Source organism: Apus apus, chromosome 2 (genome assembly GCF_020740795.1).
Source record: "Apus apus isolate bApuApu2 chromosome 2, bApuApu2.pri.cur, whole genome shotgun sequence".
Lineage (NCBI taxonomy): Eukaryota > Metazoa > Chordata > Aves > Apodiformes > Apodidae > Apus > Apus apus.
The window spans coordinates 14,037,306-14,172,740 of NC_067283.1; the positions used below are offsets into that span (position 1 = coordinate 14,037,306).

General features: G+C 37.9%; 2 protein-coding genes and 1 long non-coding RNA gene across 13 annotated transcripts; 1 reads left to right on the forward strand and 2 right to left on the reverse strand.

The window, feature by feature from the left end:
- Window positions 1–448: 448 nt before the first annotated feature.
- LOC127380985 (uncharacterized) lies at window positions 449–10,193 on the reverse strand. The gene is made up of 2 exons (XR_007888623.1): window positions 1,998–10,193; window positions 449–1,846 (listed from the first exon to the last, which is right to left on the reverse strand). It is a non-coding gene; the product is annotated as an uncharacterized LOC127380985 (long non-coding RNA).
- Window positions 10,194–23,571: 13,378 nt separating this feature from the next.
- CREM (cAMP responsive element modulator) lies at window positions 23,572–55,461 on the reverse strand. 8 transcript variants are annotated; one of them, XM_051610669.1, is made up of 8 exons: window positions 55,287–55,461; window positions 50,999–51,118; window positions 43,570–43,716; window positions 39,613–39,704; window positions 39,327–39,472; window positions 34,191–34,379; window positions 26,325–26,481; window positions 23,572–24,686 (listed from the first exon to the last, which is right to left on the reverse strand). In XM_051610669.1, exons 2-8 carry the CDS (start codon window positions 51,116–51,118, stop codon window positions 24,542–24,544), a joined length of 996 nt encoding a protein of 331 aa, XP_051466629.1. In that variant the 5' UTR covers window positions 55,287–55,461; the 3' UTR covers window positions 23,572–24,541. The 8 variants fall into 8 exon arrangements, with proteins under 8 accessions (XP_051466629.1, XP_051466628.1, XP_051466627.1 ...); XM_051610668.1 differs by having other exon boundaries at window positions 23,572–24,285; window positions 50,999–51,122; XM_051610667.1 differs by having other exon boundaries at window positions 50,999–51,122.
- Window positions 55,462–67,555: 12,094 nt separating this feature from the next.
- Window positions 67,556–115,637, forward strand: CUL2 (cullin 2). 4 transcript variants are annotated; one of them, XM_051609667.1, is made up of 22 exons: window positions 67,556–67,669; window positions 71,057–71,195; window positions 77,220–77,322; window positions 79,130–79,224; window positions 84,382–84,487; window positions 87,897–87,979; window positions 90,627–90,713; window positions 94,372–94,468; window positions 94,561–94,671; window positions 95,869–96,031; window positions 97,190–97,314; window positions 98,864–98,971; window positions 100,893–100,952; window positions 101,300–101,428; window positions 101,520–101,606; window positions 102,073–102,225; window positions 102,594–102,671; window positions 105,039–105,105; window positions 106,254–106,456; window positions 108,970–109,071; window positions 109,782–109,898; window positions 115,030–115,637. In XM_051609667.1, the coding sequence occupies exons 2-22, from the start codon at window positions 71,077–71,079 to the stop codon at window positions 115,159–115,161; spliced, it is 2,325 nt and encodes a 774-aa protein (XP_051465627.1). In that variant the 5' UTR covers window positions 67,556–67,669; window positions 71,057–71,076; the 3' UTR covers window positions 115,162–115,637. The 4 variants fall into 4 exon arrangements, with proteins under 4 accessions (XP_051465627.1, XP_051465626.1, XP_051465628.1 ...); XM_051609666.1 differs by lacking the exon at window positions 67,556–67,669 and adding an exon at window positions 67,754–67,887; XM_051609668.1 differs by lacking the exons at window positions 67,556–67,669; window positions 102,594–102,671 and adding an exon at window positions 67,761–67,887.
- Window positions 115,638–135,435: the final 19,798 nt, after the last annotated feature.

Genomic DNA, 135,435 nt, shown 5'->3' on the forward strand with positions numbered 1-135,435 from the left:
GGCCGAGGAGAGAGGAGGGCGCGTGATGTGCCCTCACATGCCGCTTTCCCTGCGTTCAGAGCTTCCCCAGTCAAAATCCACTTTGTTGGTATCACCAGAATGCAAAAGATAGGGGTTGTGCATGCTTTTTATTACTTGGGGGTTTTTGTTACTTATTTTTACAATCTCTGCAATCTAAACAAATCTCATGACTACTGGAAGTCTGAGTCATGGTAGATGGACGGGTACACTGATAATTTGATAACAGAAAAACACTTTTGTGTGTTCATAAAAAATGCTTTGACTTACAGCCCCACATCCAGGGAACCATCAGTTGTTACTCTACCAGGCATCTCATGATTCCTGCTGTTTTCATAAGATCTGCTCAAGTCAGATGATTACAGGAAGGACTTCCATGTGTTCATCCTACATTTTTTTTCAGATCACACATCACACACACACACAAAAATCACTATCTTTGAACGTTTATTTGATGCAAGTGTACCCTGATGGGGTACAGAGAAACAGAAAGAATTAAAAAAATAATAAAAACAAAAACAAAACACCAACCTATTTTGAGGATGTTTTCTTCAACTTTGTGACGCTCCCAGACACATGGGTTGGTGAGTTGCATCGTCCCTTTGTGTTTTCATAGTTTAAGATGAATAATAATAGGTTTAACATGTTTTATTACTGTCTCCAGTAGTTTGCATCTAAACAAAAGGCAATAAAGTATTTGCTGGTGCTCTCCTTTAGTAATATTATCTTGTAGGACCTCATGGTAACTCATGGTCATGTCCACCACCGTGTAGGCCCTTGCATGCTGAGGGCACTTCATTCTCCTCCTTTGGACCACACCCTCCTCTTCAGCTGTCAGCTGAGCCTGCTTGCAGCCTGCTTTTCTGCTCACACTAGGCCAGGGCATAAACTGTCCTCGTCTGCAGCACCGATTAAATCTCTAATGGGCATAAGCAGCAGTAAGAAAATTTCAAATACAAATCATCTTAGTATACATGCAATAGAATAACACACAGTTACTGAAATGCCTCGCTTACCAGATCTCACAGAACCTCAACAGAGCTGGAGACATCACTGTAGAATTATCTGGTTGCTTGCCTGCTGTGGCTCCCTGACCTGCCCTGTTTAATCCTACCTGCAGGAACTGGAGACACTTTCTAACCCATTTATGGCCTTTTTGACCAGTCGTCTCCCAGCATGACTACTGCTAGGGCAATAGTGCCATTGTCTTCTAAATACATGCTTGGGGAATGTCAATGGGGAATCCATTGTGTTGCCTTGTCTTGCTGTACCAATCCCGCTAAATTTTCTAGGCATGCATACAGCAAATATGTCATTACCCCTAATTACTTAGAATCTTCTTAACAGCTCTACATCTATTGTGGCAAATCATTTGTCAAATCTTGGAATTTATACTTTTTCCACAATTTTCATAAGCTTTGAAACAAAACAAGCAATAACGTAATGATGGAAATGGGTAAAATGCAAAGCCTGTTTCTCTAAGTAGATAAGCAGAACTTAAAAGGGCATGTTTTCTTCATCAAAAAGGAATTATTTAAACTTTGGTTTGTATTTTAAACTAATATTCTAAAAGTAAACATTTAAAAAGCTTTTAAATATTAAGCATTTAAAAGTTGCAATCATCAGTTGTGACCATGTAATCACTATGTGGCTTCATAGGTAGCTATTCCTACCTTGCATTCTTTTGTTCTGAATTTTTCATATACTTCTGTTCCTCTTCTCTTCACCCTAAAAGCTTGCTGAAGTGTATTCTAATGACAATACATATTTAAAGTCAAAGAGAAGGAATGCTGCTCTAAGGTAATGGTCTCCTGCTGGTACATAAGAGCTGAGAAAAGAGCACAGGTGAAATATGTCAGGAAAGCATATTTGGTTTTCAATTATGATTATTTCAGATAGATCAAGTATATGATGCAAATGTAATTGTATTATTTGATAAATATTGATACAGTAAAGCAAGAAGAGTCAGTCCACTGTACCTTACTGACATGCTTAGATGCCATGTATGTCACAAGATCTTTTGTGTCTCTCCTTAATTAGAGAACATTCCATTCTTGAGGTTTAAGATGATGTATTTTAATGAGTCTGCCCTCCTGAGCATCTTCATGCATCAGCTGAGGAACACCATAAAGCTCCTTAACTAAGGCCAAGGATTTCAAGACTGGTCAGCACTCTGGTATCTCTGTTTACAAAGGGCTTATTCCTGCACAAAGATATTTTTAAATCTGTAGCATCTCCACTACACAGAAGAAAATGGAATTTAATAGGTTAAGTATTAATTATGTGATCCATTATATTTTGTGCTTGAAGTCTTCCTGGAACATTGTTGAAAAATCTGTTTCAGACCAGCAGATGTAGGTCGGGTCACAGTTTTGCTTAGGTAAGCTTTTAATCTATTTTGAATAGATAAAATAATGAATTTTATTTAATCCATTACTACTTTCTGCTTGCAAGCCAAACATAAGAAGCACAGTTTAAAAAGAAATCCTTATGGTACGTGATTGGTGACAACCAGATCTTTTGATTCTGCTGTCTTTCCAATGCAGTCTGAGAAAGCTGTGTCACACAATACCTTCCTATTTGGGCACACATTTGCTCTAAACCCCCCTTCAATAAGCAGGTACATTTCCAACTAGAAGAGGTTGCTCAGTGCCTCATCAAGCCTGACCTTGAATGTCTCCAAGGATGGGGCCTCCACCACCTCTCTAGGTAACCTGTTCCAGTGATCCACCACCCTCAAATAACTTTTTCCTAACATCCAGCCAAAACTACACTTTTCTAGCTTAAAACCATTACCCCTTGTCCCATTGTTACATGCCCTTATGAACAGGTCTTCCCCAGCCTTCTTACAGGCCCCTATGAGGTATTAGAAGGTTGCTATAAGGTTCCCCTGGAGTCTTCTGCTCTTCAGGCTGAACAACCTCAACTCTCTCAGCCTGTCTTCAGAAGAGAGGTGCTCCAGCCCTCTGATAATTTTTGTTGCTCTCCTCTGGACACATTCCAACAAGTTCCTGTCCTGGCTGTGTTGGGGGCTCCAGAGCTGGACACAGTACTGCAGGTGAGGTCTCACCAGGGCAAAGTAGAGGGGCAGAATCACCTCTCCTGATCTGCTGGCCACACTTCTTTTGATGCAGCCCAGGATGCAGTTGGCCTTCTGAGCTGCAATTGCACGTTGCTGGCTCATGTCCAACTTTTGATCCACTACCACCCACAGGTCTTTTTCCATAGGACTGCTCTTTAGCATATCTTCTCCCAGCCTCTACTGTTATCTCTGGTTGCCCTGACCCAGGTGCAGGACCCTGCACTTGGCCTTGTTGAACCTCATGAAGTTCACCTGGGCCCACCTCTCCAGCTTGTCCAGGTCCCTCTGGATGGCATCCTATCCTTCTGGCATATCAACCACACCAGCCAGCGTGGTGTCATCAGCAAACCTGCTGAGGGTGCTCTCAATGCCACTGTCAATATCATTAATGAAGATATTAAACAGCACTGGTCCCAGTATGGACTCCTGAAGGACACCACTTGTCACCATTTTCCATCTGGTCAACTGGGTCATACCAAAAACTCTGTAATAGCTTAATCTCTTTTTACTATAATATTAAATTCTAAATCAACTAAAATCACAGTGATGAACACACCTGAGGAAGGTTAATTATTATCCCTCTGATAATTCTATGTGTTATTACTTACATTTATAGTTACAAGCCTAAATTCAGTAGCAGTAAAATACTTTCTTCCTCAAGGCAAGCTCAGAATGCATCATGCTCGATTCTGACCCAACCCACACAGCAAAGCTTGTCACTGTGTTCCTCCAGAGAATGCCCTTGTGGATCTTGCCTTAGATTCCCACCCCCATGGATCTGGATGCAATACTCCTGTGGCAGATTTCCCCTTTGCTCAGGATGTTGATTCTTCCGGGATTAAGAGAGTTTTCTCTTATCCCAGATAAGTTTAATTATATTATTTTTCATTATTATTGCCATATTATTCACCAGCTTGAAATCACGGCAGCAAGAGGTACTTTCCCCCTCAGCTAGGGAGATTGTTCATTGGTTTAGGTGAACCACTTCAAGAACAACTATACAGGAATATTTATATATAACTATTTCTAATTTTCAGGGGTGGAGCAAGGTAAGATCTGTACTTGGAAGGAGCCAGAAACCCATGCATTATGCATACAAGGGAAGATGACCCATACAGCATAGATCTGCCATGGGAATTGGGAGAGGAGGGGTCAGTTTAGCAAATTGTACCGTGGATGCTTTTGCACTATGAAGGAAGGCATGGGCAATTGGATTTAACCAGCTGGGTGGAATTCAATTGGATTAGCTTTGGCACAGTTTCACATACTCTTCATTCATCAGTGAATGGAGTAACTATATTGGAAAACCACTGGGGAAAAACAACATTGCCCCTGATGCTACTGACATAGGCAGATAGAGCACAATTCCATACAGTCTCTTTCTGTGTTTCTCTCTCTCTTCATTGTCTCCCTAGTTAGATATTTTTTTGGTGCCAGTGTGTGTCTTCCTATATCAGGATTGGCTGCCTTTTCTTAGTCTGAGATCTTGGCACGTAAAGAGCATTAATTGCCCAATAGTATGGCTTGATGACTATGAGCAAGGGTGGGAGTACCCCTTCTTGAACAATAAAACCTCTAGTAGAGAAAAGCCTAACTACACAAAACAGTGTCTAAAAACAGGCAGTGGTGCCACAAAGCACTTTGCCTGCTAGAGTTTATATGGAGTATGAATAAGAGCCTACTCTGTTTTAGTCCTTTTTGCTTGTGAGAGAACCCATTCTGTAAAGACATATCTGTTGATCTGTTCTGATTTCATACAAGTCTAATAAAATCCATCTTCTTTAGTTTCAATTAAGCTAGTCCTAGTTTACACTAAGAGAGAGATCTGAACCAGGTCCAGCAATCTGGGATAGCATGTTCAGATAGAAATTATTTATCCCAAATTCATCTAAGGAAATAAAAAAAAAACACCCACATTTGTACCCAACTCTAAATACCTAGTAAAAGTATGAGCTTACAAATCCTGTATTGTGAACTAATATAGGCTAATATGCAAGGGGCTCAAGTATTTGGAAATAAAGCTCACCAGAAAAGCATGTGTCTGTACATAGATGTGCTCAGGCTGAGCCTTCTATATGAAGAGCATCAGCAAAGTTTATTACTTTAGCCTACAGCTCCCTAGAAGACCAGCCTTTTTAACTAGAACAACAAAGCTTTGTTTGAAGAACAGATGTGAAGAAAAGTTAACAGAGCCAGGGAATCAAGCTATGTAGGGTGATCTGTACTGACTAATCTAAAGAACTGTTCTGTGAAACACATTCTCAAACTGAGTAAAGTTCTGCTAAATATTAACATCTATATTGAATGAAAATAAAATAAACTTTTCTCAGTTAACTTTCAGATCAGGAGGTGAAATGAAAGAATGTGGAAATTTTCAGTATGAAAATTAAAGCTCCTGAAGTGTGCAAATGTCTTTTCAATAGAGAATTGTCCAGGCATGAACCTTGTTGATTTTTACCAAGGTACTAACCGCAATTATAAATACCTATAGCAACTTATTTAGAATTGCAGAGAGGTCAAAAATCACCCTTCTCAAGACAAATCCCCTAAGTTTCTGTGTATATGCCTGGAAAATGCAGAAAATGGAAATATCAAACTGAGAGGTAATGAACCAAAAATTAATTAATGTACTTAACAAACAGCAGATATATCATTTTGAGTGTGTATTTCTTAAAGATTTTGTTCAATTTCCTCAGGTCCTGCATGGTGTTAGGCAGTACTTTGAAAAATAGTGTAAGATTGAAAGCTATGCACCTAAATGGACCAAAAGTTTTTCTTCATTTTCTGTTTGAACACTGAACTCTGTCCACCATGAATGGACATTGCTATCTCTGTCCTTTGAGCAGAAATGCTGGCCTACACATGTGATTAAAACATTCAATTATTTGTATTTTTTACAGGGTCCTTTCCCTCTCAATGAAAAAATATCCAAGACAAAACCAATCTTACAGAATTGAAATTGAGGCTCCCATATGAACATTTAAAATTTTTACCTCAAATACAGCAAAAGGTGGCATGATCATTAGAATAAATTTCTACTACTTTGGCAAAAAAGGAAGGAAAAACTTTCTCCTTTAACCAGGTGAAGTTTGCTTTATTTTTACTTCAGTTGCTGTCAGACACATCATAGGTGATCTGAAGAGAAAGCCTGAACTCTTTCTGCTTGTTACTACATTTTAAACTACATAGTCACAGAGAGAGCTGTACTGCTTGCTTTATTTTCACAAATAACCATACACTGATTTGCATGTAGTCAAGAAACCCAAATTCAGTTTTTTGCTCCATTGCAGACTGTGTACAAGACTTTTGAAAATCCCTTCATCCTTGTTTCTCAGATTCCTTTCAGTGTAATGGGAACAATATAAACTCAGTGTATTAAAGAGTATTTTTAAGACTAAAATCTTTAAAACAGCAAGTTGTTCATGTGTCATAGGAAAGGGAACCAAATAAATAAAATGGCTGTATTACTCTGTAATCATACATATTCTATCCTATTGTGGTACTCCTGATGGGCACACTAACATTGCTTCACTCAGACAGTGCCAGTACCTCTCATTAAATGTGAAACAAATTCTTGTACATTGAAATGCATTTTGCCTCTTGTGTAAATCCCTAACTTTGCTGCCATCATCACTTAACAAGCAGATATATCAGCTGACAGAAGAAATGCCAATGTGAGAAGAGTAAGCTTGTATGTTTAAAAAGTCATATTTTCTCTATAAATAGAGTTGGTATAAATCACCAGTCTGCAAAATGGGCCTGGAAAAATTAGTCACTGACCTACAAACGCTTCCTGCTGGATGTCTGTGGATCCATTTCACACAGTTGAAAGTAACAAGAACTAAAGCAAATAAAAAAGTAGGATCATGTGGTAAAATAAAGAATAGAGTGTCCTAACAAACAAAAATAAACCCAGGAAGTACAAATAATAAAAATACTTTAATACAAATTTGCAATTATTCTAAATAATCAAAAGGCAAAATTACTAATTTGAAGTTACTTTTTAAACAAAATCAGGGAATACTTTTTAAACTCTTAATGAGGAAATTATTGTATATTTTTACTGTCCTGCAGTCCTGGAATGTTAGCAGCTGGCCAGTCAGAAGGCTTTGTGATCTCCCATTGCATCTAGCAATGTGTGGCTAAATGGGGAACTCAGCACAGCAATTTCTGTAGAAAACTGCTGACTACCCTTGGGAAGGATATATTAAGTTTGAATTACACTTCAAATTAAAGAGAATATAATTTATGAAGACATTTTTATCTCAAATTAGGATCTAGCTTACTGTTTTTCATTTCAAGTTAATGCTGCCCTTTTCTGGTGGAACTCTTCAGCCAACACTTGACCAGTGTCCTCACCTGATAGACCTTTGTCACTCATAAAATACCCCTTGGGGAGTGCTACAGGAAATAACGTGCATTAGAACAGTTATTTTCTTAGGCCCAGTTCCCTGCAATACTAGGTTTGTTGTAGCATAATTTTGTTGCACTCATGAGTGTGACACTTTAAAAAAAATGAATAATATGATGATGAGTCTGCCCATGTATTTTAAAGCTACTCAACTAGCAAGGACAGAGACACCAGATTTTTACATTTCAGGGACTTTAAAGTGTCACAAATTTTGACAGTTTACTAAGTCCCAATAAATAACATGAAATTTTATTGCAATATATTAATATAAATTGCAGCTCTCCTAGATATTTTTTGCTCCAAACTGAGAAGACAGACCTCCTCAATTTAATTTCTAAAACCAGAAAGGTATCTTGTACAATAAAAGACAGAATATCTGTCTATAAGCATATGCACATCTTCTTCAAATTTTATTATAAAATTTCTAAAATAGCAGAAAAAAAATTCAATAAATGGTAAAAGCAATTTTAAAAGATGACATTTCTAAAAGAAAACATTTTTTGTTTCTGCAGTCTCTGAATTAAAATAATTTATCATCTGGGTTGAATTATGGGAACTGCAAAATTTGGTACAAGATTACAAAGCAAAACTCTTTCTTTGGAGTGTTTAGGTACTTCAGGTCAAATGCTTGCAGTTGTCCCTTAAAGGTCTGAAGCTGATGAAATCCACTCTTTGGACTTTATGTATTCAAGTTATTCAAAGTCTCTTCATTGTCTTGGTCCATAATAAAGTTGCTAAAGATACATCTCACTGTTTAAAACTGTGGTTTATCCATAATGATAATACAGTATTTTTTTCTGAGTCTGTAAACTGGTTTCATAATTTTCCCAGTTGTTCAGGCTGAGATATGTTAAGAATTCACAGCTGGTATGGGACTGTCTACATAGCTAAAATATGTCTTGGTGGTGGCTAATACTTCTCATCAAATACATGTTGGCAAAGCATCAAGGTTCATGATAAACCATGCTGCTGGCCACAGTGTAGCCAATAAAAGGAGAAAAACTATATATTAAAATAATGCAAAATATATTTTCTATCACTCATCTAGATTGTTAGGGCTCACAGACTCTAAGTTTTATCTATACCATTTATCACGCACAATCCTGTTGACAACAGTCAATTGCAGGTACTAATGAAGCAGTAATGTTAGAAGCCTGCAGAATAATGAATCACTGACAACTGAATTGTAAGGTCTGTCAATAGGGAGATTCCCAACAACTCCAAGACCTGAGCAGCTATTCACTCCATCATCTCTCTAACAGTCACTGCTCAGCTTCAGCACATCTGTATTTATTAGGAATACTCTTTTTTTTTTTTCATACAGAACAGGTCATTTCATAAAGTGTATTTCCACTGACCCTGCATCAAATCACTTAGGCCCAATGACAACAACACTTGAATGTATCCAAGAGGGTAACTTCAGAAGGCAGATTTGCCACCCTGTACTTTGGCAGTAAATGCCTCACTGCCAGTGAAAGTAAACCAGAATCAATAGCCTAACTTTAACTTGCACCATTGAAAATCTCACCCTACAAAAGAAGTTTCCAATATACAGAATCCCTAGATCCTGCTAAAAGTACACAAATTATTTCAAAATGGCAAACACATATGGACACAAAACTGTCCCTCTTTCCTTTCCCTGTAAGCAACCACAGTACGTGACCAGAGGAAAGAAAATAATTGTATTGTTTCCTTCTGCACATAAATGCACAAGTTGTGAACTTTCGTTTCCTTAGATGATACAGTTTAACTTTTACATAGATCACCCCAGAAAGCCAAAACATGCTATCATATATCTAAATCACATGTGCACTGTTATAAAACTGGCTGTCCTGATGTTCCACGTGCATGATCGTGTCTGCTCCTCTCTGACAACATTATTATTTGTGTGGCCACATAGGAAACTACATTAGGAGCCTGGGTTGGTAGAAGCTAACTGAGCCCAAAAGGTTTTCAAATAGTTTCTAACCCAGCTTACCAAATAATGTGTGCTGATGTCATTACTAGCTCAAGAGAAGCAGTGGAAATATGTGACGGGGGAATGATAGGATTGTTTTTCTGGGTCATGGTCTCACTTGAGGGGCTTAAGTGACTGAGACAGTAGCCCAAATTTGGGAATCATGTTTGAGAGCAAATATATTCTCATCAATCCTCTTTCTTCATTACTATAATGCCACTTCCTTTTCCAGGGCAGGTCAGTGTTTTTTTCCAAGTGAGATGCTGAAATAAAAGCAGACCAGTATTTTTAGTCAAGAGAATTTGATTAGTGCCAGAAAACTGTACCTCCAGCAGTTTATTTGAAATCTCCCACTGTGCCATCCCCTCTATATTGGTTATATCCTTTGCTTCTACTTCAAGAACCTGGAACATCACACTGCATTACCGAGCACAGACTAAGAATCAGAAATATACAATACGGGTACTGAAACAAACACAGGATTTATTAATCCTGTTATCTTTATCTATCATGCTGGACCTCTGCTTATATAATTTTGGATATGTATTTTTAAGTAAAAGATCCCATGCTTTCTGCTGTGAATCATAATGTTCTATCAGAGAAGGAATTAGATATTTTCTACAATAGAAAAAAGTTCAACTGGAAATGAGAGACAACACAGACAAGTGGAGCTTAATCTCTTTTCATGCCATTTCTCAGAAAGAAAATACTAACAGCTACTGCACAATCACCCACCCACTCCCATCCACTACCATCAGCTAGACACGCAGCAATGGCGAGCTACTTGCTTCTGTTTCCCAAATTGCAATGTCACGCTAGTCCTGACTTCTGGCAATCTACTTGAGTGTTAACAGAGATGATACAATAGAGAAGATTGAGAAGAATATTATCTGGCTGATCACTATGCAAAAACAACAAAAATGTATTACATCAGGAAATAAGCAATTATAATAAATTTGAGGTGATTTTCCTTTTGAGAAGAGGCCTACAAGCACACAGCTCTGTCCATTCTTACTAACGCCTTTGAGATTATCCAGTGTTATTTTTATGAGAAGTGTTGGCGTGAGAGTTGTAAAAAATAATTTTCACACACTTGTAGAACAAGCCTAGCCTGGAAGAATTAAATCTTAGCTTCCTTGCAGTTGTCTCCAAGTTTACTGTATTCCACCTGAAAGATGAGAAAAATTATACCTTCAGTTCCTGGACTCTTAGTTAATAGCAGGCAGGTTTCATTCTAGCCATTTTCGAGATAAGAATACTTGCGTATTGTCCTGATGATCTCATTAATACTTCTACTTACAAAAGAAGTATACACGTCTGCAACTTCTCCTGGAAATATTTTTATGTGCAAAGGTCAATGTTTTCCAGATTTTGTCCAAGATTTCTAAACCCAGATATGTCCAGAGTAGACTACTGCATTGTCCATGTCATCTGCTTATCAACTCTGCAAGCATTAATTTTTCACATTTCCTGAAAAGTTTCACAGCATTGTATAGTCACACCATTCACAGCTGTGTCTACCAAGTGTACTCACTTCTTGCCCATGAAATATGGGAAATTCTAGTTTCCTCTCTCTGTCAAGGGATTCCAGTTACTGTTTCCATTTTACACAGGAGGAAACAGGCCCTTTAGAAGCACTATTTTATTCACCTTAGCATCATTCACATCTTCAAAACTTTTCTCACCCACAGTACATACAGTGTTGAGTAGGGGCTGTCTTGGTCACCATACTCTGTATACACATGAAAAATTATAAAGACTAATAAAAGTGGACTATAGAGTTTAAAATGTTATTGTTTCTGAGAGGTATTGATAAGACTGAAAGCAAGCACTTGAATACAGAGGAACAAACAGGTTTCTGTCAGCACAGAGAAGTAATCACACATCCTAAAGCTGCCAGCATCAGTGGCAAATGAAGACAAAAATAACTTCAAACATTTTCAGATCAGCACTGATTATAAATTTATGCTGTTCTTCTGAATGACATAATTTTTGAAGTTGACAGCTGGAATCCAAATAAACTAAATAACTATCTAGGTTAGACTACAGATATGGTTTGGGGGACTTTATCACAATATATAATTTGCACAATACTCAGTTTTAAACCTTCCTCCCTAACAAAGAAAAAAACAAACAACACCTTGCAAAGCGTTTAGGGTTTTTGTTGTGAGGGTTAGTCACAGGTAACAGTGAATTCTCATTTACACACCATTGCTGACAACTTACTGACAGAAATCCAACACATTTTAACAAAATAGCTTGACAATACTTTAAAATCTTCTCCTGAGATTGTGTATTTTCAAATCCAAGAAAACATCTGCATAATTGCCAAGAGTCACAGAGTCACACATTAGTTTAAGCTCTGTTTGTACTCTTATGCAATTGTCCCACTCTGTAAATATCCCTAACTTATTTCTAGAATACATTCAAAAGGTTAAGAACTACTCAGAAATAATTAAGTTTTTTACTAAACCATGGGTTATGCTAAGTAAAATAAAATACGGTGGCTGATAAGGATGAGTAAAGAAAATATTAACATTATCTAGTATTTAATGGTCACTGATATCTTCATAATTTATACGTATTAAAGGCTATGTATCACATTCACCAAGGTAGAATATTAATGAAAACAGGATGAGATACTTGATTAAACATAATGCAGTAAGGTCAGAACTAAAGAAAGGCTTCACTATCTAAAATGGGATATGAATGAGCTGGGATACCCCAATTCTTAAGATTAAGAGCTCCTGCCATGACTACAGTTTTGCCCCTGTTAACAGCTGTGCTTTCTTCAGTCCACATAAGGTTGCTCACACTCAGGCTAACCAGAATCCAGAACAGAGGCCTCATACCATTGAGGATTTCAGTTAGCTTCAAAGTTCTAAAACCTACCTCAGGCTTTCAGATCAAACTGGACCCATAAAGCCAACAAAGCCATTACTATCCTTTAAAATTATGTAATTCAAGCCTGGGATGCTTATGGAGCATCTCCTGTAGCACAGAATCAGAATCACTCTCCCAGATGTTTGGGACCCATATCCAATTCCATGCTAGTCAGGGTTTGCCATCTGTGCACCAATGTTCTGACAATACAATTTTCACTTCTTACCATAGCTGTTCCTCTCAGATTTTTTCTTCAAAATACAAGTCGATCTGTCTTGAGAAAGGCTAGGAATATGTAACTTTAGTGTTGGCTGTATCTTCACTAACTTTAGCTACTGAAAAGTCAGTCCTCTCCTCCTAGCTCTTCTCTGAACTGCTTGTTATGTTCAGTGGAAGAGACTTCATCAAGCACAAGTGATTCCATCCTCAGAGAGTTCTGGACTGCACCATGGAAATACTGAAACAGAAAATTAGACTACAGAGGAATACCTAGAATTTAGATGGCCATTGTTAGATAAGACAATATTACTTAAAGCCATTAACAAACTTGTCCAGGAGTCTGGAGAATGAAGTCTTGGACTCTCCATGTCTTCCCCTGTGAACACTTCCAAATTTTAATGTAAGGAGTCATGTATTGTGCAGAAAGCTTGTGCATATCAAGAGAGAGATCCAGTTAACCATACTCAGAACTAGGTATCTAGAGTTTAGACATGCAACAATTTACTGTATGATCTAACGTCTGGCCCTTAAGGTATTCCCACAGTGGGTTCGCAAATGTCATTGTAGTTCTCTTGACTACCGTCAACATGGCATGCTCTTTAAGGGGTGACCCTCTAGAAACTCTGCAGCGATGAGGCACAAGTAAATCTGCAGTCCAGGTTCTGGATGGGAAGTCCTCTGTTCTCCAGGCAGTTCTGTTTCTCTCATCACTGGATATGTTCAGCTTCATGAGTGCTGAATGAGAACCAGGTGTAGCACACCAGATTGAATACTTGGCTAAGACAGTAGGCATTCCTATTTTTTCCATCCCATTTGTTCCAGTAAACTTCATTTTGCCTCAGGTACCTACTGGATTTGGGGTTTTGTGTTGTTAGGAAGAGGTTGGTTGGTTGTTTTGGGTTTGAGATTCGGGGTTTTTTGCTTAGATAAGTAGCTTTAAAATAAAAAAAAAATAATAAAAAAAGAAAAGAAAATTAGAATGACATCTGTTGGTTCACATGGAAAAGCTGCTGCCAGGTTCAGCTAGGATTTCTGCTACAATTATCAGCTGACATGAGCAAAGAAAACCTGACAATTTGGGCAAAATATCACCATACTAAGTACTACCTGGTCATGTATCAGCCATGTTCCCTGTACGTTTGAATACCTTTCATCTTGCATGATATTGTTAAGGATTCAAAGAAAATCACTTAATCAGGAATATAATCTTTAATCACATTTAAAATTTATTTAGTCATTGTGCTTATGAAGTTATTTTATCCAATAGGTTTCTTTCCTTATCAAGTATGTATTTTAAAACTGAACTGCTGTTTTTACACCACTTCTTTATATTACTGCAAAATTAATGTTTTACTTTAATGGTATTATTCTTGTATCAGCAATTCCATTATGTGAGTTTCACTTTAATGGGCATCTGCCCAAGATCCCAGATAACTAATCTCTAAAAAGTGACCTACATACTTAACCATTGTGCCCATTCAAAAGGGAGACTAATTGACTCATATTTTTTGGTTTTTTCTATGCACAACTTCTCTAATGCAATTGCAAAAATCATTATACATTAATGATTTTTTTCTGTATATGAAGATTTTTCCCACTGGCCCATAGCCTAACCGATAATTAAGTTTATGCTGCCACTGTTAATGATGTTTTCCTTTGTCTTACACATAGTCTTTATGCAGTGCATAATAAACCCATGCAAGGGCTAGGTTTATTTTCTTATCATTTCAGCAGAGGTAGGCATTAGAATCAGAATCTTTTTACCTAATCTGCTGTAAACAGATTCTTTCAGACTCTTCAGATTTGCTGCACAGCTGAAATGTATTTTTCAAAACCTTTGCAGGGGGCAGAGGAGTTGGTATGGAAATGCTTTGGCTAGATTTACAGTCTGTTCTGAAGCTTTAGAGCACAGCTTTGATAAGCTTATTATAGGGGTGCCCTTTTTGCTGGGAGAAAGCTTTTCCTGCCTTCAAATACAAGCCAATACCTTTATGTTACCTTGGTACTCTTGAAAAAGCCCTTCAACACCTCTACTGCCATTCCCTTAAAGCGTGTATGAAAAAAGCCTATCCAACTGCATTGCCAAAGGTGGAAGCTGACAACCTTTCCAGAGAAAAATTAAAACTTGAACATCATTACCCAGAGGCAGCTAGGTCAAACTCTCCTACAAGAGCCACCACTCCAAGAAAAGACTTTGAAAAACAGAAGTTGAAGTTCCCCTATATCTGGTTTTGGACAAACATCCAGTATTGAACAGAGTTGTTTGTCCTCTCTCCTCATATGTTTTTGGACAGTGAGACCTCTGCTGTAAGTAAAAGAAAAAAGCTCACCGGTGTTATGAGGGAAAATCCATTTCTGATTCCCAGGGCACTAATGGCAGATACAGGAGACCAAACAAACAGGGAAGAATGTCCAGGGCTAATGTGGGCTACAGAAATGTAACATTTATTTCCTTCAGTCTAGAAAGGGCTGGGGGGGAGGGGCAGCAGTGCACACTGGAAACAGAAAGGCTTTGTCTGTGAAACCAACTGATCTACTCGAACAGTCCAACAGAGGTAATGTTGAATGTTGTTTGCACATAACTTTTCTAACCTCAGGAACGCTGCAGTCTGGGGAAGGGATAGCTAACCCAGCCAGATCTAACATTGGGCCAAACCAGCTATGTGAGAAGCTTTAAACTGTGCCCAAGTTAATATCACATTTATGACTGGAAATTGCATGGTATTAGTAACTAATTTAACTATTACATTATATAAATATGTAAATTAATATATTAGAACAACAATTCTGAAATCAAGTATCTTTTCATTTTTCATAGTACAAGCTCATTAACTTACCATGCAGAAATTCATTTGTTATTCTAGATCTTGAGTTCACATCCCATGTATTTGGCTAATTCTCTTCAATCAGGAAAAAAAAATATTCTGTTTAGGAGCTCAGTTCAGGCTTCATAGGAGCTATGGAAAAACACTACACTACACACTCCTGTATAATCTATGCACACAGAGAGCCACTTGCAGATATGACTATGGGATAGAATACTAGGTATTTATGATCATAATACGGAAGTGAGCAATTTATTTGAAAAGTGAAATACATCTAGGCTGAAGAATGGATTTTCTTAATCACTGTGCCTTTATCTATTTACCTGTTTTCTGTATCCCCACTTTTTATCTCCTCCCCCTTTCTACTGTCAAAGTGATCTTTCCATACGCCTTGACTAAAATTGCATTTTTCCTTTTCCTTTGACACTATTATGTATCAAAAGATACCAAAGTTGTATTATAGTCCATTTTTGTGACCTAGAACTAGTAACTACTATGCTTCAATGGCAGTATCTGCAATACCATTTTTTAGAGTATTTAGATAATATTCTATGATTATTGGAACTTACAGAAAGATTCTCATTTTGGTTTGCATTAAATGAGTCTCAGGACAGGAAGACTACAAGAATCCAATGGAGGCTACAAGGATGATTAAGGGACTGGAACACCTGTCATATGAGGAAGGGCTAAGAGACCTGAGGCTCTTTAGTCTTGAGAAGAGAAGACTAAGAGGGGACCTTATTCATGTCTATAAATATCTGAAGGGTGGATGTCAAGAATGGGCCAGTCTCTTGTCAGAGGTGCGCTATGACAGGATGAGGGGATTTGGCACCAAGTTGCAACACAGGAAGTTCTACCTCAACATGAGAAAAAACTTCTTTACTGTGAGGGTGATGGAGCACTGGAACAGGCTGCCCAGGGAGGCTATGGAGTCTCCTCTGGAAAATTTCAAGACCTGTCTGGACGCGTTCCTGTGTGATCTGTCCTAAGTATTCCTCTGCAGCAGGGGGGCTGGACTTGATGATCTTCAGAGGTCCCTTGCAATCCCTATGATTTTATGAAATTGAAAATCTGTCAATACATTTTTTTTTCTGTTATGGCTATCAAATTATAAACCACTTACTGCTAACTACATATTAACACAGGAGCAGAAGGAAAAATTAGTTTGTGTTCTTAATAGCCACAGATCATAGCACCCCTTATTTCTTTCTTCCCTCAAGAAATTCTCTACTTCTGAAATATACTTTGACTGCTTAATCAGTTTGGAAATAAAGTGTAGACATTTATACTCCACAAGGTGTCACTCGAGAACAGCTGGAAAAAAAACTTGTATTTTTCTTGTGAACTTAACCCGAAGGTCAGGAGCCACTAGCATTTCAACATCAACAGAGCGAACTACTCCTTCTACTCAAAGCTACTACAATGCAACAGTAGACAGTGGGTGGTTTTTTTTTTTCTTGTAAATAGTGTATTTTAAAACCAGCTTATTTTTAACTTAATTGCCTAGCTGAAAGTCTGCAAAATTGTCAGTAACAGTTTAAATCTTGGAAAGCATCCAGCAAGTATTTTTTCAGGGTACATTCCATTGCTCTTTAATCAACTACTGTGGGCTTAGGAAAGAGGCAGAGAGTAACCTCAAACCCAGCTTAGGTCTGAAAGGCTCTTAAGCTTTTTAATAAAATACACTTTGTCTGTAAACACATTATCTTTTTACATAAATGCGGTGTATTCCACAGAAATTTGAACATACTTCCAAATAACTAGTTGTCAGCAAGAAAACTAATGAAACCTCATCTTCTATGGTTCACTCTGCAAATAGGAAATTAATTCTCAGGACTCTTAGCAAGAGAGAATTCCAAGTAAGTTTTCTTACATCTATCAAACCTTATGTTTTAGCTTTTCCTTTAGTACATCCATGCCTACTTTGGTAGCCACCTTTTTTCATGAACTTTTGAGAGATCTTTGACACACCTATCAGCTTTAACTGAAACTGACCATCAGGTTCAAGATACTAGAAGAAATCAAGCACATTTCTGTGACATTTCACAGGAAAAAAGATTAGTATTTCAAGAAAATGAAAATCATCTACGAGAAGAGACACAATGTATCGAGTAGATCTATTAGCATAAGGGAGATAGTTATAGGTAACAATTTACAGAAGATACAACCACAAAAACTGAAAGCAATTTTGAAATGTTACTGCTTTTCATCTTGTGCTTGATACAGCAGAGCTATGATCCCTACATAGACCAAAAGGATTCTTAAACAAAAAATACAGAACTAAGGAGAAAAAAAAAAGTGAAAATTGGCAATACTTGCCTGCTTGCCTTACTGTGCAACACTGCAGCTTTCAAACACTTTCTTCACTCTATCTTGTTTTTTTTCCTGTTCCTCTCTGGCCGTATTTCACATTATGCCCACTTCTAGTAGACACAATTCAGAAAAGCTAGTTAGGTCAGGCCTCAAATGAGAGAAACAGAAAACATCTGCTTTGAAAATCTCAACAGGTTTAGACTTGTGTCAAGAAGACTGCAGTCCCCAGCTCATGTCCAGATCTTTGAAGTAACAGACAGCTTCCCTGGTAAAGAGGAAAGTGTGTGAGGACTTAAGTATTTTCTTGTTTGTACGGCAGCTGACAAAGTTCTGAAACCTTTTAGTTCATAAAACCAGGATCTTTGAGAATTTAAATCTTCCAAAACAATTTAATCCAGCAAAACTCCTCAGTGTGCATTCAACTTAAAAATGCATTTGTACTTCTCTCACTTTCTTAAGAGTTAATTAAAGCTAGAAACGGCATAAACACCTTGCTGAAAGGAAAAAAAAGTTAGGAGAACTACTTTAGAAAAAGCAGACCCACTATGCTCCAGACTGGTCTTGTTAAACAACTCTGCTGCAAATTTTACCTGGTAGGAGCACAGATTTAAAAACACAATAAAACAAAAAAAAGTAAAATTAAACCATTAAGGTCTCGTTCGAGGCCATTTGGAAATTGTATTTTTGCAACCACAAAACTAAAAACAATGACTTGGCTAGGCAGCCAGACTTCTGAACTGTGACATCTTTATGGCTATAATTCCATTCACAAGATGTATTAATCACACCTGATTCCACTGATATGGCTATTAAAGGAGAGGAAAAACCTCAGCAGTTACCGTAACAAAGACACTTCCTTCACTGTTTTTTTCCATTCAATTCATACAGAATGCAATGACGTTATTTTTTTTCCTTAGTCTACACACAGCATTCAGCTCTCACATTACTCTCTCTTTCTTTGAGACTTTTTACATATACAAGGTCATAATTATGTCTAACAAGCAAGTTGCAATAAGGAAGCTCTATCTCAAAAGTAGGAAAAAACCAGAAACCTGAGAAAATGGGCTAGAGAAGCTTCATTAGAGACAGAACAAGAATAAACTGATTTTTGCTATCAGCCATTGCCAGTCTGCATGAGATACTATCAAATTGCCCAAAGAATTACCTAACTAATTTCATTATTTTTTTAAATTAAGCAAATACTAACACAACTTTTGCTGGAATAATGAAATCATTGTTATCTCTCATCCAGAAGAGTCTCATAGTGCCTTAAAAAAACCCCGACTAAATTAAGCTCACTCCCTGTAAGACAGTATTTTATACAGCAATGCTGACAACCAAAATGCAGCTCCTTCTATCAGCTGCTTAAGAGCTCAGCATTCAATGCATTCTTACCATGCACACACCCACATATAAAATACCAGTGGATAAAACAGAAAAAAAAATGGTGGGCAAAGTAAGTCAATCCAAACCAGAAGCTGAGCAGACTCCTTTGTTTTCTCTGATGTGATACTTCATTCAGAGTAAGATCACACTAGATTTAGCTATTACACTGCTGTCTGCAGGGTAACAGCACGGATCAGCAATTATGTTTGCTAAGAATGGAAGGAAAACCCTGGAGAACCAAGTGGGAGACAATAGAGCCTGCACTCCTTAGGACTGTATCAGTGCAGGCAGAAAAAATGTTATTCTTGTAAACAAAAATCCATGGGAACTAACAATCAAAAAAAACTAACCCAAAAATCCCTAAAGAAGCCAAACCCACATCTACTCACACAATATACTTATTTTAATCACTTTTTTCCCAGGTCACAACAGACAAGAGACTCTGCCTGGATAGCCTAGACTCTTTACAACTCTGGTCCCCACTCCATTTAGATGGATAAGAAACAGCTGTAACTCAAAGCTGTACCTTAAGAGGAAAGTGTCTTTAACATTCCTCATTGCCCACAACTCTAGGAGGTTGAAGACATTTTTCAAGAGACCATTTCCCCTGAGCTACATTGAGGAAAAAAAACACAACAAAACAAAACAACAAACAACAAACCTCCATGCAGTTTTGTGTACAGCTTCCTGCTAAAGTAAAGCTCTTTTAGCTATCTGTCTCAAATAAATTTGCAACAGTTGCACGGTTTCAGCAAGGGAGAGTTCTGCACCATAGAGATGCAATTTTCTTACAAAAGGAAAATCATACTTAATTCAGCCTTTTTTTGTGGTACTGAAAAAAACAAAATTCCTGAAAATCAAATTCCTGAAAATCAAATTCCTGAAAATCAAATTCCTGAAATCAAAGCTTCGGCAGTGCTCAAATTCTCTTGTAATAAATAAACTCAGATTCATTTAATGTTTCTGTACTAGAAATAATACTGTGTTCCAAAGACCTTTCTCCTGCACCACACCAAGCACTCTGCTTCACAAATCTGAATTGGAATCAGATTCCTATGGAAGTGATATTGGTATCCAAAGCTCAGAACTAAGTTTTTATTACAGAGGTATGTGCTACCCAGCCTTGTCAAATGAGACAGTGACACAGCCATCCAATTAATTAAGACTGAACATCTCTCCAGTTGCTTTTGTACATGCTTACCAACCACATTTTCTGAAAGTAGAAACCACATCAAAGTGTGGATAAAGGCATTAAAACCAACAATACACACATGCTACAAGACAGGTGGTTTTTGATCTTGTGGTCAAGCAGTTCTTTGGAAGGAGCACTGAACCCAAAGCCTTGGTCAACTGAAAAATGAAGTAGGAAAATGGGGACAGAGGGCACATCCCAGTACTCAGGTAAACTGCAACAGCCAATATTGTTTCCTTAGGCTACGTGACTGACCGCCACATTATAAACCTTTCACAGAAATCAACAGTTAGTTTGCATACCTACAATACTTTTAGGAAAAGGGATGGATCTATCATTTACATAAAGAATGAGATGTGATGTGAAGAAACTCAAAGGGACAGCATTTCAGTTGTCACTGAGGGAGACATTTTTAACTCACTGTCTGATCCATTTTGTAATTCTCTGCATAGACTGTTTAGCCTTTGGATGAACCAGGAGTGGTCTCAAAGTGAAGACAAAATGCACAAGTTTCCTCTCTCCCATCAAAATGGATCCTCATGAAAAAGATCAGTAACTGATTTTTATAAGAACGGTCAGATTTAACCTAAGAAATTAAACACAATCATTATAAAATGATCTTTTCTTGGCAAGTATACAAGCATAGGCAGTTTTGCCCAGACTCCACAGCTCAGCTCCTAAAATAAGTCAGTGTCACCTCTCTCATTTATTTTCCTTTATAATCTAGACTAATTTGTATATCCTAGCATATATCTTATCACTTTAATCCTTTGATTTAATCCTCCACCATCTTGCCTCAAATAGGGCAAGATAGCAGAGGAGATTGATACACTGCAGAGACCCAGGCTCCAGCAGTCCCATCTCACATCAGTATTTTGGTATCCATTTCAGTAAGTATTTTGGTATTATTTCTCTGACAAACCCCAGTACTCAGTACACTGAGTTTTCTCTCAAATCTTTGTTTAATCTCAGGGAAGTCTTTCACAAAGTTTTCAATGTACATCTCTCAAACCAATTCAGAACTGGATTTATTGCTTTAAGTAGTAACTTTTGCAGTTGCAGTTTGACAACAGGTTCTTGGCATTTGTGCAGGCCTGCCTTTGCTCATTTTCAAATAAATGATTTCCTTCACCACAAGAAGTGTTCTAGTTCTAATTTACTGACTGTACATCTTAAATGTTCTTACCAACAAGCTCATTCATTCTCACTTTAAAATATTGAAATGTGTTGCTAATTCTGACAAAATTAATGTTATACCAAATTGAATTACTGAGATTTAAAGAATTATATGTCAAACTTTTTTTTCCCAGTCTTAGTCTAAATGAGCCAGGTATTGTTGACCTTTCTGAGGCAGAATACTTTTCCCTGGTGCAGATAAACAGATTAAATGGAGTTTTCCAGAATAACCAAACACTCTGAAAGCATTTGGGTTTAGCTCCCATTTATAAACAAAGCACGCTTGCACACACAAGTAATTATTTAAATTAAAAAATTGTTAATTATTTTAAAAGTATTAGCAAAGAAATGACTGTAGACTCCACAGACGTGGTACACAGAAGGATTCCTCCTGTCAAATTTCTAACTGCAGTTAGTAGCAGATACTACATAGCAGAAAAAGAGAAGTTTTTTACTGGAGAGACATCAACCATCACAGAATCATAGAATGGTAGAGGTTGCAAGGGACCTCAAAAGATCATCTAGTCCAACCCCCCTACCAGAGCAGGATGCCACACAGAAACACAACTAGGCGTGTTCTGAATGTCTCCAGAGAAGGAGACTCCACAACCTCTCTGGGCAGCCTGTTCCAGTGCTATTATCACTGTGAAAAAGTTTTTCCTTATGTTTACGTGGAACTTCCTATGCTCCAGCTTGTACCCGTTGCCTGTTGTCCTATCATTGGACATCACTGAGAAGAGCCCAAGTTTATTTCTACTTATTTCCAAATCCTTTGAGAGTCAGGAGCAATGCCTACCTGTAACAGAAAACAGATCTAGCGACAGAGCCACAACAATTTGATGGACGCTTTTGTTGCAGGTTAGGGGCTGCAACATGGACCTGCAGACTGTACTTATCTTGTTCAGCTTTGACAGAACCTTTGACTTCTGCTGACTTTAGGACTTAAGATGTCTTTTCATAGTGAAATAGATGATTCATAATTTACTTCACTTTTGTTCCAGACCTGAAGAAGAGTCTGTGGGTCCAAAAGACAGCCCGTTTCCTTTTTGAATCAACTGATGTGGGTGTGGGAAGTAAGAGGTAATACCTCTTCTTACAAATGGTCTCACCTAGGTACCTAGTGGGATTTTCAAAAGATTTGAGAAAGTTATCTTGTGTATTTCAACTAACTTGGAAAAGCTAAAAGAAAACCAGAATAAAAACGAAAAAAAAAAAAAAAAACCTACAAAAAAAAAACCCCAAAACCTGCACACACCAAAAAAACCCACAAAAAACCCACAAAAAAACACCCAACCCAAAAAAACATACAGATACACACTGCCCCAACAATGTCAGAGTGAAGATTGGGTTACATGTGAATTCAGTTTAAATTAAGGAAAGAAGTCTCATGACTTCAGTAATGGTATGAGTTCATCTCTCCCCCCCTTCACACACATGCACGCACATTCCCCCCAGAGAAGCCAATTAAGCAGGATCTAAGCTTTTCTCCCTACCACATCAGTAAGGCAATGCTCCCAAATACTGCTCATATACTGTACTGGTCAACAATCAATTAGATCATTCCTGAATTAAAAAAATACCCAGAAGCAATTTTGCATAAGCACTATTTTCTTTCAAAGCACAATGGGCATGTACTACATATACCAGAACTGTAATATGGCTTAAGCATGGGTTTATTTTTAAAAATGTTCAGCTCTCACCTACAGAAACCCTGTGAATCAGCAGATAGTTTATGCTTATTAGAAAGATTAATCCTTTAAGTCACCTTTATTTCCTCTCAGTACTTTGCAGAAAGTATGAAAAGAACTACACCAGCAGCCTTTGTTATAGGCAACTGGCTACAACTTGTCCAGAATCTAGAACATGATGTATTCAGGATGCAAGACAGAATTTTGATATACAGACCTCTAATAAATCAAACAATCTACAAACTATAGAAAATTTAAGTAAATAGCAGCCATATAACAGAGCTTCCTTCAGGTATGTACAATATACTTAGCATCATGTCACAAGTTCAGCTATACTTTTTTGCCTTTGTCCTCTTCCAGATACTCACAAGTTTTAAAGCATTTCAAATAATCAGACATTTAAAGAAAATCAGACACTACACAGGTTAAACAACATGGTTCTATTAAAAACTACCTTAAACCATGGCACTCAGTGACAGCAATACAATAGTTTTTTCCACAAGCAACTAATATAAAAATATGCCATAAAATCATCTGTAGACTAGTACATACATGTAATCATAACGTTCTTTTATAAACTCTTTCCTGAGATACCTTAGGTTGTTTGATTTTCTTGTATTACTGGATGCATTATCTTTATGATTGATCTAAAACAACTGTAAAATATTTTGTAAATGCAGGACACTCAGTAACATGTAAAGAGCAGTATGTAAATATATGGCAAAGAAACAGCTCTTAGAAATTATGCGACTTCTTTACTTTGTTATTTTCTTTTTTTAACATTTGAGTCCTTGGGAGATGGAAGGAAGGAGCATGAAAAACCTGAAATGAGAGCTATGAATTGACAAAAAGCAGGAAAGCATTTCAGGAATGTTAGAAGTTGGAATATAAATGACACAAAGAGAAAGCCATAATTCATGTTGGCTATGTATTGCCTTATAAAGCAACTGAATATATTTTACTCAGTTCACAGTATAATAAATATTTTTACTAATCTGTTTGGGAAGAGCAAATGTCTTTTAGGGTTTCAAGCTCCTCTATAAGTTTCTTGTTCTGAACTTCTAGCACTGCAACGCGACTCTCCAGACATTTTATGTATTCTTTCTTCCGACGGCGACATTCTTTAGCAGCTTCCCTGCAAAAAGCAGAAGTAAAAAGTGCAAACAAAAAAGCCATTTGCATGCCATTAGAAAGCTCAGCAGAGTATGGAGACTATGATAGAATTCCAAATTTTGGAGTATCTCCCACATCAGTCTGAAAACACTAAGCAAAACTGGGTTCCACAAGGGCCTCAAGTGTCTCTTTCTCAAGTTCATATGGCAATCTGTAGAATTGCTTCCTCTCATGCCTTGATTAAAGTTCATAATAAACAAGGTCCAAATGAAAAACAATTACTCTGCTTTATGACAATAAAGATCTTTGAGGGCCTTGAGTTCCTCAATGAGAGTCTTGTTTTGGTTTTCAAGCACAGCCACACGATTTTCAAGACATTTGACATATTCTTTCTTCTTTCTGCGACATTCTCTGGCAGCTTCCCTGGAACCAATACAAGGCAAATGACTACAGGAACAGCCACAATATGGCAAAGACTGGACAAATAAAATTACCTGCAATCCCTGCAGCTCCATAATAACAACAACAACCACCACCAACCGTTGGATTGCACAAACAGAACAGCAGAGAACAGCCATAAGCAATAACAAGTTAAAATACAATTCAGAATTACTAGAACTTGAAACAAATTCAGCATGAGCAAATACAAAGATGGAATTAATACACAGAGGAACCGAGAAACAGTAACTGATAATATACTAACTTGGGCTGTCCTTAACATTATGACTGAAAGCAGCATTTCTTCTTTCAGTCACATTCCATTTTGCATGTTTATCAGGAGTATTATCTTCTGCAATCAAAATCCTTAAACCAAACCCAAAGAACTTACTTCAGGAAAACACAAGCATAACGCTACTCTCTTCAGACAGAAAGCTACATGCCAAGCTTACAACTTGCTGTCATTTTTTTACTTTAACATAACAATCTACAATAAAATTTAAGTCTAAACAAATACAATTTATTAGCACTTTGGAACTGTCCACCTAGGCACATTTCAGGCACGTGCTCCTGGATTTGTTTTTGTTGCTGGCTAATGGCAGTCTGGAGCCATTCTAGCTCTGCTCAGAACTGTGTTGTATTGAAGCTAAATGTATTTTCAGAAGCATATGACTGAACAAGAACAGAAGAATTTTAGAGGTACTGGGAGTTCACTCCTTTAACATCTTGGAACATGATAAATTGTCAAACTGTGAGAGTGTGATTTCCCAGCAGGTCCTAGGAGAGATAGCATAGACGCTAGTTTTAAAACTGAAGAGAGAAGAAACATTAAGGGGCACAACAATGCAGAGATCCTCATAATTTAAAATAAAGGACAGGCATGAGAGCAAAGCAATACCATGAATTCAATCACAAAGCAAATGGCTGCTCAGTCTATTGGAGTTCTGCATCACAGACTATTTCTTCCATTAGTCTGTGACTGATAGCAGTAGCTACACATTTAAAAAATAAGAGTCCCCTAAGAAAAGCAGGAAGAATGCAGAGAGAAAGAGCGGCATTTACAGCACGCAGTCATCCATGCTAACTAAAAAAATATACAGCCACCTCACACAATATGCCTCACAAAATGACAGGAGGACTGCAGAAGAACTTATTCCAGTTGCCAAGTATCTGTAATCATCATTCCATCCTAAAGTAAGTCCTCTTCACAGCATCATTAATGGACAGTTGCTAATGAGATGCTCAGATATTTTCCTAACCAATTCTATGTGGGATGTTTCAAGATAAACAAACTCACACTGGCTATTTTACTGTCAGTAGGGAAAAAATTAAGAATACAAACAATAAGTATACCTCCAGATCATCACAAAAATTACCAGAAAGGGACAACAATAATTCCCATTTCTGAATTACCTAAAACCCCTGGTGATAAGGTCAACTCTAACTTTCCAGAGTTAACAGCCAGTACTCAACGCTATAAGGATGTGAGTTGACTGACAAAGAATTTATTGCACTCCCTTCCTCAATCACAGGCAGTGCTCAAGACCTTAAGAAGAAAACTTCATTAGAATGCTTTGGGGGTAGTAGGGGGTTGCAACACTATCAATTGTTGCATAGTCTTACCTGTTTTTCATAAGTCTCAGCTCTCTCTTGCGTGTTGCCTCTTCTGCCAGTTGCTGAGGGCTATGCAAAGACCCTGGTGACGCTGCCATTACAACTCCCTGGGGTAAGGTGGTACTGGGAGTTCGAATCTGGTAAGCAGGCATGTCTCCAGTGGCAGCTGTACAAAGGAATCATATTTAAAACTTTACAGCAAAAAAGAACTATGCAAAAGTATATCTGGAAAGAACAGATTTCTGACAATGAGTTATTCAGGATGCCTGCTATATAAATATTTCACAGGCCTGTAATGTCACAACTATATTTGTTACCTTACTAGCTTTTATTTTCACACTGTAAAGTTACTTAAATTGCTCTAGCATGTGAGCCCACTAGCAAGCCAGTCTGAAGCCTGTGAAAGATTTCCACATGGCTCTTTTCAGACATCATAGGGAAAGCTGTTTGAGAAACACTGTCAGAGCACCCACTCTAATTTACTATTTTCACAATCCCACAAGAAGATGGTCCTGCTGTTGCAGCCTCTGAGGTTTATAAGCTACCCTTGTCCTCTAACAGAGGCTTTATGCTTCAGAACTCAACTTTCTCCTCCTTCCCTGTGGATTGCCACAGTTCCAGACATGCTGCCTCTCCTGCAGCAGTATGGCAACCCTTGGAAAACAAGTCAGAGTTACTGTTGCCAAAATGAAAGGAAACAGACAAGTTCTCACGGTGAACAGGAGTATGCTCCCTGGGCAAGATGACTACCAATAGGATGCTGCAGCATTGGCAGGCAAGAGTAGACAGTGGCAGTTGCACAGGAAGGGGTGTAGCTTCACAGTGAATCAGAGTGCAGAAGTTCAGATTCCACTCCTGACCCCACCAGTTTTGAGCTCTCCCCAAGTTAAAAGTAGGTCTGAAAGTCACATATTATTTGGAACAAACAACTTTCTGATGGTGTCACCTCATTTCTGTGGTTCTTTGCTCCTATACAATGTATCCCAACTTTAAAACACTGTGGAAGTACTAAGTACTTGTCTCTTGTCTGATATAGAAAAAACAACAAAAACTTATCCCTCTTCAAATTACAAGTGTTTACCTATTCCTTTCCATAAAAATGTTATATTACCACAGAACAATACTTCAACTTTTATTACAAAAGTAAATTAATATAAAATATGAAATTTTAGAGGCCGTTACACTATACTTAATTTATACTTTAATTATTTAAAGCAATACTTGAAAAATGGAAAAACTTGGAAAAATACAATACAGACAAAAACACTTTGGGGAAGCTGATGGATAGTGCAGTAAAGAAATAACAGTCAACTACAGCGGGAAAAACCCCAACCCTAAACTTACTTAAAAAATTATTATGGTTCTTACTCAGCTCAAGTGAGTGCTTCACTAATTAAATAAAAAAAAAACAAAAACAGGATCAAAGCTGTGTTTAGACTACAGTTCCACAGCCATGTCCTGAAATCATTAACAGCTTAAACAGTTTGCACCTCCCCCCTCAGTCCTGCCGGTAAAAGTGGTTGTGGAATTACAAGATGAACTGGACCAGTGAACTGACCTGGGTTGCAGATAATCCCTAGGGAATGGGGGAGGGAGAGAGAAATCAGCCCAGAGTAGCCCTGAGAGCACTAACAGGCAGCTGCCAGAACACTGGGGTTGGTCTTGTGCAGCTACAAAAAAAATTCCTTAATCCTTCCTTTAATTGCTCCACATCTGTTAGCAGTCCCGGTTATGTCAATAGGACGATACCTCAGTTTGCTACTTACAAAAACGGAATTTTAGAAACTCTTCAGGCTCACCTTTTTGCTAACCCTCATTACATATATTGTATAGACTGTATGGTAAGAACTACCTTTTTTCCTCTCTCTCATCGCAAGGTAAAAAAAGAGATCTTATCTCAGTTTGCATTAGCTACAATGAATCAAAACTCCAAGAGAATAATTCTGTAGATCAAGTCATGCCGAAGGACCCATAACCGAGGTCACCTAAGCCTGACAAGACAAACTACCTCATCGTCTTTGACTTCCACTCAGATGTTAGCTAACAGAACTTACTGCTGCTGTCGAGACGACTCAGTGTGACAGTGTACCTGCAACACGGCTTAACAAAAGAGTCCCTATCTCAGCTGGGATCAGCAAACACCACTCTAAGTAATAAATGTTGCATTAATCGTTTGAGCCGGATCCAGGAGTGACTGTCCCCGTCTAACGGTTGGCTCACTGTCAACGTTTGACCCAGTTGGACAACAAAACTGGCTTCATCCTGGCTCAAACCAGGACACTCACTTATAAACCCACCAGCATGGTAACTGAGATAAATAACCATTTTGGTGTTACAGACCTTGTAAACCCAGATACTTCAGTTATAAAAAAAAAAAAGGCATAGCATTGACAAAGTATCTTTTAGCTGTGCAGTGATATGTGCTTTACCATACATTACTGCAAATCAATTATTTCAAATTCTGCAAAATTGTTACAACTCAAAAAGTTACAATAAAATACTGTTTCCCTTGAAAAATAAATTGGGAAAGACAAAACAGGCTTTAAGCAGGGAGAATAAAATACCTTTGAAAAAACTGACAGTATAAGTCTAGCAATGTATCTACATTTTACAGAGAAGAGCCCCTTCCATTTCAACACCTGAGACAAAAATCCCACACACCTTGTGAAAAACTTCTGTAGCCATTTCTAATGAAACTGCACGGAGGTTTAAAGTAATTCCTTACACATCAAAGGTAGGTCTGAGACTTAACAACAAAACAAACCTGGAGATGGTGTATTTCCCTAACACATTGCCCTGGTGATTTTTTTTTTCTCCTTAAAATTGCAAGGGAATAAAAAGACACTGAAAACCTGAAGCTTTGAGAGTTACAAAAAGGAAATGAACATGAAACAAGCAAATACCAACAAAAAAAACCCCAACCACCACATTTGAAAGACTACAAGTAACCTACCAAATAAATTTCTGAGAAAATATATTAAAAAAAAACAACAACCAAGCATCTTGTATCAGCAGTTTCGTGGGAAAAGTAACTTGCTAAAGACTAGAAAGCATTCCTGCACTTGAGCTCTTTCAGTGACTATCCAGGAGAAAAAAAAAACTGATGTATGGTTAGTAGGGCTATTCTCCCCTCCCTGAGCCATAATGAGGGGACTAGATTATCAATGGGTTTTTAACTTCACCACTAAACTGGCTAAACAAGGCATGAATCATTATTTCTTTGAGCACAAAAAAACCCCCACTAAACCGTGGACTTGGAGAAGATACTTATCTCTGGATTAAAGAAAGAATATGTACCAGCAATGAGCAGCAACACGTAGGTACCGGCTGCGAAGTAGTTAACATTACAGATCTGCCGGAGGCAATTGACGAAGCAGAAAGGAACTGACTAAATCGCAGCATGACTTGGAGCTGACGTCAATGTGTATCTTGTTTGGAGTTTAACTTTTCCAGTTCCCTACTGCAACACGATTCCAGGAAATCGAATGACGTCAGCCTTTTGAACTCAATTAGCTGAGGAACAGACCATTTTAACAGTGGAGGAGAAAACAAGCAGGCGTTACAATACTTCAAATTATTGCTCTCAAATTTGTTTGCATTCAGTATTTTCTTTAATACTGAAAGGATAGGGTTTATTTCACTACTGAGACAATGAACACCTTTCTCTTACAGCTATGCTTAAGGTTATTTTGGCTATCGAATCTGAAGTGCTTATTGCTAAATAAAAAAGCAGTGACATTTTTACCAAAAAAAAAGTATAAACATAGTAATATATATTACTATCTCCACAATAAAGAAGGATTTAAAAGAAGAGTGGTAGATTTTTCAGCAAAATCCTGTATCAAGCAGTAAAGATTAGTTCTCTGAATCAATCTCTGCAAGAATTCATGCACTAATAGTGATTTTTTTTTTCCACTAAATGAAACTTAAAATAGCCCTGAAATCCTACACTGACAGCTATAACCTGAAGCTATTTGTACTAGTTTTGAAAGATGAAAGAGTTACAGCAACAGGTTCAAAATAAAATGTCAAAATACCAACTAAGCACTGCTTAGACATCCAAAAATACCATGTAAAAGACTAACAACATTTTTACCTGTTTCATCTCCTGTTACAGCCATGATCAGCTTCTGCATACACGATTCTCCGGTTCGTCTCCCAGAGCTCAGCATGAACTGTTCCAAACTAGCAAGCTTGTGCAGGATTACAAGCAACAGCACTGACATCACAGTGACCTCACTTGCTTACCACTGTCATTATATGCTCTGTCACTGGAACAGCTCACTGAAACTGCAGCCCAAAGAACTCCTTCTCCAGTAAACCTTTTTTTTTCTTCCTCTTCCATATTTCTATAAGCCTTGCTTTGTTCTTTTTCCCTGAATTATTCATAAAGCTACAGAAAGCACTCACCACAAAGCTGGCTGTAAAGCAAGACCTGAAAATGCGCAGCACTGACTGACAAATTAAAACGTGGCTCTAGAATTCATAAATTAATCAGAATGACACAGTCACTATTGCGTAGAAAACGGGAAAGTTTAAAAAGACATGCAATTGTTTTGATTGGAACAGTTCCACTAAAAGGCAGAGAACTCTGTCAGACAGACGTGCTAAACAGAAAAGCTTAGTAAGTTAAAACAAAATGAAAGGCTAAAGCTCCTTGTAGTGGGGGGTGAACTCACAACCCACTCATTTAATTTCAGTTTAAAAGCTTCAGAAAAGATTGAAGAAGGCTTCAAAGTAAGTTGTCAGCCTTCAAGCTAGTGATTTCAGATGCTGTAACAGGCAGAACAGTAACTCCGCATAAGGGCTACCTCTTCCCAGTCCCTTATTTTTCAAAGTGAGTCCAGGAGATCTGGTTGACTTAGTTAAAAAAAATATAAAATAATCTCAGGTCTAACAGAGTTACTCCTTATTTACATCAATTTAAATGAAATTGGCTTCAGACAGGTCCAGGCACTGGTATATGCAGGGCACAGCAGCCTTCTCTGTCTGGCATAAATAAACTCAGACTGATAATTCGTCAACTGTGACATTATGCCAAGTACTGCGATAACGGAAGCATCAATGCCAAAAAGGAGCACCCTGTCTGTGATTACAGGACCACTTCAGAATCATGAACAGATCAGAACTGAACCACATGTGAAATTCAAGCCACAGATCTTAAATATCACTAACCGTATTATGAAAACACAGAGACCCCCAACAGAATGATTTTTTATACATTTCTCCACTAATAATTAAACACTTTATTTTGCATTGGCTAGCAAAAATCCCCTGAACCTGCATCAGGAAACTGTCAAGACAATCAGAACTGCCTCTTCTTTTGTCTGTTAATGTAAACTTGCAGCAATGAAATATCACTCGGTCAGATCAACACCTGTGGTGCTTTTAGACTAATCCTTTTTCCCCATCACAGGTTATCAGAAAATATCAAGCACAGGGTTTATGTGATGCCATCCATTATTATATGAGGTTAACCAACAAATATTTTAGAAAAAAATATAACTACATAGGCTATTTTAAACATTCTGACACAGATCTTTTTTGCCCTAGGACTGTTACTTTTTAAAAAATTTCTTCCACTTTTATGATTTTTACAAATAAAACTTATACGGTATCTACCTAAAACCATTATAAAAATATGCGTAAGTGGAAAGATTACTAAGCAGAATGTTGCTCCCTATTTTAACCTGTGCCATTATAATATTAGGTGAACAATCAACTACAAAGTGTATGTAAATTATAAACGCTCATAAACTATATTTCTACAAGCTTTCTAGCACAAGCAAGATAACCTGTAGTAAGGACATATTAGAGGCTTGTATATCCAGCTAATTTAATTGTCTTACTCCATCCTGAATAAGTCAGATTTCTTGACAATGCACAATTATTATAAAGAGTATTACTGTGAACATCTTCAGGTGCTTTCATACTCTTTTTATACACAATTTTTTTAATTAAAGATTTCTTTAAAGATTTTCCAGTATCATTATTCTGTATAAGTTGAAACCTTTAATACTCTCACCATCTCTGGAGTTCATGCTGGCTTACTATTCCCTTTATATTTTTCCTGTATATGTTTTGTAGCATTTTTCTTCTGTATCAACAGCTATTAGCATCACTAAAGCACTGGACTTTGTTTGGGTCAAAGAAAGAGAGAATTCCAGGAAGTCAACTTCTCTGAGCATGGACAGAAAAAAACTCAATTTAGTTAAAAGTACATAGAAACTTCCAGAAACAAGATATAGTAGCAAATATTCAGTAACTGTTTCTGGATCCATTTTGAAAGTTTTCTTCACAGGCAAGACACTTAATGGGCTATACCACCAAGTAGCTGAGCTCATCACTGAGACTGAACACAGAGGTTAGAGGACAGCCCCATCAGAAGACAACCCTGTAATGAAGAGTCTGTAAAGGAACAGCAGTCAAATGAAATTCCCAGGGACTGAAATGCTGCCAGATAAAAATCCTAAGTTTTGAGCTTCTTCACAGACTGGGAAGGTTTTAGGAAACAACTGAGGAGCTACCTTTCCCCAACACCCTCCTCTTCCCCCACCCACACTGCTGGAGATTTGAATAATCTAAGCAATACACACAAAATACTACAGTCAACTTGGAGAGACAGAGCAGTCTAATTTAAGGGATATGTACACATGTGCATAGAAAACATAGTAGGCTCATGCTCAGTAAACTTGTACTACCAGAGTGAGATATTTGTTTGGGTGACAATTATCTTTGTCTCTTAAGGCTGTGCTAAGAATGTATTGATAATAATATTTAAGGAAGTTGTAACAGTACTCTCTGCTTGACTAAAACTAACATTTTGGTGTAGGGTTTTTCATATTATAGTCTTAAAGCTCCTGAAAAGTCTTGGAAAGACAATGTATTTCAGCGAAGAATTCACCAGAGGCAATGGAAAAATCCATATTTGGTATAATTATTTACCATTGTTTCAATAAGTTCAGATATCTATAAGCCATTAGCATTATTTACATATTTGGCTTCCTTTACAGTAGAGGGAGAGAAACAGCCACTTAAAGCCAGAATTTATTTCCAATATCCATATTAGGGCAAAAAAAGCATCTCAACCTGGACTTCACCAAAACAGGAAAAAGGAAAAATGAATTCCCTATATCCTCCATGGCAATCATTAATTTATTGTCTCCATCCAGAAATGCCCTCCCCATTTTCAAAGTTTTTCCTCAGCATAACCCAGATCCCAATCCTACTTTCCATGTTATCAATAAGCCAGTATACCTTTGGTTCTCAATCTCCCTCAGCATTTCCAAAACACTGGGAACAGCAGAAGAAAAAAACCCTTCATGAACTACAGTAAGGTTCAAGAATTCACTATTCACCGTTCAATTCACATGCATGCATTTTATAGGACCTACAAAGGGTTCTTCTGTGAGAAAATTGCTTCAGAAAAGGATGTCCTTTCTAATAACCACAAGAGCCAGATGTTACAAGGAAATTCTGCCCTACATGTATCCAAAGAACTTCAAAACTTATGTTTTATTAGTTAAAATAGTTTCATATATTAAATTAAATGCAGCCTCAGCATCTCATTTCAATCTTTAACAGCACCTTTACTGCAATTTAACATATCTTTCAAAGTCTGGACAAGAATTCAAAGCAGAAAGTGATTTTATACTGTTATTTCTTCCTCTTAACTTTTTTTTTTTTAATTCAAAAGAAGTAGCTGCTTTACTGAGCAGAGAAACTGAGTCTCCTCCTAAGACTGCCTTTTATTTTGTTACATACAAATATTTTATTTAATAGTATAAAAATGTCAACACAAAATAAAAAAGCATTTTAAGAAGTTGGGTTTTTTTAAATATAAAAATTAAAATCGAGTAGAGTAATAAAACATACCTTGAACAACAACTTGGCTTCCGGGAACAAAAAACTGTTGTGTGCCATCAGATGATTGTCCTGCATATTGCACAATGGTAGCACCTGGCTGAGGAGCTCCAGAATTTGTCATTCTTAATGTCTGTAGACCATGGACACCATCAGAGGCTGGATTAGAAATCTGGATTGCACCACCTTGAGTTATAGTAACTAAACATAAAAACAAAAAGGAAATTTAGTCAATAGAAAGAGACATAACACATATTAAAAAACACATCTTGCCTTTTAAAATGAACATTGTCTGATAGGACGCCTGGTCCTCTCCTTGCTTAACGACCAATTGTACAATAAAACTTAACTAATGTTAATGCTGATTTTCACAAATATAAAGTCTGCTGTGTAGTACATGCCATGCATATAACTGATGAAAAGCAGTGTTCCACATGTTTTATCTCCATGCTTCCAGAAATAGTAACACTTCTAAATAGTTTTAATAAAAAAGAAAAATAGAAGCTCCCAGCCATGGAGAATAATTGTTATTTTAAACACTAATGTAAAAAAGTTATTTAAAGAAATAATAAAAATCTGTGTTTATCGACTCCAACAAAACAAAAAACAGGATGTTTTAGACAAAGGAAGAGCAAGTCTTCTGACACTCACAATCCTTTCCTTTGTGTGAGAAAGTCTAGCCCAACAATGTTTTTCCAAGTTGTACAAAGCTGTACAAAGTTAAATACTTACATAAAAAGAGAAACAGAACAAAGTTCCCCCATGTAATCTACAATACGAAAAATACAAATATACTTTCCCCATTAAAAAAGTTGTATTGGGTTGCTCACTATAATTAAATATTTACATAAAAATAAAATTCCCTAGTAGTGGTTATTAATTTTATTTTCCTTTTTAAATTAGCATTGTCTTTGTTAAGAGCAGAAATATCATAGAATCACAGAAGGGTTTGGGTTGGAAGGGACCTTAAAGATCATCTAGTTCCAACCCCTCTGCATGGGCAGGGACACCTCCCACTTAGACCTGGTACAAATTACACCACTCAGCTTGGTATCATCTACAAACTTTCTGAGGGTCCATTCAATCCCACTGTCCATGTCCCCAGCAAAGATGTTAAATAATACTGGTCCCAGTGCAGATCCCTGAGGAACACCATACATCACTCGCCTCCACCCAACCACTGAGCTGTTAACTGCAACTCTTTGTGTGTGACCATCCAGAAAATTCTTTATCTACCCACCAAAGCCCTGTCTCCTGTGTTAATTAAAATACTCCTGGAGCTTTTAGATGAGAACCTAAATCCCAACACCTAATAAACTCCTTTCTCCCCCAAAGATATTTAAGCTACAATAATTGTCATTATATTTAAAATACAAAATAAATACAGTCATCTGAGATGATACAAAAGTCACATATAACTACAGATTCATGACTGCCAGCTCCTCTGCTTTCACTGTCAGATTCACAATATTTGATTACATTCTTGAAGGTCCAGCTCTGGTTATCTGAGTATATGATTTGTTAGACATCCATGTGAGTTTTGAAGACAGTTGATTTCAAATCTTAAGGTTGATCCAGATGATCTTTGAGGCCCCTTCCAACCTAGCATTCTATGCTTCTATGATCTTGAAAGGGCAACATAAGATAATAACATTTCAAAGACCACTGAAATACTAAAAGTTTACTAATAAACAATTATTAGCAAATTAGACAATAGTAACTATCTACTAGAAGCTCAGCTAATTTTTTGAGAGTGTAGTAGAGTTATCTACCAAAACAGCCAAATCCCAGCAGCTAAATTAGCTTCATTTCAGGGAAATTTGAGAACTCTTCTTACGCTGAATGAAGCACTGAGCTCTATCTGAAATACTGGAACGGGGTTCAGCATGGGCCTCCAGTCTTACTTCCAGAATAGGGAACATGTAATGTAGGATCTAGCTGGGTGCTACACACAAGCTCCACAAACACTGGGGGGAACCCCTCCCCCCCAAAAAAAAAAACACAACACAACACAAACAAAAAGCAACAAGTAAGATGTTGTTTTGGTGTGGTCTCCAAAGCAGAAAGTGTCACATTTGGGGGCAGGGTGGAAGAGAGAAGCAAGAAAAAGAAATAATTGTCTCCCCTATTTTCTTCACGTGATCCAAGACAAGTACAGGTTCCCAGAGGCATGCAAGCTTCCCATCAGGATTTGTCACCTTTACCTCTCAAAGAAGTTACACACTTCTGCCTCCCACAGAGTTAGCATCAAAAATGGTATGCCTACACCATCACAGAACCATTATCACATAAAAAAGTCAGTTTGGGTTCCTGAGCAGTAAAACATCAGCACAGAACATTACAAAGTTCTTGGCTCCACAGTGAGCCTGGGTAAACAGTTACATCACTGCTGTCCTACAATTATCCATTCAGATGACAATCCAGTACTTTCTAAACAAGAGTGAATTAACTCCAATAACTCCCTTACAGGACTGATTCCTGCCACATTACCAGAACACCACACTGACCCCACCACAATCACTGCCCTGATCTCAGCTACTGCAGAGACCTTTGTTGTGCTGGAGATCTACTGGACATCTGGGATTCTGTGAGGAGCATAGGACTTTCCTGGACAGTCCTGGAGTTGTACATAACGCAAGTGGATGTTGGTGGCATCCTTTCTCCTAGCAAGGACTGAATATGATACTAATACCATTCCCTGAGTATGATCAACAGCTCTAATCCAGAAAAAAAACAAAAAACAAAACAAAAAAAACCACAGATCTTTCCCTCCCTTCCAAAAATGGGAAAAGCAACTAAAGTTGGTCTTTCCCAAAAGACACCTTAATTGTCCAACTGTTAAAAACCTGTCTTAAGACAGCACGCAACCAAAACAGATAACAAAAAACCTAGTAATTTTCATTTCCCTTGCATAATTTAGGACAGAACAAAATTATATGCACCAGTATGCAAGGGCGGGGGGGGGGAGGGGCAGCAACTGATGCACGTACTCCAACTGAACAAAAAACCCTTGCATGGTAAGACCACTACTACATGTGAGGCAAATACATTTTTCAATAACTACTATGACATAACTACAGCCAACAGAGAAGACTTCTAGTCAGATGAGGCTACAAGGCTCATACACAAGGCACTGTCTTATGAAAACTATCCATTCTCCTTACAGAAAGATAAGACACATGTTGATGGAGGTAACTGGGAAGACTTTTTATCTACCGGGTCGTACCTGTCAGTCTGTCTGCTTCCACAAAGCCAAGAAGCCTTGGGAACCATGGCAACATAAAAACATGGGCTCATAAAAGGAAAGCAAAGAACTGCAATTGCTGCTTCCAATAGAAAAAATATACTTGTTTTTCAGAAAAATTTACTTATCAAGTTCTTCCAAAAATAGTCATTCCAGACAACCAGACAAACATACAGTTAAAATTATCTTTTCAACTAAACTGCTCTTCCTATGCAGGAACAGACAGAACATTAAAGAAAATAAGGGATGTAGTAACATACTATATATGTTTTAAAGCAGGGCACAATACAGATGGCTGTAGTGACACTGCAAGACTAGTTCTTCACTGCCACAGACAATGTACAAGCTTAATGCATAAATTGTTGGATGCCTACACAAGGGAATCTACACAGCCAGTGCTGGCCAAGAATAGTACTCAGATAAAATAATGATAAGCAGATGTAAAGAACTACTGACATGAGACAAAGACCTTCTGCATCAGATCCAGACTGAAATCAACACAGGAGATGCTGCATTTCCACACGGTGTTCCCAGTTTTAACTGACAGCAGTTCCTGAGGATCACAGGCATCCAAAAGGATGGCTGCTCAGAAATTATGCAGATCTGTGCCTTACAGGTGTAAGGACTAGAAGTCAATAGTCAAGCTGTCTTTGGTAAATTCCAAATTAAGACACCCTGTACTACATGATGGTGACCATCCTTGCTACCACTTGGATTCAACTTGATATCTAACTTTTCTGGCAAGCAATAACTTTGGTTATGGGTAATGACCAGCATCCTAAGAAAGACTTAATATAACTTTCTAACTAGAATCAGAGAGAACACACAGGGCTTCACTGCAACAAAATATGTGATGCATTTTAGCTCACAAAGTTTAACTTAGAGAAAGGATAACACAAGGCAGCTTAGGAGTCCAAGCAAAATTACTTTCTGTGCTGAAGGGGTAGATAATACTATAGGAAATTTTGCTTTCTCAGAGTTCATAATTACTTTAGTTACATAAATCAAAAATTTCTGTCACTGAACTGAAGAAATCTAAGGGTGACTAAAATACAACTTGAGAGCCATTCCATCCTCTTTTAGATGACATTTCAATGTTTCAGTAGACTTCCTCTGTTCTCTTGTGTCAGGAAAAAAAACCCCACAACATGCCTTTTACAATTTTCCTGTCATGATATCAAAGGAAAAATACTTGCATTTCAGTGTGACTACTGATGAAAAAAATAACTGTAGGAGAGAAGTTTTATCCAACATATAATTGAAAAAATAGTTATTACAAAGCTATTCCCTTAGATGATATAGGATTATGTCCAAATAAGCTATGGGGAGCACATTATGTAGCATTTTTAACATAAATGCAGGAACAACAACAAAAAAACAAGATCTGTAGGATCTGTAGTACATCTAACTTTTAACTTGTGTTTGGAAAGTATCAGATGTTGGAGACCACAGTTTAGGTTTATTCTGCAGCTAAAGGGTTCGTACTTGATAACTGGAGAAGAACAGCCATAGCTATTTTAAGAAACAAAATTCAAAGTTAAGAAAATAATTTAATAATACAAACTTACACTTTAGAAAAAGCCTAACGCATTAATTGTCATTTCATGTAATGAATAGCACTAATACCTAGTAAATAGGAGATTTGAAACAGCAAGGATTTAGAACACTGAACATTTGAATAAAAGTGTAAACATTTTTCCTTTCACCTGAGCCTCACCTCTACATTTTTAATGCATAGGAGTTCTACAAGGACTATATCTAGCAACCAATAAGCACTACAAGAAACAGACTAAAAGTCTATAATGACCACATCAGGAAATATTAAATAAATATAAAAATTGAAAATATTTAGAAACACAGAAGCTCTCATTCTGTAACATCACATAGTATCTTTGCAAACATACTGTATTGCCCTGTGTTAGTATGATACAGGCTGGCTGGCATGGACATTGGAGAAATTCCAGTAGGTGATCCTTCATCTTCTGACTTTTCTTCTTCCTCAATCTTTGGTACTGCAGGAGCATCTGATGAGAGTTCATTCAAAATTTTTCTAAAAAAGAATGTACACAATTTTAAATATTTAAAATTCTATATTCATGAAAACTAAGTCACTGGCTTTTATCAGACAGTTTTGCTGTAATATACAAGCTGCCTTTAAAAACCAGCAAAACCAAAATTAAAAGTCCTTACCGATATGAAGGTCTTCTTGAAAGTATTTCCCTACGTTTTTGAGAATCAATTATCCCCTCTGATTCTGCAGATTCATCTACAATTGATGCTACCTGTAACAGCAAAGTTTTTAAATTCATAACTTCATTTAAAAAAGCAGGTAGTAAGAGTAAAAGATTGTTTTTAAAAATTCCTTCCATATTTATGCACTCATTTATCACTACTCATGTGATCTTGGACTTCTTTTTCCAAAGCAAATCACAAATTATGAGGTTATCAACACATAGCCACTTAAATGACATCTTGCATTTGAAAATGAGAACAATCAAAATAATCCAGGTTACTGTTTTGTGAATGATGTCTTGAAAAGTACTGAAGACAGAAGATTTCTTTAAATATAAAAGTATTATACAATTTAATTAGCTTTTAAAATTAAACACTTAAAATACAGAATACTGCACTAATACACCTTAAATAACAGTATACAATACAAAAGCCTCTTTACAACCGTACCCAAGCTATTTATAAAATTAGTTTATTTAAATGTACAGACGTATTACATTTATCAACACATATTCACAAATACAAATACATTGCTTAGCAATATTGTGTAAGTTTTAGAAACCTCTGACAAGTCCATAATGTCTCATTTTCTCAGACCGTTATTAGTATTTTCACTGGTTCTTTTTCTCTTAAAATTACTTCAGACAACATTAAGGCCTGGAGCTGACTCAGTATTTTTATCAGCAACAATCTTATTACATAGAACTGAAGGTGATCACTGAACAAGGAAAACAGGCTCTTTTATTGATTCACTTAACCACTCAGACCGTTGGTGTGCAAGATTTTCAGACTGAAACACTGCAGTAAAGTTATTCTGAAAAACAACTTTTTCACATAAAGACAGAGCAGATTTCAGTTTCGCACTAATCACTGTGTTAAGCACTGAATAAACATGAGTTAGGTGACTAGAATGCTCGAGCGTTCGACCTGGGTGCAGTGCAGGCTTCCCTGCAGCTCAGGGAAGTCAAGGAAGAACTCCAGAACTAATGCCACTGTCAGGCCTGAGTGCTCAGTGCTAGAAACAAAACCTGTGTGACCCCAACAGAAAATGACTAACTGGATGATCCTGGAAATTTATAGATGTGGGTCACCCCAACTCAAAGCTATAAAACTACATCTTGAAAGAACTACAGGTTATTGAAGAATGAAATTGTCTCTTCACTTGCTAATTTTATTACATTCTAGTTCTGCGTAAAAAAATTTCACGTAGCCTCATCATTTTGCTGGGTAGTAAGTACGACATGCCTTTAAAGCTCTACATCTGCCTAACTATAGACAAACAAACAAAAAAAACCCACCTAGAAATAATGAGAGGTACCTCTGCATGTCTATGGTTGTATAGCTCCAAACCAGACTTTAGAGGTGACTGGCAGAGATAGAAGAGCTTCAAGAAGTTTGTATTCATCCTTTCGCAGGATGGACCAAAGCTGACCAGCAAAGAGATCTTCTGAAAGGCATTTCTCTCCAGTGACCCACAGAGATCTGCTTGTGGATTTACCTTCAAGCCTCTGGCATAAACTTTCAAAACTAAGACACTATGACAGAGCCTGGGCATCCTATCTCAAAACAGAACTCACATTCTGAAGGGGGGGGGGGGAATCCCCCAAACTGTCGGTCCCAGGCCAAACAACAGAAACACAAGAACATGGTGCCTTTAAATCTTCCCATTCTACTAGGGGTTACCAATAGGTATCTCTAGTCTGTGAATACAGATGAAGACGTCAGGAACAGCTGTACTTTGGGAAGAAGATAAGGAAATCACATGATGCTTTGAGCATTTTAATGTGGAAGAGGACACCTTCTGCAAGAAACTTCCTAAATTCTACTTTTCATCAAGACAAAGAAATCAATTTAATGTTTCAGCTTGTTCTAATAGCAAGCAGCCATGTTCACAGTGCTAACCCATGGAAACCATTGTAAATTTTTTTCCCAGACATCATTCAGACTTCAACTTTACCATATTGCTCTGTGTTTGAACAAAATTAACTTTAAGCTCATGTTAGTCTGCCAATACCTCATACATTACAGTGAGGAGTAGGTAAAAAAGTCAAATAATCTGAACTTCAAACCTTCCCACTAGTAAAAAAATACTAATAAAACAGTTAAAGAACATTACATAGATAAGCAATGTTTTAATCCCAAAAGCAACAGTATTACAAGAAAAAAAAAGTTAACACCTTCTGGTTTAAAGCTGCAGGTGTTTGGGGGAAAGGTCATGCAAGCTTTACGACCAACCTTCAGCATACTTTTTATTACAGTAAACTGATCGCATTTCCAAAGTTCCCCACTGCCTGATAGAGACAGGATATCGAGTTAAAGCAAAACGATCCAGAGGAAATGCCAGGTGGCAGGATAAAGTACTTAAGAGGATCACAGAAGTGCTGAACAACCTCTGTAATTGAGTCTTTTACAGCATCTTCAAGCCCTTCTTGTCGAGTCACCTTATTTGCCATTAGCATGCTCAAATGAAAAAGCAAAACCCTGAAACTAACTAGTCAGTAGTAATCAGGACACAGCTTTCCAGTCTCTACTACCTCTTTGGGAAAGGGAAGACAGCCACAGTTCACAAAATACAATAGTAGAATTCCACTGCTTTGAGAAGACACAGGTGGCAAGAAATTCCGGATAAATTCTTCCTTCTAACCTTGGAGCAAGTCCTCTGTTTTTGCATTTATGTCCTGACTATACTGACTCGAAGAAGAGCAGTGGCAGAAACTGAGAATGACTGTAATACACCTAGCTGATGAAGTTCACTGTGGCAAATTACAGTTAGAAAAAATTCAATTTTAAAAGTATTTATTTTTAATGCTCTGATTTGACTTCAAGTTTGACCAAACCAAATTGTCATGCTATCTACTGCACCTATTTCAATAGTGATCTAGAATTAAAAAACCCTACCAGCTCCCATCATCTACACCTATTACTTAGAAATAAAATGTTCATTATCTGGCCAAGGTTTTATTATTTTTCTGTAATCTCTAAGATATACCATATTTACATAAGCATTTTTATTTATTATACTTGAAAGCTACTAAGATGTCTCAAAACATTAAAGGTAGTTGTAATGACTGCAGGTAAAAACAGTTCACACATAACAGGTATATAGTCTCTCTCACCAGAGATACCACTTGTATTTGCAAAAAGCAATTCAGTTGACATTTCACAATCACATTTTAAGAATACTACTGTAAAAGCATACCTTGCTACAAGCAAAACACTGATGGGAGGCCAAGTAACTTTCAAAACACTGCAGATTCATTCTCTCTAGTCATTTTCACTATATAAAAGCCCTGAAAGCTCATAAGCATTTTCACTGGTCCCTGTTTTCTAACATAAGCAACTTCAAATATGTGAAGATTTGCCAGATATGTATTTATTTTGAGGCGGCCCTTATTTTTGGTCTTTACATACCCACACCCACAAAAAGCAATACCAGATGCTCCAACAGGGCCTGCTAAAAACAACGAGGAATAATTTTACTATATTTATTATATAAAATATATTTTATATGTTTACTTCCAGATGCTCTCAAAAAATATAGTATGAGATACCTGCAAATTTATGAGTTCATAGTCTCATTAGAAACCTGATGTACACAGAATTTAACAAACAAAAAAAACCTGTAAGATACACTAAAATAAGACCATGTTATGACAAACTTTGCTGTGGTGCAACCTCAGGGTTCCAAGAAAATTTCTTACAAGATAAACAGGAAGCATTAAGGAATCACTATACAATGCCTGTGGAATTGCTATTGTTTGGCAGTTTGCCACCCTTCCCCTGCTCCTCGTTTTCCACACCATATGAGTAAATCTTGCAGCACTGGTAGGAATTAAGAGAAACTGAAGATGGGGTTGGGAGGAAGAGTTACGAGGCACCAAATATTAATGAAAGCAAAACAATAAAAGAGCTGACCTGAACAGCTTGCATGTGTGGTGACTGAATGACTGAGGGCTGTGTGGCTTGAATGACACCCTGGACATGAACAGTTTGACCAGAAGGCAACTGCACTAGATTTACAGCTGGAGATCCTCTTCCAGCACTTGATGCAGCTACAGAAACCTGCAAAAATTACAATCATAATGTTTAAGTAACATGCCTTAAGATATCAGCAAATGCTTTTAGAAGTGGTATTAAAAGAAAGTGGGTTTGATTTCTTATATAAAATAGCTTTGATGTGTGTAATTATTACACAAAGAAATAAACTAGTTTTACTAGCAAAAGTTTGGTGTATACCTTTCCAAATGTTATGGAAAGCTTAAAACTGTCTCCTATCCAATTGCAAATGTTTCTTCTATTTTTTTTTCTTCTTCTTTTTTTCTCTTCTCTAGAGACTTCCAATTTTCCTTTCAATGAAAAATAACCCTAAGCTATCACACACTAAATCTTCTGTTGCTAGCAAGAAGATTAGGAAGAACCTCAAGAAATGCAACAAAAAGTACCAACATTCACTGAAGTGGTATGTTGCTGCAACAACATACAGGGCAGAATGTTCTTAGTACCGAGAAAAAAAAAAATCCAGAAATTATTTGGTTTTACTGTGTTTGTTAAGCAAGAACTTCAGTTTGAACTTACGCTTTCCAGACAAATGTCTCAAGAGATGCAAGAACTTCACAGCAAAAGAAAAGAGGAAGTTAAATAAAGCAACACAGATTTGTAACTTGTTTCAGTTTAATAAACCCTCATATATATTCATATATCAAGAAAAACAGTTGGAGTGTGTAAGTGCTTTGATACATCAACAAAACAAAGAGCCTAGCATAGCTGAAGAAAGTGTTCTGTTTAGGAATAATCTGATCCATTTTTCTGATGACATTTTAGCACACACGCAACGTCCCCCAGCCCTTGGCTCTCCACCATCAGTGCTGAGGATGACTAGGTTAAGAAACACCTACGGGCTAAGAAATAGTTCAATATTTATGCTCTTACTGTTATGTCTATTAACAGAAACAAACACTGAAACCAAGGGAAAACACTATGATTGATAACAAGTTCTGTGTGATAAAACATCTTTAAACTCAAGAAAAGTAAGAGAATGACAAACATAAATCATACGATAAAAGAAGAGATATCATGCTTTTCAAAGTAAGCTGCATTGAAAAAATTGTATTTCTATATTCTGCATGTACAAGAATAAATTGCCTTCCTAGGTTGGTTCTCAGCTTCAAAGTGTATCTGGTATAAGCAGTAAAGGTAAAACAGGATGACAGTGAGAACAGAAACATGACTGATGCTGAATACATACATATATATATAAATGTTAAAGAAAGTTTTGTAATTTTCAGTATTCAAACTGAAGGTTCTTTTAATTCCAATTATAAAAGAAGTTTTCATTCCTGATCCATAAGCCATTGCTTGCCTGGGAAGCATTACCTTCTTGAGGTAAGAGAAAAAATTTAACTACTATTAAGATGCACCACTATCAAAAAGACAAGATGTTGGCTCAAAGTACCTTGAAGAAACAATGTTTCTAGGATACAGAGCAAGGAGTTTGTCAACATTTACTATGTAATTGTTCAATTGTTTAGGAAACGGAACCACTTTTCAGGAAACAGAACAATTAAGGGAATTTCTAAACCTGAAATGGAAACAATCATTGCTTAGATGGCATTAAATGGCAGTATGTAAATAGGACAAACAAAACTTCTTCCCAGTCTATAAAACAAATACTAGTATTATCAGAAATGTATCAGCAATAGATACTTGAGATTGAGATTCAGAAAGTCTAGAAGATCTGAAGAGCGCGATTTATTTTGTGTCAAAGCTGACATCACTCTAAACCCTGGTTTCAAGGAAAAAGTGTGGATCAGGCCAAATGTTTACAATGCATGCTAACTTTTCAAAATATTACAAAGGCAATTTGACCAAACCTTTCTATTTACTGCTACCTTTGTGACAGCTGCAATCTGATACAACACTCTGTGTATCAGGAAGAACTCTGAGTGCAACATACAAACTGTTCACCTTGTACTGTTTTGTGTAAGTTTGTTTTTAGTACACAATGCGTCAGGCACGTATGATCAGGAAGTAATACAGTACTCAAAATTAAGAAACACCAGATTCATTTAAAAGCTACTCATTGAGTATTTCACATGAGAACAAAGGAAAACCACACTCAGCTAACAATCTTAAAACATACTGAAGTTTACAGTGCCACAAGAGAAACTGTTTGTTCCCTTTAATTCAAATAAGAGATTTAATGGGGAAGCACTGTTGAGGGAAGAGGAGACAATTGTATTTTAAGACCTGATCAAACCCAAAGTGATTTGTTTGCTCATTTATATCTATTTTAAATAACTTAATTTTATTTGATCACTGTTGAATTTCTACAAATACCTGAATTTTACTTTAAAATATCCGTGACTCTTCTGTATTACATTTTTCTGTAACTAAGACTGAAAAAAAATTTCCAACTTCATATTCTGCATATCTTTTATAAATATTAGAAATTATTAAAACAACTTAAATTCACATTTCCCTTTCAATTGTTTTCCAATTGAATATTCCCATGTTAACTACAATATTAGAACCTTTTGATGTTACCATGCATAAAAGCTGACTGAAACAGACTTAGCAAAAGAATTACTATCTGACATCAGTGATGAGCAATGTTACCTTCAACATCATTACTTCAAGGGCTGTCTGGCACAATGACTGAAAACAACCCACAGAAGCAATGCAGGAGCACAGAGGGTGAGGGGAAGCTTAACACATTAAGCACCTGGTTAAACAGCATAAAGATTATGTCCCTGGCAAGAAGGTTCTATCCTCTTAGGTATGCAACAATCAAGTCTAATAGCTTCAACAAATATCAACCATGCATTCTGTATGTTTGGAATATAAGTGCTTTCTCTTCCAAGGGAGTAGAGAAAAGTAGCCAGCAAAAAAGGTATTGAACTATCTTCATACTAAGGCACAATTTTTTTCAGAGAAAGAGGTTATTCATCAGTTATCTGACTTGCAAGATGTGATTCCATCTGAACCAGCTGTGCTGTGGATACATGCGAGATTTGACAGCCAAGGCCAGGTAACTCTTCCCTATAGAGCACTACAGAGGTTGTGTTCAGATTCAACCCCTCATACCTCAGACACTGCTGATATGCAGTATGCAGTGCACAGCTCTCCCTGCTGCATAATCTGAACATGACAAGGACTCCAGAAGTAAAGGAAAAGTACTTCTGGAAAAGGATCACAAAGGCAAACCTATCCTCAGTTCGCACAGAAAAAAAAGAGCAAAGGACTCAACACACTCAGGCACCAAGTAGCCTCTGTAAGAAAAAGCTGAAGATAGGAAAGTTTCAGTCAATTCCAAAGCCAGTACTAAAAAAGAAGCACATTGTTTTAAAGAGGACAAGGTTAGGGTGATTTCAGACATTCTGTGACAGCCTACCCTTAAGGAAGCAAATGGTACCAAGGCAGGCTTCTAATGTTCTAACAGCAACTTTGCTAATGTCCTGGACTTGCATCTGGCAAGCTGGTTTTAGTGACCTCTTTACAACAGCTTCGTAAATTTCTAAAGGGATCAATCTGTTGTGAGCAAGATTTAACAAAAAGTTTGATGCCAAGAGCCCACATGGAGAATAACCCTTAAGTGCTAAACTTGAGCAGTTCGAGTTTGCAATGGCAATGCACTTCAGGCTCCAGAAAACCCCCTTTGCTCTCTCTGACAGTAGTGCTCAGACTGCAAATCCTGGCCCATGTCTAGTTCAGGGCCAGCACTGAGAGTTCAACAGATGGTCTCTCAGACCAAGACAGCAGACAGCTCTACTGATAGAACATGACAAAGTTTACAAAAAGTGATTTAAAGAACCATCCACCAAGGATGTAGGATTAAAGGAAAAAAAAACAAAACAAAAAAACAAACCCACAACAAAAACAAACTACCACCAAAAAAACCCAAACAACCAAACCAAACAAACAAAAAAACAAACCCCAAAACAAACAACAAAACAAAACCCACAATTTAAAGTATTTGGCCAAATCAGAAGAAGGTCTAAGTACATTCCCCTTACATTTTTATAGTTATATTTAGTGTAGCTGAGCACAGGGCAACACAGAATGCAATGTGGCCTCTAGAAATCCTGCAAAAGGAACATCTAATTTCTCTTTGAATACCAAAGCAGCTGTAACTGTTCCGAGTTACTATGTTGACTGTCATCAACATTATCAGAATATTTCAAACCAAATTAACCTCCTTTTAAGAATAGCCCTTGTATGTATTAATACAAGATCTATTCATGTGAGACAGAACCCATGGAGGCCATCTCAAAACAGGCTGAGAAATTTTCCATCTTGCTCCTTTCTTCTTGCTCAAAGAAAAGGCGTTAAGCTTCTGTACAAGTGTTCTGTACATTTCCAACAGCTTCTAAAGACAACCACCCACATTTTTACAAACTAATATTTTCTTACCTAATGTCAATTCATTAACTGGCTAAAAGTGAGGGATGCAAGGAATACATAAATGTGATCTTATTCTACATTAATTAATTTTATTTTCAAAATAACCCTTTAAAGACAGAAGTTGTCCATTTTGCCTCAACACATGAAAGACGTATCTAATTTTTGCTAGTTTCTAATTTACTAATACTTGCTTTTGCAGGAAAATAATTTATTTTCATCACCAAAAACTTGCAATAATATATAGCAATATTTTTTACACAAACTAGGAAAAAACCCCAACCAACTATATTTATTAATAATGTATGATAGATCTTCCTTAGCACTGGAGGTTATCCCATCTTACCAGTGCTCCAGCCCAGACATTCTTATAGTCTCCCCTCTCTCCCAACAGGAGAGACATAAAAGAATGCTTCAGCACAAAACAATGTCTGCCCTCCAGAGATTAGCACCTTATTGAATACCTTGCCCACCTTCTCAGAACTAAATGGCAGGTATTTCTTTTTTAAAAACTGAAGTCCAAAGGAGGGAAAAACCCACAAAAACCCGACCTTCTATGCAGTTTTACTGCTCAGCTCAAGTCCCTTGCCAAAGTCATAATTAAACAAAAAGCCCAAGCAAATTAAATTGAGTATTAAAATATAGTGTATTAAAATGCTTTACTTCCAACAGAACAAAACCAATACTGAACATATATTTGGCTGGAAAAAAAAACAGCCCACAGATATGTCGGAAAAGGAGCCCTTAAGCTAAGTGACTAGTCATGTTACCTCTTGGGAAGAACCAAGGAATTTCTCTTTTCTTTTATTTCTGCACATTTGCAATAAAATCAGTAGGAGAGATGACTGGAAGCTGGTGCAAGGTACATGTCAGTCTCTCACTGGTTATCTTCTCTTAACTACACTCCTTCAGAAGCCAAAGACGGAGAAGCAGCTATCTGTGCCCTTTTGTAACAGTCAAAATACACAGATGCCAGACCAACAGCACAGCTACAAATTCCTCAGAAACACCTTGTTTTCCATCCCAGGATGGGAAAGACAAGTTGTCCCACACGAGGTCCCTGCTTCATTCAACGGTTAATCTCCCAACGTCCAGCTCTAACCCTCACCATGACAAAGCTCCTCACCTTCACAGCCTGCCAGGGACTAACATAAGGTAAGAAAGTCCTTCGCATCTTAAGCTAAAGGCATGTAACAACAAAGCCCTTCAGCAATAAGCTTTCCGCCAGGAAAAGCTTATTTTTACCGGCAGAAATACCGCGGCAGTTCAGGCTCAAGGCCCACAGCGCGGGGGTGGCTGCGGGCGCCAGGGAGCGGCCGGGAGGGGAGCGGCCAGCGCGGCGGAGGTGACAGACCTCCTGCAGGCTTCTCAGCTTTTCTGTTATTCACAGAGTGACACAATTACATACAGCCCCACTTTTCTGGACGTCCCAGGAGAGGAATATCGACTCCAACCATAAGCGCAGAGCAGCTCTGACAGGTCCAGGCCAGCTCTCTGGACCATCTGACCAAAAAGGAGAGACACCCAGATGTAAAATCTGAATTGTTTATTATCCTGAGCTGTCAAACTCAATTACATGAGTTTCATTTCAGTACTGACTGACTGAGATCTTCAGTACTTCAGAGTTACTATTTTTAAGCTCCTGCCTAGTATAGCTGAACCTTCACACAGCTCTCAAGAATTAAATGCAGAAAACGTTAACAAGTGTTTTCCCTGGAGAACCCGGCAGAAGCCCTACTACAGCATCAGGGACAGCTTTGTCTCTAGATCAGCATTAAAATACCAAGAGACAGAACTCGCAGATATGTTCTTCAGAGACTGCTGCACAGGCCAATAGATCTTACACATAAACCATCCTATTAAGTTAAAACACAAGATCTGACTGAACTATCAAAGAAACAAGAAATGACAGGATGACATCAATGGAGCAAGCCAAGTAAAATTCTCAGCTACATGCTTCATTCTTAAAAAAACAAAAAAACAGTATTCCAAATATTGCAGGTATCAAAATCACAAAAAAAATGCAATAGGTAACAAAAATAACAAATAAACATTCATAAATGTTTTGCACTTTGTGTCTGAAGACCTGATAAAAAGCAGCTGCACTCAGTCTTGAAAATACACCTATAAAGTAAATCAAGTATCTAGTACACCAAATACCTGGCATCAAATCTTATTAACTTCTGATGATCTAGTTCTGTAAGATGTCTTTTAAAATCAGCTCCTTTATTTCACAAAGGGCTTTTGAAGATCCATCTAAGAGTTCGATACAGCTTCCTGAAGCTATAAAACTTAGAACTGGCACTATTTCTCTCAAGCACAGATGTTTCATTGCATGTTTTTATTTATTGAGAATTATTATTATGTCAACTTTTATTCATTAACTACCAAACAAGAAACCAGGTATCTCTACCATACAGAACATATAAAATGTAATTTTGGAACTCCAGACACTGTCATTGCGTGCACTGGGATCAAACAAAACAAGCATACATTGAGAACGTACTTGCAAGAAGATGAAACATGTTCTGTACAAAAACTGGAGCTAGGAAAGAACTGTGGTTATTTTTATTATTTTTTGTTATACAACACATCTTCAAGATACACAGGTTTTAACTACATTTGATCTTGCAGCCACCTCAGCTCTTTAAGACCCTATTCCCATCTCTGTAACAATAACCTTGGAAGAGTGGGAAAAAAACAACAAACCCAATGTGCCTACTGATTACCCTGAAAAGTCCGGTCTCCTAGAAGTGTTTTTAACAAACCTGATGTTATATTAGCCCTTTGTTAAATACCACAGGCATACTTTTCAGTATACCTTTGCTGTATTTTTCCTATTTAACAACATGAGAACATGAGAACTCCATGCAAATTGATAGTTCAAAAATCATAGCAGTTCTGAGTATCACTTTATTGATTCTCATCTTTCCACGTTTCAACTTACCTCAGATCCTGGGGAAACCTGACTTCGGCCTGGCTGATTCTGAAGGTGACCACCATCTCTCTCTAGCACAGAATCCACTGTACTTTCATCCTCTTGTGATTCAACCATTTCCATGGTCATCTGTCTAAAAATAAGTACATACATCTTTAAATAATGCAGTGCTTGGAGGTATATTGGGCAATTTCAGAATATTTTCTATCTGGAACCAACTAAGAGAAAATAAAGATATTTCTCTCAAAACTATCAGATTAACTGAAGCTTTTTCTTATCATTCCCCCATATTAAAATATAACCATTCATCTAGTCAGGAGCTCCAAAACAAGTACTTTGAAAGCTGCAAGGAGAGGCAGCTCTAGAAATGGTTCTCAGGAGCGGGACAAGCACAGAGTCCTGGGGTCCCATGCAGTGTTGACAGGGGGACTGGGAGAACAGTGCTCTGGAGCAGCCCACCAGCACTGCTGGCAGTAGATCCCTCATGTCTCCTACTGGACAAGGCTCAAGTTTGCCAGCAGCCACGTGTTGCTACAGCCCTCTCACACCTTCTGAGATACTGACACCCAGCTGGTATGTATGCCTGAATCATCTGTAAACTACTCAAGACTGAAGACCCACAGTGATTCTTTTCATTTTACAGGTTTAAAAGTGGGGTAAGTTTCATAGAATAAGCAACACCCTGACCCTCAGCTTAAACTATGAGTTTAAACTCCAGAGAGAAAGCTTCCAAATATACCTGCTTTATAAAAATGCAGTTACATGACAGTTGCTTTTCCTTATTTCTTGGCACACTTAGACAAAACAGAAAGTTTTTTGTTTTAAAACAAAAGTTTGGTTTTCCTCAGCTTCCTCTCTCTCCTACCAAACCCTGCACTGAAGGTGCAACATGGACAGGTGACGGTTCCAGACATTGCCATAGCAACAGGTCAGTTTACAAAGGAACAGAGACAGGACAGGGTCCAGCAGAGGCAGACAGGATGCCCTGTGGTCATGCTCCCACTACACCTTACTTAAACACAGGACTGAGGCCACAAAAGGAAGACATGCTGTAATTGTGGGATTTAAGAGGCAGCAAATCTCACTTCCTTTCAGCCAGTTAATATAACTAGGGGATGGTAAGCCCAACTGAAATCCAAGTTTTGACTATTTCAACTGGCTGATAGTTACTGAAGTTTCTTCTCAGGTCTTACACTGAGAGGGAAGAGATGGGGAAGGAAGTCTGCTACGCACCTGACTCTGAGGCTCCTGAATTTAGTCCCATAGTTTAAGTTAGCTATGTTAAATCAAATAAAATGTAAACCCAACTCCGTTGGCAGCAGTACTTTACAGATTATTCCACAATCGTCAAAAAGAATAAGAAAAAAAATTACCCTTTCTGTCTACAGTAATGGCACACAAATATGAAAAGTAATCCAGTCAAATGATGCAGAGAAATGTATTTCTAGCTTGCATTCCTCTAGCAATATTCTAGAGACCAGACACAGACTGCTTCACCAGCACGACCTCAGCTGCTATTGCACTACAGCTAGCAGTAGCCACTGTACAAAATTCAGGATTTTATGTATCATAATACAGACAAGTTAGATGAGGAATCTTCGGTAGACATAACCACAGGGGATTAGTGAACTTGCTGGTGAAGGTCAGTTGAGTCATTTGAGCCCACAGGGCCAACAGTGGTAAAGCCATACAGGGCCATGTCACTTCGTGTAGCCTTGTGCACAGCTCAAGACCATGCATGCGACGAAACTTCTGAATGTCACAGTGCAGTCCAGGCTATCACTGTCTTTAGTGCACACTCATATACTCTCAAATTTATATACACTGAGCTGTACAGGTTTTTTATTTCATGTATTATCTTGTATATCATTCTACTATGACTACATTGAAGTGTTATTAATCAATATACAGAAAAATACAGGGCAAGATCATAACCACGTTTTTCTCTAAAACATCAGTAATACGGACTGTGGTAAGAAACGGTTATGAATCCAGTCCAGAAAACTACCAACAGAAACAGTTTCCACATGTATCACAATCATTCTACACTGCAAGCAAATTATAACATTTATTGAAGTCTCAAAGAAAGAAAAATATTTTGCCAAGCACTATATAATCCTTTATAAAAAGTGCACACATTACCTTCCTCCTATTTTAAAAGAAAACTAAGCAAATAGTTTTAAAGTATGTGGTCTTAAGTCCTGCCTAAAATTATGTTTTTATTAATTGTATAATTATATACAAGCTTTAGTCTTATATTCAGCATTAATACATTTCATTTTCCACCTATGGTTGCTTATCATCACTAAGCAGTAATTTTAAAGATTAGTCCGGATTTTTAAAGTATTAAGTTCTACCTCTACCCTCCCATAAAAGGGGCAAAAAACGGCTTTCCATAATGTAGGCAAATATCTGCTTCTTCCTACAAAATCACAATGAAATCTTCAGGATGGGACAGGAGGTTTACCTGTTAACTAGCTAGTAACATTTCAATATGTATTAGCATGTGTTTACTGTAGCCACTTAGACTAAGATACAGTAGGTCAGTAATAGGTAAACACAGATTAAGACGACAAATATAGTGCACATCAAAAGCCTCTTCAGCTGATAGCAGCAGCATCCCTGATGGGACAATACACATCAGCTAAAAAAAACGTTGACCAGGTAACTTAGAAAATTCTAAATAATTTACAGCTAAATTTATGAACCTTTTGTATTTTTGTCCATAGATAAAAGGTTACGCATAGCATAATTGTCAAGATGTGTTCTTCTGCAATGAAGAGCACAAAAAAATTCTTTTTCTCCCTCCCATTACTGCAATTTGGTTTCCAATTACATCACCGAATATAAAATTAAATATATTCAATGTCAGTTGGTGAAATTAAAATGCATAGGCAAATTGGTACAGTATTTTGCATAACTGGAAATGTGTGACTGTCTAATTAAATACCCAGAGACATTTTAAAAGACAACTTTATTTCAACAATACTTCATACATCAGACTGTTTATAAAGGTGGCATATTACAAAGGAAATTGTAAAGAGGCTAAGAAACATGTTTCAGCCCTTGCTCCAAATCTCTTTGAAAGCTTTTAATCACTGGTAAGTTACTAAAAAGCAAGGATGTGAATTTACAAACAGCTATTTTGCATTTACTGATGACCTCATGGTAAGTGAAAACTTTCAGAATGCACTAGTTTCAGAAGAACATTTTCTTGTCAAGTGTGTAGTTTATGAGCTGTTTTATTACACTGCTTTGTGAAGCACACCGACTGGCACGGTGGTCAACAGATCAAATTCTGAAAATGTCACGGTAAGTTTCTGGTATCAGCGGAATACTGAGTTTCTTATGTCTCCTAAGCTCTAAAATGTTTCATTTTCTTCCTAGACTATCTAAAACACCTCTCAGAATAAATAAATAAATAAATAATCCGTGTAAGCACAAGGATGCTACGCGTCTCAGCATCCGTCGCCTCGATAATCGAGGCTAGACAGTGCCGACTAGGCTGTGAAAAGGACACACGGTCCCCACTCAGAGAAGCGCAACCAGCTCAAGAGGCAGGAGGATCGTTGCAGTGTCCGTGTCTGTGCAACGGTTCAACCGCTACAAGACACGCTGCTCCCAGCGCCAAGTAAGACGCTGACACGGATACCGGCAAAACCCAAACACTTTAGGCAAGATGCAGGCGCCCACTGTAATCCCCTCCCACCAGTATTTCTGTCGCAGCTCAGAAAGCCCTACAGGCTTTGGGGAAAAAGTCCCTGGGCAGCACGGCCTGCCCGCCCCGGCCAGCGCCCTCCCCTCCGCCAGCGCACCCCGGCCGAGGCAGCACCCGCAGGCCCCAGGGCCGCATGGCCGATAGGCCAGCCGGGCCGCTCTCCCTCCCAAGCTTCGTTCCAGAGGAACAGCCCGAGCCGCAGCACGCCAGGGCCCGGCGGGCACCCCGACTCCCGCGTTGTAACGGCGCGGGGCGCTCCACACGCCCCCCTTGTCGGGCTGCAGAGACCTGCTGGGGCCGCCCAGCAGAACCATGCCGGGGAAGCGAGGCAGGCAGGCCCTGCGCGGCCCTCCCTGAGCGGGGCGCGCTCCCGGAGCTCAGCGGCGACGCGCCCCCGCCCCCCTCGGCGCGCTCCCGGCGGCGGGGCTAAGACGAGCGGCACAGCGCCCCCCCGCCCTTCCCTGCCCTCCCTCCCCTCCGCGCTGCCAGCGCCGGCCGCTGCCCTCTGCGCTCCCCCGCTCCCGGCCCGCAGGGGGTCGGGCTGCGCGCACACGTGTCCCCGCCCCCTCCCGCACTCACCCGCCGCCCTGTACGTGCTGCCCCCGTCACAGGGGGTGGGGGGGTTTGGGCCGGGCGGAGCCGCACGTCGGCCTCACGTCAGCGCTGATGCAGCCGCGCCGCCGCGGGGGCGCTGAGGAAATGGCGTCTGAGGCGACTCCCAGCCCCAGAGGCCGCGGAAGGAGGCGGAGCTGGGGCATAGCGGCTGCCGCCGATTGGCTACAGGGCTCTCAACGGCTGGCGGGCTGGCCAACCGCCGCGGGCGGGCTGCTGGCAGCGCCTCTCATTGGCTGGGGGCGGGAGGAGCCGTCCGGTGTGGGGGCGGGCCGGGCCGGGCCTCCCCTGGGCCGCCGGGAGGCGGCGGCGGGCGGGCTCCTCTCGTAGGCCGTGTGGGGCCGGGGAGCAGCCGGGGGCGCCGGGCTGGTTCAGCTCGGGCAGGGGCGCTCTGCGTGGCGGCCGGGGCCGGGAGTAGCCCTGCTCCCCGGATGGGGTTCACACTCGGAAGTGTGAGATAGCAGGGGCGCGGTGCCGGCCGCCCTCCTCATCCGCCGATAAGGGCGGTTGGCTGAGCCGAGCTGGCTCTCGGCAGAGCGGCCTTGCCGTGCAGCCCGGCGGAGGCGAGGCTGGCGCTTATCCCTGAGGTGTCCCCAGGGAAGGGGACGCCGGTCAGACTCTGGTTGTCCCCTTGGCGCTGCCGGAGTCGTGAGGTACGAGGACACCTACATTGTGGGACAGCCAGCAGGAGCTGGTCCGCTCAGCTTGGCTTTGAATACCTCCACTTCCTGAAAGCGCATCCCTTGCATCAGTTATTCCTAACACGGCATGTTTTTTAGTTTGAAGTATGAGATACTATTTTGCATTTATTTGGCTAAATAAACCAGAAATCGCCAAGAGATAACGAACAGGAGTGACGTTCGTGTTACCCCGCTGTGTGCCACGGGTTAACATTCAAATGTTATGAGTCATGTTTGGTTTGTGCCGTGTGTTGGAGCATTTCTTTCTCCAGGAAGTATAAGGCTCGTATTAACAGTTTTAATAATGCTAAAGCACCATAAATGCTTGAGACCTAAACTTTTACTAGTGGTTTAACGTCATTTGTCTTCCTGGTGTTCAGTATTTTATAAAGTAGTGTCAGAAAGGATTATAATACAATATATTTTAAATCGTGTCTATACGTCACTCCACTTACGTTCTGAGGTTACTTGATGTATTTGCCCCTCTTTACATTTGCCGGTGTGTTGTTTTTTTGTTTTGGTTTGGGTTTTTTTTCTGTGAGAAACTTCCATAGTGTGCTAAATAAGAATGAGAAACGTAAGTTAATTTCACATGACTCATTGTGATTGAAGAATTGGAGGATATGTGTGTCAAGATTGGTAGTATGTCTGTACGGGTCAAATATGCAGTCTTACTCATGGAATGAAGAGAACTTAGGTATTGATTTCCTGTGTTTAAAAAAAGCCAAGTAACTCTTACCTCTGACTTAATGCAAGATTAATTATATTTGTTTGCAAAGTTCTTTTAAGCATTTAAGTTTGTTAGTTTCCCTCACAGAAGTTATTTAACACATCTATTAAAATCACAATATAGTGCAAAGAATACAAAATTTTAACATCCCTATTGCTTATGCAAGTTTTCTGTTTTCATCATACATTTCCTTTGTTGAAATATTGAACAACACCCCCTTCCTGTTTTGAGTTCTGTTTCCCTCTTTTTGTTTGTTGCATATATTTTATGTGTCTTTGCAGAGTTTTAAATAGGAGTTTCTCTTCCCACAATTAATAACCTTTTGGTTTGACAGCTTTGTACCATTAGGTACAAAGTTGTTACTCTCATTCATCAAAAGATGTCCTTTATTAGAAAATCTCTGGTCAATTAGAAAATAGTTGATAGAATATGGGAATCAAATGGGCAAGCAAGTGTGAATAACTGCTGAAGCCTTTGGAAGAAAATCTGTCTTTGCTGTTGTGGTCCTAGTAGCACCTCAAAAATATTTTTGAAGGTAGAAGTCTGATTACAAACAGGAAGATATTTTTAATGTGTATGTTAAATAACAGAAACCACTGGAATGAGTTATTTGTAAACAAGTTGAGAATTTCCGTTAAACTCTTACAGTGGGAATTGGGGAAAACAGTTATTTTCTGTTATTTTTCAAGTAAGTAACAAGCAGCTTTGAAATGTCAAAGAATGTATTACTCTTCTCTCTGATAATTTAATGAAGCCTAGCAGAGGAGTGAGTGAACTACTGAAGGGATTTAGTCTTTGGTGATAAAAAGACAACTAACCAGCTTCAGCTCTTGACATGGCTTACTGAAGTTGATACATTCTGCCGGGGTTTAGTCTGGCCACAAGGCTGGTGGGCTGGAAAAGGAGGATGATAAAGAGGAAGGAAGTGTTGCATTGTCACTGTGGCAGGGTTGGGGCACTATGTTAGTTGTGTGAGGCCAAAACAACCTATGATACTAAAGTGTGTCACTTTAACTAAAATAACTCTAAAATGGTTCTAATTAAATTATTTTTTTTATATGAGACAATGTAATTTCAAACGCTAAGACCAAAAGCAATCCTTAAGAACACCACACAGGTCAGGATTCCTTTTGATTGCCATAATTTACGTAAGATGGTTTGGAATGTAATTTTTAAATCCAGGCACTTTGCTGCCATCAGAATGACTACCTGGATCAAATTTTATCTCTGACCAGAGATGTCCAACCTGATGTTATGTGCTGCAGATTCAAGGTAGTATCAGTGATTCAGCAGCAGTTACTTTTTCCACTGTTTTTTTTTTGGCTTTGGTAGACAGAAGTCAGAAGTTCTGTAAAGAGAAGTTAAAAGTGTAACTGAAAGAGCAGTGTCAATTTAAGCGGCCCTTCTCTCATTCCCAACCACTTGGTGATAGTGAGAAGATTGCAACCCAGAACCTTGTCTGGGTACATAATTTGAGTAGAAACAATGTATTGATGAACAAGGAACGTTTCTTTCAACCCAATGAGTTTCTTTCAACTTAATGCATCAGTTCCTAAGTCTGGTCTATTGCACCATCAGAGAGAAGCACTACCTCAACTGAGAGAGAGTAATACATGAGCAGAGTTGAAGAAACTTCAGCTGGCACTGACACCAAACAAACACAGTGATTTTTGCAGAGAATATAAGTACTTCACTGATGCATATTGCATCATTATGAATGTCATCTCCGTACTCTTCAGACAACTGATTTTACATACTGGGTCTCCACAGCTGTCTTTTACATAGTTTGTTGGGTTTTTTTTAAGGAATAGGATCAAAATAACTTGGTGCATTTCAGTTATAATCTTATAAAACACCCATGTAGTTTTCTGATAAAAAAGTTCATAGATTATCATGGCATAAGTAAAGACAGAAAAAAGGATGTACTACTTAAAGTATAGATTTCTATTTAATGGGGATTTAGACATTTGAAGATAATATAGTTTGACAGAAAACAAGACTGGCATTCTGTTTTAAATAACACTGATATTTAATAATTTTGCTTTGGTTATGTGTCATAGAAACAATCTCAGTGTTGTCATCTTGACTGATGTTTAAATGTTTGTTGTCTTTTTTTTTTTTTAAATCCTAGAGCCATTTGCTATGTTACTTTTTTCAGCCCATTCCACACCTACACATCCTGAACATGTTGAAATATAACTTATAGGTTAAAGAGAGGTTGAAGAAAAACCTTTATTCAGATTGTGTCTGAAATGCCCTAAATGTTACTTATATAAAGAAAATGATAACTTACAGTTTACTTAATGCCCACAAGTATCTAGAGGGTGGGTGCAAGGGGCATGGAACCAGACTCTTTTCAGTAGATCCCGGAGACAGGATGAGAGTCAATGGGCACAACCTGGAACATAGGAAGTTCCATTTAAATATGAGAAAAAACTTCTTTACTATGAGGGTGACAAAGCACTGGGACAGGCTGCCCAGGGAGGTTGTGGAGTCCCCTTCCACGGAGATACTCAAACTCCGCCTGGATGCAGTCCTAAGTAATGTGCTCTAGGGGATCCTGCTTTAGTGGGAGAGTTGGACTAGATGATCTCTAGAGGTCCCTTCCAACTCTTGACAATTCTGTGATTCTGTGATAGGTAGTTTATTATGCCAGAAGTAATTCCCACTGAATGCTTAGCTAAAAGATGTCCAGTAAATGTATTCCCACGTGACACTTAATGAAGCTCACTGCTACGCTTTTCTAACAGTGTTCTGTTTTTCTTCACTTAGGCAATCTGATATTTGGTGTCTATGTCTCTGTCATAAATTAATTCCTTATTTGGTATATGAACCTAGAAGACTGAATTACAACAAAATAATTATCTTTGTGGACCACTCAGGTTTTAGTTGGTCATTAAATAACTGTCGCTCCACTTTCATTGCCTCTAAAGGAATAGGACAAGTGCAGAACTTGAGGAGTGGTCACAGGGAAGTGCAGACAACACAGAGAGAGAAATGGCACAGCTTTAAAAAGGCAAATATTGAAAAATATTGTAAAAGGTTAAAGCTTTGTACATTTTTCCCCAAGCGTATATAGGTTTTAAAAGAAAATGTTACACATCTGTAGGATAAGTATTCAGTTATATTTCCTTTCCTAAACTATGTTAAGATGGAAGTAAGACTAAGTGACTGTATGAGTAGTATAAGAGCAAATTGCTGATCCTTTTATTCTTATTTTTCACTACTGGCCAGCATTGGAACCTCTGAAAATTGATACTGCCAAAATTAATGTTGTGGTACCACCTTGACTTTTGTGGGTTGCAGAAGCCAGAAGCACAGGAAGGAATAGCCTTGAGAAGTCCCAGGTATGGCAGTGAGGCTTTGTGTCATGTAAAGGTCAGGATTTATTTATTTGGAAGGCTTGAAGGTTTTTATTGCTGAAGGGAGTATTAAGTAATCCCTTGAAGACCTCCCTGGAGGTGTTCAAGACCAGGTTGGATGGGGCCTTGAGCAACCTGATGTAAGAGGAGGTGTCCCTGCCCATGCAGAGGGGTTGGAACTAGATGATCTTTAAGGTCCCTTCCAACCCAAACCATTCCGTGATTCTGTGATTTTTTTCAATATGGTAAGTACCAATCTAGGTCCTTTTAAAAAAATATATATTATTTTTATTTTCTGAAGTTTTAATGATTTGATTTTGGATAAGTTGGAGTAATGCTGCAATATTTCACACCCCAAAGCACAAACATAGAGTCTGACATACAGCATTTCAATGCGGTTTGTTTGTGGTTTGCTTTTTTATATACCTTTAAAGGATTTTTAATCAGAAATCTAACAGGAACCACAAGTTACATGCTACTGTCTGGTATGTCTTATAGTTTGAAAAGAGATGCACTTACTGATGCACTAAAACATGCCAAGGTAAACCAGAGTACACTAGCAGCTGAACTGCAGTCACGTTATTAATCCCTGCTTGAACCCAAAAAAACCTGCTAAGGTGACTTGCAAATGTATAGTTAGGTATTTGGTGTTTGTAAGAAAAGCTTTATGAGAAGGAGAATTGCCAGGATTCACCATCACTACGTAAGGTCTCCAGTACTGGTGTTTTTCTGCGCTCTGGAGAACAAAGAAAAAAATGAGGAAACCTGTAGTTTGGCAAATAATGTGATACTCTATGAATTGCTGTGTGCTCATTTGTCACTTACTTATTTCATGAGGGAAATTAGTATAGTGGAAAGATAATATTCTGACAAGGTAACAGTGTAAAGTGGCTAGAATGTTTAAAGGATTGGCTGTTGAGTTCAAGATACATGAATAATGGTATTTCTGCTCCAGCAGAAAAAAAATAACAGGAATTAACATTAATTACATGAAATTTTCTTATTTCCTCTGCTGTATAATGAACTTTGCACATATAATAATTTACTTACAAACATAATATGTACTTTACAGTATTCTTAATCCTTTACAATTTATTGCTGTTTGTAGAGATCTTTGAACTTCTCTGGTGAAAAGTATGAGGTTTGTATAAAACATTATTTAGTGCTTATAACATTAATGTAAACTGATGTCACTTTCCAAACAGCGGCTTGAGTTGTATTTAAAATGTAAACACATAAAACTTTACTATTAAAAGTCTTCTGAATAGGCTGTGTTAAAAGAAGTACACAGAAAATAGTTTGCCAATATGAAAAGCTTCCTGAAAGGTTTAAAAAGGCTCAGGTAGCTTAACATGAATAAACAGCACCACAGGAACATGCATACCATGAACTGTTGGCTGCTGTGTGATCATGCTTTGCAGAAGATTTATCCTGTATAGCAAGATAAGCCAATGCAATAATATGGCAGGCACTAACACAGACATTGAGAAACTACCTCACACAAAGGTGAATGATACCAACCATTCAGATAATGCAATAAAAGACAAATGCATAGAAATGTCTCCTATTCATTAAAAAATATGCAATGAAAATATGAATAAAAATACTAAGAAGAATTTGCATTTGATTAGAAAGCTGGCTGTAGACTAGATCTTCTAGCACCTGTAGGTTGTTTTTGCTTGGGGGGAGCTGATTTTTTTTGTTGGTGGTAGGTGGTTGTAAATGTCAGTGAAGAGCAAGAATGATAAATTAAAAATGAAAGACAAAAGCAACTGAATAAATGGAGCTCACTAGACACAAAACAGAGGTTTCTGGAAGCTGTAAAGTGAAGGAAGAGATACAGGTGAAAAATACTTAAATGGAGTAGTATTTACTATAACAGGAGATTGTCAGGCTATTTACAGTCTAGTTTTTGTGACAGAGCTTTTGTATTTCTTTCATGTCAAGAGTTTTAAGTTCTTAATTTACCAGTAAGGCACGTAAATGGCTAAAGCAACATACGTTTCCTGAAGAGGACATATTTTTTATCAAATGATAGCTCAGATAATCTATCTCCTTGATGATGCTCTCTTGCCAGCTACAGTGCCCTCATGTGGCTCTTCCATTTTCCTAATGCAGCCAACAGAGATGATAAATTATGTTCTAACAGCTCTCTGTACTTAACTCTGTTACCACACTTTGTAACACATAATATCTCTGGGATTCTATGCATATGAGCTGAAGCATGAAACTACAAACAATAGCTCGTTTACTAAATGAAGCTTCAAGAGTAGTTTTATATTCAGATTAAAACCCTGAAAGGAAGATCTCAATAATCAATTCAAACCCAGCCAGCTAATGACCCAACCAGGACTCCTTCATTTTCGGCAAGTCAGAAAAAAAGTCACATAAGAGCTTCATTAGAAGCTCCATTAATAATTTTCCAAGTTTGCTTAGATTAGCAATGTGATGAATAGCAACTGAAACTTCTTAAATGCTAGATTACCTGTTCATCAGTAAATTATTATATCCAATTCTTCCCAGCCCATAAAGAGTAAGTACCTGAGATGCCTGCATTTCACACACTCACTGAACAGAAAGGATATAGAATCTTGTAATAGAACAAATCAAAGCTCTAAAAGCTTTTACTGTTTTGATACCTCACTTAAAAAGCTATTTTATCTCTGAAAAGTCTTCTAAGTAGAATCATTTAGATCCACAGTTATGCGTTACAAGTTTTACAAGTCATTGATCTTTAAATAAAAGTTCTCGTGCAATTTTACTTGTCAACACTGTTACAGAACAAATTTAGCAATTTTATTTTTATTTTTTTTTCCAAAACATAGAGGAAAGGAAAATTATCTGCCCTAGGTAATTGTTTATGCATGCTGGTAATTTAACTGCTTAGCTACAATGACATGAAAATAAGCTGGTGTCCCTTTTTAATAACAAAGGGCAAAATTACATTTGTGATTTTTTTTCAAGCCATCTCAGGTCATGGGCACAGACAGAACAAACTTGGGAGTTTAACTAAGCAGTTGATAGCTAACTAAAAAATATTGTTTAGAAGAGCTCAGCTCCCATTTATTTTCTTACTTCATGAACAAAATATGTAGATTTTATTCATTTTAGTGTGGGTTGTGCAGGGAGACCCTTGGGACCTGGAGGGAGGGGTTGGGTTCAGTCTGAGGTGCACCATTGCTCTGTTCATTAGGATGAAGGACAAAGCTTCTCACCACTTTTGCCGGCTCTTGCTCCAAGAAAGAGCTCTCCCATTTTGTTGGAAGAATCACAGCTCCTGAACTGGAGCCTTCCAGCAGGCGTCTATGAAGTTCTTGCCCTTCTCAGGCATCTGTCCAGAATATCACTGGAGGCAGACAAAACAAATAAAAAATAAAAAATCCCTCATCACTGGAAGTGTTCAAGGGGGTTTGAGCAACCGGCTCTAGTGGGAGGTGTCCCTGCCCGTGCAGGAGGTTGGAACTAGATGGTCTTTAAAGTCCCGTCCAACCCAAACCATTCCATGATTCTGTGATTTTTTTCGATATTCAGCACTGCCATCTAGTGGACATGCTTGCAGTGACCTTCCAATTCCTCTAAAGAATATCTGTTTCCAGTTCACAGCAGTTAACTCAGGACAATACTTCTTCATATAACAGAAAATAAATGCTATGTAAAGCTTAGGAAGTGTACAAATAAGGACACTTTTCATTAACTGCCATCTAACTTGTGATATGCAACATGATCTTGTACAATTCATATATTCACACAGCATAATTTAGTAGCACAATTTAATGTTGCCAGCATAAATCTTAACTTCTAAGAGTATAATATTACAAGCTCATTGCTAACGCTACCACTAAAAAAGAGCCTTCGGTCATAAAAAAAAGGAGAAAGTGCCACTGATACAATGTAAAAGTTGCAGAAAGTAACAATCAAAAGCCTAAAGTTACAACCTCCCTTCCCACAGCAAACAGAAGAGAGTTAAACCAGCAACATAGAAAAAGAAAGGGGTTTAGGTTGAAAATAGAGAAAGTTGAAATGGTGTGCAGAATGTCTAGAAAGATCTAATAAAAATAATAAAAAAACAGAGAAAATTATGAAGGCTTAATTAAAAAGTTGTAAGCACTGGAAATTAAATGGGTAAGTGCTTGATTCGAAAACAGGAAAAAAATTATTTTGATAGGAGTTTTGAGTGATGTGAACAATGGAGAGCTTCCCAAAAAGATGTCTGCTCTCCAAAAAGTTATGTCTCTGTAGATACTTGTACAGCATGCTCTAAATGGATCCTTTTTTTAGATTTAATTAAACATAAATATTGATGCAGAGACATTTCTGGAAAACCTCCTTAATATGCATAGGTTTTATGTAACACCTTTCACATTAACATGCTTTTAATTTTTCAGTGAAATGCTGTAGGAGCCTGTGTATCCTTGACATCCCATTCACCCTGGTGAATTTTTCTAGGCCACTTAGGCACTTCTAGAAAGCCTGCCTCCAGTACTTTTCAAATTTGAAATTTAAATTTTCAAAGATGAAACATGAGAATCTAGTCCACGTTGACAGAAGCAAAGTTGGATCAGCCATATTTAGCAGCAGGCCCTAGAGTGTTCTAAAGTCTGGCCAGTATTAAGGCAATCTGTAATCATATTTAAGATTGATAGTATACATTTTTTAAAACAAGACTCTTAACGTGTACTTTATCTGAACTGGTCTCACCACATTTCTTTTACAGTGGAGCCTTGAATGCTATTCATTCCGTCCTAATGTAGAAATCCAAGATGAGGTAAATGACTTGCCTGCTTTTGTCAATATAAAAAGGGTGTCTAAAATAACAAGCTCAGGTCTAGAAATCTACTTTGTAGCTGCAGAATTAGCATATTTTAGAATCTCCTTACTACATCCTAAAAAATATTGTTCACTGCTTGAAGGCAAGTGTAGAGAACAACCTCTGCAGTGAATGGATGCAAAGCAGATTTCCAGAAAACCTTCTGGGTGTATATCCCATTATAAATACTTTTGTATTTAGATGAACTTGGCTCTATCTACACTTGTGAATGTGACACAACGCATCTGTAAAAAAGAACTGCTGGTGCTGAGGACTTGATATCCACACTATTGGGTTTTCAGAGGTTTTACTTCAAACTTTTTATCCCATTAACACTATCAGTATCAGCTCAACTACCTCCTGAGGTAATTGCCTGATTATTACCTAATTTTTTTTTACCTTTTTCTCCCCCCCCCCCCCCCCAAACTGAACCTAAAATACATTTTTAAAAAATTAAGGTCAATTAGATGTGATATTTTTTGAATACACATTGAATTAAGGTATTTTGGAGTACCATCATTATGTAAGCCTGATACCTACATACAGTTTTACAAAGATGCAGAAATATTCACTATGACAATTTCGTATTCAATGTAGACTACAGAGTTAGCACTCTTATCATATGTCTTTAGAGCTTGAATTTTCCATTTGCTAATAAAGTGCCTCTTTATTCAAGATTCACTTAAGCTTGCTTCTGCACAAGAGAGGAACTGGATTTGGCTTTTAATAAAAAAACAGGAATATTTTTCCACAACTAAGAAAAAAAAATATTTAAGAATTTGAAGTCAATGGTTTTATGCTTGCACATGTAGAAATACATCCCTGGATATCATCCAGGCCTGAGGAAGTTTATTCTGGAAGTTCTGAGGAAAACTAAAATAATTTTGAGTCACTTTTCAGCACATAATCTCACTGTACTAGCTGTATATTTCCAGTGTTGCTATTTTCAGTTGGGGGAAAAAAAAAAAGTGTACTTGAATAGCATGTAAAGGAGGATACAGGTATGAAAATTCTCATGCATAATAAGAGCAGCTGTATGGTATTTTCATAATTAAACAAACAAACGAACGTGGGCTGATACCAAACACAGATTTCCCTCTGGCAGGAAACGTACTTCCATGTAATAGAAAAAAGAAATTAAAATTATGTGTTATATTTTGAGTGACATAGCAATTGTATTAGTAATTACTATGTGGAATTTGGTATTCTGAGTGACAGTTAAGTTTCATATTGTCTTCCTGTCCCTCACATACCTGAATGTCCTAGGAGAAAAGAAAAATTGAAATAGCTCAATTTCTAGTGAGCTAGTTTTAAGATTTTCTGAACCTTTCACAAAGGAAGTAAGAAGAATATACTTGAAGTATTTTGTATGCTGTAATGGTACATATGCACATAAGGGAAAAGAATAAGGTAAATATACACTAACCTAAGGAGATACTTACTTCTTTGCATTTTAATAATTGTCTGTTCAAGGACTTAAGAGCAATCTTTACCCACAGAAGGAGTACAGTTACTAAAAAGATACTACTTTAAATTGTGCGAGTATGTAAGATTGGGTGGGTTCAGGAGCATTAGAAGATGACAGCCAGATTTCCAGAGGGAAGATGCAAGGAACTGACACACACACACACACACACACACACAAAAAAAAAAAATCAGTTGCAAGTTTGTGTTGCATTGCGTGTTAAACTAACTCAGTTCATTTGAGAAGGGGAGGAGAAACAGGCTTCAGGATGTCTTCACCTACTCTTAGGTTTAAAATACAACATCCCGCTGCCAAACATCTTGGAGAACCATGGTAAATATATAAAAAGTTACACTTTTGCACTTTTTTATGGTTTTACACGTGTTCTAGTGTGTTTCAGGGCCACCCTTTCCTGTTTCAGAGCCTTTTTTCCATGAAAATTAGACAGCTTTAAAACATGCTGCTTTTGTCTCTGGGACAAGCCTCAGGAGAAGGGGCTCACGTTTTCCTGCAGAATGGAAGTGCGCAGGCGGTGGCTACTGCGAGTAGGAAGTGAGAAGAGAGGGAGCCGGGTGGGTTCTCTGGGCAGCAGCTCGTCCTTTAGGCCTGAGGGCACGTCCCGAAGGTGTCTGCGTGGTCAGGCACAGGCCGGGAAAACACCTGCGCCCACATAAACTGCTTTTCCAGGCATTTCACTCAGTTATTTCGGGCCCGGGGCGGCGCCACACGGCACCGCCACTACACGGGCCGTCTTTGACTCCAGCAGGTTCTGGAAGTGTTTGTTTCGCGGTGGGAAGTCCCAGGTGGGAGCCAGGGGCAAAGGGACAAAGAGCCGCCTGCGCCCCTCGAACCGGGACACTGCCATCCTCGGGGGAAACGGAGATCTTCTCAAGTGAACCCCTGCGGGCCGAGACATCCCGCGCCCCGAGGAGGGACCCCGCACGAAGGGCCTGGGGAGCCGACGCGGCCTCGGCGGGGCAGCTCGCTGCCCGCCGGCCACGACTCCATTTCGGGCCGCAGGGAGCCCGGGCCTCCCCGCCCCGGGGCGGCGCGCGTGCGCGGAGCGGGAACCGCCGCCAATGGCGGAGCAGCGCGTGCGCGGGGGCCCGATGGGACATGCGCCCTGCGGCCCCGGGCCGAGCCGCTGCGGGGAATTGCGGCCGCCCGTGCTTGCCGTAGCCTGGGCTGTACCAAGCGCCTCTCCTCAGACGGGGGGAGGTGGGGTCGGGAAGTGAGGCCGAGCCGGGATCCGTCGGCTCCCGCCCCTCCCGTCGCCGGCGGGGAGAGCCCGGGGGCGGCGCGGCGGGTGAGGGAGCTGCGCGGCGGCGGCTCGGAGGGTGCGTGGCTGCGCCGCACCGCGGCCCCGGCAGTGGCGGCGCCGGCGGAGGGGCGGGGCGCAAGGGGCGAGCGGCTTGGGTAATGGCAGCGCTGTGAGGACGGAGCGGGGCAGGGACCGCGGCCGCAGGGCAGGGAGCGAGGGAGGCCGGCGGGTGGGCGTCGCTGACTCGGGCCCCTCACCGCCAGGTAACCCCCCTCGCCTGGCCCGGTCGGGAGCGCCGCTGGGACGCGGGGAGGGAGCCCTGCGCTGGAGGGGGAGGCGGCGGTCCCCGTGCCCGGTGGTGGCTGGGCCGGGTGCGGGCGGGGGCGCGGAGGCCCTGTCCCCCCGCCCGGGCGGGAGCGCCGCCCGGCCCGCTACCCGCCGCGCCCGGGCTCTGTCCGCCGGGGTCTGCTGCTGCGCCGGGCCTCTCCGGGCAGCCGTCTCTTGTCGGTGTTTATCTGGTCGCGCCCGCCGACGGGGGCACTGGCCGGGTCCTGCCCCGGGCCCTGCCCTTGGCCGGCGGGGAGGGTGTGGTGCGACTTGGCCGGCGGGGCTGGTCGTCTCTTCCCGCTGCGTTCTCGGCCAGTTTCGCTTTTGTTTTGGTGGCAGCTCCCCTGCCCGCGGCCTGCGGTGGGGGCTGTGGGGATCGGGGTCCTCCCGCTGCCGGCGGGTGGGGAACACGGGGGGTGGTGTCAGGCGGCGATGTCGACGAGTTTGACGTGGGTACCGCTGTCCTTGTTGTTCACCCACCACGAGCTTGGAATATTATTTCTCGAAATGGTTAAATAGGGTGGAAATTTAGGAAATGTTTTGACGCTGGTGGAAAACATGTATTAGTTTGTGTGAACAAATATGCTTAGTATGACAGCAGTATGCTTTAAAGAATTAAGTGATGGAAGCAACATTCTTTCATTATCCTCATGTATAAATGCATTTCAACAGTATCTGCTTACCTTAGGGCTTGTCAGACAGGTATCATTTCCTGCCCCCTGAATAGTATGAACTCTAGACTAAGTATTCTGCTCTGCTATAATTTTTATGGTGGAGTTTACTTGCATCAGTACAAGACATTTAATTCTTTAAGTTTGTACACTGCAGACAGCAAAGGACAGCAAACCTCAACAGCCTATGTCTTCCAGAAAAAGTTATACTGCATTTGTTAACACATCTATAAAACAAGTTGACATTTATATTGATGTGAAAGCTTCAAGAGAATGCCAGGTAACAGTCAGGTCTGTCTTAAGCTATTTAGCTCCAGAGTACATTTATGAGTGTGTGGATGCATAGTGGTTTACATATTATTAGGTTTTGGTGATATTAAACACAGTGTTACTGTGTGATGTATGGTGGGAAGGACTTTTCCTTTACTCTTCCTTCCTTCTCTCAGTTTTACTTACCTGTGGAGGAATGGTTCTTTTCTCTTGAAAGTAACAAGTGTGTTTCAGAGAGAGCAACATGTAACAACATTCAACTAAGTATAACTTCATTACCACAAGAACTTCTTAAGATACTCTATGGTTCTTGTGGACTATGATTATTTTTTCTTGGGGTCAGCTGAAAATACTCTTGTGTTTTCCAGAAGAATAGTAATGTAAAAGCATTTAGAAGACTACCACTTTTTTTTTCTCCACTCCTGGAAATAAGGTCTACTATTGTTTACTTCTACTGAGGTTCATGTTTCTTTGAAACATACATAAATTTGTGGTTTTTAGCTTACTTTCTTTGATGGATATCTATTTGTTTTGTCAGTTTTCACTCATTTTCTGTGTAGTAAGCTTGTACTGACACCTGTGGATTTAAGTTTGTTGTGTTTTGTTTTTTTTTTTTCCAAAAATGGTAATAAATGTGATGCAGATGTAACAACTCCGATGTTTCTACTGAACTGAGAATATTTATGCACCACTTATGGAGCTTCAGTTCTTCTTAAAATAAGTTTCCTGTTTGTAAAACCTAAGATAATGCCACTTCCTCAATATTACTTAGTTGCTATTCAGTTTCTTTATGAAATCAAAGCAAATGTGGGTAGGTTAATACATTGATTAGATTTGAAGTGGAAGCTGTTGTATTGCAGTTAGAGAACAACCCTCTGTGGTTCCTAAATTCACAGCAGTTAAGGAGCTTGGTTAGTTAGAGTAGCATTTTGCATGCATACAGTATAAAAGTTGCATCTGATATATTAGTTGTTTTTTCTTAATCTGGGAAGTTATATATCCTGCAGTTTGGGAAAACTGATCTCCCTGAGAAAAAGTAAAAGCCACTAGAATTTAAGGTATTATTAAGCTAGTTGCTAAACACTTTTTTCAAATGATATTTGATTCTTTCCCTTATAGAGCTGTGCCTCTTGTGCTAAAAGCCTGTTTGTCACTAGATTTCTTTTTTCCCATCTGACCTTGAACATTTGGGAAGACAAATGAAGAGGCACTTGTCCATCTGTTTAAAAAGGACATGGTTTTCTTTCAGTGTTTTGTTTTTGGTTTTGTTTTTGTTTTAGTCTTACCACATAGTGTTTCTGAGCAGGAACTAGACTTGCTTTGTGCATGGAATGTCACACATCAGGTCCTTTCTAGATTAGGTGCATAGGACAGAGACAAATAGAAACAAAGAAGAGGCCTTCATGTTGTGTCTGTCGGGACCTCTTTTTTTTTTTTTTTTTTAAATTACCTTACTTGTTTCTAGTTTTATTTCAGTAATGTTTTTCAATAAATACCTTCCAATATTTTTGATATGAAATTGTTAACACAGCTTATTTATTTTCAAGCCATGTCTTATTTGAAAGAATTCACTGTTTGTCCTGTTGTGCATTGCAGTAAGCTGCACACGCTCTGCATAACACTCATGTGTTTTCTTTTTTGTCATCCTGCTCAAAGCTTTCAGGTTTTGTGTCTTTTAAAATACGGTACCAAAAGTGTCTCATGAAAACTTGAGGTGAACATGGGCTGCAAACTGAAAGTAGTAATTTCAAGTACTCTGGTAATACATTGAGTGTGTTCCTGCCCAAATTTTCATATACAGCTGAAATAGTTTTTGCATAAAAGTGAACAAACAAAAGCTTACACTTAAGTTGTGTTCTTCATGTGGCACTGTTAAATGGCCAGCTTGGTAAGATTGATGAACTTTATGAGGCATGATGTTGTCAGATTAACTGGTGTTGTGTTATAGGCTGTTCATGCTACGCTAATGCTCCATTCCATAATGGTAAAAATAAGGACTTGTGAGCTTGCTTTCAGAGGGTGGGCAAGCAGCGGTGAGTGCTCTTCATGTTGCTGTATTGTGGTGGTGCAACAGTGTACAAAGTTTAAATTTGAAAAATTCAAAGGAAATAGATTTCTTTTAATTATTGTGCAATGTTGTCTGACATGTTTAATTCTTCTACAGATTAACACTAAAGCCCCACAATGTCCTTGAAACCACGAGTAGTTGATTTTGATGAAACATGGAACAAACTTCTAACAACAATTAAAGCTGTCGTTATGTTGGATTATGTCGAAAGGGCAACATGGAATGATCGCTTCTCGTATCCTTTTAACTGAAAATCTGAGTTAATGTGTTTGTGGGATGTGTTTAACACGGCATAGGCCTGCATTATGTAACAGTTTCAGTGGTCTCGGTCAGAAGCTTATTGTAGTATTATATCTGATATTAAGCCTGTAGGTCAGTGGGTATGTTGTTAGGGATGGGGAATTCTGCTTATTTGAGAAGCATTCTATGTGAAAATCCCCATGGTAGTAATAAGTAATCTGGTCTGAGTTTTACTTAACTTCTAGTAGCTCTAGTAGTTAGCTTATGCTATAGCTGTTCACAGAAGTGCATGCATTGAGTTTCACCTAGTCTGATAATACATTTTTCCTGAATGCTTAAGTGTGTGTGTAGCAGAGGAAACACATAAGGCAGAATGCACATCTTTAAATTCAGGGTTGTGGAGAGTGGTGAGGTGGTTCTGTTTAAATATGTCTCCCTTTTCTTCACGCTTATAAGTATACTGATGACTGCTGTATTAGACACTTCTATAGCAAGGGTTTATAAAAAAGCCTTCTTGCTTATCCTTCACTGTTATTGCCTCTCTATTCCTAACAGTTAAGCTATGTTTAAAAATAATTACTTTTTCTAGCTGTGATCATAAGGTCTTGCTATTCAAGTCACAGCTGTACATACAGTGTTGTAGTGAAAGGTTTGGATTGTACATGTAAAATAGACTTGTAATTTTTTACAAAATTTAAGTTTCAGTGATCCTCTTTTAAAAGAAGTGTAACAATTGTAACCAGTTTTACTGTGCCCTGTGTCTATGCATTCACTAGCCGTTACAGTGTGACGAATAATTAGAGAATTTTAGGAGACTGCAGCTGTTCTGCAGTAATTTGACTGTTTGGTTTAATTATAGGGAGAAGAATATTTTGGATTTATTTGTTAATTCTTCTCTGTCAAAAATGAAGCTCCTGAGATTATTATTTTTTATATATATGTGGTTTTTACAATGTAATTTTATTCCATGTGCATTAGCTAGATTCTAAAGTCTCTTCTCTTTCTGAACATGTTACCATTTCTCAGAATTGCTTTCCCAAGTGCCCATGTTTTGAGTGTGTGCATGTGTATGAATACATAAAAAAAAAACCCAGTTGCTTATAGTCCTCGTGGAGCCTTGTTCTATGGTGCAATAATTTTTAAGGAGCTCTTTCATTTCAAAACTTTGTAATTTATTTCTGGGGACACGACTCTTCATCTTAACTTGGAGTCAGACTTCTTGAATTAATTAGTTTTGCACTCACATGCTGACAAATTGTGCTGTAGTCATTCTTTCTAAGCAGTGTTCAAGAGCTGCATATTTCAGTCTTGTTAACTTCTGTATCTTAAAACTAAACATTTAAACGAAGGCACCTAAAATAGATTTAAATCTAAAATAAAAATTGAATTATATGTTGGATTAATTTCTCTTGTCACACTGTTTCACTTAAAACTTCTTATGTGTAGGCCTTGTACACAAGCCTGCTGTTGATCCTCTTTTGGGATTTACTCCAGTTGATTGAACATCAGAAAGGGTATGCTTATGAATAGCAGACCCAGGAAACAGTCTTGGAAGAACTATTTGGCATGTAATTCTCAAGACCTTACTTATTATTATCTCTTTATTATGTTCCTTGGAAAGTGGCACTATTGGTGCCTAATTTGGCACAGGCAGGAGCCCTTTGGCTTATTCTCTATGGCTGGATGTCCTGAGGAACTTGTGTGACTTTTAACTTCCAGCTTAAGTGTTATTTGCTTTGTACTTCTGGTACTTTTACTCAAACTGGATGTTTTAACACAAAATGCTCATGGAGTATTCAGCACCTTGGTGAAACCGGTAGCTTTATGCAGTGGGTGTGAAAGCTTTTTCCAGGTTTTAAGTATATAAACAAAGCTAAAGTAGTAATGATATATTTTAGGAAGATTTGGCATTTTAAAAATACATGTTCTTTTTCTTTGTTAGCTTTATATTTGTGAAATTTGAGTAACGTGTTTTTAAACATCTACTGGGAATTGAAAGGATATGTCATTACCTATTTTTCTTGCTGCTTAATAAGCACAATTAAAAGGTGACAAATTATTTGAACTGTGTCTTAATGAAATCAGTGCATGTTATTTCATTGATTATAGTATCACTTGATCTTTGTAGTCTCTCTGTAGAGACTACAAACAATGATGTGGAAACAAAGGATAAGATACTGCAAAGAATCATCATTTCAGTCTGCAACAGTGTATTCTAAGTGTTTGCTTTTTTTGTGCTGCTTGAGACAGCAAAGATCAAATGGTTTATGCAGACATAGTATTTTAGGGCTGAAAGGCTTGCTACTGTGCATAACTCGCTTCTAGAACTATTTTTTGCCTCACTACTTCCCCAGAACTTGTTAGTCTTGAATGTAATGTTTTCTTTGTAACTCTTATGGTAATTAGATTAAGCATAGTTTATCTTTAAATGTAGCTTATTTCAAACTGTAAATGATAGAATTACAATGAGCTGGAAGCTGAAACTGTGTAAGAGTTAAAATCTTCTGGAAAAGATCACTTGAAAGACCATAAAGTTTTTAAAAAGTGACCATATGTCACTTTAATTAAACTGTGAGTCAAATTGAGCTGCCTTTGACCTTCAGATTTCCTTTCAGGTTCTCTGCAGAAAGCAGTGTTTCTGGTGTCGTTTCATTGTCTGGTAACAAATGACAGCTGAGTGTTTCTCTTTTAGATATTATTTACAATAATTTGCTTATTATGAATGCTTTATATAACTTCTAAGACTTTGCTTTTAATGGTTCAGTAGGGTAGGGCATGCTTTTTAAGTTAAGAGGCTGTTTCAAGCCTCATTAGAGAGTGGTAGTTCATGTGTGTTTTGATAACTACATTTTAGCAGTAGAACTATTTTGAATGGGTAGAACATCAGGGTCTTCCTGTTGTTGTCTTGGATTTTCCACCAACCAAGTAAATAGGATGAATGGTACTCAGGGAGGAAAGTAGATGTACTGCAAACAGAATTATTTTAAAAGTATGCAGCATGACCACCTGCCTCTTCCCATTTTTCTGCATGTTTGTTCTTCCTCCATTCACCAGAAACCTATAAACATGTTTGGGTTAAGAATGAACCCAAAGAGCAGGAAGAATAAATACATTTCCTATGATTATGATTCTCTGACTCTGAGTCCTCAAGTGCTCTATGAGTTTTGCTTCACTTACAGAGGAAGACCAACAGTCACAGAGATTTTCCAAAAGCTCTGCTTTCATCTTCTAGAGAACATCTGTTCTTCTGCTGGGGACAATATATGTGAGCTTTTATGGCCTTAGATAGAGTGTTTTATTGTTGATGGTAGTTATTTAATTTTTTTTCCTTAGTTTGGACCTACTTCAGTTTCCCATTGCTGGGTAATGCCCCTCAAATAGCAACTACTGGAGCACTTAAATCTGACAAGGCACGTGATGTTCTCAACACAGAGTGAAGGTCCTCCAGCAGCAGTTTGGCTTCAGTTTACTTTGACCTTTGTCACTCTGAAAAACTATGTGCTGAACTGGAAGGTCAAATGGCTTCCATCATTCAAGATAAAATACTGAACAGTAAAGGCTTCTTCCTGACCTTGTAAGACACAGCAGCACAGGAAAAAAAAAAAGCAGCGCTTTAAGTTTATGGATTAAAATACCAGTGATGTTTAATGATTCATCTCTGCTCAAAGAGGTTTGGTGGGGGGTGTTATTGTTTGTTTTTGTTGTTGTTTATTTTTAATAAGATATTCACAACATTTTGAACATTAAAATTTGGATTCTGGATTGCAAGATAGGTGAATAAACTAGTACAATTTGAGCAAGAATGTGAACCTTTTTTGTAGCACAGCTGACTTATGTTTTTTGTAGAAATCTAGAGGAACTTTGTATCCAACAAGTAGAATTTGGTGTTGATTTTTATCATTTGGTTGATACAAGAAAATGGGTGAGGTGACCATGGAAGTTTCCCTCTTTAAGCTGTTAGTTTAACTTTAGCAGGTGTGCAAACTCAGTGTTGTATGTCAAGAAGAATACTAGATTGAGTTTTCTTCATTTGCAAGAAAATTTGACTGTTCTCTAGAATAAGAAAAGGCTGGTTTGGAAGATGTGCATTTTCATGATGAGGCACAGATACTATTTTCTTAAATAGGTTTATTACAACTGAAGAACTTGTTTGAAGCAGTAATAGTCATCTGGACTCCTGACTGAAACCTAGGCAATGGTGGCTAGGTAATTTCAGAGATATTTATTTGCTGCTTTCGTCAGATAAGCTGCCATCATTATTTGTTCATGCTGTTGTGATGTAGACTGCCTGTTTCCTCTCTTTTCAGAGTAAGTTGTTATTGTATTGGAGATCATAACAGTTTTGGTAATTCAGATAGTGTGGTTGTGGATGTAAACAGAAACAAAGTTATGTCCTCTTTGCTTGTGAGTGGCTTACAAAGATTTCTAATTCTGGAATTTACTTTCTCAGAAATACCTTATTTGCATAGCAGAAAGTCTTGCAAATATGTTGATACTGAGCATGTGTTCAACTATGAACCATCCCTAGACTGGCAAAATTTGTTGGGGGGGAATGTGTAAAAAAAATTGTTCTTTGCAATCTATTTAAGAAAATAATTTTTCACCTCGAATTTGATAGTTTGTTTTGGTATTTTATTGGGCAAAACTTTGTAAGTTTCTGTAATGTAATGCTAGCTACTGTCACAAAGCAGTGAATATTGCCTGTTTTGGTTGTTGGGATTCTGTTTAAAGCTTTTTGCCATTCCAAGGAGAATTCCAGTAACTATGATCTATATGAACGAAATAGATGTGCTTGAGATGAGACACAGATTAAGTGCTCTTGAGATTCCAGTTGCCAAGTAAAGGCTTGTTCTGTTTAGTTGTCCTTCATCAGTATCTTCTCTTCTTTTGAGTAGTACTTCTGTATAAGAAATGGAACATGCTTTTGGGAAAAACGGTGATGAAAGCTTCATACTGTTCTGTGGACTAAGCAGGTGACTTGTCAACTGTTCTCAAGTCTTCTATCTGCTTTTACACAGGCATGTTCTTTTTTTAGGTAGACTAGAGGGAAGCAGATCTTTCTTGTCTTCTCTTAATTAAAGAGCTTAGTAAAAGTAATCTATACTAAATCGTTATTTCTAGCATGGCTGGTTTTATAAAATGCCTGGAATTAGTGGCTAAGCATGACACTTTGAAATAGTTTTTGCAGAACTAATTTATTTTCTGTAGTTGTTCTGAAAGCAAAGTTCTTAATCCTAAACTTCTCCTGACAAAGTATCAAGTGACTTTTTTTAAAAACAGTGACTTTTTTTTTGAAACTTGATAAAAATTTCACAAACCAAAGATGTAGCTCTGCAAGACACTAGTAAGCTAGTATAAGATTTTTTTTGTGGCAGTGATCTAAATGGAATTACTGAACTTATAATAATTATTAAAAATAAAACAAAGGTTTTGGATCCACACCAGCGTTGTGATGACTTAATTTCCAGTATCCCACAGAACTGTTTTACCTGTGGAGATGTGGGGTAGTAAATTGTTCTGAGCTTTCAGGAGGAATACTGGAGTTCAGCTTCACTTTGTTCTGCTCCATACTTCGCTAATCACGTTCTTAACCAATTTAGTGTTTCTTTCTGTTATCTGAAAAGAGTTTGAGTTTCACATTGGCTGGAAATACACAGGAAGCATTTTGGATAAAAGCTAATTATTCACTTTGAGATAATCATATATTATTCACAGATGGCAGATAAGTGGTAAAAGCCATATCAGCATGGGGCTACCAGGGGTCCCAAGATCTTAGCTCTAACATATTACCTTCCACTACTTAAATTTTTTTTATTGGTGCTGAAAATTTAAATTCTCCACAAATCAGGACTTGCACTAATTTCAGAAAGTTATCCATTTTATCTTTTGTGCTTGAATGTAAACAAAAATACTGATTTAAAATGCTTGCGTGGGAGAAAGAAGAAGGTTCTGTAAAACTTAAATTTTGTTGATAAGCTTTTACACTTTAAGCAGATGCAAACCTTGACTCTGAGTCCAGCGACATTTATGCTTTGTGTGTGGCCTATCCTGAACCTCTTGGAGAGAGACTTTATACAGAGACTAAAATTTTTTTGGAAAATCACGTACGCCATTTGCACAAGGTAACCTGTACAGTTACATGTAGGTTTTGTTTGTCCTCTTTTTTTCTACTTTAAGGAGTAGTTTTGTTTGTTTTCCATGTATGAAGGTATGCAGGTTTTGTGCAACCAAATCACAGTTGATGGAGTTGCCGAGACAGATTATATATGTATGTCTGATACGCAGCAAAAAGAAGACAGGTATCTACATCTGTCTATATGCGATGCAAAAGAAAACTTTATTTTTAAGCCAACTGTTACGGTTTCTCTAAAAATATTCATTGTTGACTTGAAAAGTAAGCTCTTTATTTTCTGTTGAATTACTGTAATCAAACAAGTTACAGTATTTCTTCAGTTTCCAGATGTGCTATAGTTTGTCATTAGCCTTCTGTTAGAGCCCAGAAGTGTCTACTTTAGTGTTTTGGAAACTGATTATAAATACTAAAGAAAACTTCTGAAATACATGGGAAACAACAGAAATGCTTGGGAAGTAAGGACAAATTATTTATTATTACAAATAAATATACTTGTATACCTATTTAGCTGTGAATTCTGTCTCATTAGCTAAGACATCTAATTTCAATAGAATCATGATTCATCATGCTGAGTATATAGAATCGATGAACAGTATCTCCTTGCATTTCAGTCAAAAGAGAAGTAAATTTAAATAAGATGTTCACCTGTCTGGTGTCTGTACAGGGAGTGAAGACTTGGAAATTCTGGATTGTACTGCTAAATAACTTGATGCCATGTTTTGAGCTAAGGTACATGTATATTTTATAGGATAGGCTGGGTATCTTAATGAGCAGTTCCACTGGATACCTCTGACACTTTGGTACACTAGATCAGTTAATTAAGCTCTCAGACAACTCAGCCAAAAAAATTCTCCCTTATTTATTTAGTGAGCTGAATGAGCTCACTTAGGGTAATCAGGCAAGTGCCAGCACAGTAGAAGCTGTGGGAAGTATAAAAAAGCATACATCTGCTTTTTAACTTGGCTCTTCACCATTTGTCTTTGAAATAATGTTTAAAAACCTTTGCAAATCTCATACTGTGGAGGAAATCACTCTCAGTTCTGTTTTGTCTACTAGCTTTCCTCTTTTACATTATTTTTGCAGAGGCTTCTTTGCTGCTTGAGCTAGAGTTTAAAATTACATACTGTAGAGAGATTTATAGTAGAACTCCTGGGATCTCATCCTCCTTCACAAATCATACTACTTTGTTTAAGCTTATTCCTTTGAAGTATTAATATATTTTGAGAAGTTCAGTACACCAGCAACTTCTTAGATGATAATTCACTTAATTTCAAAGGATATATTTCAGTTTGTACGTATCTACACTTCGTTAAACTTGTTTTATTCCAGGATTTTTGGTAAGTATAAATGTTTGACTGACCAGTAAGGCATCCTGTTTTTAAGCAGTCATAGTTAGACAGCTCCTTCAGTATGCATGTGACTGCATGAATTTAAAATTGATCGGTGTCAGGGAGCAGTTATGCGAGTTAGCCCACCAGTACAATGTGAGAATGTGAAACATGCTTATTCAAGCAAGTATGTCTGTACAGATAAGTAGAAATATCTTACAGAGATTGTTCTTTTTAAATGCAAAATAAACAACTTAAAATGTTGTAGCTGGCTTACAAAAAATTGTAGTGTGAAGATTTGTTAGCTTTCTTGTTATTGCAGTAATGTTATTTTTAGAACAGTTAAAGCTCAGATGTGGTAATTTTAAATCTGTAATAGTTATTTTTTTAAATTCTATTAAACTTTCTATGTATGCATGCTATGCTGATGCTAAATTTAGCGGGGGGGTTGTGTGTGTCTTCCTTCAGAGAGTTCTGGAAGCTGAAGAACAAGTACTGATTATGTATCACAGATACTGGGAAGAGTACAGCAAAGGGGCAGACTATATGGACTGCTTATACAGGTAAGCTTTGCAAATGAGTTGTTAAACTTTTGAAGTTACAGTGAACTGCAGCTTAAATCTAAGAAACTTGTTAAAGAGCAATAGCTGAATATGCCCCAGGTTAGTTTTGGAGAGAATATATTAATGGTAGCACAACATGAGAAAAAAGCAAAAATGCTCCAACAGGTTTTTCTGTGCAGTGCTCCTTGCCACTGTAGTTAGATCTAAGATGATTCAACTGTTCTTTCATTACTAATATGTTCTACCTCTGTAGTTCCTGATGTTGCAGTGCCAAACATGTTGGTGCTAATCAACCCTGCAGTGAACTATTTCATAATGCTAGGCGTTTTTCTACAAGGATGACGTTATACTGTAGTGTCTGATTGGACCAGTGTGGTTTGCTTCAAAGTTTAACCGTGTACCTTCGCAAAAAAAAAGCTCTCCCTTCTAGAAGAGCTTTTCAGACGAGGCTGTGTGCTATTTGAGTCCATTTTTCCAGGTGAATGTTAGAACTGCAGGGTTTGTAGAAAGAGTGCAAATTTCTCCTTGTCTCTTTTCTGTTAACTTCAGAAATTAATAGACTGGGTGCAGGCAATCAAATTTACAGTTCTCAGTACTTTATGGCCAACTCTATAAATAAAACCACAAGTAAGCTCTGTTATTTTTTTATTTCTGCAGTTTCCTGAATTGCAAGTGTGTTTCATTGCTATAGCTTAAGCATATGAAACTCTCACTTATTTGTGAGTTGCTAGTATTGTAACTATACTGAGACATCTTTGAGTTTACTAGGATTTGGATTTTAATTCCACTCAGACTGTAGGTTGAATATTCTAGTGTCCATCATGCATGTTATACCCAGCAAGTAAATTATGAGACACTGTTAATATTAACACTTATTTAATGGTATGATGTGAGGGTTTATAAAGCATTTCAAGACCTTTATTACGATGTTGGGATATGTATGTGTGATCTTGTAGAATGTGTTAAATTACCTCTAGTAGACTGGGAACAGTGATGGAGTCCATCTTGGGCTTGCAAACTTTACTTCCAGCATGTGTCAGTGACTTAACTGGAGAGTTCTTACAGGGGAAAAAAAATACCCTGTTTAATATGTATGAATCTTACTGATTCTGATTTGTATAATATTTTTTCTGAGAGCTTGAGCTGCTTCTGGACCTAAACAAATTAAAATAGTACTTCAGCAATGTGAACGTGGTTTTTTGGGTTTTGGGTTTTTGTTTTTTTTTGGTACAATAACCAACTTGTACATATATATAAGTTCAGCAGAGTGGTATTCATGTATGACTGAAGCCAAGTTCTTAAACTCTGAAATTATTTATTTCATGCCAGCGTCATTCTAATGCTTCTTCCTGCTTTGCTTATGGTGTTTTGGTCCAGAAAATGTACTTGTTATGTGTTGTAAATAAGTTGTATCTTCTTTCTTTGTATTGGAATTCCCAGTTTTGTTGTAGATGATCTTTTAAAAGGCTCTAAAGGGTGTGACTTTGGGAAAGTATTTTCCATTCAATGATGAAATGTAGATTGTAATGGGAACTAAAAGACCTTCTGGCATGAAGGCAAGAAGTGATTCAGTACTTGATTAGTAGAATCATAATGACTTTCATGCATTGGAAACACTTTGTTAAGTGACTACAGATAGTGAATTATGAACATTTCCTTGCTGAGCACTTGTATGCGTACACTACTGCTATCTTATGTATGTCTCATGCTCTGCACCCTTGCTAACTCAGTGAGCTTTCCTTCCTCAGGAATATCTTCTATTAGTCTGGATATATCATTTTTGAGTACTCAAAATTGGTTGTAATATTCCAGGTATGTCTTCCCAAGTGCTGAGGAAACAGTCACCTCCCTTGACTTTCTGGTACCCTTTTGCTAACGCAGCCAAGGGGGTGATTGGTTCATTGTGAACTCTGCAAGGCAAAGGGATAACTTTGTATCCATCCATGAGGAACACTGTTCATAACTGGTCCACAGTAAGATTTAGCACTGCTGATTGTATGAATGCACCTGGAAATTATTGAAAACAGTAATGCAGTTGCTAATTCCTATTGTTCAGTAATGTAGCTTTTTATAACTGCTGTGTGGTTCCACACACATTGTGTAGTTTACAAAGTAATTTAATTGTGCAAGTGGTAGGTTAAAGAAAAATCTTAAAAAACAAACTGAATGCTTCTGAAGACTGTAATAATGAGTCTTGGCTCATTAGTTACCTTTTTTAATTACCTCCTGTACATCAGAAGAGTGAATGGTACAGCCACATAGGGTCTTTATCCATCTCCAGGAGGACTTGCAGTGGCTTGTGGAAATCATTAGCAGGGTTCTCTACTTTTAGGAAAATATATAATCATGTCAGGTTTTTTATGATGTAATGTCATGGATCGACAAAGACTGAAAGGAGGTGAATTCTATTGGCTTTATCATGGAGAACGTAAGAATGAAACCAGGAGCTGACTTGAAACAGGTATGCTCTTAGGTTTATGACATTCAAGCTACATTTCACAATGTCTATTTTGCCAAAGCTAATATTTGTTTCTTATCCAGGAGTGTGTGATTCAAACTACTAAAAACAAATAAAACATTAAAAGAAGTAATATACACCTAATCCTTCTGACAAGGTTTTGCAAGGTCTGTGCTCCCAAGGACATTGCTTTGGAAATTTGTCACTGTGTCTAGAATAATCACCTATGGTTAGACTATTGTCCTTGGTTTGATCTAAAGGTACTGAATGCATGCAAGTTACCAGGTAGCCTCTCCCAGTAATTAGTTACCCTTCTAATTCTTAAATTAGTTATTGCAGTTTCTTTTATTTGCTAAATTACTTGTAAAAAACGTATACCTTTATTTTGCTGAATTACCAACTCTTATATCTAAAAAATTTGTCCACAGAAATATCAATGTACCAGACATATCCCTGATATTCTTAATTTAGGTGGAACATTGTCTTTCAGTATTCCACTGTAAAGTAGGTATTTGGTTTGAATGAGTCTTACAATTAATGATTACTCTTACAATGAGTCTTAAATTCCAAACCTTGTAACTTTTCTAGAGTGGAAGCTTGGTAGATGTGTTCTGAGGTTTGGGTACCAAAGGGTATATTTCTTTGTTAATACCATGGAAGGAAACAAACCTCAGTTTTCTAATGTTGTTTGCCATTTTCCTCTTCAGATGGCAAAGCATAAGCCTTCACAGGTGTACTCTCAAGTACACTTGGGCCTGAGCTGTGTGATCAGGTATTTCAAATTTTTCCCTGAAAGTTTTACCTCAATAGCAGGAAGAGTCTGAGTAATTTCAAGAAGTATCAATCCATGCCCAATCTTTGTCTCTACAGTAAGTAACAGATTAATCTTATGGATTGTCCTCTAAATGTAAGAAGTACTTTTTTAAGTACTTGAAGTAGTCATTCAAGGTGAATGAAGGTTTGTGGCTTCAGTGAAAAACTTAATTCAAGATTATGCTGTTTGCACGTCTCTTGCAGTTATTTACTTGTGTTTGTGCTTGGTTCTGGAAGTTGATGGCAAAGTTAGGAGAGGGGGAGAGGAAAGGTGTGCAAATGTGGTTTTAGTTTTGAGCAGGGTGTGGTGACATTCTTGCCAGGACTAGTTCTGACTGTCTGTTTCTTGCCACCTATTTTTTGCTTGAATCAGATAGGTCTTTGCAGGGGTACCTGATCTAGGTTAAACTTGTTTATTTACTTGTGGAGATAGTGATTTTAAGATGGGTTTGTTGAGAAGGCATGTACTGATGAAAGAGAGAAGGTGTATATGAGGAGACGGCAGGGCTTTCCTTTTTAAGGACAGGAAAAAGGAGAATGGCAGCTTCAGGCTTTGTTCACGTGGCAGTGGGTGAGAAATATCAAGGAATGTACCTGTTCAAGGCTTGTGTTCCAACTATTTGGGATGTCCACATAAGTTTCATGTGCGATGTTGGGCCTGTAACGTTCTACACAGACTTGCATTTACAGTTTGCAATGGTTTTTGATGGTAGCAGAGCAGTTTGCCGTACTCTGTGATAATCTGGAGTCTGGAAGTAGGTTAGGCCACTGTATTCCAATTTGTCACCACTGTGCTATCAACAAGTCTTCCTTCTTTGGACACTGAGGTGTCCTAAATTCTTTCCAGTTCACAGGTTTCCACTGTGGGTTTCTCCTTTTCCTTTTTGCTTGTCATTTGCCTTCCTGCCTAGAGTGTTCAGACGTCACTAGGCCAGTGCAGACTCAAAAGCTGGAATCTCTTAAAGCGCTTCAGGGATCTGCCTCTCTTCAGTGTCTGGAACTGGACATCTTAAAACTGCTGCTTGAATTTAAATTAAAAAAAAAAACAATCTTGGTTATGTCATTTAAGCACTAACATAACAAATATTATAAGTGTAGTCATGAAAAATCATGGATTTCCTCCCCCAGTTACCTGGGAAAGTGAAGGGGAATGGTTCAGTTTAAAAGCGTTACTCTCTTTTAAGGGAATACTGAGAATTAAGAGGGATGTTTTCTTTATAAAAACTATGCATACAATAATGAATACTGAAGTTGGGGGGAAAAAGCATGTATAACATTTCTTTATAACTTAATTAAAATAATTTATCTCATCTTTAAAATTTGTGATGCAGTTGCTTGCTAGTTACCATGACCTGAGTAAGGGATCATAACTGACAAACATTTTCCCTGTAAAAATTGACACTTCTGTGTTTTAGTCAGTGAAATGCAAAATAGTAAACTGTACATACAAAATAAAATACATTTTACTTAAAAATATATGATACTTAGGAATGCTTTTCTATTATTAAAAATCAGTGAACTACTATCACTAAAACTAGTCAGCTGATCAGAATTTAGCATGTATTTTGCTATACATGAATGAGTAATATGACAGTGTAAGTTGAAATGTTGGATTTTTACAGAAGTATATTGCACACCCAAAAAATGTTAATGGTGATATCTCAAGTTACTGTTAGATATCTCAGTTACTAACACTGTACTGTTTTAATATGATGTAAAATCTTTTAAAGTGATTTATATTTTAAGAAATTCCTACAGATAGCAGTGGCATTGGTTAGAAGATGTTATCTTTCGTGATATAGCAGATGTTGCACAATTCCAAATTTATTTAAAAAAAAAAAAGCTTGATTGTGCCTGTTTTGATTAGAATATCTTTCTTTCCGTAGGTACCTCAACACACAGTTTATTAAGAAGAACAAATTGACTGAAGCTGATCTTCAGTATGGTTATGGAGGGGTGGATATGAATGAACCATTGATGGAAATAGGAGAGGTGGGTATCTCTGAAAGCGGGAGTGGATATAAACTTTTTTCTTTTTTTAAATGTCAGAACTTGACCTGCCAGTATAATTACTGTTCTAGCTCTTTAATTTCATTGTTTTAAGCAGGGAATCTCAGTTGCCCTTAGTTAGGAATAAGGACAGATAGTGATACATGAAGAAGCATCTTGTGTGCCTCTGACTCGGCTACCCAGCTGTTGAAGATGGCACTGCCAGCTGAAATTGTTTATCCTCTAACCGGCTGGGAATAGGCTGAAAAATATCCACCAGAAACATTATATAGTTTAAGTCAAAGCAATTCAACAAAGGGTATTCTTCTCTTATCAACCTGTTCTGTCTCCAAGGCTTGCTAATCAATGGCATCTGTAAAGGTCTATCAGAGCTATATATTTTATTTTTATATATATATCTATATCTATCTATATATATATATGTTGCTGCACTGTTTGTGGTATCCTCAGAAGAGCATAAATGTTATTCCTTATTTCCTCAGATGGAGATTTAGCAGAGTCTGTTCTCATGATTGTCAGAGGTGAAGTCATTAGCTACTTCTAATCACGAAGAGTCATTAGTGTGGATGACTCTTAGTTCAGCTGCTTTAGGGGCAAGGAATTACAAGGCTTGTTCTAGGGACTGGGTGGTGCTCAGGTATGAATGAATTCTCCCCTCATTTCAGTGTGCTACTCTATTTTGAGGTATCACCCAGAGGATGATGGTAGTGGCCTCTTTTGTCCCTAGCTTTCTGCCCCAGGATACGTTTATCAAAGAGGAACAAACAGCAGATCTGATAATTCAGCTAGTTTGAATATTCAGCTTTCCTCGTGTTTATGGAATCACAAGTAGGGTAGAAGGACAACGGCACACACTTTTCTTCAAGCTTCCCAGCAGTTGTTTCTAGGATGGTGTATCTCTAGCTCATCATTTGGACAGGTTATGGGGAGACTCAGGATTCTTAAGCTGTAGCTGGTAGCCTTTGTTTTTTTATTAAGATATTCAGAAAATGATGTCTGGAATTCTACTAAAGACTTTTTTGTTACGTCATTCCTCAAGGCTCCTTCCATTTCTCTTTATCAAATATTGTCTTTGTAATCTGCAGTAGCGGGAGGTAAGTTTTGGATCTTGAGGCAGTAAAGTTAATCTCTGTTCATTGCTGATGTAGTATTAGGTTTATGGTAGTTACTCCTTTGCCCTGAAAAGGAATGGAAACTTGAGTCCTACACTCAAGCAGTTTAATGCATTAAATTGCAGCACTATTTTTGGTGAATTCATTGCCCCAGAAATAAAAGTAGTTCACATTTCTTGACCTACAAGGCACTCAACAAGTTTTTCAAGTCATTGATTTGAAAGCATTTTGTCTTTTGTTATGGTTCCAGTTCACGATTCTATCTTTTATGTTTCGGGTTGCACCAGGGACTTTGACAGAAGTTTTTACTTCAGTTGTTCACCTCTTTAGATGGAAGTAATTACCATTTATCCCTTTTTAGATTACTAAGGTGATCAGTCCTTTATCTACCTAAGAGAAAACATGCATATTACATACATAGTTCTCTTCAGTCTCAGCATGAAGTTGCAGAAATAATGCCCAGTATTTGTAGAAGCAGAATTGTACTCTGTACTGAGGTTTCTGTCTCGGTGTCATTCCTATGTGCTGATGAGACTTAGGGAGCTTTTCAGTAATCTTAAACGAGTACATGCTTGCTTAGTTCTTCTGGGGAGTGAACAGTAGATATATAGAATAGACCAGTGGTGCATATGTGATGTTTGTGGGCATGGCTTCAAGCAGTTTATCACTTTGATAAGCATTCCAGACATTCAGGAATTGTTGTACTAGGAGGAATACAGGATGAGATCAGCTGATGAAAGCAGGCTGCCAGTGCTTGCAAGAGATTTTTTTTTTTTTCTGTTATGAATGCATGGTGAAGGATACAGTTTCTCTGAGTTAAGCTCCTGTCACTGATTTCAGACTTCTGAGTTTTCAGTGACTCTGTGGGAGCCCTGAGCTAGAAAGTAGCTAAGATGTGCCTTCTGGGGTTTTTTTTGCCTCCTTCGTGGAGGGCAACAGGCTGCCCAGAGATGTTGTGGGGGCTCTGTCCCTGAAGGTGTTCAAGGGCAGGTTGGATGGGGCTCTGAGCAGCCTGTTCTAGTGGAAGGTGTCCCTGCCCATGCAGGGGAGTTGGAACTCGATGATCTTTAAGGTCCCTTCCAACTCAAAAAATTCTGTGATTCTGTGGAGCAACAGATTCTGGAAAATGAAGGAAACTGCCATGTTCTGTATTGTCAGTCTAGGTGGAGAAATTAGATCAGTCCCTCTCTTCAAGGAGAAAAAAGTATCTTGAACTAATACATCAAGTTGCTTGATTGACCTGTCTGTAGTTTACTTGAAATTTCAACAGACAATTTGAAGCTATTTCAGATTGGTGAGGTACGGGAGAGGGACCATGCTAGAGACAAGATTTCAGAGACCGTCTTACAGGAAAGAGTTACCTGAGGTCATCCCTTTCAGAAGAGAACACCTTCACATTATCCTATTTTGGTTTTAAATCTGATTTTGCCTTATGTGTAAAAACTTCTGTGAACAATTGCAGTTTTGTTGTTAAAAATTGTGTATTTTGGGAGCAATTACTTAACCCACAAGAGTTTGAGGTATCCAAGTCCATCTGGCTGATCCCTCTAATAATATATTAGGAATAGAGTGACCTATCCTTAATATGAAGATGCAACAACTGAATTCCATCTAAGACTAACATTAGCTTGCCAGTGTCTTTGCTTTAGCTGTATGCATCTTACTTTGGAGATGTTCTGTGTGTTGAATATGAAGGTTTTGTATCTTTGACCTCTGACCATTTGGCCAAGAGATACTCTCTTTTGTTAGCTGAGGCTGATTTTGCTATAATTTGAAGAAATAGTGGTGTCTGTACACATTCAAACACTTCAGGTAAAAAGGTATGTTACTTACCTGTTAATGTGCAGATGTTCTTTTATATAAAAAAACACTCAAAACTTGCTCTCATAACCAGCTTGCCTAGGGTCCTTATGTACATTTGAGAATTCTTGATAGATTGAAACCAAAGAATAAATCAGTCCATTTAGTTGTGTAGGAAGCATACAGAGTGGGAAGCTTGCATTCAAACACCACCTGACCAGAAACACTGACATTGCTAATGTACAGATTTGTGTGACCTTCATCCAAATGCAGTCAGATGTTCTAGAAGAAAAAGGATAAAAATTATGTTAATATGTTGACAAACGGGGAAGGCAAACAAATTGAAAAAGAAGAAAGAAGAGGATATCTAACAATTTAAATTTTGAAATCATGAACGAGGAATTGCGTCATCTTTGGTTTTGGTTTGGGCTTTTAAAAATATTTTGTATTGATTTTAAACTTGTGTTGTGTCCTGACAGCTAGCTCTTGATATGTGGAGAAAATTAATGATTGAGCCACTACAGGCCATCCTTATACGGATGCTCCTCCGAGAAATCAAAAAGTGAGTGATTTTATTTTGCTTTTACACAGTGTGGGGCTATTGCACTTTTTTACTTTGAAAAATCTGGGGACTTTGACCAAATTCTTCTGTTTTTTCTTTGAAGGTAGCTTCTTACCTGATTGTGTTCTATCAGTTTTTTTCCTTCTAGGTACAAATGGTTTTTTGCATGTGTAGAAAAATACTCTGAAAAGAAAATAGTTAATTCACTGTGACCCAAGGGTAGGGATCTTCTCTGTTTCAGCAACCCTTCTTACCAGTGGGACGGGGGAGTAGTTAGGATAATTCTTCAGGTCCCATACGATGTCCTTTGCCTTTTTCTCCATCTGATGTGAACTCCTTATGGCATCTCTGCTGTCAGTAAATATAAGGACCAGGACTTATGCAAGAATTTTCTAAAGCCAGAAAAACTGTTTTTCTTTACATGGGACCCAAAACAATTCTTGCTCATCTGCCAGGAAGACTAAGCTTCTGGGTTTCTATTGTTCAAATGAGTGACTTGGCTTAATGTTCTTGGTGCTTTACTTAAATGTAATGGAAATAATTATTTTCTTGTACTTCTACAGAATTTATTAATCATTTCTGAATATCTTTGTTACTTTTAAACAAAGACCTTAATAGTTACAGGACTTGGGGCGCTTTAAGTTTTTATGTAAAACCTTATACTATTTCACTCTAAAAGGATTTTTTTGCTTCTGAATAAAAAGAAATTTTGAAATGTACTGCAGATTTTGTGTATAGTTGTAAGTTCCATCAGTTCATACACTTTACTACTGTTTGGGGTAGCTCTGGAGTTGCCTAATGACAGGGTTTTTTTAAGTCATTGCATGCCTGACTCGGGTGACCAGGCTAGTAAAGGTAAACTGGAAGAGTGAGGTATTTTGGCTGATTGAGGTGGTGTGGACATGCAGTTGGTCAGCCAAAATGCTGTATTTACAAGGGATTAAGAAAAACTGATTTTAATATTATAATTTTGTTTTTGCTTCCTGAATTAAATTTTTGACAGCTAAGTAACTGATATAATGTTCATCTCAGATGATATTTCTGAAGCCAAGAAGTATTTATTTGCTTTCAATTGTCGAGCCATACTTCTGTTGTAGCCAGTGCTAATACTGCTTTATCCATATTTCACTACAACAATTATTCTTTTTTATTAAACGAAGATTCCCTAATTCATAGTGAAAAAAAAATTCTGCTTTGTTACATTAAGCACAGTGACATTCAAGAGTGGTTCTAGTGGTTCAAGTCAATCTGTATATTTCACTCATGTGTGGGAGTGGAAATATCTACAGATATATCATGCCTCTTAAAAGTAACGGTATGTATTTACCTTGAGGCTGACTACAGATCTCTGAAGGGTACTTAAATCAAGACTGTCACTGGCTCCTTGGGGCGTTAGATCTTGAGACTGTAACAAGTTGACACTATTTGTTATTTAACCATTTGGAAAGTTTTAAATAAAACTTGAGTAATTGTCTCGTAATTATTGGGTCTTTATGTCTGTATTTTTTTTCCCCTCCATTGTTAAGAATTCTGTGTGATTGCAAAGAAGCTAGTTCGACTCTCCAAATACAGATATAACAATTTGTATTAAGTTTATGATCGCTGCTTTGTGATCTGCCTGTCATGTAATGACCTATATAAGGATAACTTAACACACAGCTGTCCTTCCTGGTATCGTGAAACACAGGGCTTGCTATGGGTATTCTGAGGATGGTCTTTACATGTAACTATAGACTCATTGCTGTTCTTTGCTATGTTTTCAGTGATCAATATAGGTTGTAAGAGGCAATTTAAAAGACTTAGCAAACTTCTGTGAAATGTCTTTTAGCATGGAGCCCTGCAATTCAGGGGCTAAATAATGACTTTGAAGACCTTTGTATCAATAACTTACATCTCTCAGAGGTGCAAGAATATTCATGGGAAGTTTATTATCTAAAAAATTTAATAAAATTACTAATACATGTATATACTTAGAAACCCCTTGGTTACATACATAGTACTTAAGTGTATGGATGGTTCAACTTATTAAAGTATTTTACCAAAAAAATTAAATAAATGGAACAGGTACACTACACAAAATGTTCTGGTTATAAGTAGTTTACAATCATAAGCAGAGTTGATAATCAACATTGTAGACAGCTGGTTGCATATAAAAATGTGATGTGTAACATCTGCTTTTTAGAAGCTATAAACTTGTGTGGTACACAATACATTAAAGTTAACAATAAACTCTTTTGACACCTGACAAAGAATACAAGTAGGGACTTGTGGTTCAGCTGAACAAGATGGCTAAACTGATCTAAGAGTTTGCTGATGCCAGAAAGGAGCAGTCTGTGCTCTGCTATCTTTCTTGTGCTGAATTTGGTGCTCATCTGGTTCCTTAGTGGACGAATTCAAATGCTGATATGAAAGAAAACCATCTTGACTAATACTTCTCCGGATTGGCATGATGAGTGAGTTCAGCAAATAATTAGATAAGTGCCAAAGCAATGCAAGCAAGGTACAGAGGCCTGTAACTGAGCAAAAGGGAGGATTACCCCCCTTGAACAGCAAAGAATTGTTAAATCACTTAAGCCTGTCTTGTCTGACTGCACTCCTCTTAATATAGAGTTCTGAATATAACACACTTTCTTCCCCCTCCCTCTAGCCCAAGCACTCCTCCTACAAGGCAAGCTGAATATCAACTTAAGCATTTTTGTTTCAACACAACAGGAAGCCGACAAGATACCAAATTGTGAGAAAATTCATCTATGAAATTCTTAAAAAGAAATAATTTGGAAATTATTCAGGTGCTATCTCAAATGACAGTGTGATTAGTACAGACTAACCAGGAGAGGTTTCTCTGCTAAAGATAACTAACACTTTCTAACTAACCAAACCTGTTCCTATCTAATCTGATATGTTATTTATATGACTTGTTTTAAATTAAAGGAAAGTTATTGGAAGTTAACTTTTTAAAAAGTGTTCTAAACAGGCTCTTCTAGTTCACAGTGAAATCTGTAGTTAGTTGGTCTCAATAGGCCATTGGTAAAACACAGCAGAGCACTTAATTTGAATGGCAGAATCTTCTTTTAATGAAGAGTGTTTTATTATTGTACCTTAAACTTTAAATATGTTCTAAGGGGTTATAGTAGTACGCTGTATGATACACTTTAAACTTCCACTGTTACCTGTAGTCTTAAGATAGGAGCAAGATGGAGTTAATAGAAACAAACACATCCTTGAGCTTGTATTTTGTAGTTTTCTCAATTTATTTTTAAAAAAGAAATAGAGCGGCAGCAGAATTAGTGGAACTTGTGTTTTTAGTGCTTTATCTTTTTGTCCAGATTCTCCACCAAACATCATCCTTCCCTTCTACCCTCCCAAAAACTGTCCTGTGACATCCCTGCTTCAAACTGTGGCACATGCTCTGTTGCTGCATGTGTCCATATTGCTTGCTGACTACTGCCAAAAAGGAAAATATGCACTTAATAGGCTTCCACCTTGGTGGGGTCACCCATTTCTCTCATTTTAGTTTGGCAGATACTCTTATTACAATTTGCATGAAAGTAATCCTTGAAACTTTAGTAACTTCTGTCAAATTTTATTGAAACTAGCCATTTGTGTTACAAATCTTTGGGAGCAGAGTGCCATTGATGTAAATAAAAACCTTAGATGCTGCCAAAGTGGCATGAATTATTGTTTTGTGACATAGGCTATTCTTCTTGGACATACTGTAGCTTTTCATATAGTTTCATGATGAAGTTCATAACATAAATTAAAATAATAAATTCTTTTTTCGGTGGTGCCCAGTGATAGGACGAGGGGAATTGGCAGCAAGGTGCAACATCAGAAGTTCCACCTCAACCTGAGGAAAAACTTCTTTATTGTGAGGGTGATGGAGCACTGGAACAGGCTGCCCAGAAAGGTTGTGGAATCTCCTTCTCTGGAGACTTTCAAGACCTGTCTGGATGTGTTCCTGTGTGATCTGTCCTAGGTGTTTCTGCTGCAGCAGGGGAGTCGGACTCGGTCTTCTGAGGTCCCTTCCAACTCCTAGAATTCTATGGTAAATTTCATTACAACCCTGCTGAAAACATACCTACCAAGGGAACCTATGTTAAGCTACTAAAAATTCTGCAAATGGGAGAGAAAAAATGGGGATTGTGGGCATCTGTTAAATAAAATTAAAAATACGTTTACATAATCCTTGCAGCTGTTCTAAACTTGTTATTTGATTGACAACCACATGGTTACTACCTCCATATTCTGAAGTGCATTTCATTTCTTTCTCTTAGTTGTATACCACTAGCTACCCAAAATGCAGGCAAGGCCTGTTCCATATTGTGTTCCTTTTCATCTGTTGCTTTCATGCTGTCTGGCCCCTGCTTCGAAAGCCTGTTTCCTTCCTTGCATCTCTTCCATGGAGTATCTGTTGCCACTATTTTTACAGCTTTTTCCTAATGATATGTTGACCTTTGAATCACCTGGGCCTGACCTTTGCTGCCCCATCTCCTGCATCTGTGTGGGTTAAGGTCTGTGAAGTGGCCTGTGAACTGAGCAGAGGAGAGCTGGGTCTTCATCTGTAATTACAGTAATGCTTCTCATGTTTGTGTCATCAGTATCTTTCCAGGTCCAGAACCCTGCATGCTAGAGGCAGACTGGACTGTCTCTTGGTAGAGCCCTGCTTTGTTACATGCTTCACTTTAGTTATGTGGCTTCCTGCACTCCATGACATGGTGCAGTGTTCACAGGCTGCAGGCATCCTGCAGCTTACCAACATCCTGGACCCCTCTGTGGTAGAGCTGGGTCCAGGCCTAGGTCTGGTGTTACGCTTCTGTGATGTGCTTCTCTCTCTGCCATTGTATAACCAGACCTGGCAGAGAGAGATTGGCAAGAATGCAGGGTGTGAATACATGTACCCAAACCCAGATGTATTCCATTGGTTTAGCTACCAGAATTAGAGGGAACCTTCCTGTCCCTAAGGGAAAAAAAACAGACCGTCCCTGCTGGAGCAGTTACCCATTAGGCCAGCTCGTTTACAATAGGTGACCAGGCTGCCTAAGCTGTACAGTGACTGCTCATTCTGTGTTAGAGAGCTAGTTCTTTCCACCCATTGTGAGCTTATATTTTCAGCTCTTAGGATGCAGTAGTGTGTAAAAGCAATGCACATCATTAACAGTGTTGTGAACATATGAATATGGTGTTGTTTATGTAATACAGTGACGGCTGGTGTGACTGTCCTGGCAAACCTCCCTAGCCCATGGGCATCCTCTGGAGTTTTTATCAATTCCAAACAAAAATTAATGAAATTATCACTATTATTTCTCCCCCATTCCTCCCCAGCCAAGATGGGTGTATGGTAATGTTTAGATTTGAAGTATTTCTGCTGGCTTTACTGATTTTATTTATTTATTTTTTAAATCACTGATGTAAATCACTTTCTTGTACCAACATTAGTTTCTAACAGAGAACTCATTTTGTCTTTTCAGTGCAATCTGGGTAATGTTCTGTTTTCTTTATACATGTATATATGTGTACATATGTATTCAAAAAATGAAAACCTTTGAAATTATGACTGCTGATGCTTCAGTGTAAATATGCTTTTATAAATTGCATTTTAGTCCTATTTAACACCTCAGGAGTTAAGGAATATTTTTACTGCTTTGTAAAGTGTGAAAGGTGGTCTTTTGTAACAGTTCATGTTTTAAGAAAGTCTCTGCTGCTCTGATTGTGGGTCTGCTATTTCCAGTCTTTGCAAAGGAGTAAACAGTAGTGTTTTCAGCATGCAATACACTTGTTTTAGTTACTTTTGTTTTCAATGGAATGGGACTAAAGATCACATTTTATTCTCCTGAACTTGCTTATTTGAAGCTAAGAACTTGATCAGAAAGCATAAGGTTTTCCTTTTCCCCATATGTGAATAAAAATTATGACGATGCACCAAGTGTGTTATTTGTTCCACTTGACATCTACAGTTGAATAGTAGATATTCAGAAAAGAAAATAGCATTCCTTCTGGTGTGATGTTGGCAAAAATGGGCAGGTTTTTTGGAATGGGCAGGACTGTGAAAGTAGTCTATTAGATAAAGGCTACAGACACAAGATGGAACTTATTGTAATAATTAAGTTCTTGCTTGGAGTATGTAATTTGGAGTACTTACATCCTTAGCAAATACTTGGAAGTTTCATGACCTGCAAATGCTTTTGAATAGTTTATCAATTGCTATCTCAACAATTTAAATAGGAGAGAAAGAAGAGTGTGTTTCTATTTTTGTTTTAACATTAATCTTCAGGTTTGCCAATCTAAGTAGAAGAATTTGCTGGAGAATGTTTTCATCCAGTATTTTATTCAGATATCAGATGAGTTACACTAGATACCTACATTCTCATGAACGTTTGCTTTGCCTATTTCAGTGATCGCTGTGGAGAAGACCCAAACCAGAAAGTAATCCATGGGGTTATTAACTCCTTTGTTCATGTTGAACAGTATAAGAAAAAGTTCCCCCTAAAGGTATATACACATTTCTGATTTAAGTTTGTAATGGTGAATGTTAATCTAGGATATGTATTATTTGTCCTTTTAAAAAAAATTCTCCCTTTTAGTTTTATCAGGAAATTTTTGAGTGTCCTTTTCTGAATGAAACAGGGGAGTATTATAAGCAAGAAGCTTCAAATTTATTGCAAGAGTCAAATTGCTCACAATACATGGAGAAGGTAAGAGATTCTTCTGTACACATGCAATAATGAAAATCTAATATAACCAGTTTACCAGTGGTGCATGTGTTCCTGTACAGTTCCCATAATTGTTCTTTGTTGTATGCTTTCATGCAGTTTAAACAATGCTTTTTGGTGGCATGGTTAATCTGTGAGCTGCAAACCTTGCCTATGGGTGGATAATTGCATGAAAAGTAAAAAAAAAGACTGAACCCAAAACATGTCAGGTTGATCAGGACTGGTTCCTCACTTCCTTATTTTCTTTCTGTTTGTAATAGCATAAGATGAGAGTTTTGACAATGTAATGGTTAGAGAAGAGTATATGGCAGAGTTGTTACAGAGCATTTTCAACAATTATATACTCTGAGGTGGATTTTCTTTTGTCCTGATTTGAGATGTGTGAAGTCTGGTTGTCTGTAAATTGCTTGTAATTCTTACGCTTTGCTTGAGAAGGCAAAGATGAAGAGTCAGTCTTCGGTGCCATACTGTCCACATGAACAAGATAAAAGAGGAGAAGGTTGTGAGATTGCTTTTAACCTTACAGAGCATAAGCTAATGATTTCACACCTGAGGTGAAACTCAGGGACAGGCTAAGACTTCAGTTAAAACAGAAGAAATGTAGATTAATTTTATCTATTATTAGCAGTCTGCAGCTGCACTACTTTCCCTAGGCTCCCCTCCTACTCACTGGATAGAGGTACTTTTATATTGGTGTTCATATGACTTATTTTATGATAATGCCTACTCTTCTTTGAAGTTATAAGTAGAGTTTTTATTAGCAGCTCAGAGATGCCCCTGTACCTTTTGAGCTGATGTTTACATACAAGCAGATGCGGTAATTCTTATATAATTAGATATTGTGGTAAAACTTTCTCAGAAGGAGTAAGAAGTATGGTAGGAGAAATTGGGGAAGACTGGTCACAAAGTTGAAGGCAAGAAATTTTGAGAAGAGAACAATTGAGTGTTATTAGATGTCTATCAGTAACTGACTCTAGTCAATACTCTGAGTGGAGGATTATATTAGTTCAGCATTAAGCTGATTAAAAAGAGCAAATTTCATTTTCCAACATCCAAGACAAGTTCTGTAACTGTTAACCTGTGTGTCTCACATTCCACATACATGTACTGCTGTATATTCATGGTTCTATATTGGTTGTTAGTATTTCATCAGCTCTCAGTTTAAAAACTTGTCTGTAGGTTTTAGGTAGATTAAAAGATGAAGAAATGCGGTGTCGGAAATACTTGCATCCCAGCTCATATGTTAAAGTGATCCATGAATGCCAACAGAGGATGGTAGCTGATCACTTGCAGTTTCTACATGCGGAATGTCACAATATTATCAGACAAGAGAAAAGAAGTGGTAAGTCTTGATCCTCACAAAAAGCATTAAGTGGTTTTTGTTTTATTCATTTAGCGTTGCAATTTACTGTCTTTATTCAATGACCTTCTGTGTGCTTAAGCATTTTCAACTAATATATGTAGTTTTTCTAGAAAGCTCAAACCCTGAATATTTTTCGTTTATCATGTAATTCATTATTATTCTTCCAAGTATATAGTCAAAACTGTTAACAGCTCTTTCTGCCAATACTGTTTTCTCTTTCTTTGTCTTAGTTGGCTTAAAAACACACTTAAGTCCTGTGTCCTGTAGAATTGATCATTTTTATGCTTGTGTTTTCATTTGTAAATCAGCAGCATCTCTGTATTTACAGATTTCTTCATCATCATCTGACAAGTCGGGATTATAAAATATTCTGGCTTCTTTTCATAGTCACATTTTATTTTCCTGAATTTTTGGTGACCTCTCTTCCCAAATCCTTTTTACGGGAGGAGATGCTCCTATATAGTTTTATTCTCTGCCTGACTGAAATACTGCATGCCTCTTAACCTTGAAATAATGCATATACTTGCATGGAAGATGGTGTCTATTATGTGAGACCAATTAGTTTTTCACAGTAAGACTCAAATTTTATCCAATTGGGTTCAGTTTCCAGAGAGTTATGCTAAATGGATCACAGTGTGCATCCTTTTTTAAAATTAAAAAATTTTAAAAAGTAAAAAAAAAATTTTTTAAATTAATAAAGATAGCTGTTGCCTGTTCATAGCTCTTTATAGCTTTTCTAACCTGAGGAAAATTTCAAGTCACCATTGGAGGAAAAAAAAAGTCAAGAAGATACCTAAACTGATCGTAGTTGTTGCTGCTAAGGGACATTCAGGGAGGCCAAGATCTAAAATAAACTGGCAAATTACTTTTCGTTACTAGCCCACCTCTGTTCTTGGAGTCTTTCCTAAATAAGCAGTATTGGAAGAGTGAGGCAGTCACGATGGCAGTAGTCAGTAAATACTGATATTTGCCCTATGCTTTTTTTTCCTTTTGTCAGTGATCCAGTGTATGTTATTTTTTTTCAAAACAGTTGGTCTTGTTTCAGTATTTGAAAAAGTTCTGTGTGAAATTATGGTACTAAATTGTTTGTTTTTAGTGTTTCTAAGCATATTCTATAAATATGTATCTCTGTTACAGACATGGCAAATATGTATACTCTACTTCGTGCTGTGTCAAGTGGTTTACCTCATATGATTCAGGAACTACAAAACCATATCCATGATGAGGGCCTTAGAGCAACCAGCAATCTTTCTCAGGAAAATGTGAGTTTCCTTAGGCAGCTGAAATGACCTATTTGATTAACATTCCTGATGAAATGTTCACCCTTTTCTTTTTAGTCATTCTGTTTGTTTTTTTGTATGAAATTGATTTGGAACATTATGGATAAACTTCTGATCAGCACGCTTAGCTGTGCAACACATATCTATCCTGAGAGTTGATTTTTGTGATCTAACCAGAAACAGTTACAGTTAGATATTTCTTGTTGTTTGTTTGATGGTGTCATGGCAGTTAGGTCCTTTTGTTCCATGTATGTCTTTTTTTCCCTCTATTTCTCTAAGTGGCATTTGCTATTCTGGTACATTAGGAACCAATTACTCCATTTAGTTTAATTATATGTTATTTCTGAAGATTTGACATCCTGTCCCAATTTCAGTATGGTATTTTCACTAATAGCTTTGTAGTCACATATTTTCATGTAATTTCTAACAGTACTGTAGCTTAAATATTATTGTACTAAATTGTCTCAAACTTTTTTCAGTTCATACGTACTTAGATTGCTCCATTCCATTTTCGTTCCTCTAGCAAACAAACTTTCATTTGGCATTATATTTGTGCACGAATGCATCTTGCTGTCTTGGTCTGTGCTCATTTTAGGATGGTGACTGCATTTCTGTCTAAAATAATTCATGGATATGAACTCTTGTAAATTCACTCTTTGCACAGGAGTACTTTCTCTTCTGTAAATCCTGTGTCCATACTGCAAGTGGGCTGAAGTCTTTAGTAGTATAGTTTGCTTTCAAATTATTTGTAAGTTTACTGAACTTACTCATTCAAACTAGCATTGTCTATATGGGGAAACGGATGCAAAGCCATGAGGATAGTGAAAATTCACAGCCTCATGTAGATAAACTCAAAATGTGAACTGTTTGCCCCACTGCGCGGACTAGATATTTGTCATCAAAACATTTTTAATGTGTGACCTGAGAATGCACTTGGAGAGTTAGGTGATGCTGCAAGTGCATTGCACTCTCTTGCCTTGCTGCATGCCAGCTTCTCTGCCTAGGGACTTCTCTAAGTCGTGTTAGTTATCTCTATACAAAATGTTACGCTGAAATGCAACACATTAATTGGATTTCTAGCTGTCCTACATAGGAAAATTCAAAGGGTTAATCTGGATTTTCTGTCTCTGAAATCAGTGTGTAGGAGAAGCAGCAGTTTGCTTACTTCAGTATCTGTTTGGCTTGATGGCCCTATTTATGTGTTAGCATTAATGGTTTTTGTGAGGGCTAATGAGTATTTTAGGGTATGATGGAAAAATATCAGGCAACATGAGGACAGTATAGACTCAGATTTAAATAGCTGGACTGTAAATGTTGGCACAGACTTTTTATTTCCAGAACATGCTTAAGCACAGTAGAATAAGAGTACAAAAATGCAAAATCAATCCTTTCGAAGACTTAATCACTATGATTTTAATTTTTGTCAAAAAGAATCATTAGGAGAAGGTATACAAGTAATGTAGGTATGTTTGTGTGTATGTAACAGTAATTTTCTCAATATGTTGCTTTATGTTTTATCTACCTTTTTTAGATGCCAACTCAGTTTGTGGAGTCAGTTTTGGAAGTACACAGTAAATTTGTTCAACTCATCAACACTGTTTTGAATGGTGATCAACACTTTATGAGTGCCCTTGACAAGGTAACTTTTACTTATGAAGTAAATAAAAGATTGGAAAACAGAACGTGGGACCCTGTTTCAGACTCACCAGAATTCTTCAGGGCATCTACACATGTTCAAAGATAGAGTTCTTAGGGAGTTTTTCTAGTTTAGAAACACAGTGGAACAAAAGACAGTCCAGTGTTGGGGAAAATATATTAACAAATTAAATACTTTTTTTCTGAAACAAAGACCTTTCTTTTAATCATAAATCAAAACACAAAAATGGAGGTGACCCATTTGAAGTTAGGTGCAGATAGTAAATAGACAAATTGCATTTTTTGGGGGGAAGTCTAGTAACTCTTACATGCCTTTGAACTTGAATTTACTTGCTGCCATAATGTTTAAACTCTGAATGCGGATAGTATTACTTATATAGGAGCTTCATTTAGATTTTTCAAGTTGATGACAAAGAATAGCTGGAAGCTTAAGTTACTTCAGTCACTGTCAAAACAGCTATATTTTTCCAGGAGAGAACTGCACTTGAAGTAAATTAATTCTGTTTAGGTAGAGAGGCTTATTGCTTGTCATCTTTAAAATGCATAGCCATGAAGGTATTTAAGATAACAGTTCTACTTGTTGTAAGTTATAATAACAACAACAACTAACTTTATTGTTGTTATTGTTATTATTACTATTATTACTAAATCAATTTGTTAATTTCTCACTCTTTCCCATATATCCTTGTAACTTTTTTTCCCAGTGAGTGCACTTGCTACTTTTCTATCTATAATGTTGTGTCAAAGGATTTACGCATACATTTCATTGCTCTATTGTAGTGTTCACAGTGATTGCAGTTTGTAGTAAGGGTCATAGTTTTAATAATTTTCAGCCAAGGTTAATCTGGAAAGACATAGTGATGAAAATACCAGTAATAGTATCAGCAGTAGTTACCCATCTGTATTTGTGATATTGAGAAAATTATTATTTAGTATTTTAAACAAATTCTTGTTTCGTTACTGTACTACATTTCTATCTCAATTGCAATTAATGTCATGTACCAGAAGGTGGAGTAGTACGAGATTGACAGCTACATTTGCAGACACACAGACAATGTGCTTTTTCCTTAAATACATCAATTCTTCACTTCAGTGAGCTCTGTCACAATAAATATTTAAAAGCTTAATCTCCTGGCAGTTTTTCATGGTAGATAATCAAAACTGCTATTGTTGTCTCCAGTATTATTGCAAAAGAGTGCTTTAAGCTTCAAAGAGTTTAATATTTCTTGTCAAGTCATTAATTCCTTTCTCACAGGGCTTCCAGGGACCTATCATCAAATACTGGAATGTCCTTGTACAAAAGAGTTGCTTGTCAGTTCTTCTTTATAGTAATAACAATAATGATGTTTTCTTTCTATAGAAGGAGCCATAATTCCTAGGAACTGTGGTCATACAATATTTTTGGTTCCATATTAGTTTAAAACATTAATTTAAATATTATATGTTTAATCTTGATGATTCTGTATCTTTGTTTACAACTTCCAGTTGTAAACTGGCATTGTATCCTCCCTTTTCTTTTTTCCTCATATTCAGGTTTTGTTAAGCTGCTGTATTTTTTGTACAGCACTGCTTTGAATTTCCTCTTTCAACAATACTTTTTTTCTCCTCTTTAGTCTATCACAAAACTCGACAACTGAAAGATCTTTCCTTACTTACTGTTGTGAGCACACTGTGTATGTTTTTCAGCTCAAGATACATGCTGTTGATGTAAACTGCTGTGTTGATGTACTGCTACTCAAATCTGCTTTATCTGCAATTACTCCTCATTTTCTTTCCATCCATACTTCTTGGACCATACATAATGTATCCCAAAATCTTCCTACTTTTACATTTAAGTTTCTAATCAGAACTTAATTTGTTTTCCTTCTTTATATTTTTTCTCTTTCCTCTGTGTTCCTATGTAGGCTTTGACATCAGTAGTTAATTACAGGGAGCCCAAGTCGATCTGCAAAGCACCTGAGTTGGTAAGTGATGGATATTTTTGTAGAAAGTAATAATACATTTTTATAACTGTCAAGTTAATTGACATAGGGTCCATTATATGAATATCCATTACTCTCACTAAGTCAGTCTCAGGTATGTATTTCATTAGTAATCAATAACTTTACCTGAACACATTAGTGTGCGTTAGTGGTGCAAATGTCTTTGAATGTAGCATGTATTGTTTGCCTATGAATATAGCCCATGAGACTGTAGACTGTCATTACTTCATGCTTTAATTTTTGTGTAGAAGTTTGGAATACCTTGGTGTACATTTGTTCTCAAGCTTGACAAGTAGGTTTGGGTTTGTTTTTTCTTTTTTTAACTTGAGCTGGCCAAGTACTGTGACAACTTGTTGAAGAAATCAGCAAAAGGAATGACAGAGAATGAAGTAGAAGACAAACTTACAAGTTTCATTACTGTTTTCAAATACATCGATGACAAAGATGTATTCCAAAAGGTAACTTTTTATATTAAATAAATGTTAAAATGTTGCATTTGAAGACTGGTATGCCTTTAAAAATTCTCATATCTGACTTTTTTTTATGCAGTTCTATGCCAGAATGTTGGCAAAAAGGTTAATTCATGGTTTGTCTATGTCTATGGATTCTGAAGAAGCCATGATTAATAAACTAAAGGTAATGTGATAATCTTCTAATGCAGAATAAACAAACAGGGGAGTATGTAATAGTGAGAAGGTGCAGCAGAGGGTGCCAGAGGTAACTGAGCAGTCAGTAGAAGCCATTTCTAATAGCTGACAGGAAGAACTAATTTCTTGGTAGTCTGCAGAAGTTATGGCTAAGTTTCACTTAGGTATTTGAGATTTTTATCAGCTTTTGGGTAGTTTTATTAAGTGCATTCAACTGATTAATATTTACATTAGAAAAGTATAAAAGGGTTTCATAAACTAGCTCTGTTTTTTAATTATGTAAGATAAGATTGTTCATATAAATCAATGTATAGAAAGTGAAACTAAAATAAATCTGATTGTTATTATTATAACACTTCCACTGACCAGGTTTTCATATTTTAGTAGTGAATGTGTGTGATTTATTTAACAAGTACTGTTTTCACTGTGAAAGCTGTTACAATATTTCTTTACAGCAAGCCTGTGGTTATGAATTTACCAGCAAGCTCCATCGAATGTATACGGACATGAGTGTTAGTGCTGATCTCAACAATAAATTCAACAACTTCATCAAAAACCAGGACACAATTATAGATTTGGGAATTAGTTTTCAGATATATGTTCTGCAGGTACTAATGTATGTTTATTACTGTTGAGTTATTTGTACTTTATGTTTTGATAACAAATTAATAATTTTTCTAACTTTGAATACTTCTCATATGGAAATCGACACTTTGTGATGATAGAAGAGTAATTTATTTTCCTAGTTCTTCTTTTTAAAATTAACCTGCTCGCATACTGAACAGTAGTGGTTCTTGTCTTGAAATAATACTTCAGTGGGGAATGTGTAAAGGGTAGTAAAAAACAAGCATTAAAGCTTCTGGTTTAGGTCAAGTGTCTTATGATGGGTTATACACTACAGATCTGTTGAATAGTGGAGGTTTTTTTAAAATTTGTATGAAAATATTAATGCTTTTATTTTTCCTGATACTTTTAGGCTGGTGCATGGCCTCTAACTCAGGCTCCTTCTTCTACATTTGCAATTCCTCAGGAACTGGAAAAAAGTGTACAGATGGTAGGTTAGTAGGAGGCTTCTTGTAAACATGTGGGAAACATAAAATAACTCCAAATAAAAGATGATCACAGAGAAAAACCTGAGCTGCTTAATTTTGTTTACAAATTGTGGCTGTTTCCAGCCCTCGTGAAATTTGGAAAGGTCACCCAAACGACATATGAATTGATGCATGCATTTGCATAACTTCTTTCACATCTTTCTCCCCTTCATGATCGATGAGGGAGATACTAATTCAATTTGATTAACTGAGTTGCTTCTTAGCTTTAAACCAAATGCCTAGTATTTAGATAAAAGAAAATTTGTTTCTAATATTAAATCTGAACAGATTTGATTGCAGATTAAAATGCAGACACAGATTTCTTGTCCCATATTTCATAGGAGCCATTCAAAATCAAGCTTCAGGCAAACTTCTTTAAGGCTAATTTTGGCAATTCTCAAAGCAGTAAAGGTTTTACTTAGGCCAGATATTCTCTTCTTATGTGTTTAGTTCTGCTTTGTAGAGCTGGAATATTTTATTACTTTTTATTACATTATTGTGTTAAAAATGTTATCTGTACAGTGCTTGTGTGAAAATACAGAATATGTCTGGCTTTATTAGTTAAGTAAATTTTAAGCAATAGATGTGCCTAAATGCACTTTGCCAAAGTGCCTTTGATGGTAAAGTAGATTTTAGGCAATAAAAATGTCATATTTTTGGACATAACAGAATTTTTAAAGCAGTTTTTATACCATAAATTGCTGTCTGATCTAAATTACTATTTCAGATGTCTATGGTGAAGGAGCTTTTTCACATATTAAATAAAATCCAATTTTTACAAGCCTTGCCATAAACTTCCACTTTAGTTTTTGGAGAAATTATTCTTGTTCTTCCTGTCAGCATACCTTAGAAGGTTTTTTAAACAATCTGGAATGTCTTTAATTGTTCCTCAAAATCCAGTGCTTCTTACATTTTCTAGGGCTTTTTCTTAATCTCTCTCCTTTCTTTACAAGTTTCCAGGAATGTAATTGCTATTTCCCAGGAGTGGCAGGGTTGCTGGATTATATATAAGAATAAGATGATTTTGGTGATGCCCTCCATTCTCTTACTCTCAGTCAGTGAAAATGACATTTAAATGTCCATTAATATAGCTTTGGAAGAATCTCCTAGGAATTGTGTTCATAGTCTTCTGGAAAGTGTTCTCACAGTCACTGGACTTATGCACTATAATGTCAGATTTCAAACTGCGAAGCTTATTTTCACTTGCACAAAATCAAAGCTTTGTTTCCTAAAGAAGAGAAGATTTTTAAAGTTTTTTTTTAAAGGCCTTTTCTTGTTTAGAGACATTTTTTTCCATATTCCTGTTCTGCTATATGTTTGTATGTCTTTGTGTAATTCAAATATCAGGAAAAAAATGCTTTCCAGAATGGCTGTTACAGCATTTCTCATAATGACAAGAAATGAATATAGAAATAAATAAATAAAAAGGAATAGATTAGCTGTACTACTATTGCTTGTTTTGCATGTAAGATTTTAAAAATACTTACTTTGAGGGGATCCATTTTTTGCTGTCAGCAAAACTTTGAAATGTTACTTCCTGAATCATAAGTGTGTGCAGTTTTGTGAAAACAGGTTTTGGAAGGTTTCAAAAGAAATTCAGGGATCTCTTGTCACTTATTAGTTCTGAGATGTTTTCAAACTGTGTAGTTGTGTCTAGCCTAAAACACAAATTGGAAGGTGGCAAAACCTGTGCCCAGTTTCAGCTGTGCTCTTTTGGAATTCCCCTTAAAAATATGTTCAGGAATGTAAGATAAGATTCATCGTGAACGTCAGTGTGGAGCTGACTGTGGGAAATACCTGTTACGCGAAGTTTCATGTATTTTGAAGGATGTTAAAAGAAAATCAGTAAAATGGATTTTCTGAATTGATTTTAAATAGGATATCGAAGTCATGGAATATAGAATTATTTCTTCAAGATGAAAAAAATGGAAATACACTTGTTTTTATATGGAATTGGAAGAAACAGAATAAAAAAAAATAGGAATAAGATTGTTTGCTAAAACCTCCCAAGAAATGATTTTAAATTCAGTAGAGTTGATATTTCTTGGGAACACTATTTAACTACTGTATTTTATGTATTGAGAATATGATTGTGTCAACAGTCTTTTTAGTTTAGTCACCAAGTGATCTGTTACTATGTTCAAGTGGCTCAGTAAATTGCTGATGTTCAGTCATACATCTTCTAAAGGAAAATGCTGCCATTAATGGACCTGCGCTGCTTGCATCCAAAATGGTGAACCCCCAGTATATTTTCACTGGGGTGGTAGTGTTATAATAAGTATTGTAAGTAGTTACATGTGTGACTAATGGAAGTTCATTTTGTTTTGCAGTTTGAATTATTTTACAGTCAGCATTTTAGTGGAAGGAAGCTTACTTGGTTACATTATCTTTGTACAGGTAAAAATAAATGCTCTGCTAAACTTACGCTCTGTACAACGCAATTATTTGTTAAAAGTCCTTTTCAAATGGCAACAGATTCGGAGTTGGAACATTATGTTGCATATAAAGTCAACTATCTTATTTTGCCTAATAAGTTAATATTTGCTGCTTAGTATTTCAGATATGTATGTTTTGTAAACTTGCGTATGTTATATGTCATTTATTAAATCCAAGTAAAACCAGAGTTGTACATTCTTAACTAGCAAACGGCACTGCAGAACTACTGGGTTAATAACAATTGCCCTGGAATTGTTTCTGTAGTATCATATGTCCCTTAGCTGAATATGAAATCATTTTCAGAATACTGTTTTACTCAGATATGTAAATATCTAAGTAAATACATATATATTTATATTTCTTATATAGAATATATGTTAAAAAACATCTTAGAAGATATATATTAAAAATTATAGCTTAATTTAGTAAGAGTCAGCCAATTGTATTTTATTTTGAGTGCTTTCAGTATCAGGCTTTAATGACTGAGCACCACAACATACATAGTGGAGATAAAACCAGACTAACATAAAACAATATAATGTAATGAAAATTTAGTTCTGATCATAGAAGGCTGCTATTAACTCACACTCACGTTCACACAGAAAATCTAAATCTGTTTTCAGGCAGATTTTTTCAGTGCTTGCTTTTTTTTTAGATTTTATTTTAGGGGAGTATAATAATATTGTGAAAAAAATTTTAATGGACAAGTTTTTTGTTTTTTTTTTTTGTTTTTTTTTTTAAATCTTTCCTTGGAACAATTTTCCTTTAATCACTATTGTGTGTAAGCTACTTCTAATTGGAGTTTATGCATTGCAATGCATTGAGGCTGTTTGGAATTTCCTTTTTTTATTACTATAAATTAGATTGCGTTATTCAAATTCAACACCATAGGTTTCCTTTTCTTGAAAGCACTATTTTTCTAGGTAATCTGCGGGGGTTTTGTTGCAGACCACAATCTATATGTGTAAATTCACAAAATCAGTTTTCATCTTCCCATTCCAAGTGTGAATTGAATGTCTGGAAATACATGAGGAACTCTAGTAGTTAGGCTTCAGATGACTTTTCAGCACATTTCATCAGTTTATTAAATACTATTTGTAACATTACAGGTGAAGTCAAAATGAATTATTTGTGCAAACCTTATGTAGCGATGGTCACAACATACCAAATGGCAGTGTTGCTTGCCTTCAACAACAGTGAAACTGTCAGTTACAAGGAGCTTCAGGACAGTACACAAATGAATGACAAGGAGCTGACAAAAACCATCAAATCCTTACTTGATGTCAAAATGATCAACCATGACTCAGACAAGGTAAGCAGTGATGATATAAAAAGTTTCGTGTTTTCAGTCTTGTGGTTCTGATACTTATTGAGGACTTCTTTAAGACAGAAGAATCTGCGGTTTGCTGTTTTTTTCCCCTAAACTGTAGTATTGACCCTTGTGAACGATTACAAATCTGTATTTATAAAGAGACAGACAGGAGGAAACAGACTACCTGTGTCACATAGGATCTCTATGACTAGAATGACATGTATGCTGAAAAGGTAGTAGTGCTAGGACTGTTCATTTTTGCATTTTCTCCATTTGTCTTTAGAGTCATTGCTGTGGGAGGGGAGTACTCTTTAAATACATCACTTTCAAATTTGTACTGAGTCATGAGAAGGAGGCTAACTGGCAAACCAAAGAATCTTGTAGAGATGCTAAAAAAAAATTGTGTGGGGTTAAGAGACTAAAAGTAACAGCAACCAGGTTGTTCCTTGCTGACAGATACCAGGAGAAGGAAAAGTGAGCTAGGAGGGCTTGTGTGAGAGGATTTTTGCTGCACTTTTCCCAACTCAGTATCATTCAATGAGTTTCATGGAATTCCACTAATACCCAAGCTTTGTTTGTGGTTAAGGCAAGGGGTGATACAGATTCTGTTTCTGACTCTGCCTCATGCTTATATACATGAAACCAATTCCTCTTTTGTCCATATAGCGAAGGGCACAGAGGTGTGTTCTGTAAGAAACGCTACAGAGGTGTCTGTGCTTGCCATGCAGACTTTGGTGTGTACTTCCAGCTAGCCCAGAAAGCCCAAGTTAGTCAGACAGTATCAGTCAGAAGAAGCTGAGATAAGCTCTCCACTTCACTTTTGGAAGAAATACAAAGCTGCTCTGATAGGTGGTTTGTTTTGTTGGTTTTTTTTAACAAGGAAAATATTCTAAAAATGGAAAGTGAGATCACAAGGAAGATGTGGTGCTTGGCTGAAGCATAGGACTTCCTTCCAGTACCTAGAAGTGAGCTCAGGTTGCAACAGTGGCTGGGAAGATGTCATTTAAACCATGGGTGAAATAGGGCACTGGGAGCTATTACAGAAAACAGTGATATTTTTCATAATCTTAGAAAATTGCCCATTATTTAAAGGATTTACATTTCTTTATGTCTGTTGTATAAGGATTGTCCAGTTCTTTAAGAATAGGTAATTGAAGAGTGGTATAGCTTTACAACCCTTTTACCTTTCCCTGTTTACCATGGCATTTTCAGGTTCTCTATAACTTCCAGACTACTGTATTCAAACATCCCTGCTAGTTCTGTTTTCCTTGTACTCCATCCAGCAATGTGAAAGCTGATCTGTAGACAGTCTATCAGCTTACTTATTGAATAAGTCCAAGAATTTTAGTGGCTTAAGCAGTGAAATGAAATACACTAACTTAACTTTAACTGTACCTGAGCCACACAGAAAAGTACAGTGTATTATATATGGTGGTTTGCTTTTGTTTTGTTCTTATTTGAAAGAGGGGAAAAAAAATAAGAAAAAAGACAACTTTTGGCAAAATCTTTATTGATTCATTAGAATAATGGTTTTTGAGTTCGTGCACAAAACAATTTATTTTTGTTTATACTCAACCATGTCAGCAGAATAATGCTAGAATTTAATGTTAGCTTATATTTTTAAAGCTGTTTTTTTTTGCACTTTCATGTTACATTTTCTATGCTGCGCCTGGATATTATAAAGTATTATAATAAAGAATACTTGTTGTGAAATGTAAAATTAGAATTAATATTGTTTTGAGTATATATTTAGATAAATATTGACTGTGTTTACTGAAGTATTTGCACTGCAGGCAACCATGGTTTGGCAAAATTCCAAAGTCTAAGAAGCCCTTTATTGTGCTGGAAATTGCCAATACTTTTACACTCGTGCCTGGAAGCTGCGAAGATCAGTCAGGTCATCCTGTTAGTTGAACGTAAAGGTGTTTGGTCTGCAGGGAGTAGTTATCGCTTATTGGAAGAAACAGACTTTTATATGTGAAAAAGAATTGAGATTTTAACAGAAAAAATCAGAAATGTACAGCTAGATATTAAACTGCAGAAGTTGCAGCTTGTCAACTCTTTCTGCTGTAATATAACAAAGTGCTTAGATGTTTTTCCTTAAGTTCTGGAAGGCAACATTAATAATAGTTGTGAAAGCAACTACTCTCACTTGAGGTTCTGCCATAAATAAATGCAAATCCTATTTTCTTTGCAGGGAGAAAATTAGTTTAAATGGAGAGTGTTTGCAATTAAGATAGGCTGTTGAAGTATTAAAACAGAAATTACTTTAATATTGTTAACAAAACTCCTGTATATCAGGGTTGTTTATAGTGTTATCTAAAATAGACTTGATTTCTAGGTTAAACTGTAGCTTAAAAAATTGACCTGCTTCAAGTGGCATTTTAGAGTTTCTGACTACAAATCTAAGATTATTTGTGTGTATGCAAGATGCTGACTGTGATTTTTCAAAATAAATTGGTATAATTTTCTGGTTCCACATCTGATTTTTAAAAAAAGATTCTTTATTGCAGGAAGATATAGAGGCAGAATCTACTTTTTCATTAAATATGAGCTTCAGCAGTAAACGAACAAAATTTAAAATTACTACATCAATGCAGAAAGACACGCCACAGGCAAGTATGATTCGGTGTTTTTAGCTTCAACAACTTAGGAAGCCTATTTTTCTAATTTTTTATTTATTGCATTGGTTTGGTCTAACCAGATATAAGAGTTACTGTATAACATTTACATCACCATAAATAAATTGTTTAAGTTTAAAGCTTAAGCACTTTAAATGTTTTTGTACTTAAAATACAGGCAGAAGATAGAATAAGGAATAAGAAAGTAGAAAAGAAAGGCAAAAGAGAACTATTCCTCTTGTACCAAATGGGATTTACATTTAGCTTGTATTATCTAATGAAACTTTTGTTGATTGTGTTTATAAAAGCACCGTATTCCAGGAGCAGCCAAACCAATCAACTCTTTTCCTACGGTTTTATGTCCTTTGGCAATGAAAATAAACTCCACTGTTCCCTCTCTATCTCCTAAGATGTAGGATTTTCTACAAGAGCCAGATGTGCTGCCAATCACAATACATTATAGAGAATTCTGGCTGCCTTTCTCCCTAGAAAAAACACTTTGGATATATCTTTCCCCCCCTTCCTGCTGACTTTCATGAAACCTGGTATTCTTAATTTATGGAAGTATGGAATTGAACTTCACCTATATTTTTGTATTATTTGACCATTTTTAATAAACTAAAAAGTATAGATTTGGGGTAGTTTTATGAAATGTTTCTTGATCTTACTATATTTTAATCATTATTGTTCTTCCTATGTTGCAGGAAATGGAGCAGACCAGAAGTGCTGTAGATGAAGACAGAAAAATGTATCTTCAAGCTGCTATAGTCCGTATCATGAAAGCACGTAAAGTTTTGCGACATAATGCTCTTATTCAGGAGGTAAGATAAAATCCTCTTCTTAGGTATTATTTCATTAAAATCTTCAAGACAAAACCCTTCCATGTCAAAAAAAATACCTCAGTGAAACTAGTGAGAGTTTTGTTGTCATCTGATTTGAAATGCAATAGTGGAGCACTAGCCGTGATCTCCCAGTGTTGTAAATATGTCTCAGCACTAAAGCATGAAGTGCCTCTGTGCTTGCTCTTTCCTGTTGGCTGCTTCTGTGTTGACAGATGTTGTAACCTATAAGAATCATTGCCAGAGCTCTAGGTCCACTTGAAAAACTGAGTATGGATATTCTAGGTACGGAATTTCCGCAGACGCACCTAACCAATTTTGAGCACTAATCATGATTTTATTCTAATTCATGGCTTAAATTTTAAAAGTTGTCTGAGTATGTAGACAGGCACTTCTTATTCTCCCTTTCCCATTTAGTTGAAAAGTTGTCCAGAGTTTTTAGGTTCTGGATTAATGATCTGTGAACTGTCACAGACCTGGCTGGGAAGGAAGTGTTACTTCTTTTGGTTTTCTCACATTTTCTCATCTGTGCAAGTTGCCTGCGTAATTGTATTTCTTACTCCAACCTAACCTTTGCTCCTACCAAACAGTTCCTAGTTACAGTTTTCTCAGCTTCCAGGACAGTTATTCTTATGTCTCCTGAGCTTTGCTGGACAACCTCAGAACAGACTGGAGGGAGAGTTAGCATGCCATTTTGAGCATGGAGTTGAAGAGGCATTCAGCCATTTTGGTATCTGCTGTGTGCTTACGGTGATGGAGGAAACTTTACCACACCCAGTACTTAATTTTTGTTTCCTGAAAAAAATAAGCAGCTACAGAGAGCTTGTAAGCCCAGAACTTGCAATGTGAGGTGTCTTAAAGGTTTTGGATACTGAGATAGTGCTGGTGCACAAATACTCTGAAAGCAAGCTTAATTTAAGAAATCTGATTTTGAATGTCTAAAATATGAGCCAGCTTAGGTCCTGATTATTCTCAAAATCTTTGGTTATTTGGTTTTCTGTTACTTAAACCATCCATGCAATTATGATGAAATCCTGTAAGAATTTACATTTAAAACTGTAAAATGGTCAACAGGCCCTGTTTCATCTTTGAAAATACTTTTTTCTTCCTACTCTCTGATATTTAGAAAAAGTTTTCAAAGTGTGCTTTGCTTCAGACCAGCTTATAAGGGTGGAATAGATTACAAATTTTTATGGAGCAGCTCTGCTACGAAGCCAGGCTGAGAGAGTTGGGGCTGTTCAGGCTGAAGAGAAGGCTCGAGGGAGACCTTATAGCTGCATTCTAGTATCTGAAGGGGCTAGAGGAAAGCTGGGAAGGAGTTTTTCAGCAGAGAGGGCAGTGACAGGACAAGGTGTAATATTTTTAAACTGAAAGAGGGGAGAGTTAAGTTAGACATCAGGAAGAAATTCTTTGCCATGAAGGTAGTAAGGCACTGGAATGGGTTGCCTAGGGTGGTTGTTGGTGCCCCCTCCCTGTAGGTGTTTAAGGCCAGGCTAGATGAGGCTTTGTGCAATCTGGTCTGGTGTGAGGTGTTCCTACTCATAGCAGGGGGGTTGGAACCTGATGATCTGGGGTCCCTTCCAACCTTAACCATTCTGTGATTCTATGAGTCTATGTTTTGGAAACAAAATCCTTTCTGGTTGCTTCTTCCTTTGTTTTAACTCGGGAGGCACTATCTGACATGCCTCTGCTGTGTTTTGCTCTTGCAGTAGTACACTTGCAGAATAGAACAGTCTGTTGAAATCAGGAACTTTTTTGTTTTTCAAGAAAGTTGGATATTTTGATCGTTACTCAGTTAAATACTAAGTAAAGTTGGTGCTCTGCCATATCCACCAGTGTTGGTTTTTTACCTTGGCTCTTAACTAAATTTATAACAATTTTGAAAATCGTATCCTTTATCCTTTAATCTTGACTTCTGAATTTTGAATACTGCCTATGTCCTAGGTGGACTAGAGCGTTTAAAACTGAAGGCTAGGATTCCAAATAATTTATATCTGTGCTGCATATGGGGACCCTATGTCGCTTTAACTGAACAATTACGAAACCTCTAGCAATAAGGTGAAGCACTACAAAAATCCACTAGGGTTAATTTTTCCTTCTTTTTTGCACTTTGAATTAATTTGTGCTAATCTCCATGCTGCCTCAGCTAAAAAGTTACTGGGACCTGAGCTAGATTCTTTAAAATGTTAGGCATCTTCTCTACAGTTTGTGATATAGACATACTCTTAGGCACTTTAAAATTATTGCCAGGTTTTAGAGCAAATTGTGGGGAGGCAGGGTTTTGTATACTTAATGCTTAAACACAAAGATTAAAATCTCATGTTAAGTGGAAATTCTGTCTGGTTATGTCTGCTTTGAGCTCAGTAATTTGTTTTGCTTCATGTTGTATGAATGAGGCTAAAGTGCCAGGTGGTTCCAAGTTGAACATGCTCAACTTTCTTATGAGACTGACCTTTATGAAAAACTAAATAACCATCACTTCTATTAAACCTCTAAGAGGATGCCTAACCAGCTTGGCTGTCCAACATTTTTTTTCCCCTGCCAACTTTGTAGTAAGATTTTCTATACTGTCAAGAGCCTTTTTATTTCTTAAAGCATTTATTTGTGATATTGTTACTAAGTATGGTGACGTATATACTTAATTCTTGCTACTTTTATCGTTATGTTTATATACTTATAAAGAATTTATTCACTTAAAATGTCTATTCTGAATGAATCTTCTGAAAGGAAGTCTGTTTACTACGAATGGTTAATATTTTGTCACCTCATTAATTTTTTTTGAGATATAAGGGCAGGATTATATTGTTAACTAGAGATATGATTGAAAGACTCCTAGCCTTAATGTATTTAGCTCTGATTCTAACAGTTAAGGGTACAGCACCACACATTTCATTTACAGCGAGGTGTCCAAGAAAATACACAAGCCCCTTTGTAGGCTTGTATATGTTAGCATGTGGTCTTTGATGAATTGTGAATTGTGTTAGATATGCTTGCAGAATGAGGTGACTTTTCCCTTAAAATGAGTAAGGTCAGTGGGAGTAGTGGAGGGGAAAGGTCAATGCGGTCATTCCCAGCATATTTCTAAGTCTGACCATCAGGTATTTCTGTCCATCCTTCTTATTTGTATTATCTTTGATAAAACAAAACCAACCCCCAAAAAAACTCCACCAATTAAAAATTATATGTTTTGTTCTCTCTGTCCTAAGTAAGTACATGAAGTCTGTTGATAAACAATCAGTTTGAGTGTAAGACTGAAGTTAGGTGAAATCTGAGCAAATCTACTAGCTTGTTAATACCAAGTTTCTTCTCATTTGTACTGCTGTGGAACATTCCAGACCTTTGGCTGCTAGCCCAACAAAACTTGCTCTTTTGAGCTTTTTGTTTGCTTTGCTGGGTGGTTCTACCTGGTGAATTCTGTTGGCTCACAGAGGGCTCCAATAAGCTCCAGAGCTTATACAAAGCCAGCGATGAGAAGTTGTAAAGAAAACAGGAAATTCAGTTGAAATAAAAATCACTTTCTTTACAGAACAATTAAGAAGCTACAGACAAAATATATTGTGACACTTGAGTAGGAAGATCTTTTTTTTTAACTCACCATTGCTAGGAAGTATAGAGGAGAAAGTAATACCAATTTTCTTTGCTACAGGTTTGCCACGAAAGTAAAATGTGACAAATTTTCCAAGTTAATAGATACACATAGTTTGTTACCACATACCACTTCCTCTTCTTCTCCACAAGAGAACAGGCAAAACTGAGAACTATTAAGAGACATCTAAAGTTTTGCCTGCAGCTGCAGTTTCTTCCACAATGCATAGTTAGATTTCTTTTTACAATAATATTTTTTTTTTTACTGTATGTATTGCAAAGTTCCAGCATAGCCAGATGGAACTCCCCAGATTTTAGGGCTACCTTCAATGGCTGAAGCAAGAGAGGTTCACCTTCACTGTCTCAAACTGTGTAGGAAAGGAGGCAAGTGGTAGGGGGACTCCATTTACACCTTCCAGGCAGCTGAGCTATTTGAAATCCTTCCAGGACCAGGTGTACATGGGCTGGAACTTTGGCAAAACAAAACAAGTCCAGCTCACAGCTCATATCCTGGAAGCTACAGCATCAGCAAAGTAGTATAAGTTTACAAAATTATTGCTACTTGGACTGTCTCTTGTGATTAAAAGTATCATCTAGGACTGTTCAGCAAACTTTCTGAAAAATAATTGTTATTTTTTTCTTGCAAATTTTATTGTCTACTACAGTGGAATATCTGAGGTTAGGTAGCATTTTTAAGATACTTAAACTGTGCTATTTAAGAATTAACAAGGCTTTTTAGCAATATCGTCAGTTTTGTTGTAATTTGCTACGTACCTATGTCTTCTAACAGTCTTTTTAATGCTATAGAAAACCACAGGTTTCATGAATCTTTGTTAAATGAAAAAGTCTTCTTTTTTTATGAAAACAAAAGTGGTGATGGATGGGAGGAAAATTGTGTTCAACTTTAGAGGTAGTTTTGAAAAATGGAATCAAGTGAAATTTAACCATTCAGAATTGCATGAACTATAATAAAAACTAAGATTAACACATTCTTCAGGCATTCAATTTCCAAGTAAGACTGACGTAACTAAAGCAAAATTCATGAGTCCATAAATTAAATATTTTAGAATGACAAAAGCACACAAACAAGTAAAAAGGATCTAGTCTAGGAAGAGAAGTCAGTTAGCAGGGCCAGCATGGAAAGGCACATAGGCTTTTACAAAATTTTCGCTTTGCTTAAACTGTGATAAAAATAAAGTGAAGAAATGTGTTAATATTAGATTAATTTTTAACCTGAATATTTCTCTTCATTTCTACTGCGACAAATCAAATAAGTAAGAGGAGTGAGAATATCTGGTTAACAAGCAGGCAAACTAACCAATGAGCTGCTCACTCAGTTTAAGTATCCTGACACTGATGTATAGAGGTGCTTTATTATTCACTATAAAGTAACTATTCCGGGTTTGTTTAATCCTGTCTTTGAAAGAAAAACACACTGAATTTGCCTTAAAGCCCTAGTGAACATTTCTATAGCATTTGTAACTGTTGTAAGTAAAAAAAAATGAAAAATTTTGTCTTTCTTTTCCAGGTAATTAGCCAATCAAGGGCTAGGTTTAACCCAAGTATCAGCATGATTAAGAAGTGTATTGAAGTCCTGATAGACAAACAGTACATAGAGCGAAGCCAGGCCTCTGCAGACGAGTACAGTTATGTAGCATGATGTTGCTATCCTGCAGGTATGATTGTAAGGAGATCATTGCTGTCACTGTTTGGTGTGTTCCTGTGGGAAGAGGCAGGCCTGTGCCTCCATAATTGGTCACTTGGCAGCCCCTGTTTTTCTGCTGTTTACAACATCACCAGTGCCATGTCATGAGCGTCAATGAAAATGCCTATAGATATTTCAAGCTCATGTCATTATGACATTTCTTAAAACTTTACTAAAAGAATGAGTGGAGTATTGCTGAAATGTGGAAAATTGGTTGGGTACCATGCTTTTTTTTTTCCCCTACCCTTTCACGTTTGCAGTTGATGTTTTTTAATGTATCTTAAGACAAAGTAAAAAAAAAAACAAAACCTAAATATTGTAATATGACAGATAACCTAATAATTGTATCTACATTAAAATGTAAAAACAATGACGAACATGATACTGCTGCTTGTCAAATAAAAAAATAAAGTTATATAATGTGTCTGGAATGATTGTAGAAATGGATATAGCATTAATGTCTGTAAATATTATTCAGACCTGGAAAAGTAAAAATAATGTTATGTGTTTGGGTTTTGGGTAACCTCAGAAGTAGATCTGACGTAAGAATTCATTTTTATAAAACTGAATACCAGGTATGTTATGTTTGATGTGATTATAAAAAAAAAATATTTATGGTTAAGTGCACATCTCGTTTTGTTGAGATTAGGCTAACTTACATTCACAGTGCCTGGAGGCCTACTCTGTGTCTATTAATCTCACACCATAGGAATATGTTACAAGATAAAATAAACAGATGTTTGAGGGGATTCAAGTAATTTATTTCACAAAGAGTTAGGAATGGTTATCATGAACATGAAAGATACAGTTCAGTAGCTTGTGAAACCACCCTGTTGATGGGAAATAACATAGCAGACTGGTAATTGAAAGGTGTTTCATGAATGCATTGAGTAGAAGCACTACATAGGTAGGTACTTATATTTGTTTCCACATAAGCCCGTAGTGTTTTTTCCTCCTGTTCCCTCCTAACTCATATGGTTGTATTTGCCATGTTTGGTTTTCCTCTGCCCTGGGTAGAGTTCCAGTGATTTGGGTGGGACAAGAAGTCCATGAGGTATTTCATGTCCTGTGTTGTTTATCAGGGGTGGTCTAGTAACTGTTCACTCTCATATAAGCAAAGTATGATTTTAAAAGGTACCAAATCTACCACTGGAAGTAATTGGAGTTTAAGAACATTCAAGTGTGTGAGCACACTGAATGCCTGCTGTGGAAAAGAGCTTCCTAATGGCTATGCCTGCAATTATCATTGACAGGAGAAATACTAACTTTGAATGTTCTATTTTTGCCAAATTTTATTTGTGTGCATATAAAAATATATATGTAGATATATATTATTTGGAATATTTTTTTAGATTGTGTGGTATCTCATTACCTAATGGAAGTCCACAGATCAAGGATTAATCTTAAAGGAAAAAAACCTTTGTGGGAGAGCTTTTTCCTTCTTCTTTTTCTAGTTTTTCACTGTAGGAAAGGTTTATCTGCAACTCTCAGGTTGTTGCTGTCTCTTAAGTGGCATCGCATTCATATGTCTTCTGGGAGGGTATAGTAAACTTTCTATAGTTAACAAGGAAATGCATCAAGAAGTGGTAGTTTTCCTTATGTGGATTTTGCTAAGGGTGCATAAAGGGCAATAAACAATGAAGGGCACTAAATGCTTATTCCATATTTATGTATTTTATACCACTGCACTGATGTCTAGATTTTTAAAATACATTTATGTCTTAAGAAGTGGTGTCTTTAAGCTGATTGTAATATAGCGGAGTAAGTCGTTGTCTGAAGTGGTAGGTCAGACTTGTGTGTGTGTGCTGGGAGACTGCAGAGGTGCTTACAGTGTCACCAAGTGTAGCAAATAGGAGAAGACATTAGCATAAATTTTGACTGAAGTGACTTTTCATCTACTTCAATGTGAAACACTTTCATGCTATATAAAAAGTAATTCATTACTTCTTACAACAGAAAAAAATAGAATAGAGGGAATATTCTGTGACACAACAGAAAAAATATTGTCTGATCATTGTATCATCAGATCCTTTCTCCAGAACACAAACTTAACAGTGACACCAAAGCTTCTGGAAACAAATGTATTTTATTTTGTAACTTGTGTGTAAGTCAACAGATCTTAAGCTTGTTTCTTCATAAAAGGGTTAATAAAAGATTTATTTAAACTGATTGCAGTAGCAAAATTTTAAGACTTGAGTTTGAAAAAGCCTTAACAAATGTACTTTCAGAATACTTCATGGACAAAACAAAAACTACTGCTCTAGCCCAAACGTGTAAAGTTTTAGCATTACCTTATCTGAATTTTTGCATACCTAAAACATCAAAAGTAATATTTTGTTTTTTAGATAAGCATACTGCTGAGTTGAGACATGTTTAGGGAGTTAAAAACATTAATATGTTTCAGTGCAGTTGGCATCCCCACACAACGGCTGTCGTAATTATACGCAAACTCAGTCTTTTCAGTGCCTCTTGGGAAAGGTGGCTATAGCTGGGAAACATTTTGAGTTTTACTTTATAACTCACACCTTCCCCCTAAGGAAAAAAGCAGTGCAAAGATTCAGTCCTCTGTAGCTGGGGTAGGTCACTGAAGTCATTGCTGGCACACAGTCATGCAGCTTGTATTGTGGTGCTACAACCTGGTGCCAGGGGAGGTTCAGACTGGGTATTAGGAAAAATTTCTTCACAGAAAGAGTGGTGAGGCATTGGAACAGGCTGCCCAGGGAGGTGGTGGAGGTACCATCTCTGAAGGTGTTCAAAAACAGGTGGACATGGTTCTTCGGGAGATAGTTTAGTGGTTAGGGGTTGTAAGGTGGACATTTGGACTGGATGATCTTGAAGGTCTTTTCCAACCTTGATGATTCTATGATTCTAAATAAATCTGGAGGGAAGTGTCATTTCAAAATACAAAGTGCTAATGACTATTAATGGGGGATGCACATTATTAGAAGAGAAAACATCTGAAAATGCCATGCATTTTTAATTTTTCATGGGAAGAAACTGGTTTAATTTCACAGATTTTTTTAATTATTATTTATTTTTTATTTGTTATAAGTCTCCTAGCATGTATGACCAGTTAGTTTATTGGGAGCCATACAGCTGAGTCTGGAAACATCTCGTACGTTTCTGGTATCAAATTGTGTTTTACCTCTAGGATTGAGTGTTATCGATAATTCTTATGCTAACTGAAAATGTATTTCTATGATGTTTTATTTGTCTTCAGATTGATTATCTTACTCTACAAAAGAAAAATGTGTATCTGTATTTCAATGTGTTCATACGTTGCTGCTGGAGCTATGAAGGCTACTGAAATCACTGTAACATGAGAAACAGTTTTCAAAGTGGAGAGTATCATTACTTTTTAAGACACCTTTCAATGAGTACATCACTTCCCCAAATAAGGAGCAGAATACAGATACTGGTAAAGGAGAAATACATTTTATAAGCAGTTATCTTTCAGCTATGCTTAGAAAGCCTTTTCTTATCCTTAAAAAATAATTTAAAAATCAGTCATACAACATAGTATTGATTTGTGAGCAGAATAAATTATTTGTACTCTAGGGCAAATAAATTATAACTGTCCATGCTTTACAAAGATGGTAAGTACCTGGAGTTAGTCTAAGGTATTACAATCTATGAAGACATATTCTCCAGAAGCAATTGTTCTTGCACTGAGTATTTTCTTTTATTACAAATCTGAAGTTGTCTTTGCTTGCCCTATGGTAAGTTGTACTGCACTTACAAGCTGATAACAAACCAAGTTTTCCCAAGTTGTTAGGCAAAAGAAGAGGAAGGATCAAACATTGTTTGAGTATAGTAATTTTAAACAATACAAGATTTCCTAAACATAAGTGTGTGTGGTTTTAAAGAGGGAGGGTGAACAAATATGATAATAAAAGTCATGAGACACATGTAGCTTGGATGTGCATTTCTGTTGTCTCCATTTTGTGGAATTCACAATTGCAGCAATAAGAGAAGAAAGTAAGAGCCAGCAAAAGGAAAGCAGGAGATGAGGAGACTGGCCTGTTGGCTTCCCTTTTAGAAGTACTGGAACTGTATCTTTGTGTTCTTTATCTTTGAATAGTTTAAACATGCATGTATTAATTGACAAGGTTACTATTTAGATTAGTTATCATGCGTTTGAAGAAGTGTGCTAGGGTTTTCAGAGCAGCAGTGATTTGACATGGCCATGTGTTGGTGATGCTCTCATCAGCTGTCCCAGCAACATGCAGCAGAAGGCTTGAAAGCTCCCTTAGTATCTCCAGTAAGTCCAGTCTTGCATGTGCATCTGAGAAGTAAAGAACTCTTCTAAGCCTGGGATGTTGTATGAAACAAGTTAGTTAGTCACTTCTAAAACAGTTCTAGTAATTTAGGGAATTATTTCTACCATTCATTTCTACACCCTCTTTATGACCCTTGTGACTGAAAACTATTGGTGGTGATTTGAGCAAGACTGAAATATTGACTTGTTGGGTTGGTTTGACTGGAGTAGTGAACAGCTTGCATTAACACTGAAATAAGTTCCTGCTGCTCAGTTGGGGAAAGTAATGGATGTGTGTATTTCTAGTCTATTATAGTATCAAGTAAAAACTTGACACTTGAACCACTGGTGAACTTGCTGTATATGAACCCTTTCTAGAGCTTCTGGACTAGCCAGGCATCTCCTCTGGTATTTTATACTGAGGAGAGCTATGCTAACTTTGTGTGTCCTTCCTTTCACTCTTCCACTGAAATAAACAAAATTATAAGTATTTCTCTCCAAGTCTCCTCTCATGTAGTGTTACACACTATGAACAAAACCCCCGTGTATTTGGTATTTACAGAAAGTAAAGTAGGATGGATGAACCACTTCCCAATGTCTGTAGCAAATGCATCAGTGTTTTCAATCTGACTCTTACCCAACCCAAGATTTGATATATTAAGTGTTCACAGGAGCAATGGATACATAAGGAGATTCTGAGGCATGTTTTCTTCTGAAAGAGACCTTGTTCTTCACAAAATCACTGAATGGTAAACACTGTAATTACCACCTTTTGGAGAAAGCTGGTGTTTCTGATGTGTGTCAAACTATCTTTTTCCAGCAGCTGTGAACAGCAGCAGTGTAGTTGCTGACAGTTATTAAGGAGGAGTGGTTAGAGGACAGTTTTGAAACTTGGCAGGTCACTTGTTGCTTGTCTTTTAGTGCCAGTTATATAATCTATAGCTTACTAGGTATATATGAAAAAAAGTGTAACACTTCTCAGCTTTTCACATTAGGTTGAACAGTTTCACAAGATCTACATAGGCTGTTTTCTTTAAAATCTCTTCACATGGGCCCATTTTCCTTTCTTCTTCCCAGCTGCCAGCTTAATAGAATTAATGGTCATCAAAACTTCAGTTTGAGAGAATAAAAAAGATAATATATGAAACTTATTATATTATGTAAGTCTGTATATATATATATATAAAAAAATATGTAGTATCTGTAAGTTCAAAGCCAACTCGAAAGTGTTTTATTGGATTTGTTTTAAGCCAGGCATTTGGCCCCTTTAGAGGGCCATGAGACAGGGAGTAAGATAAATGAAGTGCTGCCTAGACCGAATCAGGAGGAAGCTGTCAGTGGAAGGATATGAACAGTTTACTGACTTGAGCCTCAGAAGTTGGCCCAGTGTATCTGTGTGCACAGGATCTAGTATATCACGTGTTCTCCAAGGTTTTATTGTGTTTTAAAGAGCAGGTATAAGCACTGCTGCCAGTGGGCATTCAAGAAACAGGAGGCCTGGCCTTTTAACTGAATCTTGTCTTCATTCTTTCCTCGACCAGGAGAGTGCCCCAGTCAACCAGTAAGGCAAGCAAAGGCTTATTACCTCTCATTAATGTATACGAACTTAAAAGTGGCTTGAAGGTAAATAAGTCAAAAGGGATGAACTGTTGCCTGCTTCCCTAGGCTTGTTTGTGTATTTTTCACTGCAATATTCAAGGAACTAAAAAATAGTAATTTGGACAAGGGATGTCTCTGTGTTTTAGTCATGAAGGTGTTCCTGTGGGAGCTGGGGCTGTGGGCATGGGATTTCTAGTCAGTGGATTGGGAGACTGAAGATGAGCCATCTGCTTCCCAGTGCAGAGCAGCAGTGGCCAGAATTCTGTATGCAAACTTTGTCCTATGTGTTTACTGAAGTCCATAATAGACTTAAGTGATAGCTAGTAATCCAGTTACCATTAATGAATGAGTATCTGAACATTTAAGTTTAGGGGCCATCTCACCATCTGGGATCTTGGAAAGACTTGGAAATTAGGCTTTCAGAACTACCTGTTTGGATTTGCATGTATATTCTGCCTGACTGCCATCTGAAGACATCAAAATGAGTCATGTGAATCTCACCTGTAACTCATTCCAGCATTTCCAGGTGAAATTCTTTCTCCCTTCCCCCAAGTGGGTATCTGCTGCCTCATGTTTTAGTGTGTTGGAATGGTGTATCTAAGCCTTACTGTTGCCACAAATGAAAGGGAATAGATGTACACCCACAATGCACGTGCTGCGTAAAATCTGAGTCATGGCTGTGAATCAGAGATGTGCCCGTTGCAGCTGGTGAAAGAGATTTGGGAAGATGTAACATTCCTGTTGGGAACAACAATAGTCTTGTGTTGGGCTAAGGAAACATTGCATCTGTGCAAAAGCCTTAAGAAACCTCTATTGATTGAGAAGACTCTACAAATGTAATACCTGTCATCCATTTTTGAGTAAAGTAATTGAGAAACTCTACTAGCTGCTCCCCAGCCCTCTTTCCTCAAGACTGAAGCCTTGCCTGTTTTGGATGCTCTCTCTCAGAGCACTGGGCAAAAAAGTAAGTCTTTTTAAAGACATGTATGTAGTTTGACAGGTCAGATGGAAGAGAAATGGAGCTTGTGTCACTGAGTGAAACTAGTATAAACTTAGTGAGAAGGGGCAAGTGGGGACATGTATTCAGGTCCTGAGCTACAGCCTGGCAGCTGGGGCAAAAGACGGGTTTTGCATGTGGACCGACAGACCCTCTTTGTTATTTCCCACACCCAGCACAACCTTTGAAATGCAGACTTGACAAGCAGAGCTGGAATATCTGCTCCTTCCCAGTGCAGCTCCTTACAGGCTACATGTCTGGACAAGCCTTGTTCTGCCAACCGGTTGGTAGGGAAAGGCAGCTCCATGGCCCTGCTCACAGGGGAGGAGGCACTGGGAGTGGGGTGGGAGGAAGGGGCACTGCTGGAAGCACCATCAAAAGTGTGGCCAGCAGATCAGGAGAGGTGATTCCTGCCCCTCTCCTCTGTCCTGGTGAGACCTCACCTGGAGTACTGCATCCAGCTCTGGAGTGCCCAACACAAGAAGGACCTGTTGGAGCATGTCCAGAGGAGGGTAACAAAAATGATCAGAGGGCTGGAGCACCTCTCTTATGAAGACAGGGTGAGAGGGTTGGAGTTGTTCAGCCTGAAGAAGGCAAGACTCCAAGGGGGCCTTATAACAACCTTCCAATACCTGAGGGGGAGGGCCTATAAGGATGCCGAGGAAGACCTGTTCAGGGGTTAATGGTTTCAAGCTAGAGAAGGGTAGATTTAGGCAGGACATTAGGGAAAAGTTCTTTACTATGAGGTTGGCAAATCACTGAAACAGGTTGCCTAGAGAAGTGGAGGTCCCATCCGTGGAGACATTCAAGGTCAGGCTTGACGGGTCTCTGAGCATCTATTCTAGTGTGAGGTGTCCCTGCTGATTGTAGCAGGGTTGGACTAGATGACCTTTAGAGGTCCCTTCCAACCCAAACCATTCTATGATTCTATGATTTATGGGTGGCAAAGGAGGCTGGAATCTGTGCGGATTGAATTCTAACATTGGAACAAAAGGCATAAACTGTATAAAAATGTCAAGAAACATGGGATAAAGTTCTTAATAGTGTATTATCTAAGGTGGCTCAGGAAACTGTAGGATATATAGGTCATATGCAATTACAAAGGTGAAAACATGACAGGTAAAAAAAATGCTGCTTTGCTTTTGCCTTTGTTGGTTTATAAGTAATTTTGTGAAATAAAATACAGTCCTTGGAAAAACAGATACTCAAGAAGTTTAATTTTGTGGGGGTTTTTTGGGATGTTTAATTCACGCATCCTCATGATACAGACTCTGACCTTTGCATCTTCCAGAATTTCCTTCCACACTGTCTAAAATGGCCATTGTGCATTTCCACGTCTGTAGCAGTGGTTGGTCCAGGTGAGCTCGAGACTCTGTGCTTTGCAGGGGCTGTTTTTGCTCTTTTCACTGCATGGAGCTCTTCTTGCTGTACCCTTTTTAGCCTTTGTCACCTAGCTGCATGTTTCGTATGTGGCAATTACACATAGTGTAATTTTTATTGTTTTTTTTTAATCCCTGCTTGTGAAGGTGTGTCACAAGTTTCTACTGCTATGTCTGCATCTGTAACAAGCTGTTTGGCCAAGTCCTCCTTTATTGTCAAACTCATGAGAGCTCTGGGGTACTTAAATGAGGTTTTCTTCAGGCATTTGTCATTGGTCATTTCCGATAGATGGCTGTTTTGAAAATCAATGATAAAACTAAATAAATCACATTAAATCCTGCCCATGCAGACTAGAGTTGATATTGTTCATTCAGAACACTGCAAAACATCAATCCATGTGCTAGAGAGGAATATTTGGTGGTGGTGGTGGTGGTGGTTTTAGAAATCCTTCAGGGGTAGTTTTGTTATTTTTTTTGTCTGTAAAGTGTGAGCCATTAAAATGCTGTGAAAACTGTCATTTAGCTACATACTACCTAGAGTAGTGACAACATAAATGCAAACTCAATTTGAAACCCTCATATGTAGTAAGGGAGGCAGCAACTGTAACAGGACATCATTATATGTTTCCTCTACTGAGTTCACAGAGAGTTATCTCTAAAATAACTATTTGTAGGAGAATTTGCAGCAGGGAAGGGACAGATCCTTGCACTGTCTTGGTTGCACACACTGGGGTTACTGATTTCTTCACTCAACCGAGTCTAGCTGATTGGGAAAAATTGGGGAAGGTGACATAAAATGATCAAACCTGCTTGGCGGAGTTACTGTCAGCTCACTGTTCTCATCTTTTCTGAAGCCGGTAATATAATATGGTTCCCCTGCTAGCTCAGCAGCAGGATTACTCTCTTTATTAATTACAGCTGAGTGAAAACATGGGTGCTTCCTTAAACTGCTGTTATTAGAGACTTTCCAGCCCTAGTCACTGGGGCAGTGTGACACTAGAGCAGTGTGACAACACATTCTGCTGGAAAGGTCAAAAATTGGGAAGACAAATATGAAGAAGTTAAAATGTGTTGCTACTCCTTTGTTAGTATGAGGGTGTTTGGGTGCATGAGCCTGTTCTTCCAGCAGAGGCCCCGCTGCAGCTTTCTGCCAGCAGCGGTGGCTGGGCTGGGGGAAGGAGCCTGGCGGGGACCAGACTCGGCTCCCTCGTCGGGCTGCTCGCTGCTGGGGTTCATTCACCTGGTCGCAAAGCCAGCTTCCCACAGCAGCAGCCGTCACTTCTTAACACTGTATTTCAGGAGAGGAGATACTCTGCTGTGGAGTCAGTATTTAGGAGATGGTTTATCAAGGCGAGTTAGCTGTGGGGTCTGGCAAGGAGAACAGGAGAGCTTAAAGGGCAAAAAAATTAAGCCAAAACCAGAATGCCAGAATGAAACTTGTGTGCACACACTTGGGAGCTAGGAAGAGAAAGTCCAGCTGGTGCTATGCACTTATATTTTTGGGGGTGGGATTGAAAGTTAGGACCCTGCTGAGATGTGTTTCTGCTGAGACAGCTGCAACCTTTTAGGTAATTTGGGTCGGATGGAAAATGAGGAAGGTGCTTCCATCCCAATCAAATGCCTTCTCTAAGGATACCATAGGTTGCAAAAAAGTGTACATTGCTTTTTCTATTGGAATCCTTCTGGGTGGAGATAACTGTTGCTCTACAAGCAACAGGAGTCTTGAGAGCACTGTAGCTTTTGAAAGGTATGGCTCATCCTCGCGCCAAGGCAAAGAGGAAGAGACAACAGCTGGGAAACAAGATAGGTGTGAAGCTGTTCACAGCCAAATCATTGTCACAATAGAAGGTCTCTAGAAAGGTTGGGAAAGATACAACTTGAGGACCTAAGGGTGTTTGAAATAGCGAAATAGATTCAGAGCTGGCAGTACTGAATTTCTTGCTGTATTTTGACGTATGTTATATCAGTTTTGCTGAGAGTGGGAGAAAACCCTGACCTACAACTCTTCAGCTGGCAGTTTGTAAGCACAAGTACAGGTAACAAATGAGAAACTTGTTTGATTTCCTGTAACTTACTACTCTCTTAATATCCTCTCTCCTTGTGTTCCCACCAGCTGTGTTCTCAACCTTAACCATTCTCCCTTTGAGTTTTGAGTAGAGCACCTAACTGCATGAGCTTTTAAAGCCTTGAAAACAAAAGGCTCCTTAGTTGAGGGTGCTGCATGGGAGTGAAATGTGGGATCTGGTTTGGGTATGAAGCTAGAAATACTGAAAGCAATGAGGGTTCCAGGTGCAGTTATCAAACCTTCTTACAAACTTTTTGAAATGGGTTAGTAGTGCTGTTTGTGAGTGCCAAGTGGGCAGGAGAGAGTGGGAGAAGCCCTGAAGCAAAGGAAAAGACTGGGAATGAAGCCAGGAAATCTGATCCTGTCTTATCATTTGAAACAGGCTACACTGAATCATCATGAGGGGAGGAAGATGTGACAATAGAAAATACATATAATAAATCCTGTCATTAGGAGGCTAGTGCTGCACTGCTTGGTGCCTTTTTATTGTTTTGAGGTTCTTGTCTGAACTCTGTTTGCTTTTTCTTTATTGTCTTTATGGGTTTGGGTTTGGTGTTTTTTTTCCCTATTTTTAAGGCAGAAGCAAATATTCAGAAAGATTTTTTAGATGTCTGGATCTAGTAATCTGGTTGAAATACACAGGACAACCTTGTGGAGAGAAAATGTAAAGATTTTAACCATTTCTGTAACAGAATACTTGGTTTCATAGATTCTTCTGCATTTTCAGCACACTAATGGAAATAACTTTCATCATTTTGAATGACAGCGTGATAAAGCGTATTTACCAGTATCTACACAAAATCAACTTGGCTAAAAGGTTCCAGCTTCAGTAAAGAAGTTGTGTGATCAGGCAATGTGGCCTAAAAAATAGAGGCCTAATAATTTTAATTTCAGGTAGAATGTTGGCTATATGTTTTGAAAACTTGTTTTGTTTTGTTTTTGCTGCGGAGAAGAAATATGACTTTAATGCTGTCTGATAATCTCTGTGTTCATAGAGCATTAATCTTTGAGATCTGAAGTGGAAAATAAGAGTCACGACATTTGAAATTAATTAAATATGAAATCCATTTAGTCAAGATGTCTGCTTTTCAAACTTAATACAACACCCTATCTCAGTTTCCTCAAAATTTTAAAGGGCATAGTCCAACTAGAGTAAAGTTCAGATTTTGCTGACAAGTTGTAGGGTTGCCTGTGGCCAATTAAGTAACCAGTTTTTTTAGGTAACAATTATTATTGTGTCAGAACACTTATTACAGTTTTTGACTGTGGATTGCCCTTTTCCTTAAGTTTTAAGTATTTGTACTTGGATTTTTTACTTTTTCACCATTATTGTGCATGAATGAGATGCAAAATCTGGAGTCCACGTTCTGATTGAGTAGGGTTAAAGCCACATTTGTTCATTTGCTTTCCCTGAAAAGTATTTTTAAGAAGATAGTTATATATTAACATAAAGTACTTCCCAGTAAAATGCTCTCAGCTTGATGCACTGACCTTGGTAGGAAATACTTGATACCCATCCTATGGAAGCTAGTGTACTGTGCTGATGGGAAATTGAGATACATATGTACAGAAGGAGAAGCAGGAAGAGATCCCATTTGGGTGGGCAGGTCACTTGTGTAGAAGTGTAGGGCCTGGTTACATGCTTTGTCTCCTGGGTCATGTCTTTTTCTCCACTTGAAACAATCCTTGAAGAAATCCAGGAACATGCTGTGGAACAAAGCAGTTCAGGGTATGTGCCATGGTGGGCAGTGCTGTGGATCTGGAGATGCCTCTGGGAGGAGAAGCCAAGATTTGTCCCAGGTAGCCAAGAATTGGGAGTGTGTGTGTGTGTCTGGCCTGGTGGGGTCCTGAATTCCTCTGGGCTTGGTATCATGGCTTCAGTAAGAGGAGAGAAGAGAGGGCTCACTTGCAGGTTAACCTTTATCGAGGTGCACCTAAGAGGCTGATTTGAATTATCTGGGGACCAATGTAGGGAACAGAGCCTTGCTTTTCTCCTTCCTGGCTGTAGGTTCTAACCACCGGGCTATTAAGCAAAAGGGATAGGTGAGAAGGTTGCTGGCTTCCTTTGGCTCCATTGTAAAAGGAAGTATCTGCCATCAGTGTGCTTTGCAGGGTGCTAATCCTTCTGTGTGCTCTGAAAACACCTTTCAGACTGAACCCCTGGGGGGACTTGAGCAGCTTCTGGAGTCTGCTCCAGCTGCAGTGCTGAGCTGTTCAGCCCTGCTGGAGACTGAGGCAGTTCTGGGCACGCACAGAGGTGAGACATCACCTATCCAGAATGTCTGGGGAAAAAAAAAAAAAAAGTAGGGTGCCTCTGTGGATGAACTTTAAGGATCACCATTTTTGTCACTATTGGATTTAGCTTGATGATATGGCACCATAGCTTAACTTTGAATAAACCTTGGCCTGGTAAAATCAATCTCCATCTCTGTGAGAAGCAGAGATTAGTTTTTTCTTGATAACATGCAGCAAAGGTCTTGAAAAAAAATTCGTGGGCAACCCCAGGGTTGGATTAGTGCCCTCATTCAATCAGAATGTGCAAAATACAAACCCTATGCAGGGCTAAAGTACAAAGCAGAGGAGATTTTGACAATGCTAAATAGAGTGAAATCCTCTTATATGATTAATAAAACAAAAGCACACACAGACATGAAACCAGCAAAGTTTTAGACTGGGGTGGCACAGGGAACTGGGAAGAGAACAGCCTGTTCTAGTTGGATGCTTTGTTTGGTATTAGCTGAAAGCTGTAACAAAGCAAATATTTCAGGACTCCTGCAGGTCTGTGTGTGAGCTGAGCTGGAGTGTGTTGGCTGCTTTCTCCTTCCCACAGCACAGCTGATCCCAGCTATCTGGCAGCTCCTTGCACCACCCCTTGCTAGTCACACATTCTCTTTTCCTTCAGATTAAGAAGCTTCATGCTCACCTCTTCTTCCTAGCCCTCTTCCACTGTAATTCTCAGCCTCTCCACCCAAATACACTTTTTTGTCATCAACTGCACCCATGTCTGTGCTATGGATTTCCCTGCATTATCAAACCCTCTCGTGCTTCACGTTTGCTTGCACTGGCCTTCTGGGCACACATGCATTTAGCACAGCCAAGAGGCAGTGCTGCCTGCGTCTTCACTGGAGTCTGGTCTGTGCTGACATTAATGCAAACTTTTAGAAAGAAATGCAAAAAAAAAAAATCTTAAGGAGTGCAACCTCAGCTTCTGGTTCTTCCTTCAGTAGTTATTCAATGATACATGCATCCCTTTTAAGCAAAAATGATGACATTAATAATGGTAGAACCCACAGTAGGAGACTAGATTGCTGAAGTTATGTGAAGCTGTCTGAAAATACATGGTGGGACAGCATAGTTTACATTTCAGCTTGATCCAGGTAATGTTAATCTCCTTTCCAGTGCAATCTATGGAACATTACAGGTGAGGAATTACATTAATTATGGGTAAATTGCACCTAGTTCATGGGGCTGAGGCCAGTGATTATACTCAAAAGACATAATGAAATAAACATGCTTAAAATTGCATGAGACAATGAGAGGAGCTAAAGGGAAAACAGAGAGAATGAAGCTGCATTCAGAATGAATACCATGAGATTTGCCAGGCCAGGTTCATACACATTCTCTTTCACAAAAGGAAACACATAAGTAGATGAGATAATTTGGCCTACAGGCCAAAAATTTATTAGGCAAATCACAAAGATTTAATAAAGAAAATCTACCAGATACTGCAATATGAATGACCTTGCTCTGCCAGGTACCTGCTGGTGGCTTGGAGCGTGGTGACAATGCATTAATGTCTTCACTCAGGATGTTCCTTTGCAGAAAGAAGCCATGGTGGTTGTCCACCTTCCCCAACAGTCAGAGAAGGTGACAATGAGTCAGGCTTGGCCTCTAGTGTGGGCTGCCAACATAAAAAAAAAAAGCAACCCAGAAAACAAGTGTGTTCATTTTGCTGTTGCTGAAGACTCCATGGTGGTACCTGAAACCATCTTGTTTCTGGAGTTAATGGTAATATCACTTTAATGCAAGATGAAGCTCTCTCCCTGGCTTAGCTGTTGGTAGGTTTCCTGCCTCGTGGTGCAGCTCTGCCTGGGAAGGTCCTCCCTGGGCACACCGTGTGGCTCTGCCCTTATGGATGTCAGCTACAGCAACAAGAGGCTGGCACTGAGCCCACAGCAGCTTGGGAGAAAAACTGTAGGACTGTAAATGTTGGAGTGTGTGCAGGTTTCAAGGGATATGCTTTGCTTAAAAAATTTTCAACGATGTACATAAGCAGGGAGACAATATAGGGGTGTAAAAAAGCTACAATAGAGGATGACTGAGTGAACCTAAAGAAATTTAGAGCTGAGTATGAGGAAAACCTCCATTTCCATTATTTCATAGAATCATAGAATGGTTTGGGTTGGAAGGCACCTTAAAGATCATCTAGTTCCAACCACCCTGCATGAACAGGAACACCTTCCACTAGACCAAGTTGCTCAAAGCCCCATCCAGCCTGTCCTTGAACACTTCCAGGGATGGGGCATCCACAACTTCCTTGGGCAACCTGTTTCAGTGTCTCACCATCCTCACACTAAGTAATTTCTTCCTAATATCTAAACTAAATCTACCTTCTTTCAGTTTAAAACTGTTACCCCTTGCCTTGTTGCTACACTCCCTGATAGAGTTCCTCCCCATCTTCCATGCAGGCCCTCTTTAAGGTTGCTAGAAGGTCTCCCTAGACACTCCACTTCTCTAAGCTAAACAAGGCAAAGTGTCTCAGCCTGTCCTCGTAGGGAAGGTGGTCCAGCCTTTTGGCCATCTTTGGGAATGTTTGAACAAGAATCAGGAGCAGCTGTGGGAAATCAGTCACTCAGGATGCTGTAAGAAGAGGGAGCTTATTTTGATTGACTCTGGTCATGAAGGTTGGATGTCTAGGAAGAGGACATGGGGCTGACAGAGTCTGTTCCTCATAGAGTTTAAGTCAGTAATTATTCACAGCTCGGGCTGCTGATGCCTCAAGTACTGCAAGATAAAGCATTGTTCTTTGGGCTAATGGAATAATGCAGTTAGGATGAAGCAGTACTGATAAACTCCTAACCTTTAAAGGCTGTTTTTTAAGGAAAAAGTGACACCCACCAGACACAGTGTAGCCATGCTTTGACAGTCTGCCTGACCAAACCTTGCTGTCATGGTGGGCCACCATATCATACCTGTCAGTGGATCAGGAGTGACAGGAAGTTTTGCAGACAGAAATTAGGCAATAGGTAGGAGCAGAGGAGGACATGATAAAGGTTATACCCCTGTGTGGTGTGGAAATGATGAGCAGGGGTTATGTTCACTGCCTATTTCATACAGTACCTATGGGACATCAAACGAAGCTAGCAGGAGTCAGGCTAAAAGAAATAAATAATCAAATGAAGTGGATTTTTATCAAAGGGTAAGTGAGCAGTTAGACTCCTTGCCTAAAAGATGTGACTGCTAAAAGTTTATGTGGCTTAGGGTCCAGGAGTCCAGGAGACTGGACAAGTTCATGGAGAACTCTCAAGGGCTACTAATACTACAGAGGCCATGTCCAGCTCAAAAAGTCCCTGAAAATGGCTGGAGACAAGGACAATTTTGGCAGAAATACATGTTCTTGCACTGTTCTTGTACTCCGATCTAGGTAGTGCTTAAGGAAGATAAGATACTGGGTTAGATGCACCTTAGTGCTGACTTTTACAACTATTTTTAAGTGTTCTTTCACCTCCAGAAAGCTACTTAATCTGAAGTCTGCAGCTTTTTTTTTTTTTTGCCTTTTTTTTTTTCCCCCCAGAACAACTGCATGTTCATTGTAGCATAAAACCATGGTTTTTTTCTCTTGACATGTTATAATAGTGTACTTATTTTGTTGACTTTACTCATGTTTATTTTTAAAATGAGATATTCATCTCAGGGGAACAAAACTCATGAAAAAAACCAACAAATCTTATTAATGCCAAAGTACTTCTGGGAGATCTGTTTTTGTACTTTAGAAGATGCAAAAGTAAATTTAACTTGCTGAGGTCAGACTTTCATCCTGCTTTCCTGAATAAGCTACAAAGAGATGTTTCATTTTAAATTATTTAAAATTACCTCAGAAGACTTTCAGTATTTAATAATTATGAGTTTGTCCTGAAAACTGATGATCAGCAACTCCAAGAGGGCACTGGCTTTGCTCATCATGCCTTGAATTAATGGCACAAAACATACAAGAACTGAATTGTGGAAAGTGCAAAGAATAACAATAAGTATAATAAATTCAATAAATATTTTGGGTTTTGATGTTAATTTAAGATAATGGAAAAATGCTTGTAAGTGTACATTTCATGTTCAGTTTTCTGAGGGTATATTTTTTTAACCCTCAGGTGATACTAGAGATGCCATTAATCAGAAAGAAGTGCAGATAGCTAAACAACTGAAGGTAAACAAAGGTTCTTTGCTTTTATGATCAGCAGCTCTAGATACAGGGGCTGATGCAAATCTGCCATGGGTATAGGATCTAATTAGGAAAGTTGTTAGCCAGAGGCACTTCTTATTTTTCTATTCCCTGTCCAAAGGGAAGTTCACTTTTACAGTGCCTTTTGCACTCATCTGCTCTGCTGAGAGGAACTGTACTTGTCTCTCCCTTCCTTGTCAACCAGGATTAATGATCATGAGGCAGGTGATAGAGAACCTGATGCCTGGCTGTGTATCTGCTGAAAGCAGCATGAGCATCATCCTTCTGTCCTGCCTCTGGGACTCACAGAATGTTTGGGGTTGGAAGGGACCTCTGGAGATCATTGAGTCAACCCCAAACTCTTGATGCTGTCTCCCATGAGGAAAACAGGGTGGTGGAGCACGGGGATGGCCATAGGCTGACAGAAAGCGAGGGCTGATAGCACAGCTAGAGCATATTGCCCAGGCTGAAAGAAGACTGTCAAATCTTTATCATTAATCTGCTTTCACTATGGGAAGAGTTGTGGGAAAAATCTGGTTTAAATACTTGTGAATATGCTGTGTAACTGTTATTATGCAACTGCAGTTGTATAATCCCAGCAAACTGTCTCAAAACCAAACTATTTCTGAATGTCCAGGCTTAACCCAATGTTACAGAGACAATGGGTACTCACAGGGAGCACTGCAGTCCCCAGGATGTATATTTTGGACAAGCAAATGCTCTAAAAAGTGCAACACTCACTTACAAGTGAGATGCTCAGAAACTCTGGTCAGGAATCTAAAAATCTGTGTTCTCTAAGCAGTGTTGGTCTTCTGCTCACATACTTGCACTGAAATTGGATAATGGTATCAGTTCAACTGAGGGTTATTAAGAAGAAAAGCACTCAGATGCTGTAGTTAAATATTAAATGGCTAATGTTGCAGCTGGTGCAAAGGATGAGTAGTGCAACATGAGTAAAGTTTGGAACTATGCAGTGAATATCTATTTATTCAGTCAATAAGGATTAAATGCAGCAAGAATCCTGTGATGAGATCACCGCATCATTGTGCAATCTCAGCTCTGCCCACATTTGTCATCTTTTGTGATGGAACAACTCCATTTTCTTTACTCTGTTCCCTTTACAGAATGAAGATTTTACGGCCATTTGGAAAAGACTCCATCTTCTCTTGGGCTTTGCTCAGTGAAGCCTTTAGGAATTTTAAATAATTTTTAACATGAATGAAGGTGTTCATACCATTGCAATGATGGTGCATTGCTTTTAGCAGCAAGGGAAGCTGTATAAATGCTTAGGCGACAAAAGTACAATCCAAATCAGAGAGAAATAAACCACAAAAAGCCATCCTAAACATATACTTGTTCTGAGATACAAGTTCTTGAAGAGTGCAATGAGCCTGTGTCCTTGGTGGCAGCAGGTAATAACGTATCGGTGATAACTGATACCTTGAGAAATTACCCCCTATGTAAGGAAGGGCTCAGAAGACTGTCTGTGCTAAGCTGTTATTACCTGCTAGCACTTCTCTACATTTATTCCCACAGATAATGTTATATTCCTAAGTCTGGAAGTCAGGGAAGGAGAAGCTGAGACATTTGCAAAACCAAACTACTCTCCTGAAAAGCAAATGTTTATTTCTCTCTTTCTGCCTGGTCAGAAGTAGATGCCAAAATTATCAGTGAATCTGTTGGGTGGAATAATTAATCTTCAGTGTAAAAAACCTTCAGTGTGACAGTAGAAAGCCAAGAAGGACACTGAGGCCAGCCCCTGCCATGCTGCGCTGCTGTGTGCCACAGGAGTACCAACCTGCACCAACAGGGCCCTGCTGTTGAGAGCCAAGACCTGCTTCCAGTAACGCTGCTTCCTCAGTGCCCTTCCAGCAGGAATGCAAAGCCCACAGATGATGAAGGGTGAGAACTTTTTGTAGGTTGTAGCTCCATATCTGTATGCATAAAGGTCCCATTTGTGTTACTTGCTCTTGCACAGTACTCAACTTGTAAGTACTGAGCCAGTTATCTATAGATTCCTGAAATTAGCTTCTGAGATCATCTGACTTGTCTTTTTCTGTTAAAAATAGACATAAGGCAACAGCAGTTTGAATTGACACATTAGAATGTTTCTACTAATGTTCATGACTTTTGAACTGCTTATTTTCCTGATTTTGAAGTAGCAATGAGACCTGCTGTTGATGTCATGTATACTATAGACCCCACTTCAAACACTCTTCCTTCTTTGAGGTACATGGGGAGGGGCATGGACCTGTTACCCAGAGATTAAACAGATGCCATGATCACCTCATGAGACCTGCCTGTATCCTGCAGAGCTCTTACTTTCTCACAGACTTTGTTATTCTTCATACAATTGTATCAGACAAGTTGACATAACAAAAAGGGATTAAAGTCCAAGAAATGAGATTGCTTGGTCCACTGAACTCTCATTTTAACTCCTACTCACCACCCACCAGATACTTCTATGCCTCATTTTCTCATTTTGCTGCACAAGCCAACAGACTGAGGTTCATGCTCAAAGAAAAACTAAAAAAAAAACTAACCAAAAACCCCAACCTCGCAAATTTGCTTCAGGAGGCTCCTAAAATCTCAGAAGGATTATCACTGAGTTGTCAGATATTTCTCTAGGCTGAAGTGATGCAATCTGGTCCAGGGACATTGGGATTTTCTGATCTATATCTTGCATTTGAGTGTGTTTCTGTCTGAAGTGCATCCTGCTTGCTGACTGGTGAAGCACACACTCCTCACCAGCACAGGTTTGGCACCAGGAAGCACCTGGGACCAGCCCTTTGGAGCCAGTTCTGATTAGCAGAGTCTGACACCTGATTCTTTGGGAAAGGTGGTGAGTGTTGTCTGACTTAGCACAAAGGAAAACAGGTTGAATTCAAAGGCAAACCAAGATGTCCTCTGTGTTTTAAAAAAACAGAACAACATTAAAACAACCTGTGAAAGCACTACAGTAAACAAACTAGAAAAGCTTACAGCAGATAAGGCATAGTGGGACAGCCCTCATGTGGGAGATCAGACTTCTTTGATATAGTCAGGCAAATAAACAAACCATAAAAACTGCAGGTAGGCAGTATAGGTTCAGTGATTACTCAAAAATATTTAGTATTTGAATTCTCTCTGCTAATATAATTCTGCTTATGCATCACTGTGAAGCCTCAGATGTTGTAAAATGATCTCATATCTGGTACAATTGGAAAGCAGAGGGTGCCATAATTCACCTGCTCCCACTGCAATAATGATGAGTGAGATCATCTGGAATTCCTCAGCTGAGAACCTGGACCTTGCAATTCAACTGATCCAATGATCTTGATACCTTGCGGCGGACTATTTAAAACATTCAAATTTAAAGATTTGTGATTAATTTGAAGGCAAGCACAGTTGTCAGCTGGATCATTTATTTTCACATACTTTTAATCATATTTTCTCTAGATTGTAATTCTTTCCAATTCTGATGCACTGCTGTGTATGGGTAAGCAAAAACTGCCA

Excerpts from the sequence above, each read along its gene's own strand:
- CREM (XM_051610669.1), bottom strand. The coding sequence starts at position 51,118 with ATGACCATGGAAATGGTTGAATCACAAGAGGATGAAAGTACAGTGGAT. Across the intron at positions 39,473-39,612 it reads TCAAGAAGACCTTCATATCG|AAAAATTTTGAATGAACTCT; the intron begins GTAAGGACTTTT and ends ATTCTTTTTTAG. Across the intron at positions 24,687-26,324 it reads CTGAGACTTATGAAAAACAG|GGAAGCTGCCAGAGAATGTC; the intron begins GTAAGACTATGC and ends TATTGGTTCCAG.
- CUL2 (XM_051609667.1), top strand. The coding sequence starts at position 71,077 with ATGTCCTTGAAACCACGAGTAGTTGATTTTGATGAAACATGGAACAAA. Across the intron at positions 87,980-90,626 it reads CTCCTCCGAGAAATCAAAAA|CCCAAGCACTCCTCCTACAA; the intron begins GTGAGTGATTTT and ends CCCTCCCTCTAG. Across the intron at positions 109,072-109,781 it reads TGCAGAAAGACACGCCACAG|GAAATGGAGCAGACCAGAAG; the intron begins GCAAGTATGATT and ends CCTATGTTGCAG.